The 102,744-nt window shown below is 42.1% G+C and overlaps 1 protein-coding gene across 1 annotated transcript; it reads left to right on the top strand.

Annotated features, from left to right (window-relative positions):
• The first annotated feature begins 3,552 nt into the window (after window positions 1–3,552).
• Window positions 3,553–102,527, top strand: GLT1D1 (glycosyltransferase 1 domain containing 1). The gene is made up of 12 exons (XM_054006659.1): window positions 3,553–3,746; window positions 14,413–14,561; window positions 17,982–18,087; window positions 22,782–22,833; window positions 31,459–31,495; window positions 32,810–32,866; window positions 57,934–58,029; window positions 63,226–63,275; window positions 79,150–79,193; window positions 80,700–80,820; window positions 90,012–90,110; window positions 100,127–102,527. The coding sequence occupies exons 1-12, from the start codon at window positions 3,679–3,681 to the stop codon at window positions 100,271–100,273; spliced, it is 1,026 nt and encodes a 341-aa protein (XP_053862634.1). The 5' UTR covers window positions 3,553–3,678; the 3' UTR covers window positions 100,274–102,527.
• The last annotated feature ends 217 nt before the right edge of the window (window positions 102,528–102,744 follow it).

The raw sequence follows: 102,744 nt of genomic DNA, 5'->3' as shown, positions 1-102,744 counted from the left end.
CAAAATGGAAGAGATATTGCACTCTTCCTGTTTTCAATAAAAAAGGCAGACTGACAATATACCACCACACCCAGGTATCTGGTTGCAAATCAAGATTTTATAATTGTCAGTAAAGGAGTATAGCTAAGTGTTACTAATTAAACAGCTGGTCCCAGTAAAAAATGCACTTATCTTTAAAGAAGGGCCTTTGTAAATAACATACTGACCCCGTGGAAGTGACTCATTAAATATATTTGCTCACTTTAATGTTTAAACTTAATGACAAAGTGCAGCAAAGTTCATATAACCAAATGTGGATGAAGGATCTCATGTTTGTAAATTATTGTTGTAAAGTTACCAATAATTTAACAGGAACTGATCAATACTTTAGGTTTATATGACTTACCTAATTTTGTATACTATGCAACTAGTGTGATTACATCGTCTAAGGTTTCTAATAGCATTGCCCAGAGACTATCAAGTAGATAACATTACTTTGCATTAGGGCACACTTTAATATACACAGACATCACATTCTAGTCCCTGCACAAATTATCTTAGCAGCAGCGAGCTGACGTTTTATATTGGCCCATCCACCAACTGTTAAAAACATCTTGCAACACTGAAATAGTCATATTTAATATTAGAGAGGCACATTATAACAATGTTATTGTCTCTTCAGTACTGAGAAATAAGTAGTTATGACAGTCCCACTGAAATTCAAAAGCAGCTGAATCTACTGAATTTACAGTCTATGAAATATAGTGGCTTCACCAGAGAAATTTTTCATTTTTCTCCAAACAAGAACATTTTTAGCTACAGTACATTTAAAACTCCTGCATGAGGATATACCCAGGATGGATGTACCACCCAGTCAGCTCTTATGCCAATGGGTGTTGCATAAGAATAATGCTTTTTCCATGGAAAGTCAACATTTTATGAAGGATGTAGGTGTGAGTTTTTCAAAGCAGGGGAGACCTGTCTGAAAAGGCTATGAGGTCTTTCCAGGAAAGTTTAATCAACACAGGATAAATGGATGGAGAATTGTTTTTCCTTCCTTGCTCCCTTACTGTTGAATTAGGAGTAGTATTTCCAACTGTCTAATCACACATACCCAACCACCCAGGCCCTGCCCCGCTCACTCCATCCCCCCTCCCTCCGTCACTTGATCTCCCCCACTCTCACTCACTTTCACCAGGCTGGGGCACAGGGGGCGGACTATGGGAGGGAATTTGAGTGCGGGAGGGGGCTCAGAGCTGGGGCAGGAGGTTGGAGTGTGGGAAAGGGGACCGGGCTGTGGGCTGGGGCTGGAGGTTGGGATGTGGGAGGGGGTGCAAGCTCTGGGAGCGGGTTTGTGTGCAGGAGGGGGGTCAGGGCTGGGGTAGGAGTTGGGGTGCGGGAGGGGATGAGGGGTGCGAGCTCCGGCCGGGCGGTGTTTACCTCGGGCAGCTCCTGGTCGGTGGCACAGTGGGGCTAAGGCAAGCTTCAAAATTCCATCTCTCTAACTGGGACTCTCTTTCCCCCGTGTGAAGATTTCTACATTCTAGGAAACAAGGAATTGACTTTTCCTCCACGTATGACAAATTTGTTGAAGATGAATATTCAGATTTAAATCAGATAAAACTTCTACAAAACAGGGCTTACTAAGCCTTAGTTCTTGAGAGGTATAATAATTTTGGCCAGGATTTCTAAGGGGTTGTTTACACTTCTGCTTATGTCAATGTAACTGATGTCGTTCAGGGATGTGAAAAAACCACCCATCTGAGCAATGTAAATTACATCAACTCAAAGCAGTGTCTATTCCTCACTATATCGGTGGGAGACACTCTCCAGCTGACATAGCTTTCACCTCTCATTGAGGTGAAGTAATTATGTCGATTGGAGAGTGCGATGTAGTGTGTCTTCACCAGATATCGGCGCCACTGCAGTGCAGAAGTGAAGACAAATCCTAAGTCCTCCCCTAAGGTTCAAAAATTTATTCTGTGGAAAATATTTCTGAAAGAAAGGTGCAGTTTTTACACTTGTGATGGGCTCAAACCAAAATCCCAGATCTGAATGCTCCTAATGTTGGGAAAGTTTGGATCTACTAATTTTTTTATTTGGTTTTCATCTTGATGGATAACACATTCACATCCAATTACTATATGAAAAAATGCAAATACATACAACAGAAATATTATTCCAGAGCACAGTAAGGTATGTATTTATGTGGGCTGTTGTTTGACAAATTATTGGTTTCTTTGCACATACAAAACAGAACAATGGGGGAAAAAGGAAAACATGTAGCCGTTAAAATCACCCCTCAGTTTGATGAAGTATTCTTAAGCGGCCATTTCTTTGTTAATAGGTGCCAATTTGCCACATTTCACTTGTTTGGAGGGAGCCTCAATTTTAATCTCCCTAATTCACATTGGGCAGCCCTGTAACTGTGTATGCATACACAGTTAGCGTGGGTATGCTGATTTGTGCTAGGCTTAAATAAAACTCCCAGATCTGAATGCTTCTAATATTGGGAAAGTTTTGGCTCCAGTAATGTGTATGCAGTGAGGATGGGTGTGTGTCTGTCAGTTGTGTGCATGTGTGAGGAAGAAAGTATATGTTTCTCTCTCAGGTTCTAATTCTAATCTCACTAAGGTCATAAAAACTTTACTGGTAGATCAGGTAAGGGGTGTGACTTTTTTTAAAACCGACATAATTATACCAGTAAAGGCCCTAGCAGTTATATCAGTATAAAGGTAACTTAGGTCAGGTCTATATTGCAAACTTTTGTTGGCATATGTATGTCGGTCAGAGGTGTGATGAGGTTTGAGTTGTGACCAACATAGGTGTGCTAGCAAAATTCCTTAGTGTAAACACAGTTTCACGCAAGGGGGACTGGAATAAACTATGCCACTTTTGCCATTATAAACTGGATCCATAAGGAGTACTTTGCCAATATGGTGTGCCCATATATCTATACCTGCAAAGCCTTCCAAGTGTGGTGTACTTATACTGGTATAGAATTCGGATGTGTATAACAGCCCCCAACCCTTTATACTAATATAGCCGGGTCCAAACTAGGGTAGGTTGTACCACTTTGACTATGCTGGCATAGTTAAAGAGGTACAACTTTCTAGTGTGGACAGGGCCTTTGAGTGGTGTCAATCAGGAGTAACTCAATTCAAGTCACCAGTGTAAAAGTGGTGCAAGTGAAGAAACAGTCTGGCTTTGTGAGACCTGGATCTGCAGGGGCGGGGAGTCTCTCTCTCTCTGATTTTACTGGCCTGACAGGCTAGATCAGTGTTGGGAAGCTTAAAGAAGAGTCAGCCCCCCACCCCCCAGGTCTGTCTCTCTCTCTCTCTCTCCTGGGTGGGCCCGATCCATTCAGAACAGGGCTTGGCCCCACATTTAGGGCTGGAGCCCCTATGTTCATCTGTCACTGGTGTCCGTGGCTACTAGCTAGGGAGTGTCTGTCCCTTCCCCGCCCTCCGCCGTAAGGAGCAGGAGGGAGGGTCTCTGTCCCGCCCCGGGGGAGGCGGAACTCTAATTCCGGGCTCCTGCGGCCGGGGTGCTGTTGTGGGACGGACCGCAGGCCGGTAACGCTGCCTCGGGTGCCGGCTACGGAGCGATGGCAGCGGCCCCAAGGAGGCTCCCTGCCCTGGCCCTGCTTGGGAGCTGCCCGTAGCTACCGCCGGGCCCGGTGGGACGGGCCGCGCCGCGATGAGGCTGCTCCTGCTGGCCTGTCTCCGAGCCCAGACGGGGAACGCTACCACCGCGGGCAGGATACAGTAAGTGCCGGCTCTGTTCCCGGGGGACTCCCCTGGACCCGCCTCTCCCCGCTGCTCCCTCCCCCGTTCACAGGGGCTGGGGGGACGCCTTGGGATTTGCCTTCCCCATTCTTAAGGAGAATTTCCCCACGTCTGCCTTTCCTCCTTACATAGGAAAAACGGGGGGGGGGGGGGCTCCCTATGCCTGTTTCTTCATCCACAGGGACTAGGGAGAGCTGTCATCTCCCTTGTGCCTGGACTGGCCTCCCTTTTATCCACATGGGCAAGAGGGCACGCTGCCTGTCTCTTTCTCTCTCCCATGCCAAAAGAAGTGGGTGAATTCCTTTGTGTGTAACACTTTCCCCCCAGTCCACTTCCATGGAGACAGCCAGGTGAAGAGTGGGTGCAACATAATGTATTTTCCTATCAGGGCTTCTTTCAGGCCCTGAGAAATTCCCAGTAACGACCCAACCATTCCCAGTCTCTGTTCAAACCTAAGTTAATTGTATCTAATTTGCATATTAATTCAAGTTCAGCACTCTCTCTTTGGAGTCTGTTTTTGAAGTTTTTTTGTTGCAAAATTGCCACCTTCAGGTCTATCACTGAGTGGTTAGAGAGATTGAAGTGTTCTCCCACTGGTTTTTTAATGTTACGATTCCTGATGTCAGATTTGTGTCCATTTATTTACAGAGACTGGGAATATTTGGGTCATTACGCTAATTGAATCTATTTTCTCATGTTAAAATACTGTTACACCTTCTATGAGTCATCTTGATTATCACTTCAAAGGTTTTATTTCTTTCTTCTGCTGATGATAGCTCATCTCAATTGATTGGCCTCTTACAGTTGGTATGGCTACTCCCACCTTTTCACGTTCTCTGTATAAATATCTTCTTTCTGTGTGTTCCATTCTATGCATCCAATGAAGTGGGCTGTAGCCCATGAAAGCTTATGCTCAAATAAATTCGTTAGTCTCTAAGTACTCCACAAGTACTCCTGTTCTTTTTGCGATTACAGACTAACACGGCTGCTACTCTGAAACCTATCCCTTTCAGTGTTTGCTTTTTTACTGATGGAAAGCATTCAGCTATATCAAAATGATAGATAATTGGGAGCAGATAAAACAACAAAAATAATTCCTAGAATAGTCTACCCTCATCTTTCCTATGTAGGATTATTTTTCGGCCTTATAAATTACTCTGATTTTAGCTAGCCTTCCAAATATTAGCTCCAGTCTCGGAAAAATCTTGTAAATCTTCAGCCCCTGTAACAGCTCAGGGCTTGTTTATCTGCAATAGCTGCACTGGTATAACTTGAATCATCTTTTAAACTGATTCAAAAGGCTGTGTGACACTTTTTTCTGTTAAAGAATGGCTTAAACCTGTTCCTAATCAAGGTTGGCTAAACTGAAATAAAAGTGTCCAAACAGGGATTTGCACCAGTTTAAAAATACACCTCTACCCCGATGTAACGTGACCCAATATAACATGAATTCGGATATAACATGGTAAAGCAGCGCTCTGGCGGATCAAAGCAAGTTCAATATAACGCGGTTTCACTTATAACGCAGTAAGATTTTTTTGGCTCCCGAGAACAGCGTTATATCGGGGTAGAGGTGTATTGATTTAAATTAACACATTAAGTTAGACTGGTGCAACTTTCTTAGCTAGACAAGACCTCAGAAAGGAGAGATTGAAGGGGATCTCATATCAGGTACAGCTTGTAAATCTGATAGAGGTGTTTAACCTACACTGAAGGTTCCAGTGCTCAGGAAGTTGGAGAATCAATGCCCAACAGAATCAGTATGTCTCATCTCGGTTATTATAAACACTATTCATAGCAGTGGTGTAAAGGACCCCACAAAAACAAATCCGATCTGGCTAATGCGTAAACAATATTAGCTAGAAATCTATTTTTCTGTTTAGTAGCGTTAGCTGTCAGTTGTTCAGCTTAAACAATCTTACATTGGCACTGCAGGTAAGAACAGTTACTTTAATTATTGTAGCTATTATTTAAATAGCCTTTTTATATAAAAGGCCCAGAGCCTCATACGCTTTAACTTTAGACACTGAGAATCCCAGTTCATAAAGTTAAGCACATAAGTCTTTGCAGCACTGTGCTTAAATATGTAGAAGATTTTATATGCTCAAGGAAATGTACAGCTTGCTTTGATCACATCCGTGTGTGCGCATACTGGTTTATTTACTCAAACCTTTTTATATGTTGACCTGCAGCAAGCATTGGATTGGTTAAAAAATTAAAACGCTTAAGTTGTTCCTAAATGGGACAGCTGCTAATGTAGGTTAATTTTATGGCTTGAGATCACTGAGTATGCTAAGTTTGTGATACTAGTTTGTTTATAATAACTGCTTTATCTCTTCACACAATATTTTCATCTTCTGAATTTAAACTCTTAAATTTCCTAGTGACAAAGATACCAGAGTCTAATTTGTCTGTAAACCTTTGGGACAGATTCTTAGCTGGTGTAAATTGGCATAGCTGATTTCAAGCAACTGACGATCTGGCTCTTTTTTCAATAAAAACAGCTCCATAATAAAGGTGATAAAGACATCAATTATGTTTGGCCTCCTTAACATTTCATCCTTAATCTGCATGAAAACCTACTCATGCCTGTCTCTGCTCAGACTGTCATTCTTTAAACCCTCGAAGAGGGATCAAAAAGGGGGGTGTTAGGAAGGGAAAAAAAATTAGTTATTCTACCCCCCCCTTGGAATTTTCTACTCACCTTTTATTACCTGTTGTGCAAGGGGGAACAGACATTGAAACTTTTGAGGGGTTGATTTATGAAGACTTAAATGAAGTTTTTGTGACTATGTAGATATTTTTGAGAGGGAGACATTGTTACAGTTTCCTATTTGAAAATGTGTAAATCTCCAGGAAAACAATCACATTCACAAGAGCATAAAACCCACAAAAATAATGTAAAGGCTAATAATTGCTTGTTGAAATTTAGCATATCAATTTACAAATATCCTGAGTAATCAAATGATCCCCATTTCAAGGGCACCATATGTTAATACATATAAAGCCTGTAGAAATGTTAGCTGCCCTGGAGATAGATTAGAATATTGGGTGTCTGTGCATGCATGCTACAATGCAGATTAGATGTTAATCAATTTAGCATTGAGCATTGGGGTTTTTTTCCCCTCTATTTTTTACTTGCACTTCCTACCTGGTGGTACTACTACTACAGAAGAGGGTGTGCATGTCAAAAAATCCCCTTCTCTTCATATTAGACAGCAGCGTAGGGATCTCTTACCTCCCTGCAGTTGCATTGGCAAACTGTGTTCATATCTGTGTTTGCTTCCCATAGGTGTAGTGGGTTATAGCCCACAAAAGCTTATGCCCAAATAAATTTGTTAGTCTCTAAGGTGCCACAAGGACTCCTCATTGTTTTTGCTGATACAGACTAACATGGCTCCCCTTTTGAAACCTGCAGAAGGCAGGTATTCCTCATTCATCCGCCACTCCTGAGGCCTCGGATTCCAACATTTACAGTCCCAGCAGGTGATGAGTGCTGCATTCCAACAGGATTTACACAGCTGAACCTGTTGACAAGCAAAGTGAAACTTCATTGGGTTCAGTTCTACTTCTAGAGAGAAAACTGCTGACTTCGGGCCCGAGAAGCAGAGTAATTGCCCCTCACAATTGCTGTTTTGATAGTTCAACTCCACAATGGATGTGATCCAAAGCTAGTCCTGTATCCGTTGGGGTGCACTCCTTTCAAGCCGACACAAATCATCTATGTTAATTCCTTCCACCCATGCTGTTTGGAAAGAGATGTCCGAGGCAGGGAGAAATTTAAAGAAAAATTGATGTTGATTAAATAAGTAGGAGTAAATTAAGTGAATGGTTGAGGGTGTACAGGAGTAATTGTAGACGGCTGGCCATCTTTAAAGTTTGTTACAGTCACAAGAATAGTGTATAGTGTGCAAATAAAGGTGTCTCATTCTTTTTGTAAGGGAGAGGAACAAAGTTCACTGATAAAGGCAATTTCAAACCGAAAAAGGTTATAGGAGGACGGATTTGGTTTCACAGTGAAAACATCTCAAAGTTGTAATTTAAATACCTACAGCTTCCGTAGACTTTAGTGGGAATTGTGGTTGGTCACTACCTCTGAGGCTCAGGAACTACAGACCTGATCCAAACACCAGCTGACGTAGAAATTATTTCATTTACTTCAGTAGGTTTAAGCTTAGGCCCTCTACCCTCAGCAACAGCTAATATAGCTTTGGAAATCAGCTGCTGACAGAGGGTTTGTGGAAGAGAATCAATGTAGCAGTATGAAATGTATTCAAAAGGGGCATGATTATTGAATTGTATGACTGTAACACCTAGGTAGTCCTAATCCTAGACCAGGAGCCGGTTGTGTTAGGCACTGTACAAACACCGAAAAAGAAGTTCCTGGACAGCAGTCACTCTATCCCCATAACTTATTGAACAATACAACCCCATTCAAAATGAGAATATAAAAGAAAGTTTTTTTTGGAGGTGGGGAGCGAAGAAGAGGAGTGGATATAGTGCAAAACAACACAGGTGTTGCAAGCTACAGCATGTAAGAACCACGGATTATTTTAACTCACAGGAAACCTTGGAATCCCAATCAGTTTGGAACCACAAAACAGACTTACAGTGCATGAAGAACCATGAACTCTGGAATCAGGTGGGGGTGTCGGTGTTGCATTTTTTCAGATTGCTAGGCGGGACAAACCAGAAGCCCCAATCAATATGCTCCTGAGGGTATTCTGTGCTAAAAAAAAAAATAAAAATTCTGAAAATGTTATTTATCAAATAAATTTGGAGACTCCAGCACAACATTGGGGAGCACAGGCCACTGGCTGCACAGAGGTGGGAGATCACTGTGCATCTCTCCCCTTCCCCCAGACAGCAGTGAGGGACTCAGCAGTGAGGCTGCACCCAACCCTGACACAACGCAAGGACTGGCCTGCCCCAGAAACACCCCAGGGCCCTGACCCTCTGTACCAGGTACACCAGGTGTGGGCAGGCAGGCTCCAAGTGTGAAGGGTCTTAGTGTGGGGGGATCCAGGTGTGTGTGGGGGAGGGTGTGGATGCACAGGTGATTGTTGGAGGGTTCTGGGTGCAACAGTAATGGGACTTTGCAGGTGAAGGTGGTTGAGGTTCGGCTGGGGTCTGGGTGTGAGGGAACAGAACTCGGTGGGGGGGGGTGGTTTCTGGGTGTGGGTGGTCCAGATGCTGGGGGAGTGGGGCTCAGTGGGGTGGGGATCCAGGTGCAGCTGGTTGGGGCTCAGTGGGGTGGCGATCTGGATGTGGGTGGCTCGTCGGGGTGACCCAGGTGCAGGGGAAGAGGAGCTCAGTGGGAGGGTCTAGATATGAGGGGGTCTGGATTCATGAAGGTTGGGCGGATGGGGGAGCAGCTCCCTGTACAGGGATCCCTCCTCCTGCAGCTTAGGAGCAATGGGTGCAGGAAGCGGATGGGGGGGGGGAGGGATTTGCAGGGATTCCTGCAGCTGGGGGAGAAATCTGGGGGTTGGTCTGACCCGGCCCCAGATGCCATGCAGAGGAAGAGGAAGTCCCATCCTCCCCAGCTGGGACAAGAAGCTGAGTCCAGTGTAGGGTAGGAGCCACAAGCTGGGTCTTTCCCAGTTCTGCCCCCTGCCCCACAGTGATTTACCTCTCTGCCGGCTGCCCTGGGCACCTGAAACATATGGGGGAGGGGAGGGGACATGCACGTAACCGCTCTTGTGGCTTCCCCTGGCTTCCCCATCAGAAAGTCATTTTTTTGCGGGGAAGCAAAAAACAATCTGCAGGGGGCATAAATTCTGTGCATGGGTAGTGGCACAAAATTCCCCCTGGAGTAATCAATCAGAGTAGGAAAGAATGTATGAAACAGATCATAAAACATCACCTGGGTTTTTGTAGCCATGTTAGACAAAAATTGCATTCCTATGGAAGTCCTTCATTAAAGTGTGACTAGGGCATACAAAATCAGAAAGGAACTGCACCTTTTAATTTTATATTAGCAGCAGTATTACTAACAAACAGTATAGATCTATACTACAGTGTGCCACAGCATTAAAGACTTCCCTTGCTTTGCCTTTTCACAACACTTATGTGAGTGTGGTGGGTGCATATTTTCCCTCTCCCAGAGATTAAGAAGCTGAGACGTACAGCTTGATTTTGAGATGTGCTGAGTACCTGAAGTTCACCTTAGAATTATAAGGAGAAGAATTGGGTCCATACAAGAGTGAAGGGATTTACTTAGAGCCAAACAGTAAATCAGTGGCTGAGCCAAAGCTGGAATACTGGAGTCCCGGACGCCCAGCGCTATGTTCAATAACCAGCATCCAAATTTTATTCCCAAAAATCCTAGATGAGAAAAAATGAATAACTGAAGCCCACAGACAGAGAACAAAATCCAGTAAAGTGAATCCAGAGTTCACAGTGTTTCTCTAAATCCTGGGTTATTTAATTCTGGAGTCTGTAAGTGGTGCAGCGGAAGCTGTGCCTCCAAGTTATTATCCAACTGGACCATAACAAATGATCTGTTTCAGCCTGAGTAGTGGACAATTCACAATTCCTCTGATTTGACTCTCCAATAAAACTGCCAGATTCTGAGACCCAAACTCCAGTTTAGAAGCACGTCACTCCACAAGTTGTAGCACTGAATTCAGTTGGGCCGTTCGTGGAGTAATGTGCTACTCAGCATAAGTAAGGATGGCAAAATCTGGCCTGAAGTAAAGAATGTCAGTAACGAAGATGTTCCTTTGGAAATTTACCCACAATCTACAAGGAAACAATAGAGAAAACACTACCTCAAAATTCAGTATTTCTTCCAAGGCTGTCACACACTGTCACGTGTATTCGCTTTACAGAGAGCAGAGAACACATTTATTTTTATTCCAAAAGTGTTTGTTTATGAATTGGCAAAATAATTTAAATATACAAATTTTATCAGAAGAGAAAACAAAATATATCAGTAGTGTATATATGCCTTGGCCTGATTCAGGGCCATCTGTGACTTCACAGACAGCTGAGCTTTCAAAACAGAACAAAATAAAAACCTTGTAAAATAGTCTCCAAAGCATCCTCTCCCCATCCTCCTTGAAGTGGTGATGTGTGTTCAAGTGTACAGGAAGTTGTACTCTTCATTCCCTGAGCGAAAACGAGCCACTCCTGGAGGAAGAAAATTGCACTCTGTAAATTCCAATACTTTAGATAAATCCAATGTAACATCCTGATCCCATAGATATTTATGCATATGCTTAACCTGAAGCATGAGTGAGTAGTCACATTGAACTCAATGACATGTGTATAAATGTTTTCAGGATTAGGGATTGTAAAGAATTTTCAAAGTATTCATTTTAACTTCCTAAATTGTATAATATCTTTTACGTGCCCCTGAACAACCAGTCATAGAGTGAGTCCAGCTTTTTATCCTGCCTCTAGACATATCCAGGACCTTAATAGTGGCAACTCAAGGCTCTGCTTCCGTAAGAGAGTCCTTCATAAATATCCATATTTTAGAACACTGCAAGGAAGTCTCCCCATCCATTTACCATTGAGACCACCATTGTTCCGCTTTGATTTGTGTCTGGCAGGGTCAGCGCTGTTGGCAGGTTTTGCCATTGATCCCACTGTCTCCATATGTAACAGCTAGAGCTGGAGTAGGGAAATTTGTCATCTGGGTAGCCATCAGCTTGGTTCAGGGCCAAGATCTCTCCTTTCGACACCTTCCTCATTTGGTTTGAGTGTTGCTCTTTACGACACACACACTGCTTGGCACTCATGGGAAAGGCAAGTCAAATAAATCCTACTTCTACACTACAAAAAGTAAAGTATTAGGGAACCGTCACGGTTTCTTGATGTGATTAAATCATGGTTCAATCTTGCCTGGGAGGTGGGGTTGCCACCTCTGAGGTACAAAAAAACCCCCAGGACATCCAGGATGATCCTGAGCCCATAACATTGGACAGATGGTAGTGTGTACTGAGCACCCGTACAGATTTCAAGGGACAGCTACCTTGAAAAAGGGATGAACCTGGCCACATAGCAACCCTATAGGGTAGATTAGACCGAGCTTTTTTAATTGCACTAAACACCAGTGATAACACCATAAAGTCCCACATATACACAGAAAATAGAAAAGTGTTAGGATAGCCTAATTTTGGCAATTAATTGATCTTTGATTATTAGCGGTAAATATGCCCAATGACCTGTGATGGGATGTCAGATGGGGTGGGATCTGAGTTACTACAGAGAATTCTTTCCTGGGTGTCTGGCTGGTGAGTCTTGCCCACATGCTCAGGGTTTAGCTGATTGCCATATTTGGGGTCAGGAAGGAATTTTCCTCCAGGGCAGATTGGCAGAGGCCCTGGAGGTTTTTTGCCTTCCTCTGCAGTGTGGGGCACGGGTCACTTGCTGGAGGATTCTCTGCACCTTGAGGTCTTTAAACCACGATTTGAGGACTTCAGTAACTCAGACATAGATTAGGGGTTTGTTACAGGAGTGAGTGGGTGAGATTCTGTGGCCTGCGATATGCAGGAGTTCAGACTAGATGATCATAATGGTCTCTTCTGACCTTAAAGTCTATGAGTGTCAGGGCTTTAGTATATTGCATCTGGGTCCCTCAGCATGAACAACACCCAGGAACAGTTTCATGAGTGAACCAAATTACTTTGGAGTATTAGTTTGCACCATGATTTCTGAAATGATAAAAAATAGCGACGTGATTTGGATCTGTGGTAACTGAAGACAAAAGGAAATATGATCACCTCTTGTAGTTAGACAAGATTGCGTCAGCTCAGAATTTCTAGCTGAGTTTCTTGGGTTCTGAAGTCTTTGGAGTGTGGTGTTAGGGAGTTATTTTCAAATTAACCGTAACATGCAAACATATTGCTTGTACACGATAGTGATGTATGCTAATTGGAATTCTGAAAGGAAAAAAATTATTTTAGACAAGTTAATGAGCACGAGAACTTGTGAAATGTTTGCATGAGCATCCCGATTGCTTGCCTGAGAGAATGCATTTCTACAGCTGTGAGGTTTGCGGTTCATTATTATTTAATTTGGGCCAAATTTTGAACCCCATACATTGGTAAACAGATACTTGCATAAATAGCCCAATTGAAGTACATGGGACTGCTCATGTGAATAATTGCTCAACACTGTGAATAAAGGCCTTGCAATCTGGCTGTATTTTATTATTTATTAATGCTCACTCTAATTTATTAGTTTTATTTCAAATGGTGAAATCCAAAGTAAAATGAATTCCTATTCAGTATAATGGAGAAATATAGTACCATATGTTGTGCCAATAAGGCTCTGTCTGTTATAGTGCTAATAGTCTTTCCAGGGCCTCAAGACGTTTTATAGCATTTTTAGCAGCAATTTTTGCACTGATGACTAACTTCCCCAGGACAGATAATTACATTCTTTGGGAGGCTGTGAAGCGACAGAGAAAGGAAAAAGAATAATATTCAAGAAGCTATTGAATTCACGGATTTTAACGCCAGAATAATTAATATGTGGATGAGAAATGAACCAACTGGAGCAATATCTAATGACCACAAAAATGTAGTGTTCTTTTTATGATGCTGGAAATGTAAACACTTCATATTTGACGTTATTTTATATACATTTTGCTGACACAATATGCAAGTTTCTATCAAAATATAGGCATGTTCCTGCACTGGCTAATGACAATGGCACAATTGTCAATTGATCTCAGTTTCAGTAGGGGGATGTAAAATCTCACTGGTAGTAAGTAGATTGCTAATCCAAAATCCATTGTAATCGGTGGAAGTTTTTCCATTGACTTTAACTGTCTTTGTATCAGGGCTTTAATGTGAAAAATATTGTTAGATTATGTTGTGCAAAATGTATATCATTATCTTGAAAGCCAACAATAAAAAATATTGTTTTGATATTTTAAAATCTCAGTTGTGTTAACACTGGGTATGTTCATGAAAACATGTTAAATAACAATTTCTTAAATAAATGGCTCAATTATAGAGAACTAACCCCATTTTACAGACGAGTAAACTGAAGCAAAGAGAAATGAAGTCCAAGGTCAAATAGTGTGTTAGCAGGAGGCTGGGGAATACAATTTTTAGTCCTCTGCTTGAACCTAAAATCCTTTTGGACTGAACAAAGTTTTACGTTGCACTTTTTTTTTCCGGTTCTGATGGTTTGGTAGTTATTTTAATGGGATTAATTAACTGGATGCTTTTATATTTTCTTTCACAAGGCCCCCTTGATTCAGTCCACTGAGGGCCTGATCCAACACATACTGCAATCAAAGGGAGTCTTTCCGGTGATTTGAAGGACATTGGATCAGGTTCATAGAGCCAGATCCTGCAATGTGCTGAATGTTTTCAACTTTCATTGATTTCAAAGGGACCTGACGGTTCTCAGGACCTTGGAAGACTGCGCCATGTGAGGGGATGCAGATCCTATTGCTGGCAGCACACACCCTATTGAATAAAAATCAGAAGAACATAGAGATCTCAGAAAGGGGCTTTCATGAGAGAGTATTTTCCAACCCAGGTTGCATAAGGAAGGTGAATCTAGGGGATAAAAGTTTTTAAGCAAAATATGTTTTTATTAAGCTATTTAACATAATGGCAAGTCTGCAGCATATTAATATTCATCATCTTTCATTTGTTCTATTGTTTTTGTGATGAAGGGATCATCTAGAAGCTGTGGGTCACATATGCAGTCTTAAGGATGCTTTTGGCTACGAGAACCCATCTGAAATAGCAAATCTAATCTCTGCAGAGAAGTTTGAAGCAGCTCTGGCTATTCATCTTTATAAAGGAGGCAGACTTCTGCAAGGTAATCCTCTTTCAATTTAGCAGTAAAAATAACCCTTAAAAGAAAGAGACGGAAAGAAAGCAGGAATGAATACAAATAGCTACAAATGGAAAATGTGCATAAACCCATATATAATGTAGTTATTCTGTTTATCCATTTCAACAAATGTTAATAAACATTGAAAATGTTTCTCTGTGGGAGACTTGATCCAGAGCAGAGAGAACTAAGTAACTGCACTTTTAAAGGGCACAATGTGTTTTATAATTTAAATACTTTTACTACAGTAAGATAAAAGCATTACAGTAACATTAAGATACTTTCAACAAATGTGCTCTTTCAGAGGATGATAATAGCTTGGCTAAGTATAGCAAAGGTCAAACAGAAGAAAGGAGAGAGGCTAATTTGATTTTCTGTTGAAAAATGAATCATGTTTTCTAGACATGAAATAACTTTGAGTTGTCAGTCATGCCAGCTAAACTGCAGGAGACAGCATGTTAGCTGACAAATAATAAAATCTTCTATTATAACTGGCCAAGTAGAACAGAATTTTAGTCTGCCATTAATGACATGCTAGCAACACTGGCTTCCAGAATTACAGACAGTGTCAGCAGCTGAAATTGCAAATGTAGTCCCATTCTTGAGCTCACTTTCAGATCATCCAAGTCTACACCTTGGGTCAAATACTCTGAAACATGTAGATAATTGATTACTTTCAACAGACTAGGAAATAACATTAGTTTTCAGGGCCCCAAAGTCTCCATCTTTCTGGTACTAAGAGTTTCAAAGCTTAATTTATTACTGTTAGTATGCATTTGTACAGTGTATCACAATGGAACCCTATTTAGACTGGGAACTCTGGAATACAAATAAATAAATAATAATCTCTGTTAATCTGTGTATTGTGATTTTTATTCTGTGACAAGACAAAATGGTTACAGCAAAGGCTGATGAAAGGGGTTAAGACTGATCTTACATGCTATTTTAGGTAGAGGAGTGAACATAAGGTTGGATTTTCAAAAGTGCTCAGTGTTTGGCCTCTCTCTACTCCAATACTGATTTTGATGGAAGCCAAGTTCAGTTCATGCTAAGTACTTTGAGAAAATCGTACTAATCTAAATACATCACAATCCCACTGTTCCTAGAAACAGCTGCAATAGCAAACAGAATTATATTGAAAAATAAAATGGAAATCCACAAAAAAAAAAAAAAGAAAGCACAGTAATGTGATTACCAGGATGATTGAACTGACAAATCTAGAAGAGATTACTGAGTGTTTGAAGGGGGGAAAAAACAGAATGTGGAGGAGATGCAGTAATTGATTTCAGAAATTTAGTAATTGGCATGTTAACAGTAACATCTAGTCCCTGTATATTTCATAATAATAAAAACTTGTAATAATTGAAAAACATTTACCAGCATAGTGCCATATGTGACTATTTTGATCCTGATCCTGTAACCATAACTTACATGAGAAAGGGCTGCAGGATGGGGTTCTATAGTAAAATATTAACAACGATGAGTAGTCAGGGCCTTAGTTATCTCTCCTCCAAAAGATGGTGTCTTCAGAAGCATGTTGCTCCCAAGCCATGTTTGTACGTCGGTCTAATGTTCAGAGGAAAGAGTGCCATCTGCTGAAACATTGACATCACTATCATCCAAAGGTAAAAAAAAGGAGAAAATAAGAGCCCTTTTGCCGGGGCGGGAGGGGAGGGGAACCACATCATCGTCCCTTTGTGGTTCTCTTTAAAGCATCTTTAAATGTACAATATTATGGGTTATCAATTATGAAGCACAGTGGTGCTTTAGAGACAAAATTACAGACCTCTACCCCAAAGGGCTAATAATCGATAGCTACAAACACCAGGCAATAGACAGTTGGTAAAGGTTCCTCTACCCTGACCTATAGAACTTCACAATTCCGTGTGAAACCCACAAAATCAGTAGCCTAGATGACAGATCTGATAACTGCATCCTTCTCTTCCAGTGTTGCTAGAGACTTGTTTGTTCTGCCAAAGTGTAATCTCATTTATCTGGAATTTAAAAGCATGTGTGTTGTAATTAGCAGCAATCAGGTTGTTATTTGTAGCTTAATGAAGTTTAAAAGTGACCACTTAATTGTTTTCAGTGCTCTTGTAATTCTTAAAGAATCGAGGATAATATCCTCTTTCTGCTATGTTGATTAGTTTTTTGGTAACTTGCTATGTACTAAAAATCATCTGGTTCCAAATAAACAAATGCTATTAGAATGGAATCTCATTTTTATCACAATTTTTCCCCTCTAAGTAATCTTAGGCCATGTTCACATTAAGGCTTTAGCATCAATGTAGAGACGCAGATGTAGTTGTCCTGTGTAAACTTTGACACCCTACCCTTATACTGGTGCAAGTCCCAGTTTACACCAGTGCAGTATGTCTACGAAAGGTTTTTGCACCAGTGCAGTATATTGATGTAACTATACCTCTGACTACAAACTTGAGTGTTGACAAGGCCTCATTCACAGCAGCCCCAATAAAATAAGCTGTTGGCACGCCCAGCACGCTTACAACTGGTGTTGTACCAGCACATTTTGGGACTCCTGAAGTGCATTTCGTATAGTGACCAAACATATGCAGAAGCTGCTTCTGGATAATCTGTAAACCCGAGCAGGTGCTGTATCATGGGGCAGAGTTAGGCAGATTGGTTGATCCAGAGCAGCTTCAGTTCTCTAGGGAGAAACTATAGCAGACTTCACCTATTCTGCCTTATCTCAGCTAAAGACGTTTTCTCAAATGTAACAACTAACTGGGTCAACCAATGCTTGTAAAAAATGCTTGGAAGGCAGCTGAGTAAGGAAACTCAGGCTGTTCTAACCAACTATTTATTGCAATAGCCTTTTGGCTGAGTATAGGCAAGGCCTAAGAAAACATTACAGGTAGATAATAGACTAGCATGCATGTAATAGAGTATACGTATTGCATGATCCCATTAAAATTCAAGCTTAACCAGGTGTCATCAAAGGGCTGGTCTACACTGGGGGGCCGGGGGTCGATCTAAGATACGCAACTTCAGCTACGTGAATAGCGTAGCTGAAGTCAAAGTATTTTAGATCGATTTACCTTGGGTCCTGACAGCGCGGGATCGACGGCCGCGGCTCCCCCATTGACTCCACTACCCGCCGCTTGTTCCGGGGAGCGCGTTCGGGGATTGATATATCGCGTCTTAACAAGACGCGGTATATCGATCCCCGATAAATCGATCGCTACCTGCTGATACAGCGGGTAGTCTGGACGTACCCAAAGGACTGTGCTGATGAGTGTAGAAACATAGCTTGGAGATATACACTGTTGTAGGAATAACATCTCATGTTCACCAACGCTATTCACTAGTACTTTCTTCAAGTCTTAAACTTATTAGATTACATGTAGCTCTCCTGCCTGTCTCATAGTTATTTTCATTTTGCAGGTAGTAGAATTCCTTTTGGAATCATCTTCGGTGGCACGGATATAAATGAAGACGTCAAACATGAAGAAAAACACCGGGTGATGGGGGCAGTGTTAGAAGAAGCCAGGTAACAATGAATGTAGGGTTTATGCAGAAGATTATTGTTCATCATTATAAAAATAAATAAATATTGTGGTTGGTGTTTATTAAAGACCTGAACCTGTTACCACGAGAGTTACTGGGAGTTTGGCATAGACTTCAATAAGAACTACAAACATTCTTATACTGCAGTCACCACTGTGGTATTTGACCATATTAATGACTTACCCAAATCATACAAAGAACTGGTGGAAGAGCCCTGGGGATTTTCCAAAGCACCAATGTTAGTTAGAAGCTCAAGTCCAATTAAAAGTTAATGGAACTTGTGGTCCTAATTATCTAACCCTGTGCTTTGTCTGCTAAACCACAACTGTTCCCGAGAATAGTGGATGTGTGCGTGTGAGGAGGAAATCATATTATAGGGCAGGTAAAAGGTGTAATAATCTTATAATCAGAAATGCAGTAAGAATAATACCTAGCATATTTAATTTATATGTGATCAGATATATGTGTGTAGGAGGAGGGGAATTTTTTGGAAAATAATAGGTTTGCTTTTTTTAAGGCACAGCATCTGGCAGTTTATTGCTCTTTAATGCTAGACTGGTAGTGAGTTTGCACTGGGATGGTATGTCTTTTCTCTTGCAAAAATGTGATCTATTTATCTTAGTTTTTTGTGATTAAGCTCATCACCCTAGTATGTGAGTGCAAATCAATGTTACCTGCCCCCACTTATTTCAATGTATATTTTCAGTGGTTTGCCAGGACTAAAACACAGCTGTGAGTGTCCCATGATATCCACAGAATTGTCATTCATAACTAACATGACAGTTGGGTATTTGACCCCCAAACTGGTATGATGATTATTTGTTATTGCAGTAGTGCCTACAGGCCTAAACCGGGTTGGACCCCATTGTGCTAGGCCCTGTACAAACATATAGTAAACAATAATCATTGCCCCAAAATGATACTTTTAAACCTCCATGTCCATTTTCTATTAACCTCCCTTCTACATTACAAATAATGTCTATCTTGGGAACCCTGTTCCATCAGCATTTGCAATCCAAGTTCAAAGCTGCCCAACTGTTTAATTTCAGCAAAACCACAACTAACAAATATATGCATTAGGATCAGTACATTACAGACTCAAACCTGATTCCCCCCTATGCCTCACAAAAGCTTTTTCTGTGGCTCATGTGGTGCTTGCATCTGGCACGTTGACAGTGCACTTGATTGGAGTGTCGGAGACTCAAGTTGAAAGTGGTTTTGTTCTTTCTTTTTTTATTTTTTTGTTAATATGCTTCTTTTTACAGCTGCATAAACAAAGCAGCATAGACCATGCAAGAAAAATCATTTAGTATTGCGTGTTAACCTGTTGTTTTACAATTAAAGAAAAAAACCCAGTGACTAGTTATAAAGCTATCCAAGATACTGCAAGAACTAATTCTTGAATCGGAATATACGTGTAACAATGAACAGACTTTTTGATGACACTTTTCACTCTTTCAACATCTACATTCACTGAAAAGGGGAGGGTCTGTCTTAGGGCCTGATCCAAAGTCCATCGAAGTCAATGAGAATCTTTCCATTGACTTCAGTGGGTTTTGGAGGCAGGCGTGGGACCTTCCATCTCATGCATTGGAACTCAAGAGTATTTCAAAACCATGGTACATTTTTATTGGTATATTTAAAATTAATGTAAAGGTTGATTTAACTTTTATTGACAGTTTATTTGGAGGCTGATTCAGTGACCTTTACTTGTGTTGAGTACTACTTTACTCTGTGAGTCATCCCACTGACATGCAAGTAAAACATGATTTCAGTGGGAATAGTCATAGAATATAGTACTAATCAACATAAGTAATGGTAACATTAAGAAGTGGTGGCAGAATAGGCTTTGTAGCCCTTGATTCTACAATGAGCTTTGCATGAATGCAGGGGTGGAGCTCACTGAAGACTGGGACTATAAACCCTGAAGCTGCAAGGTACTTAAGCACATGCTGAAATTTAAGCACCTGAGTAGCCGCATTGAAGCTAAGTGGCTACTTACATGCTTAAAGTTAGACACATGCTTAAATACCTGAACTAGAGTGTAAGGCCTCACACTCCAGTTCAGGAAAGTATCTCTATTCACATCAGCTCTTCTGCATGTGCACAAGTCAAAGTCCCAGTGAACCAATCACTAAAGCACTCTGATTCAGGACAGCATTTAAGCACGTGCTTCAGTCAGACGTGGGCAAACTACGGCCCGTGGGCCACATCCGGCCCATGGGACTGTCCTGCCCGGCCCCTGAGCTCCCGCTGGGGAGCCTAGTCCCTGGTCCCTCCCCCGCTGTCCCTCCTTCCCCGCAGCCATGCTGCTGGGCAGCGTGGGAAGCGCAGGTGGCTCTGGCCGGGTGTCGTGGCTGCGAGCTCCCCCTGCTGGTAAGGGGGCGAGGAGTGGGGGGGGGTTGGGTAAGGAAGCGGGGAGTCCTGGGGGGCAGTCAGGGAGCAGGGGGTGGTTGGATGGGGTGGAGGTTCTGGGGGGGGGCGGTCAGGGGCTGGGAAACAGGGAGGGTTGGGAGTGGGAGTCCCAGGGGCCCTGTCAGGGGGCGGAGATGTGGATAGGGGTCGGGACAGGGAGCAGGGGAGGTTAGATAAGGGGACGAGGAGCAGGGGGGGTTGGATGGGTTGGGAGTTCTGAGGGGGGCAGTTAGGGGGTGGGAAGTGGGACGGGGCGGATAGGGGGCGGGGGCCAGGCTGTTTGAGGAGGCACAGCCTTCCCTTCCCGGCCTTCCATACAGTTGCGCAACCCCGATGTGGCCCTCGGGCCAAAAAGTTTGCCCACCCAGGCTTAAGTCCTAGTGGGATGCTTAAGTCCTAGTAGAAGATGCTTAAATGCTGACCTGAATCGAGGCCTTAGAAGTTTATTCTTGCTTGTAATCAGATGGTTAGAATATCATTTATATTACATTGTAGTTTTCATTTCAGAAACACCTGTGGTAAATAACTCTGGAAGAGGAGGAGAAAAGAGATAGTGTGGCAATTGATACAAAAATATTAAATGTGAACATTAGACAGAAGCAAACTGAACATTTTTATAAAAACTGGACCCCTATTCTTTTTAATTTGAAGTCTCTCCAGTGTGACCTGTGTTTCTGTATTTAGAGTATATGAAATCTTGCAAAAACATAGCTTTTGCATATGTCAAATACCTTCTTTGGGTAGTCAATGCAGTTTTGTGATAATTAGCTTAGGAACTTTAAAGGTATTTTATTAGGCTAGATTTGTTCTGATGCTTCAAAATGTATTACCATGTGCTTTGTAGAGTTCGTGATGTTTTCTCTGGTATAGGAAAGGTAATTCAGTTTTCTAGAACCTACGGTGAACAGATCATCCTGGCAGTATTATTCATGGCATAGTTATTAAAATAAAAATTGATTTTTTTATTATTGATTTCAGGGTTCTAAGCAGAAAAGTTCCATGAATCGTAGATTACTTGTCCAGCACAATATACCACCAAATTCCATAAAACAAAGTATTGAACTGTGTCTAGCTTTATAATGAGTGTTTCATTTTTAATCAAATTCCTCTAAATGGTGGTTGTACTCCTCCAGGGTATATTTTCAATTTGACAGTACTTTGTGGACTTGGGAGCAAGAGTTTTTCTGCTAGTTAATGTGATGTATTGAAAGTATAATTGTAAAAACTTGAAAGGGAGCATATGCAACTTGAGAAAACAAGCATTTGCAAAGGCTTTAATAACCTTTAAACTGTCAAATTGTATATGTGGAATGCATTGTAATGGTGTAGAGCAGATACTACCGAGCAACTGCATGGAAACAGGCTTGTGACTGTTCCTCTTTCATCGACGCGGATTTAAGTAAACAGCATCGATACAGGAACTTAGGAGACAGTGGGGAGAAGGGAAGGTGAGGCGTTATACAGGTACGCACTGGTAAAGAGGTGCAAATTGCTGGCCTGGGCTGATCTGCCAGCAATATGCAGGGCTATGTCTATACTACTACCTATGTCGACATAACTTATGTTGCTCAGGGGTGTGAATTGGTACAGCTGCAGTACTGTATGTGTAGACATGCCCTAACTCAGTGGTCCCCAACCTTTTTCATCTGGCGGGCGCCAGACGACAAGCCACCATGCACCGTGGCCGGCAGACGAGCATCCGCCGAAATGCCACTGAGAAGCGGCAACGTCGAGAGGCGTCGCCGCCAAAATGCCACCGACAAGCATCATCATCCAGAGTCGTCATCGGCATTTCGGCGGGGACGCCTCTGGATGACGCTGCTTGTCGGCGGCGTTTGGCAGATGCTCGTCCGCCGGCCAGTACGCGGGCGTACATAGATGCCATGGCGCCCGCGGGCACCGCATTGGGGACCACTGCCCTAACTGTATTGGACTTCAGATTCCTTCTCTCATTAGAAAGAAGTGTACCATAACTTGGGAGTAGAAGTGGGAAGAACAGCCTGGAGGCAACTGTGTCAATCTGGATAAATGGCAGTGGGCATCCCCAGTGTCTGGGCTTTCATTGAATGCAATAAATCCTCACTTTAGCTCTACTTGGCAAAACAAATAGAATTGCTGCTTCCTGCATTTCCATCTTACTGTAATCATTTTTATCAGCTTCCAGTCTTTGTTCTTATATACTTTTGTTCTGAAGTGCCCCTTTATTATTATATTTAAAGACTTTAAGCAGATGATCCTCCCCATTTTTGTCCATTTAACTAGGTTTGCAGTGGCTTTCACAGAGAAAATGAAGGAACTGGCAGCAGCAGAGTGGGTATGTTTATATGATTATTTTATAGCATTATCAACTAGGCATTACCATAAAATTTAATTCTAAATAATGCGGGAGAATTTTAATAATCTTCATATTGTGTATTTCTGATTTGTTTCTGGAGGAGAAAACACTTTATATTTATGCACTTTGCCGGGTCAAATAGGTCTGGCATTTGAAAGTCTTTAGTATTTGAGAAGAGTTTCTAGTTGTTTTTAAAGTACTGCTCTGTAGCAATTAAAACTAGCCTTTGCCTTTTGAGTATCTCCTGATAGTATGTTGATGTTCTTTCCTTTTACATCGTTTACTAAGCCCCTGGATGTTGCCACAATTTTACTAAACAGCTCTATTTACAGTGAGCAATTTTAAAAATCCATTTGTAAATACTTGCTTTTTCAACACAGAAAACAAAGCTAAAATGAATGTTGGGCCAAGCCCAGCAACACGAGATCCCCTATTTCCCAGACTGTGAAAGGTATACAGCACCAAAATACGTAATGCCTTTTAAAAAATTGTGTTAGTTTCTGAAAAGAAAATGAAAAACTTTTCTATGCTAAATGCTGCAGCTGGCCAAATACTGGATGCATTTATTTGTAATATAACATATTAGATAAAAATACATTATTTGACAAATTCTTTGACTGATAGTATCTGATCAGCAGTAGATCTGGATGAATCATGCAAAATAAAATTCATTGAATAATATATTATCTGCTGAATATATTATTTAACTGATAGTTGCCTAGTTCTTCCAAACACTCTCAGTCCTGTTAGTGGGAGCATTATTTTTATTTGCATGAAGTATGTATTTCCACATTGAATTCAATTTTACAGTAAGCTTTACATTTAATCTTTACTGTAATGGGAGAAGATTGTTAAAAAGGAATGTTTTCTAATAAAATTGTGTGACACTCAAAGATAAATTTTGAACTGATATAGATGTCAGCAAAAGATTTTGGGGGGACAAAACTTTTGTGCTTTTTTCTTTGGTACGTGTACTGTGTGTTTCTGGAAGAATGTATATTGTATTTATGAAAGTCCATACACCTAATACATAAGGTCCTGATCTTGTAGGCAAACCTCTTTCCCCATATGTAGCCCTGTTGACTGTAGTGAAGTTCTACATGGACATAGGAATCCACCTGTGTGGAACTCTTTGAAGGACTGGGACCTAAATGTGGTAACATTCATCTAAGCCCTAATGCTTCACCACTCAAGTCAATGATAGCTCTGCCATCGACTTCATTGGCTAGAGGATCAGGCCCTTAATTGCTAGGGTTAGTTTTCTAGTTTTATTAGGATTCCCAAGATCTGGTGTTAAGTAATTTACTTCTAGCGATTGATGTTCAAATATTATTTAAGTAACATATGAAATGAGTTCAGTAGCCTCATCCAATTTTTTTTTAGTGAGGTGGATGTGTCCACTTAATTACTTGAGCTTTGCATAGAGTCCAGAATTTAGCCCCGAATTAATTAATTAAAGCCACTACAGTTTCTAAAACAAAAAGGAATTAAAGTGAGAGAGTGAGGCTTTGATCTTAAATGTCTTGTTCCAAATTCATTTTGGGGGTAATTGAGCTGAAATCAGTGTAGTCCTACCATGGGTGAATATGACCACTTTCCTAAAATTATACTATTAAAAATATATTGAATAGACCAAAGGAATAGGGAAAGTAAAAGACAAGAGAAAAATGTAAACTTACACTGAAATTTTACAGAGAGTCACTCACAAATTTCAGAGAGAGACTAAAATTAAAGGAGTTTAAGAAACAGGCCTTGCAAATAAATCAGACAATGAGGTTGGACAAAATCAGTTGTGCAAGAAATGTGATTCTCTTCGCCGATTTCTGTCTGAGCATTCTTTCTAAAGGCATGGTTTTAGTGTAATTACATTATTGTCAGATTTTGCTTTGTGTAAATAATCCTTCTTAGTGAACAAATTTGGCCCAGTATATAATTTAGCTAATCCCACTAATTATCATCAAATAGAAAAGCAGTAGAGCAGTTACCTAAATACCAATAATCCAGAATTGGAAGCATTTAGTTGGGTCATATTTTTTCCTCTCTTGTCATTCGTGTGTTTTGTTTTATAATTGCACTGCATGTGCTGGAAGATATTAAAAGGAAATAACCTTTTCATTTGTTTTGAGTGGAAGTAGTTTAAATCATGCAACAGTATCCATTGTAATAATAAAATAATACTTTGCACTTCGATAACACCTTCCTTTTAAAGACCTTGAAGTGCTTTACAAACTTCAGGCCAGATCCTCATCTGCTGTAAATCAATAAACCTCCATTGATTTGAATGAGTTAGGTCAGATTACACCATCTGAGGATCTGGCCCATAATATACCAGTTTAAGGGCCTGTATTTGTTCCCCCAATTACAGCCAGCATTGTACCTGCAGTACTGTAACTCCCTTACAGGCAATACTGTTATTTGTAATGGTGGGGCTAACCTCTGCTTGAAGCTGGGTGAGCTGCAGCAGTTTAGCGTTCTTTACCCTGTCTATAATAGGTGTTTGCACTAGGGCAGCTACACTTGTGGCTGGCCACCAAATGGCTGTATTTGGGGCCAAGGCCAAATGTAGACAAGGCCTGAATCTGGACCCTTCACAGATGCTTAAGAATGGGGAAGGCACAAGGAACTGGGCACAGCTGCAGTCTTTGCCCTCACTTGAGTACAAAGACTGCTCCTGGCTAGTGTCATTAGCAGCTCTAACAAACCCAAAGAGAGCTGTGGAGGCCCTGGCCCAACCCATCCTCCACACCAGGCGGCAGAGCTCGCCAAGTTCAAAGGAGAGTACATACTGTATAGCTTAAGAGGTTGGTGTAGCAGATCTGCTCTCCAGTTGCTCCAGACAATACAATGCTTCTGCTTGGGGACTGATTTTGATCCAAATACAGGTGCTTGAAACCACTGCTTTACGTTATTGCAAGCTTGTTTGGGAGTCACTCCTACAATATACCAGAACTTGGTCCATTCATTAATTGAAACAGCAGTTCCTTTGGAAACTGATCTACAGATAGCAACAGGAATCCTTTGGCTGCCACCTGGACTGTTCACATGGCAAAATGAACTCAGAAAATTTGCACGGTTTGCATGTACTAACCTGACTGAATGAGCTGCAACATGACTGACTCCAGGCATTTCTTAAGAGGGTATTCGTCTCTTAACAATTCATTCCTTCTCCTCCTCTCCACGTGTTCCCTTATTTCTGATCTAATAATCACCAACAGCAATAGGAACTAACTGCATGTACCATCTCTTCAATTTTAATTTCCATAATCATGCAATCATTTCCCTTAGGCATTTGCTTCACCACCCTTCCTTCCACCAACAGAAAACTGTTTGGCGGTACAGCCCGCATGTCCAAACAGTTTAATATTGCACACTAATACTGTCTACAGTTTCTTCACCATTAATTGATTTTAATCTGATTTTGTCGTGTTCATTAAAAGGACACCCAAAGAGATGTGTGGTCTAGTAATTTTGTAGTATTTGTTGTCAGTAGTGACCACAATGTGCTAGGCACTATACTAGCATATAAAGACTTGGTCCCTTCCCCAAAGAGCTTACACTTGAAAAAGACAAAACAAACAGCTGGACAAAAGATTGGGGAAAGGAGTAAACTTGGACTCTGAAATTCCTAACCCTGGTTCTGACATTGACTCCCTCAGTAACTTTAGGCAAGTCATTTTTATCTGGGCACAGATAATGTTGGCTATTAGTAATTAATATATTAGCAGTTAGCCATCTAATTGCTTCTGTAAATCTCTCTTAGGTACGTTATGGCTCTGATCACCATAGTAATGGATCGCCTTGCAATCTTTCAGTGTATTTATCCTTCCCTCACTCTTGTGAGGCAGGGCTGTGCTATAATTCCCCTTTTACAGATGGGGAACTGAGGCACAGAGAAGCTAAGTGACTTGCCCAAGAGCATACAGGACGTCTGTGGCAGAGAAGGCTCTCCCGAGTCCTAGGCTAGTGACCTGGCTCTTAAGTACTGTTATTTCAAATAAAACACCCGATCCTCTAAGAAAAAGTATAGGACACGGACATTTCAACTACAAACATTGAGAAACAAATGCACTTTTCTGTGCTATTCTCCTCAGAATATTAGGATTCCTTACCCATTATTTCATACTAACGTGAGCTGCATCACTCCTCCAATGTGCGCTTTCTTAGTTAGTCAGTAAATTACGAATTTAAATTCCTAGCAAGTACTAGAAATTGTATGGTACTCAGAGGGTCATATCCTCCAACAAACTCCTTTCATTGTATTGGATAAAGTATCTTTCATTAGGAATTACACAATACTAAGTTTTAATAATGCATAATCTAAGTATGTGAAATATTGTAAAAAGCCCTGTGGTTATGATCAGTCTGTTATTCCAACAATGTAATCTCCGTGGAAAAAAACACTTTCCAATGGCAGTTTTATCACCACTCAACTGTTCCCCTCCCCATTTTTTTTAAAGGAGAATACAACAAAAGAAATGTTATCTGTAGCCAGTTTCACACCCACCCCATTTTCCCCTCTGTTCACTCCTCATAGGCAAAGTTCTCTCAAGAGTAAAATATACACATCTACTAGAAAAACTATGTCAAGGGCCCTGACACAGCGAAGCACTTAACTAGTTCCTTAACTTTAAATATGTTAGTCCCATTGACTTCAGTGGATTTAATCATGTGCTTCAATGCTTTGCTGAATTGGGAGCAAGGACAGAAGCTGTGGTGTTGAAACTGTCTGCCCCATTCTAGCTCCTTCCAAAGCAGTGGGAGTGCCATTCTGCAAGTCCTCATGGGTTGAGGCCCATTCTGAAGCAAAACTTAAGAGCCAGGCCATATAGTGTATGACTTTGAGTGAATAGGATCCCTGATCAGGCCCTGTCTACCATTTTCTTGTGCACATTGCTGCATAATTTGCACCAAGGAGGTATAAATTAGACTGAAGGCGGCCAGAGGACAGGCTCATGTTAGTGGTGGTTTTTGAAAGGTGTACCTATTGAGGATGCAATTAAGCCAATGTAAAATGTGGAATTAGAATTTAGCCTAATTCTGTAACACGCGTCCTCCTGTGCAAAGCTGCCAGCTCTCAGTAGCATGATGCTATTTTTGTGTGTGTGTGAGGATTAAATATCATTTTTGTGTATTGTATGGGACAGAGCCATGTGACTTGCCTTCTAAAATATACATGGAAATATGAAATTCACATCCTATAAGTAACAGCAAGATAAGACTCTGAGTTTATATCTGATAGTTCTGAGACACAGTCTTTCAATAGTATCCGAATCAAGAAATAGTTAAAAAAACCTGTATCAATACAATCATCTTTGTACAATAAATATCATACAGTACAGTGAAATTGAATCCTATGTTCGTGCTAAATAAAAGAGGGGTCAATTCTGCACTTTTCAAGTATATTCTACAAAGTTCTGAGCACCAAAAGTTCCCATTGGAGACAATGGACTTGAAAGCTAACATCTTTAAATCAACATGGGATGCCTTTCTAAAACACAAGATACAAGCTAGATGCAGATATTACTTGATGAATTTCACAGCCTATGTCATATTAATAGTCCTCTCTGACCTTAAAAATCTTTGAGAGTAGCCAGATCCTCAAAGGAACAGACCAATGGTGAATTTTCACCTCCCCAAAGAGTCACTAAGATATAAATAAATACATACATATATCATCCCTTCCAGATTTGTAATAAAAATCTAATTAATTTTAAATGAGGGTGTCATTTTGTACATTTTTAATAAGAATTTAAGTTAGATGATACAATTTAAACACGTATTATCATTGGACACTCTTTAATGTTCCCATTGGAACGGACTAGAGCGTCCCTGTTTTATGTTTCTTCAGTGTCATTGACAAATGAGGCTGCAGATAAAGGAATTGTGGTCCTAAGAAACAACCAACCTTCCATAATCTCAGCTCAGTGTACAGTTCACCTATGCATCATTCATTAATCTTTGTTTCAGCAAGAATGCCTAGTCTGGTGACAGCATAGAACTCTAGTTTGAGGTAGTGTGCTCTCCACAGGTGCTCTTATAAAGAATATTCTAGGTTACAATATGTTCTTTATTACTTTTTTCCACTTTAGTGCATAAGAAAGTTTTCAGACTCATGCTTAGCTTTGTATTTTTGTACACTCACTGGGTGTGTAACTTAGCTGTTAAGCAAGTGACATGCTAGATCCTAAGCAGTTATGGTATTTCCAGGCAAGTGAAAGAACAAATACTGAGCCAAGAAAGTCCAATCTGTACGCAGAGCATTATAAAATATATAACTACGTGTGGGGCTCTTGGCAACGCTTGCGGTTTTTATTTTAGTAAGAACAGTTAGCTCCGATTTTGAACTTGGAATTGCTTTGTATTTTCTTGGTTTCTGTGAGGTCCTTGAATTATTTGGATTAGATCATCAATTAGTGTAAATCAGATTCAATGCAGCTACTCCAGTTTATGCTGAGGATCTGATCCTTTGCATGTGTGTAACAAAGTCATTTGCTCTGTGTGGACATTAAGGGTGAGATATTCAGAAGCTCTCAGTATTGGCCTCACTGCTCCCATTGCAGTTATAGTGAGTTTTGCCATTGATTTCAAGGGGAGCGGAATTAGATGTTGCGGAACACTTCTAAAAATCCCACCCTAATGATCTCCTGGCCTTCTTTGTAGGGGTTTGCTTCAGTCTTCTAGCCCAGATTTCCAACTTCCCTAGTTTGTCCACGCATCAAATTGCAGAACAATTGTTTGCTATCCTCCTCCCCGCCGTTGCTCTCCGTGTATAGTTAATGACATGTTTGAGCTCTTTTGGACGGACAGGTGCTATATAAATATGAGAGGTTATTTGTTACGCTATATTTGAGACGTGTTTATGTTGTTGCATACCTCTTTAAGCTGTTTTGGTTGTTTTTTTTTTATAGCTCATGGAATAAGAGTATTCATACAGGATCTGTAGGGCAGCCCATGGAATAAGAGTATTCATACAGGATCTGTAGGGCAACCCATGGAATAAGAATATTCATACAGGATCTGTAGGGCAACCCATGGAATAAGAATATTCATACAGGATCTGTAGGGTGCAGCCCATGACTATGGAAAGACCTAATCTAAACAGCATAATTCTTGTCAGCCCCGGTCCCCCTTTAATTACAGCACTGGTGTTCGTCTGAGGAGTGTTTGTGAAGTAGCAGTTCAGTGACTTCCAGTGAACTTCCTATCCCCTTGACTGGGCTATTTCAGGCTGATGACATACCACTTCCTCCTGAATTACTTTCTCTCTCGTTTCCGTTGCTGTTAATTTTCAGTACTTGAAACTGAATCTGGTGACTTGAGCTATAGAGAGGGCCAGTCACATAAGACAAAGCTGAAAAACAATATGTGCAGTTGTTTCACATTTGTTTTTGAATTGGGGCTTTCTTCTCAAAACAGCGCGTCTCTTCCTGCCATAAAGTCACTATCTGGCACTTAAAAAGAACAGGAGTACTTGTGGCACCTTAGAGACTAACAAATTTATTTGAGCATAAGCTTTCATAGGCTACAGCCCACTTCATCGGATGCATAGAATGGAACATATAGTAAGGAGATATTTATACACATACAGAGAACATGAAAAGGTAGGAGTTGTCCTACCAACTCTAAAAGGCTAATTAATTAAGAGAAAAAACTGGCCCTTGTGATTTCACAGCCTTAAGGGTGGGTGATGTGCAGGTTCACAATCTGCTGATACAGGTGAATATCCTTAATTGCTTAGATCTGGATGCCAAACTCTGGATAATATAGGGACGCTCTGCCCCAGTGGGCAACTCCTTACCACAATACTCAGTCTGAGCTATTTAGGCAAGGTAGGTTATTTAGGTAGGCTGTGAAGGAGCAAGCCCTTGTTTAAACACATAGGCTTTGTCTACATGGCGGAAACAGCTATATCTGCACTGTATAGCTATTCCAGAATACCTTTGGAAGAGTAGTGTCCACAGAGGGGAGTTATTCCAGAAGCTATAGCGGAACAGTTTTTCCAGAATAGCTATGCCGGTCAATTTTCACACGTAGATAAGCCCATATATATTCGGCAGCAGTCTTTGACAAAAGATGCTGTGAGAGATAAGTGGGGTTTTGTTTCTTGCTTGGTATGTTTGAAAGGCCCTTTTTAGATAAATGCACTTCGATGAAACTGATTCTGTGGCTTTTAAACCAATTATGGTTTTTCTGCTAGTCCCAGTGTTTTTTAGAAACTACAGCCTTCCTTCTGCAGAGAAATAGTGCTCTCTCTCTCCATGCAATGAGCAGGCTAATGGATGCTAGAAGTGTCATTGGCATAAGCGAAAAAGTAGGTTTTATATTAATCTGGTAATTGTATCAAATTGCAAAATTGGTTGGTTGATACTATAAAGATTGATTAAACCTAATTTTAATCACTAATCTTCTTGTGCATTTGACCTTGCAAAAGTGTTTCTTTCTAATGGTCATTAGAAATACAGCTAGTCTCTTTTGCTTCTCAATACTCAAAGGGCAACTATGTAGTTGAGCATATTACTGCACTAGATTATTTTGAGTCTGAACAGTTTTTGGGGGGCGGGGGTGAGCAATGAAATTTACTCTTTTGCTCTCCTCTCTTTAAAGCCAGATGCTAGAAGCAAAATATACATCCAGACTCAAGGTAAGTTTTGAAATATTCAAGGTATGTGCTTGTTTTGAAGGTTGCTACCCTTGTGATGCCTACTTATGTGGATTTTTCAAGTGATACAGAAGTCTTGCTGAAATAGACAGAGGATGATGGCCTGGCTCCACTGGAGTCAGAGTTTTGCTGTTGACTTCATTGGGCCAAGATTTCACCTGGATTTTCAGGTGAACTCTTGATTTTGGGTGACTCAACTTTCAGCTGCCCAACATGACACATTTATGGGCCTGACCCAAAGCATGGTGAAGTCAGTGAGAGTTCTCCATAGACTTCAGTGAGCTTTGCATAAACTCTTCACTCCTAATATTCAGAAAGTGCTGAGCCCCCATTCTCTAAAAATCAGGCCCCTTTAACATGCCTCACGTTGGAGGCACCCAAAATCAGGATTTGCTTTTGAAAATCTTGGTTGGACAATTAGTGCAGGGAATGTGATGCATTCTGTTTGTAAAGTGCCATATACATCTATGGTGCCATCTAGGTAATATTTAATAAAAATTAAGACCTAGCTTAGCATTTTAAATGTGGCTGCTTCAGCTGCTGGTTATGTTACTAAACTAACCAACTGTAGAATGTGATAATAAAATTTTAGATGTTTAACTTTGGCCTTCTAAAGAGATTTTTTTTTTAAATGTGTATTGTGGGGTTAAGAGTTTAAGATTTATTAAGAGATTTAATATTCATATAATTTGGTAGTGACATCAAAGGATTTGGGCATGTTTTTTTATTCCATGATCATAGAATATCAGGGTTGGAAGGGACCTCAGGAGGTCATCTAGTCCAACCCCCTGCTCAAAGCAGGACCAATCCCTAACTAAATCCCCAAATCGCCCCCTCAAGGATTGAACTCACAACGCTGGGTTTAGCAGGCCAATGCTCAAACCACTGAGCTATCCCTCCCCACTTTGGTATAGGTTTCAGAACCAATCCAGATGATTTTCCCATCAAGTAAAATCTACCTATGAGACATCCAGACAACAACATAGTATTAAGAGGCCAAACCAACATTGGTGCAAGTAGGCATGACTCTGTGGACTTCCATGGAGTTGCACCCTCTGAGTGCATTTGGCCCAAGGTATAAATATTGGAACCTAAATTGGAAAAATCAAACTGAATGCTACAGAAATTCTAGGCAAGGAAGTGTACGTGGGAAAGGAAAAGCTTGAAATGGGAGCAGTTTCAAGTGGGATTTAGAGTATTTGACAAAGACATTATTCACTCAGTACAAACTTTAAGAGCTATAGTTCTGCCACCCTAGGTCTAGTAAAACATGTCCTTTTCTTCCCTTGAATCTAGGAATTATGACCACACCCAGTGCAACTTTTAACTGGAAGAGATTTCTACAAAATGCAGGTAAAATGTAAAATTGCTTTATGCTTCTGAACAAAGTGCATGAAGATCATAGCTTACATATGCTGCCTCTTCCTCTAATTAAGTTTTCAGTACATATTCCTGATATGTTTGAATAATTTTCTGTTTTTGTCTCTATTCTGGAAGGGATCTTAGAATATGTAAGTTGATCTGTTGTATGGTTGTTTTTTTAGTGCTCTTGAAAATGAGGGATAACAGTGCTAGCTAGAATCATGCAGTCAGAATTCTGCCCTTACTTGTTAATCACAGCAGCGAACTACCCCTGCTATTCCTAGTCACAGCCTTTAGTCGTGCTTAAACTGACAAAAATGAAATTGCACCAAACAATAAAGTGGCTATGAGATATGGACAAATGTCCCCTGGAAACATAGTTGGCAGTAACACTCATTTCACTCATGACCAAAGCACAGATATCTGAGCATGCTTGTGATACACAGAAATGTGATGGAGGCCAGTATGACATAAGAGATGGGTAGGAATCTGACACAGCAGTTCAAACTTTCACAATCTAACCCCCACAGTGAGCCTAATTCTTGACCTGGAGAGGTCAGATATCATTCAATATTTGTGCCTATACGCTATATGGCCTCACTATGAAGACTATCAACAAGAATAGTAAGTATGCTTGGACTTCTGGACAGGCATTGTGTTGCCATTAAACTATCTGGCAACCTCTTTATGGTGCCAACTTGTATATTTCAGTCTGGGCTGAAACTTGGTTTCAAAGCAGGAGAAAATTTAGGAAAATAACAGATTGGTTTATTAATAAATTAAGTCTTTTAAATAGGTAATTAGGGTATGAACCAGATTCTACTGAAACCAATGGGAGTTTTGTCATTTATTTCAACGAGAGCGGGGTGAGACCCCCTAGCACCTGACCTAGAGTTCATAGAAATCAAGCATAATCTGCATGTTGTTAGAATTGGTTGAAAAAATTCAGACACAACTTTTTGTTGTTGGAATTAGCTGAGTTGTCAAAATCTTTTGTGGGACTGATTAGATTTCTATGAACTTTGCATGGATCCCAGGCTGACAGTTCAGTTTCACTGCGGATATTGAGTGATATGCAGCTCTGAAACTGACATTTATGTCAATTTCAGTCAGCTTCTACAGCTGGATGTGTATATTTCCAGAGAGCATATTTGTTTCTAAAACAAAATATTGCAGGATTTCAGCTCTGCAAAATGTTGAGAGTTATCAGCTTTTTGTCCTGATTTGGGATGGAAAGTTTTTCAGACTCTCAAAATTTTTCCTGGGATGGGAAAACTGACTTCCTGCCTATCTTTAATTATTGTTATTAAATATTTAATCAGGTCCCCATTGTGCTGGTCACCATACAAACATAGTCCCTGGCCTGAAGGACTTACAGTCAAACAGTGAAATACCAGGGGACGGGAAAACAACATACAAGCAGATGTGTGTGCCAGACACAGCATGATAAATTTTAAAAGGATTTTTGAATTGCCTATTGGTTAAAATGCCTATTTAATTAATTAATTTAGAATTAATATGCCTACTATACATTTAACCCCTGGAGCACGACTCTTCTGAGTACATCATTTGAATAGTAAGTATAAATACTTTAAAAGTTAATAGTTCATATAGCTGAAAATTGGAAAGTTAATTTTTTCCCTCTCAAATTGAAACACAAATTGTTTTCTGGGCTGAGAGCACCTTTGCCATTTGTCAGAACAAAAAAAAATCTCACTGACTTACTTATCTGAATACAAATACATACATACATAGAAGCAGACTAGACTCAGCAAAGGGTTTGCCTAATTTTTGGGGGGTGGGGAAATCAGGACTGCAGAGTGAGTTGTGGCAACTGAGGGTTTATAGCTTTGTTATTTCTTCTCTCTCTCTTCCCCCCCCTCCCTAATAACCTGGCAGTCAAGAAGCCATCCCATGTTGTGGAGACCCTTCTACATTTTTTAAACTCAGATCAAATACATATACTAGCATTGTTTCTACCTTATAGCTATAGTTGTTCATAATCCACTACCAAATGAGTAGTAATAAATAAAGCATGCAGAAAGAGATTGGTTTCACAGTATGTCCAAAAGACAAGTTAGGGCCAGATCTTCTACTGATGTAAACTAGAATAGCTCCTTGACTTCAGTGGCTCTATGCCACTTTATAACAGACTAGTTCTGGCTTCTTAAACTTTCAATTTAAAGGGTCTCTATTTCTGAACTGCCATAGGTGAGGGGAGCTAAATCTATGGTGCTTGACCAGAAGAGACAAAAAAAGAAGCAGGCATTGAGGTATCCAGTGGACAGGGAAATTCAAGAGTTACAATAGCCTGGCTGGCTGCACTGAGATTCATAGATTTCAGTGATCATTGTGATCATCTGGTCTGACATCCTGCATAACACAGGCCATACAATCTTGCATTTTGAGCCCAGTAACTTCTGAAACATAGATGCAGCACATGCTATTTCTTCATGTAATGACCCTGCGGGAAATGCAGGTGTCTGGATCATTCCTTACTATGTGCCATATGTCTGCCAGGTGGGCCAGTGAATTGTACCTGTGCAGCAAGCTTAATAGCCCCAGCACTGCTACATTGAGTTCCTACCTCAACCCTTAAGTAAAAGCGAGCTCTTCTAAACTTTCCCCTGTAATGGCACATCTGGGGGAAAGGCGAATTCCAAAAGCCATCTCACCTTAAACACTTTGATTATTAAGGCTCCTTTTCCCAACTAGAAAAATGTTCAGGCATTTTGCCCTGGAAAATTTTTTTTTGCATCGTGTTCATCAATCTGATCTTCAGTAGTACAGCTCTTTCTTCCTTTGTTACAAATGAATCCACATTATTCAGTTGCTTTATCACGTCAGTAAATGTGTGTCATTATTCAGAACCCATGTCCAATTTTAAATTGAGCATTGTGAGGTTATTTCGTTCTCAGTAAATCACAGCACACCAGCACAGCGCCACTAAGATTAATAATTTTCAGAAGTATAATGATTTGTCACTTGCCTAGTATGGCCCCAGCATTGATTGGATCCCGTGTCTCACTACTTTGTGATTAAAGGAACAGCCGGGTCGGAGGGTGTGGGGGAGGAGAAGATTCCCCATAAATGCATTTTGTCTCATATATTAAGGGCAGTTTTATCCGAATGTACTCTAATGCAAACGTGCAAAATAATTCATAATTCACAGACAAAAGCAAACAGTGACTGTGACTTCCCTGCCTGCTAAGTAATAACTTGAAAACTGACAAAATTATTCAGTGTGTATTGGTTTTATGACCAAGTATCTCATCTCATTTGTCTTATCATCAGTGCTGCTCCTATTTCTGTCTCCTGAGATGGGCTGCAGTTCTCATCAACACTTTTCCCCCATACCCTAGCATCACTGTAGCATTTAGAGCAGATCAGGTCTGGTTGTTTGTCCCTAATTCCGTGCTTGCTGGAGAATAACAAAAACAGGGACGGCTCTATGTTTTTTGCCGCCCCAAACACGGCAGTCAGGTGGCCTTCGGCGGCATGCCTGTGGGTGGTCCACGGTCACGCGGATTCAGCGGTGTTTCTGCGGGTGATCTGCCGGTCCCACAGCTTCGGCGTACCTGCCCCCGAATTGCCGCCGAAACCACGGGACCGGTGGACCTCCCGCAGGCATGCCGCCGAAGGCTGCCTGACTGCTGCCCTCACAACGACTGACAGGCCGCCCCCCCGCGGCTTCCCCTCCCAGGCACGTGCTTGCTGCACTGGTGCCTGGAGCTGCCCCTGAACAAAGGGAGCAGAAGAGGTGCTTTTCATGGAGTTTGCAATTTCTAGATCCAGTCTCTCATATTCAGAATAATGTAAACTAGTAGCAGTTAGTGGCAAGTCTTAGAAAATATAGTAGTGACAATATTTTCCTGGAAAGTAGTGCCATTTTGATTCAGTTAAACGCATATACTTGCTCAATGCAGTGCACTTTAACCAGATCATCTACTATTTATGAGGTTCTGTGACTGCCCAATCTAGTTCATTTTATTAAATTTATTCTCTTTTTGACTTCTGTCATGTATTCACTGTTACTTCTATCCAGCCTCTAAAGAGGGTTAATCGTTTTTTCTCCAAAACCCCCTCCCAATAACTGGCATGTATTTTTAGAAGTGTTCTCCATCTTATGTGCCCAACTCAAGTCAGACAGTACCTAGCCCTACAATTCCAACTGAACTCATTGGGAGCCATAAATGCTAAGCAGCCCTGAAAATTAGGCCATATAGTGCCAAGTAAGTGTCATAAAACCAGCGGACCCTTTTGAAAACTTTGTTTTTTTCCTAATTGTATATGCCCCACTTACATAGTCCAACTTGGTATTGAGTTCTACAACCACAGTGATGCCTGATACTCATGCTGAATAGAACTTTATTCCACAAATAGTCCTATTGAAAGCAGTGGGACTGTACATGGAGTGAGGTAAAAGTAGACACGGGGGCAGAATCTGGCATGGATCAATTACAGTTGGTGCTAAAACCAGCCTTCCCTCACCTGCAAAATGCCTAGCAGATTTCAATGAATGGTAGATATAAATTATAATTGCCTAATATAAGGAAGGGATTTTTAATTTTTGTAATAATCTTTGAGGGTACAATGAAAGAATGGCATAAAATCATGAAATCTGTATTTTAACTCATTAGGCTTCCGTGCAATCATCAAGGGACTGACAGTAATACTTGTTTAGAGTTAGTGTACCTAAGCTCCCAGTGGCGATATTTTCACCAACTGGAGATTATGAAGCATTTTATTGGATAAATCTGCAAAGAGGGAACTTTTGGAATTGATTGGTATTTAATTTGTTGTCAACTTTGCAGTCTTTTCTGCATGATGAAAAGAAAGACTGCAGACATCAAAAGACAAACCAAAAATGATGGCCACCCCCAGACTTAAACTTAAACTGCAACAAGTCAGTTATCCTGGAAGCAAATTTCTAGGTGAGAAACTTTTCTGTTGATGCTTAGTAACTATCCAAAGCATATCAGTCAGGGCGCCAGTTTGAGATGCCCATCTGTGGACCTAAAACAATTAGATAGCGTAGACTGAAAATTTGTCAATAGAAAATAACAACACAACCTACATGAATGTGAAAACCCAGATTTGTGTCCTCTGCTCAACGATGGTATATAGCTGCTTAAGGTAGGGACTGATCCAATCCCACTTAAGTTGATGGAAAGACTTCCATTGAGCATTGGATTAAGTTCCTAAGATCCAAATAAGGGCACTGTGGTTCAGAAGGGTAGATTATTGTACTGTACTTTGTTAGTTATGAGTTGAGAAAGATTGATTAGATTTCAACCCTATTCTGGCAGGAAAGTGAACCAATATTAGACACTCCAGGAAGGTCCCATGATCTCTTAGGATCAGGTGTCATTGTAGAATCAAACAACCGGCGTCAGACATAGTCTTGGTGTTTAATTTCTGAAGATGCCTTGCTATGGAATAAGATTGAAAATGTTACGTGACCTATGGTGGCATATATGGGATTGTGGAGAAAGAGACAAGGTGAGTGCAATGTTAAGGAAGACCAGATGGTGAAAGTCTCTGTAGGAATCCAAGGGACTTCAGCAAGCAATGGTCATAACACAGGCCAGTCTGGTATTTTCCTCACAATCACTATCTAACCAATGATCAAAACACAGTTCTTAGGTATGTTTCTAGGAACGGGACATTTTTTGAGGGTTATTATGAACTCCTTAATTACACCAGTCAGCAGTTGCTCACCCTAGTGGTCGCATTGGCATGAATAGGATTATTGGAGTGAGTTACTACTTAATGTGAGATGCTCATAAACTGGCCTTAAATTTGCTAGTAGGGTAGGAAGCCAGGCCTATGCTCAAAAAAAATGCAGTCCTATTCACACTAATGTTGTGAAGTCTGATTGTTGAATTTTTGGGGGAAAATATCTCAACTTTTTTTTTTTTTTTTTTGTTCACATACAATGAAAACCACATTGCCATATCTACTACTGATAACATCTAGAAATTATAGAAGCCATATGATGCTACATTTCCTGCAGTCTTAATTTTTCCAGATAAGGTCCTTATCCTGTGAGGTGTTGAGTACTTCAGTGGAATCAATGGAAGTTGAGAGTGCGCAGCACCTAGGAAGATTAGGGCCCTGAGAGTGCAAATGCCCTCTAGTGATTAATTTATGATAAACTACCATATATACTCGTTCATTAGCCCATTCGTTTATAAGCCGACCCCCCAAGATGGTTAGGTAAAAAATAGCAAAAACTGTACGACCCTTTCATAAGCCGACCCTATATTTCAGGGGTTGGCAAACTTTGGCTCCCAGCCTGTCAGGGTAAGCCGCTGGCAGGTTGGGACGATTTGTTTACTTGGAGCCCCTGCAGGCATGGAGCCCCTCAGCTCCCTGTGGCCGCAGCCACTTCCCACAGCTCCCATCGGCTGGGAACGGCGAACCGCGGCCACAGGGAGCTGAGGGGCTCCACGCCTGCAGACGCTCCAGGTAAACAAAACAACAATGTATTAGATATTCAATTCAATGATTCCATAGAGTTTAAAATCATCGAATTTTGGTGTAGATCCGTTTATAAGCTGACCCCCGCTCTTTGATGCGTCACTTTTTTTACCAAAAATATTTGGCTTATGAATGAGTATATACGGTACTTTTAGTTTCTTCAGTTACAATGAAGTCTGTCCCCTATATCCTCCCCCTTCTTTCATTTCAAGGGAAAGGATTACTTTGTAGATTAAGGTCCCAATTCAGCCAAGCATTTAAGCATTTCTTTAAAGTTATTCATATACTTGTTCTTAAGTGTGTTGCTGAATGGGGACCTAGTTGTACTAATGATGGACCTAATTCGGTTCTCAATGAAGCCAGTGGCTTCAGGATCAGCAAATGATAAGGTAGAACTGAAAAGCTGGATTGCATTATGGGAACTGCCATGTAATGCTACTATACTGCACAAAATGGGAAATTTGGCTGGGCTGAGCAGCTAAAGATATTTAAAATCATGAAGAGTTGAATTTTGAGAGTCAGACACAAGATTTAAAAAAGCCAGTGTTGAAGACCTAATGCTGCAAAACTCTTAGTTATGAGAACACAAAAGAAATTAGATGATTTATTGTGACATTTCCAACATGTGGATGAAGAGATGATTATAAAGGACAAAGCAGAGTTAGAAGACTTACTGAGCATATCAAAGATATATTCCAGTGGTGGACAAAGTCATCCAAGATTCAAACTCTGGAAGATAAAATAACCATCTCAGACAGAATCTGAAATCTGAGCAAGAAACCTATAGATTTTCTTTTGTAGGAGATCAGTTAATACTTTGAAATGTGTAGGAGACAGAAAAATGAACAATTTTTCAAGAGAGATAAAAGACTTGGTATGGTTCAAAGTGAACCGAAAGGAGGATTTGGGAGGGGATTTAACCTCACCCTCCAGTCATAACTTAGACATAGTTTTTCTGAACAAAAGAGAAGTCCGGTGGATAAGCCTAAATAATGTGGACCTGGTATGGTGATCTAAAGGTCTTTGGAATACAAGTGAAAATCAAGTTCAAGTGAGGGATTAAAAAAAATTAACCCTGAAGACTTCGATTGCCCTTGACCCAGCATTCATAAGGGCAATCTTGTTTGTAGACAGTGTGCGCTTATGTATAACCTCGTGTCTTAAGTTATTTAAATGCACAAATACAATCAATATACCTGATATAAAATATATATTTGACCTCTAATATGTATCATTTTCAAATCTTAAACTATAAAAGGTAAAACATATGCTAAAGGTTTGTTTATTTAGGATTTAAAAAAAATTGTGTCCAAAACAAGCACTTTGAATATAAATCATCTAGAGTTTGGTTTTCCCCCTTTGGAAACTTGTGAATACATTTCATGAAAACAGCCATTAAAATCTCAAATAAGAAAAATGTCTTTATTTGAACAAACAGTGAGAAACTAGGTCACTTGAGATAAGATGTTCTCAAACTGCACCCTTACCTCCAGCAAGTCGGAGTTTGATATCACCCAGGCACATAGAAGCCTGCGGCTCTTCAGTAAGATTTGTAAGAACAATTTTATACTATTTATCTGAGATTGCTCTATCAATTTTTTTCTTGATTGTTCATACTGGGATGGTGTTAAATAAATTTGCTATTTTAAAGTCCTGTTAAGTGATGGGGGCTGTATTTTACTCTTGCCCTTATCATAAAAATAAAGTATTCAGGAATGCTTCAGAAATGATTCCTGAGATGCTACTTAGTTTGTTTCTCTGTTATACTGTCTTGACACCCAAGACATGGATATTCTCAAGGCCCCATATATATAGTGCCATGCTATATCTCAATTCTGAAGTAGAGTCCCCTGCTTTTTGCTGCCTAATATATATTCTTTATTTAATCTTTTTATATATAAGCTTTGGCAATATCTTCCCCAGTTTCTATGACCCTCACATTTCTGCTGCAGGGAGGAAAGGACTGGAGGATTTATGTAGCAGTGGAGCCTCCAACACCTAGGATTTAGTGCCACTTAAGTAGTTGGTACTAACCAAATGTCTCCCTCAAACAGAATATACATAGTCTTTCCCAATTAAGTATCAGTCATTGTCATTTACTACCATCAAGCTAAATATATTCCCTAGGAGATTGCTTTTATTAGGCTGTCATCCTGACGGACGCTTTGGCTACATAAAAACTTCCACCAGTTTTGTTAAACTGGTTCAAACCCCTGTGTGGACACTTCGAGGGGTTTATTTCAGTTTAGCTTAAACCTGTTCCTAATTTACTTAAGCTAAACTGAAATAAGCATAATTGAAAGTGAAATAAAAGCATTCACATCCATTTAAATCAGTTTACAGTCACCCCTTAAATTAACGACTCTATTCAAGCCTAGACTATAAGCATTCATAGATTCATAGATTCATTCATAGATTATAGCACTGGAAGGGACCTCGAGAGGTCATCGAGTCCAGTCCCCTGCTCGCATGGCAGGACCAAATACTGTCTAGACCATCCCTGATAGACATTTATCTAACCTACTCTTAAATATCTCCAGAGACGGAGATTCCACAACCTCCCTAGGCAATTTGTTCCAGTGTTTAACCACCCTGACAGTTAGGAACTTTTTCCTAATGTCCAACCTAGACCTCCCTTGCTGCAGTTTAAACCCATTGTTTCTGGTTCTATCCTTAGAGGCTAAGGTGAACAAGTTCTCTCCCTCCTCCTTATGACACCCTTTTAGATACCTGAAAACTGCTATCATGTCCCCTCTCAGTCTTCTCTTTTCTAAACTAAACAAACCCAGTTCTTTCAGCCTTCCTTCATAGGTCATGTTCTCAAGACCTTTAATCATTCTTGTTGCTCTTCTTTGGACCCTTTCCAATTTCTCCACATCTTTTTTAAAATGCGGCGCCCAGAACTGGACACAATACTCCAGCTGAGGCCTAACCAGAGCAGAGTAGAGCGGAAGAATGACTTCTCGTGTCTTGCTCACAACACACCTGTTAATGCATCCCAGAATCATGTTTGCTTTTTTTGCAACAGCATCACACTGTTGACTCATATTTAGCTTGTGGTCCACTATAACCCCTAGATCCCTTTCTGCCGTACTCCTTCCTAGACAGTCTTTTCCCATTCTGTATGTGTGAAATTGATTTTTCCTTCCTAAGTGGAGCACTTTGCATTTGTCTTTGTTAAACTTCATCCTGTTTAACTCAGACCATTTTTCCAATTTGTCCAGATCATTTTGAATTATGACCCTGTCCTCCAAAGTAGTTGCAATCCCTCCCAGTTTGGTATCATCCGCAAACTTAATAAGCGTACTTTCTATGCCAATATCTAAGTCGTTGATGAAGATATTGAACAGAGCCGGTCCCAAAACAGACCCCTGCAGAACCCCACTCGTTACGCCTTTCCAGCAGGATTGGGAACCATTAATAACAACTCTCTGAGTACGGTTATCCAGCCAGTTATGCACCCACCTTATAGTAGCCCCATCTAATTTGTATTTGCCTAGTTTATCGATAAGAATATCACGGGAGACCGTATCAAATGCCTTACTAAAGTCTAGGTATACCACATCCACCGCTTCACCCTTATTCACAAGGCTCGTTATCCTATCAAAGAAAGCTATCAGATTGGTTTGACATGATTTGTTCTTCACAAATCCATGCTGGCTGTTCTCTATCACCTTACCACCTTCCAAGTGTTTGCAGATGATTTCCTTAATTACTTGCTCCATTATCTTCCCTGGCACAGAAGTTAAACTAACCGGTCTGTAGTTACCTGGGTTGTTTTTATTTCCCTTTTTATAGATGGGCACTATATTTGCCCTTTTCCAGTCTTCTGGAATCTCTCCCGTCTCCCATGACTTTCCAAAGATAATAGCTAGAGGCTCAGATACCTCCTCTATTAGCTCCTTGAGTATTCTAGGATGCATTTCATCAGGCCCGGGTGACTTGCAGGCATCTAACTTTTCTAAGTGATTTTTAACTTGTTCTTTTTTTTTATTTTATCCGCTAAACCTACCCCCTTCCCATTAGCATTCACTATGTTAGGCATTCCTTCAGACTTCTCGGTGAAGACCGAAACAAAGAAGTCATTAAGCATCTCTGCCATTTCCAAGTTTCCTGTTACTGTTTCTCCCTCTTCACTAAGCAGTGGGCCTACCCGGTCTTTGGTCTTCCTCTTGCTTCTAATGTATTGATAAAAAGTCTTCTTGTTTCCTTTTATTCCCGTAGCTAGTTTGAGCTCATTTTGTGCCTTTGCCTTTCTAATCTTGCCCCTGCATTCCTGTGTTGTTTGCCTATATTCATCCTTTGTAATCTGTCCTAGTTTCCATTTTTTATATGACTCCTTTTTATTTTTTAGATCGTGCAACATCTCGTGATTAAGCCAAGGTGGTCTTTTGCCACATTTTCTATCTTTCCTAACCAGCGGAATAGCTTGCTTTTGGGCCCTTAATAGTGTCCCTTTGAAAAACTGCCAACTCTCCTCAGTTGTTTTTCCCCTCAGTCTTGATTCCCATGGGACCTTACCTATCAGCTCTCTGAGCTTCCCAAAATCTGCCTTCCTGAAATCCATTGTCTCTCACACACGAGACTTTGCAAAGCAAAGAGAATAATATATTTTTTGTTAGCCCTCAGCACATAGCAAGAGTGAGAAGAGTCGTGGAGCCAGATGATAACGGATAGTTCTGTCTTCGGGGCAGCCAAATGTAGTCTTTATAATTACCTTTAAAATACTAACATTTCATTTAAAAAAAAAAAAGATGATCACTAGCATTCAAAACTTGAAGTTTCTGGAAACGAACAGGATTTCATCCAAAATATTAATTTAAAACCTGTCCCTTTAATAGCCTGAAGTTATTTCCGCACAAGCATATTTCAAACCTACAGGCACCACCACCAAGTTTGAGAAGGTAATTGTGTCACCAAGTCTATGGCAGTTCTGCAAAACCTGTTAGTAATGGTGCCAGCTGCAGTGATGGTATTTGCAATGTTGACACGTATCCACTAAGGACTGGAGTGAGAACACAATACTTACAGAGCACTGAACAGCCATCACATGGTAATACCATTTGACCACTGTCTGCCTTGGCTGGATTTGAATAAGGCAGGGGGTTCTCAAACTTCATTGCATCGCGACCCCCTTCTGACAACAAAGATCACTACACGACCCCAGGAGGGGGGACCGAAGCCTGAGCCTGCCCAAACCCTAAATGGGGGGAGACGGGACAAAGCTAAGGGCCAAGCCCTGCCACCCCAGGCAGGGAGGTCAAAGCTGAAGGCCAAGAGCTTCAGCCCCGGGAGGGGAGGGGGGCAGGGGCAAAGGCAAAGCCGAAGCCCAAGGGCTTCCGCCCTGCCACCCAGGACTGAAGCCGAATCTGAAGCCCAAGGGCTTCCGCCCTGCCACCCAGGACTGAAGCCGAATCTGAAGCCCAAGGGCTTCAGCCCCAGTCAGGGGCCTCTAACCTGAGCCCTGCCATCAAGGGCTGCAGCCAAAGCCTGAGCCCCTCCGCTCTTGGGCTTTGGCGCCAGGCGGTGAGGCTCAGGCTTCAGCCCCGAGCCCCAGAAAGTCTAATGCCAGTCCTGGTGACTCCATTAAAATGGAGTCGCGACCCACGTTGGGGTCCCAACCCCCAGTCTGAGAACCACTGGAATAAGGGACTTAAAGGAAAATTCAAAATCCCAGGATTTAGGAAGCCATTTCTCCATAATTGGTTCTTAAAATCTATTATTTACTCGGTTTTATTTTAAAAAGCTGCTCTGACCTTATGGAAAACTTTGTAAAACATTTTATTTTAGGGACATAGGAACAAGTCTTGTACAGCATAAATAAAGATCAAAGGAAGCAAAATATTAAGGACATCTACCCAAATATAGGCGCAGAGCTTCTAAGAAAGAATTTACCTGTTTCTGCCTTCTTGTTCCCCACCGAAAGTCATAATTCTTTGCTAGTGACATTCCAGTTGCTTGCTGTGAAAGTGACTGATATGACAAAGATAGGATTATGATTTCAGATGAGGAACCAACAAAGATCTTGTTTTCATGCAGAAGTGTTATATAAGCAGGGCGATATCTAAGCAAAATGTTTTGCACAAGCTGCACCTGATCTTGAGAAGCTTTTTGTACTTTCATTGTGCCTTTCAGCTGAGGGATTCAAAGCACTTTCCCAACATTATTTGGTTAAGCCTCATAACATCCCTTGAAGTATTATATCCATTTTACAGACAGGTAAACATAGGCAATTTGCAATTAAGTGACTTGCCCTAGATCAGGTGAGTCAAGAACACAGCCAGGCATAGAATACAGGAGTCCCAATTCCTAGTCCCCTGTTATAGCTACTAAACAACATTTCTTGGGCCAGATTCTCTGCTTGTGTGACTCCAGTGACATCAATGGAGTTACACCATAGAAAATTTGGCCTCCTCTTTATAGTGCAATTATACTCCGAAATATCATTGTAAAAGTGGCCGTAGGGCAGCTATTTTAATAGCCTGTTAATGGCTATCAAGTTTCAAGTTTGCTTTGCAAAATCAAGATGGTATGTGCAATACAGATTTTGTGGGTCAAATCTGGGCTCAGTTACACATTTGAAGTGAAGAGTGGAATTTTGCCCAGCAGTAGCTGGGACTTTTTTTTTTTTTTTTTTTCCTATTTGTGATGCATGAGCCAGAACACAATCCAGCTCATTGTCCCAAAGCATTGACTCAGTAGCACTAGCAGAAGTAAAACATTATTTTCATCACTAACGCAAGAAGAATACACCAAAGGGGCAGATCTGTTAAAAGTGTTGTTTTTGCATATTCGCTTTTCACACTTGGCATTAAAATTGTGTTACAGATAGGTAAAGTTTCTTGGAAGCGCAGCACTACAGCAGACAGTGAAGCTTCCACTTAAGCTAAAAACAAAACCCAGGTGCCTCCTTTCAGACATCAATTTCCACATAGCTGTTATGGCTGTAGCACCTAAAAAGCCAGCGTTGCACTTACTCTATTACTGTGCTCCCCACATTAGGGCTCTGGAGTATTTTGTGAGGCTAAATCAAGAGTGAGAATGTTGAAATGATTGCTTTCTTGTACAGATAGCTATAGTTTGCTTTTCACAGCAGGGCCTCCAAGAAGTCTTGAAAAAGCACCGAGGAGGTGAAAATCTGATGGTAGCATTATCTTGATGTGGAAATTTAATCATCTTCGGTGAATAAATAGAAAGCCAAGTAGACACACAGGTGTTGCTTAAGTCTGACTGTAAGCAGACCAAGAGTGGAATAGACTACTGGCAGTGGGGATTGGCTGTGATGAAGCAATCTTCTCAGGACTGGTTTTTGATATGTCCCTAAGAGGATTAGGCTGGGGAAAGTCTGGTCATAAAAATGAATTGGGCAATGACTAAGATTTACTGCATATAATAAAATAAAATTGTACAACTGATTCCTGCCTCAATAAATTGAATTGTAGTGGCAGGTAATTCCTTCCCCAGATAGCTCCTTTCTGACCGTTTTTAGGCACATAGGAATTGCCATACGGGATCAAACCCATGGTCCATTAAATTCAGTGTTGTGTCTCAGAGTGGATATTAGGAGAGCTTTCAGAGGAAGGTGCAAGAAATCCCATAATGGACTATTAGCATGGGATTTTCCTGTCTAAGGGAGTTAGGCACCCAGTTCCCATTAAAATCCTAACTCCGTTAAGCCCCATTGAAAAAAAATCACAGCCTTATGAAATACCCTGCCCATAAGAAAAGCTGATTGGGAACATTTGTCCAAATACAATCAGTGGAGATTATACATGTTTTCAGCAATTTGTCCTACGGAACTCCAGTGTGATGTGTAGAAAGTGCACAGATACGTATGTGATATCGTGGTGTCACACTGGTGTAGATGTGGCTCTTCGAAGGGTAGCTTTAAATACTAGAAGGATGGAGAAAATCTGTTACAAAATAAAGCTATTACCGATTAGCATTTACAGATGACCCAAACCATAGAGCTGCAGAGTAGTGTGGCCTGGGGGCTAAAGCATTACGGTGGGGTTTAGGAGACCCAGGTTCTATTCCTGGCCCTGCCACTAGCCTGCTAGATGGCCTCAGGCAAGTCACTTCATCTCTCTATGTCAGTGTTTCTTGCATGTGGCCACCAAGGGGCTTTTCTTGTGGCCACAGCCTCCTGGGCTGTGATGCGGGGCAGGGCAGGGGCTTATAGAGCAGTCCCAGATGCACTGCCTTGGTGTTGATTGCTGGGGCTGCCAGCAGGGGTTGGGCGCTGCCCCCCTCTGGAGACACCTGGAGGAGAAGGCAGCCAGTGAAATCCCACCTTCCCAGGGGCAGTGGGGCTCAGGCTTTAGCCTTCAGCACTGGGGTGGCAGAGCAGCAGACGCTGGCCAGGGGCTTCAGGCTCCAGCCTGTGCATTGGCAGGGCCCAGGCTCCAGCTGTGGGGTTTCCAGCTCCAGCCCCGCAACTGCCTCCCCTGATCTCCCCATCCAGGGCTGAGTAAGTCTGCTGGGAAAAGTGATACTTGTATGTTTGTTAATACCGCTTTTCACAACAGACTTACTCGCGAGCAACAAATACATTACAATCATTTGGACATGTATATGCACATATTTATTTTGTTTTTCCTAAAGCTAATTAAGTATTTTAGGAAACTGTGCAAGAGCGGCCACTAGCAAGAGTTGGTGGCCGCACTCTGAGGCTACCAAAAAATTTGTCCTGAGAACCCCTGCATTTTACATGGATACTGGATCAAAGCGCTCCGAGATCTACTGATGAAAAGCACTCTCAGTATTATTATTTATCCTGTGAGTTGAGGTTGTCCAGAACCTACCACAGGGGGGCTCAGCACCTTCCAGATTTGGTCCTGCAGTGCTTTTCATCTTCAAACTGCTTTACAAACATTACTTACACAAATAAATAAAAAAAAGATAATGCAGAAAGAAAGATGGTAAGAGCTAGGAAGAAACGAGTACAAGGATATTAGATTTTATTAAGGCCAAATTTTATGTTAAACCCAAGGATCTTCATAACTTTTGTGATGGACTCTCTATTCACGGTAACTGAGATCTGGATACTCATTGCAGTATGACTGAAGTTTTAGTGCCAACCTGATGTTCCAATCCACAGCAGCCAAGGAAGTTAAAAAGTATCAGAAGGTCGAAAGAGCTTAATTTAAATCAAATATCTGTGCCGTACACGTAATTAAAATTCAGGCAGAGTTTTGCTATGGTACTCACAGTCTGAGCCTTTTTTATAGCTTTGTGGAAGTTCAGATTATGACTCAAAGCCAGCCTTGGTTCTCCTAAAAGCATAATGCCTTAATGGGGCATCAAGCAGACAAAAGACCTTTTTAGCCCAAACATAGTGTATTCTGAATTATTCTCGGCCCAATAAACAGCATCATTATCTACCTTGTCTGCTGCAGCCGCTCTGTGACAGCTAAAACTATTCAAATTAAATCAGAATGACTCAACAGCAAATGCTGTGAAAATGAGCATTTAAATCCCCAAGTTAGATTTTAATTTTAAATGCAATATCACTTGAATATGTCATGAACCACCGATTGTTTATGACATTTTCAAAATGCAAGTTCAGTTCAGATCCCATACTAGTTTTACACCATTATAACTCCTTTGACTGCGGGGGAGTTATTCATGATTTACTCCTTTTTAAGTGAGATTAGAATAAACCCCTACGTAAAGACAGCATTCAGGGAAAATGGAAAATCATGAATATGGGTGTAGTGAGTCGGTGTGGCTCCCCTCCTGTCCAGAAGAGGGAGCCCACGTGCCGGCACCAGAGTGGGTGGGACCACCACCGCCTGTCCCCGCCCCCCGGAAGTCAAGGGGCGGGACAGGAAGTATAAAGGCCGGCCGCCAGAGCTCAGTTGGAGCCCAGCCACCGCAGGGAGCAGACGTGCGGCCGGGAGCTCCTGCCCAGGAGACCGTTGAAGACCGGGGCTTGGACCCTGGCTGGCCTGAGCTACCCCGGGCCCGCTACGAAGAGGAGCCGCCGGAGCCCGCTCACGCCCGCCACTGGGAGAACCCCTGGGAACCGGACCCCACTAACCCTGAGGGTGAGACTGGACCCGAACCCCTCCGCCCCTGCTGCTACCCAGAGGAGCCGCCTGGGGACTGTTGGCCTGACTTCCCGGCAGAGCTACCGGACCTGCCACCGAGCCCCGGCCCAGAGGAGCCCATGCAGGTGGATTGGCCTGAGCCCGGCGCGACGAGCGAGGTAGGATCTGAGGGGGATCACGGAAGTGGCCCGGGGATAGCCGACCCCGGTCCGGCTGCAACTGAATGTGAGCCTATGTCAGTGTGTTGCGGTCTGGATACCCCACTGACCAGCAGCGGCAGCAACCGCTGTTAGGGCCCCGGGCTGGAACGCAGTGGAGTGGGTGGGCCTGCGTTCCCCCCTGCCACCCCCACTCACGGGTGGCAGGCATCCCCCTCACCCGACACTCGGCTACAGCAAGCCTAGGCGTGCCTTGCGTGGGCTTTGAACTATTTGCTCGCTCAGCCCCTGCAAACGAGGGCCTGAGCTTACCTGTGTTGGCCCGCCCTGATCCAGGGCCTGGCCTCTGAACTATTTGCTCGCTCAGCCCCTGCAAACAAGGGCCTGAGCTTACCTGTGTTGGCCCCGCCCTGATCCAGGGCCTGGCCTCTGAACTATTTGCTCGCTCAGCCCCTGCAAACAAGGGCCTGAGCTTAACTGTGTTGGCCCCGCCCTGATCCAGGGCCTGGCCTCTGAACTATTTGCTCGCTCAGCCCCTGCAAACAAGGGCCTGAGCTTACCTGTGTTGGCCCCGCCCTGATCCAGGGCCTGGCCTCTGAACTATTTGCTCGCTCAGCCCCTGCAAACAAGGGCCTGAGCTTACCTGTGTTGGCCCCGCCCTGATCCAGGGCCTGGCCTCTGAACTATTTGCTCGCTCAGCCCCTGCAAACAAGGGCCTGAGCTTACCTGTGTTGGCCCCGCCCTGATCCAGGGCCTGGCCTCTGAACTATTTGCTCACTCAGCCCCTGCAAACAAGGGCCTGAGCTTAACTGTGTTGGCCCCGCCCTGATCCAGGGCCTGGCCTCTGAACTATTTGCTCGCTCAGCCCCTGCAAACAAGGGCCTGAGCTTACCTGTGTTGGCCCGCCCTGATCCAGGGCCTGGCCTCTGAACTGTTTACTCGCTCAGCCCCTGCCAACAAGGGCCTGAGCTTAACTGTGTTGGCCCCGCCCTGATCCAGGGCCGGGGCTTTGAACTGTTTCCTCGCTCAGCCCCTGCAAACCCGGGCCTGAGCCAACCGTGTTCGCCCCGCCCTGATCCAGGGCCTGGGCTTTGAACTCTTTGCTCGCTCAGCCCCTGCAGTCAAGGGCCTGAGCTTTAACTGTGGCTGCTCCGACTCTGCACTAAAGAGCCGGAGTTCCGGGACTAACTGACTACTTGTTCCCACAGCAGTGAGTCGGTGTGGCTCCCCTCCTGTCCAGAAGGGTCGAGCCCCGGCTAGGACCTACTACATTTAGCCGGCACCAGAGTGGGTGGGACCACCACCGCCTGTCCCCGCCCCCCGGAAGTCAAGGGGCGGGACAGGAAGTATAAAGGCCGGCCGCCAGAGCTCAGTTGGAGCCCAGCCACCGCAGGGAGCAGACGTGCGGCCGGGAGCTCCAACCAGGAGACCGTGTCCTACTCCTCCTCCCGTCTAGTGAGTCAAAATTGTTAGCCCGGTGGCAGGGACCTTACGAAGTTGTGCGTAAGGTCGGTCCCGTCACCTACGAGGTGCGGCAACCGGACAAGCGGAAGGAAACCCAGCGGTACCACGTCAACTTGCTGAAACGGTGGCAGGACCGGGAGGGCCTCTTAATCAACCCATGCCCGCCCGAGCCGGAATTGGGACCCCAGGTACCCTCGACGGATGACCCCCCGGCACCCCAATTGGGACAATCGCTCACGGAAGAGCAATGTAAACAGACTAACTGCCTGCTGAAAACCTTCAAGCGAACCTTCACGGCCGTACCGGGCCATACGTCCCTGGTCAAACACTCCATCCAGACCGAGCCGGGAAAGGTGGTTCGAGAAACGACCCGGCCCCTGCCCTATCGGATGCGGGGTGCGGTCGAGGAGGAAGTAAGAGCCATGCTGGCTCTGGGCGTCATCGAACCGTCGCAGAGCGAGTGGCGTAGTCCGGTGGTCCTGGTGCCCAAACCGGACGGTACCCGCCGCTTCTGCATTGACTTTCGGAGGGTAAACGCCATCTCGCGCTTCGACGCCTACCCGATGCCCCGTGTAGACGAGTTACTGGGCCGCCTGGGGGAGGCCCAGTATATCACCACTTTGGATCTTAGCAAAGGCTACTGGCAGATCCCCCTCGAGGAGACCTCAAAAGAGAAGACCGCCTTTGCCACTCCAACGGGGCTGTACCAATTCACACGGATGCCATTCGGTCTCCATGGAGCCCCAGCCACCTTCCAGCGGCTGATGGACCAACTTCTGCAGCCCCATCAGGACTATGCGGCGGCGTACATAGACGACGTGGTCATCTATAGCCGCAGCTGGGAGGATCATCTGCCCCGGGTTGCGGCGGTCCTAAGGTCCCTACGACAGGCGGGCCTGACCGCCAACCCCAAAAAGTGCCGGATTGCCTGGCAAGAGACCAACTATCTCGGCTATACCGTCGGGGGCGGACGGGTCAAGCCCCTTGTCGGGAAAGTCCAGGCCCTCCTGGACTGTCCCACCCCATCGACCAAACGGCACGTTCGGCAGTTCCTGGGCCTCGTCGGGTATTACAGACGGTTCATCCCCCAGTTCGCGACCATCGCAGCACCCTTAACTGGGCTTCTGACGAAGGACAGCCCCCGGCAGGTACGATGGTCCCCCGAGTGTGAAGCAGCCTTCCGGACACTGCAGAAGTGCCTCTGCCAGGAACCGGTTCTCTATAGCCCAGACTTTAAACGCCCATTCATCCTGCAGACGGACGCCTCTGGCGTAGGATTAGGGGCAGTCCTGTCCCAAGAAGTGGAGGGAAAGGACCACCCCGTAGTATATCTCAGCCGGAAGCTGTTCCCCCGTGAGAGGAATTACGCCGTGGTGGAAAAAGAGGCCCTCGCGGTGAAGTGGGCCTGCGATGCCCTGCGCTTCTACCTCCTCGGGGCCCCGTTCACCCTCGTCACAGACCACGCCCCCCTCCGGTGGCTAATGCGGATGAAAGATAATAATGCCCGCATTATGCGGTGGTACCTCGCTTTACAACCCTACGCATTTACGGTCCAGCATCGAGCTGGTAAGGACCATACGAATGCGGACTTCCTATCCCGCATAGGGGAGATGGGAGGACCTGGCCCCGACAGGCGGGAGCCAGTCTTAAGGGGGGGGGTGTGTAGTGAGTCGGTGTGGCTCCCCTCCTGTCCAGAAGAGGGAGCCCACGTGCCGGCACCAGAGTGGGTGGGACCACCACCGCCTGTCCCCGCCCCCCGGAAGTCAAGGGGCGGGACAGGAAGTATAAAGGCCGGCCGCCAGAGCTCAGTTGGAGCCCAGCCACCGCAGGGAGCAGACGTGCGGCCGGGAGCTCCTGCCCAGGAGACCGTTGAAGACCGGGGCTTGGACCCTGGCTGGCCTGAGCTACCCCGGGCCCGCTACGAAGAGGAGCCGCCGGAGCCCGCTCACGCCCGCCACTGGGAGAACCCCTGGGAACCGGACCCCACTAACCCTGAGGGTGAGACTGGACCCGAACCCCTCCGCCCCTGCTGCTACCCAGAGGAGCCGCCTGGGGACCGTTGGCCTGACTTCCCGGCAGAGCTACCGGACCTGCCACCGAGCCCCGGCCCAGAGGAGCCCATGCAGGTGGATTGGCCTGAGCCCGGCGCGACGAGCGAGGTAGGATCTGAGGGGGATCACGGAAGTGGCCCGGGGATAGCCGACCCCGGTCCGGCTGCAACTGAATGTGAGCCTATGTCAGTGTGTTGCGGTCTGGATACCCCACTGACCAGCAGCGGCAGCAACCGCTGTTAGGGCCCCGGGCTGGAACGCAGTGGAGTGGGTGGGCCTGCGTTCCCCCCTGCCACCCCCACTCACGGGTGGCAGGCATCCCCCTCACCCGACACTCGGCTACAGCAAGCCTAGGCGTGCCTTGCGTGGGCTTTGAACTATTTGCTCGCTCAGCCCCTGCAAACGAGGGCCTGAGCTTACCTGTGTTGGCCCGCCCTGATCCAGGGCCTGGCCTCTGAACTATTTGCTCGCTCAGCCCCTGCAAACAAGGGCCTGAGCTTACCTGTGTTGGCCCCGCCCTGATCCAGGGCCTGGCCTCTGAACTATTTGCTCGCTCAGCCCCTGCAAACAAGGGCCTGAGCTTACCTGTGTTGGCCCCGCCCTGATCCAGGGCCTGGCCTCTGAACTATTTGCTCGCTCAGCCCCTGCAAACAAGGGCCTGAGCTTAACTGTGTTGGCCCCGCCCTGATCCAGGGCCTGGCCTCTGAACTATTTGCTCGCTCAGCCCCTGCAAACAAGGGCCTGAGCTTACCTGTGTTGGCCCCGCCCTGATCCAGGGCCTGGCCTCTGAACTATTTGCTCGCTCAGCCCCTGCAAACAAGGGCCTGAGCTTAACTGTGTTGGCCCCGCCCTGATCCAGGGCCTGGCCTCTGAACTATTTGCTCGCTCAGCCCCTGCAAACAAGGGCCTGAGCTTACCTGTGTTGGCCCGCCCTGATCCAGGGCCTGGCCTCTGAACTATTTGCTCGCTCAGCCCCTGCAAACAAGGGCCTGAGCTTAACTGTGTTGGCCCCGCCCTGATCCAGGGCCTGGCCTCTGAACTATTTGCTCGCTCAGCCCCTGCAAACAAGGGCCTGAGCTTACCTGTGTTGGCCCCGCCCTGATCCAGGGCCGGGGCTTTGAACTGTTTCCTCGCTCAGCCCCTGCAAACCCGGGCCTGAGCCAACCGTGTTCGCCCCGCCCTGATCCAGGGCCTGGGCTTTGAACTCTTTGCTCGCTCAGCCCCTGCAGTCAAGGGCCTGAGCTTTAACTGTGGCTGCTCCGACTCTGCACTAAAGAGCCGGAGTTCCGGGACTAACTGACTACTTGTTCCCACAGCAGTGAGTCGGTGTGGCTCCCCTCCTGTCCAGAAGGGTCGAGCCCCGGCTAGGACCTACTACAATGGGATAAATCTAAATAAAGCTGCTTCATTCCCTTTCCTATCGCCTTCTAGAGTTACAGTATCTTTGGGAAAGTGTGAGGAGGGAGCCAACGTGACAAAGAATAAAACAAGATTGTCCTTGTTTAAATAAACTATGATTCTTAACTACTGTTGATCCTTTTTGTTCCAAGGGAACCAGTTGATATATACAAGCTATTCCAGAAAGAAAAGATGGCCTCGTGGTTCAGCACACGGGACATTTGCGTTCAATTCCTGACTTTCTCACAGACATGTATATGGCCTGAGGCAAGTCACTTAAATATTTCCCCATCTGTAAGACGGGATAATAATACTTCCCTGCCTCACAGGAATAGTGAGAGGATAAATTCCTTGATGTTTGTATAGTGATGAGCCAATATGCGAGCCAAATCAATCAACAGTCAGAAATAAGCAAATTTATACCAAGCCAATCTTGTTCGGTCTTTTAGGCTCAGTTTAGCAATTCAGTAAAATTAGCTGGATATAAGGCTGAAGTTTTGTTTTACCAAGGGAGTTTTAGAGGCTTGTTTCCCTTCAATAAAGGTACTTGATGCTTCATAGAAGCGGTTATAAATGATTTAAACTCTTTTTGATTAATCATGTCTTGTCTCAGTTTTTGTTATTTTCTTCTTTCTACTCTAGAGCTCACTTGACTTAAAACAGGATCTTTTTGTCTCTGAAGAGTCTATTTGCTGCAACTGTTTATCTCCACCACCTGAAGTGTGTGTGGATTTTTTCAGTCATCCATGAAAGACCAGCAACTCTTTAATAAAATTAAAACACTCAGATGTGGGCAGAGATGACCTCATAAATAAAGCACTCGATGAAATGGTTTACCGACTATTAGGTATATTGGCTATCCTTGCCACCGGCTCAATAAACGTGTGCATGGAAGGACAATGAATTGATCTGCTTTTTTGCAGTGTTCAGCCAGGAAATGGAAACTACCACCCCCTAAGAATTGATTAAGGGATGTTTCTGTTATGAACATGCATTCAGCAGTTTGTGGATTATATTAAATTACGGTGAACACATTTGATCCAAGTACATCACATGGTGACCCGTCCCCAGAATTACATTCTGAGTGTAATTGTGCTATTGCAGAACCAGGCAACTGCAATCTCATACATTAGATTGTCAGTTTTTAAACTATATTCTAACAAGAGTCGATGGAATTTTATGGTTCCTATCTGTGTGTTTCCAGCAGCATTTAAGTGTGGGTGCTTTTTTTTTCTCCATTGAGATTTTTCGATTATTTTTAATTTGCATTTCTTATCCACACAACGTACCGACTGTTAGTTTAAGTGCGACTTGAGAGGACTTGTCTTGACAGATTCATTTTAACAGAAAGATATACAATAAATAGTGAAGGGTATAGTTCATTATCTTCAAAAGGTTTTCTTGTCAGTGTGTTACAAAGAAAATTTAAGATTAAAGTAAGTGCTTTGCAGTCATTTAAATTCTGGTTAAATATTCTGTGACAGTTTGGGTGTTTAAAGGATAGATACTGCTTTGGAAACTGAAGCAATAGTAATTTTTTGCTCTTATTATGAAATTCCTTTCGTATGAAGAACTCACATCTCTTTACAAACATGAAAAGCTTCACATCTCACAACCCTCTTGAAATGGGGCCATGTTCTTGCCTAAATACATATGATCTCTGTGTTACTTGTTGGGGAAACTGAGGCACAGAGAATTTGTATAATTTGTCTCCACTCTTATAGGGTTGGCATAGAACCTTTGGTTACCAGTTACTTTTGCTATGCACTAGGCATTACTGCCTGTCTACCAGAATGGGTTTTGAATATAGTTCATATGATTATACACTATCAAGTTCTCCATTCTATCCCCCTGGTAATATCAACCCTAACTGACTAGATCTTCCTTTCTAGGGACAGATGAATTATTCATTTCCATAAGTGTCATTTTAAATGAGACTAACATGCTAAATTTTTCATCAGTGAACTAAAGTTGTCTTGATGGCATAGGTTGGTATTTAACTGCTACATCACTTAGGGTATGCGTACACTATGGAGATTATACCAGCACACTACATTGCCTGGATAAACCCATAGTGTAGATGGAGGAACACCAGCTCCCCAAATGAGAGTGGCTACAGAAACAGAAGTATTCTTCTGTTAACATAAATGTATCGACAGTGGGGTTTAAGTTAGGTCAGGGGTATGGATTTTTCACACCCTTAACTGAGGTAGTGATGTCGACCTAACATAAAGGTAGAGCAGACCTTAATATTCTAGACTGTAAAATATTTCCTGTTGCTCCACTGAAACTAATTCTAGATATAAACAGTATAAATATTTATTCCTTGTAATCTATAGACTCTTAATGTAAGACTGCCAGGCTGAATGGGTATGACTGTAAAAGTAACTAATTGGAGTTCTCTGTTATACTCACTACCACATGGAAAGAATTGGAGTCTGCTTTGGCTAAGAGATTTTGGGCAACTATAGATAAATGTAGACTTGCAGTATCGGAGGTTTAGAGCATTACATCACATAACAGCAAAGTTATATTTTTTTCATTCCCTGCAGGCTAAGAACAACAAATACAACAACGCAACCTTGCACCCAATGAGTTATACATAATTTGCATTATTGTGGGCATTTGCTTGGCTTTATCATTTAGAATTTATCATTGCATTAATAAAATATGCAGTCCAGTTGACTGAGTACTGGACTAGGAGCCAGAAACTCTGGATACTAATCCCAGGTCTGGCACAGATTCCCTTTAAGCAAGAAATTTAACCTCTGCGTCAGTTTTTCCATTCCTAAAAAGAGTAATATTTCATCAACATGCTGGAAAGTGACTGCAATGGGCTTTGGATTAGGCGCTCGATGCTGAAGAAATGCATAGAGAGAGACAGTTCTTAGCATTAGGAGTAGGGTTTTCAAAAGCTCTCAGTGTTGACCTACCTGCTCCCACTGAAATTAACTCCCATTTACTTCAATGGGAGTAGTTAGTTCAATGCTGGGTGCTTTTGAAAAATGTCACCCTATTTTCAGAGTAACAGCCGTGTTAGTCTGTATCCGCAAAAAGAAGATCAGGAGTACTTGTGGCACCTTAGAGACTAACAAATTTATTAGAGCATAAGCTTTCGTGGACTACACGAAATTTCTCTTAATTAATTGGCCTCTCAGAGTTGGTAAGACAACTCCCACCTGTTTATGCTCTCTGTATGTGTGTATATATATCTCCTCATTATATGTTCCATTCTATATGCATCCTAAGAAGTGGGCTGTAGTCCACGAAAGCTTATGCTCTAATAAATTTGTTAGTCTCTAAGGTGCCACAAGTACTCCTGTTCTTCTTGTCACCCTATTTGTATTCCTAGGATTAGTGCACAAGTTGCATGCTCACTCATGAAGCAATTGTTGTGAAGATATTTTACTGTTCTAACCGCATTCGGTATTTTTGAAAATATTGTGTTACAGGGATCCCTCAAGACACAGAAAATTTACGCCTGTTTCTTTTGATATGTGGACTTAGAAGAGTCAAGGACCCTCTTTATTTAGTGGATGTATTTTCAGGTACGTGCCCTGCTGTTTAAATATCTCTGCATTTTCACTGGGTTTGTTTTTTTCCTCCAAACACCATTCAGATAAATTTCTTGGGTTTGATGACTTTACTGTAAGTTGTGTTTTTCTCTGCAGAATACTTCATAATATATTTATGTTTTTAAAAAGTGTTCCTATAAACATTGATCTGTTGAACACATTTATTTCTGTACTGTGTCTTTTCCTGCCTCCTGGGAATAACACAGCATTGCAATCAAAGAGAAATATTTGATGCTTTTGCTTGTTGAGGGAGTAATTATTTTGCTGCTAGCATGCAATATTCATAGTAGACAAAAGAAAGAAGAGTTCACCTATTTCAAAATAAGTTTTTTGGCTTATTGTGTCATGGTTATTACATGTTTGCAGGTGTACTAAGGAATACTATTAAAGTTACAAGAAAAATTCTTTCCACATGTTTTTAGAGCAAAGCAGCAATCTAAATTGAGGTTTCTTCACATAGCATGTGAGACGCTCTCACAACGCTAGAAAGGGTTGCAAACAAACATATTTCATTTACTTGGACTCCTGTATCAAGTTCAACTGACAAAAAGTTTCCATTCAATTCCAAAGTTAGGGCCTGTTGACCTCAATTACCGTGAGCAGGACTCACATTGCTCATCTCCCACAGCCCTGCCTTTGCCTTTCATAAAACATGAGTTGAACACAGTGAGAAGTAAAGCAAGGCCGCCTTTCTAGGAACTATGTTTTAAACTAGGTGCTCATCAGTATCTCCTTTATTTTCTACTTGCTTTTACAGGGTTTTTATCCTGTAAAAGCAGGATATGGTTTAGTAGTAGTAGTAGTAGTAATAGTATTAAACCACCTAGAAGTCCCAGTCATGGAGCAGTACCCCCTGGTGCAAGCACAGAACACAAAGACAGTTCCTGCCCCAAGGAGCTTACAATCTAAGTATATGACAAGAGACAACAGTTGGAGACTGACAGGCAGAAAGGGCAGTACAAGAAAACAATGAGACAGCATCGATCAGCATGATAAGCAGCGGTATCATTACACCAGCAGCCTGTTACCAAGTTTTTTGTAGGAATCGGAGAAAAGGAGGATAATGAGTTAGCTTTGCAGATGTTTATCAAGCGCATGAGAAGCATGGGAGAAAGCATGATGGTGCTTGTTTGAAAATGTAACAAGTGGAAATATTAACATTTCAGTGGTGAACGAGATGATAGGTAGGATGGGGATGCTGTGAAGGGCCTTGAAAGTGAAGATAAGTAGCTTATGTTTGATGCAGAAGAGAAGGGGGAGCCACTGGAGGGATTCAAAGAAAGAGGACATGGTCAAAGTGATGGACTAGGAAAACCAACTTTGCAGCAGCATTTTGAATGGAGATGAGTCAAGAAAGCAGTTGTCAAGGACAGACGAGTTCCAGTAATCAAGCTGCAAGATGACAAGTGTCTTAGCTGTGTGTTTGGAAAGGAAAGGACATATTTTACAGATGTTATGCAGAAATAATCTGAAAAATTTAAACATAACCTGGATGTAAGGATTTAGAGGGAGGTCCAAGTCAAAGATGACACCGAGGTTACAGCTTTAGGTAAGAAGGACGGTGTTGTTGTCCACAGTGAACAAGAAAGGAGGTAGTCGGGAGGGCAGATTAGGAGCTCTGTTTTAGCCACGTTAAGACTGAGCTGAGGGTAGAGATCCACAAAGAGATATTAGAGAGACAGGCCAAGGTTTTAGTTTGGACAGGAGGAGACAGGTTTGGAATAGAAAGCTAGATCTGTGAGTCTTCAGAATAGAGGTGGAAGTTGAATTTGTGTGTGAAGATGAGATTACCCAGAGATAAGGTGTAGAGGGAGAAGAAGACCAAGGACAGAGCCTTGTGGAATGCCCACTGAAAGTTGGAAGGGGGCGTGGGAAATGAGGAGGATCCTCTGAAGGAGTGCTTAGAGAGGTAGGAGGAGAACCAGGAGAGGACAGAGTCATGGAAGGCAAGGAAGGACAAGGATTCAAGAAGAGCATGATTGATGGTGTCCATGGCAGCTGACAAGTTAAGGATGATGGGGATGGAGTACTAGTTCTAAGCTTTGGCTAGGAAGATGTTATTCTTTGCAAAAGCAGTTTGTGTGGAATGCAGGAAATGGAAGATTGCGGAGGTTAGGATGGAACTGGAGAGAGGAACTCCAGTGATTGTAAAGTGTGTGTTTGATGAGCTTAGAGAAGAAAGGGAGAAAAAGAAATGGAGAGGTAGCTGGAGAGGCAAGTGGCATTGGGTAGGTTTAAGATGGGAGAGACTAAAGCATACTTGTGTTGTGAGGGGAAAGAGCCAGAGGAGAGTGAAAGGTTAAAGAGAAGGGAGGGGATGTGAGTGGGCATGAAGGAATTCAGGAGATGGGATGGGGTCACTGCACCAAGTGAAGGGGTTAGAGTAGGACAGCTGCATCTGTGGCAGGGGAGAAGGAGGAGAGAGTTGTAAGAGGCGAAGGTGGGGACTGATGGGGGAAGCTCACAATGTATTTTGTCAGTTTTCTTGTGACAAGAAATTGGTAAGATCCAGTGCAGAGAGAGAAGTGGTGGCAGGAGGAAAGGAGGGTTTGAGGAATAAGTCAAAGGTGATAAAAAGGCAGCTGGGATTGTCGGTTTGGATTCAATTAAAATCAGAGGAGTAAAATTATTTAGCTAGGAATATGGCAGAACTGAAGGAGAGAACAAATTTGTCATGGAGGAAGTCAGTCTGATCACAGGATTTCCACCAGAGATGCTCCGCAATGCAAGAGCAGGAGCAAAAAGAAGTGGATGTTGAGGTTGAGCCAGAGCTGTGGCTTCTGCAGATATCTGCTACTTTAAGTTCAGACATCTCCATCGTTTTTTCACATTGGTGTTATTAGTATCTCGAACTTGTCTCTGTTCTACATTAGAGAATCAGGTAATTATCTAAACCAAAAGTTTACTTTTATGCTTTGTTACACTCTACTCTATTGTTTCACTTTTTTGTTGAACTGAAGCACTGATGCCTTTCATAGGTTATATTCCTCCTTTGGAGTATTCCATGTCTGAGATTACTGGGAGCTTCGTAAATCAGTTCACTGACCCAAGATAATGAGATGCACTAGCTGAAATATCAGTTTGTTGAATGGTTGCTCCATATAAGTAATCATAGAACAGAAACAACTCCTCAAACTCTGTGTCAGAATACACTCGACTCCGTATACAATTTGTCCAGTATCCCCTGCGAGTAGACTTTTCTTGTATTCATCATCAGATTTCTGTAAAACCAATTTCTCATTATTTTTCCCCTAACAAAGAATGGGCAAGGACCCTGTATATATATATATTTTTTTTTTTTTTTGAGAGAGAGAGAGAGAGAGAGAGATTCATCAGGTTTGTACATGAGACAAGTGAGAAGCAGTAAGGGTTTCTTTCGGTCAGCTCATCGTAGCTATACTTAATACAGCCTCAGTGCAGAGAGATGGACTACAGGGCCTCTTAGGTTCTTCCAAGCCCTACATTTCTGTGATTCTATCATTTCTTAACTTCAGAACAAGATTAAACTTTAAAATATAACTAAAAATTATGAACTAAAAAGATGAATGACCAACTTGAATTTTAACTTATGTTGTAGATTGGAAAAGTGTTTTGTTTTTTTAAATGAAGAGCAAAAGTTTTTTTTAAAGTCCTTTCTAATTGGAAAATTGATTTAAAATTATTCCACATTCAGTTATGATTATTACAATATCATAATTCACATAGGGCTTACCATACATATAAGACAGAATCCCTGCACCGAGAACAGGATTGGGCTCTAAAATAGATATAATGTGGAAAGTAATGACAACAGATCAGCTTAGGAGGGAGGTGGTCAGAGGTGAGAAAAGTAGTAAAAATTCGTATTTGTAACGTTTATATCCTTTGTGTCTTTTTTTGTTCTCAGTATTTCTTTTTGGTACATTTCACATCAAGATGTATAAAGTCCAACACTGATACGAAGGTTCATGTGAGGCACAACCAAAATAAGGCAGGTCTGAAATTTGATACACCAATTAAAAAGCAATATATTTGATAATTATACAGAAAACAGATCACACCAAGCAATGAGATTCACTAAGTTACTCTCAAAGTTCTAAGATCTGTCTGAAGTAGGAAAATAGACCACATTTGAAAAGGTCGGCTAAAACATTTTCAAACAGGTTTTAAAGGATAGACAAAGTCTGACATCTTAAAAGAAAATTGTTAGACTGTGGGTGGTGAATCTACAGAGGAGCCTAACGTATTTTAAAACACAACCTATTTTCCTAGTTTAGACATACTGCATACCCTTTGGAATTGATTAGATCATCCATATCAAAGCTAGTCATACCTTTTACTAGGTGTTCACTTTTGAAAGACCCACATACACAGCAAACGGCATGTTTCTCAATTTAGCTGTGTCAAAAGTGTGAATGGATGAGTCTCTTCTGCCAGGATTTGAACTGTGGCTGCAGGGAGTCCAGGCATTCTAAATCTTAGCTCCCTACAGCTCTTAGACCACTATTCTGTTGATCCTATTATGCAAACCCTTACTATACTGTGGAGGGCTTATTACCATGTGTAGTCTGTTAAAGTCAAGTAAGTGTTCACATGAGTGGGCCCTGTTTTGGCAATGGAATTGTTGAAGAGAGGCATTTTTGCAGATTCTAGAGTTACAAACACTATACAACTGTGATGACTTTGCAGTTATTCTTTCCCTCCACCGGTAACAACAAAACATTGCATTTCCGCAGCAGTTCCTGTGGGCCACATGCAGGTGCTCGTGGTAAGAATAAGTCCTGGTCATTTAGGCAGAACAAGAATCCAAACCACTTTGATTAAGTAATCCCATTCACCAGCATTCTGTAAAACGCTTCACTGTTAAAATTATTCTAAAATAATACCTCAGCTTAATCACAAAAACTAACACTTGAATCATAACAGAGTGAGTGAAAGAAAAATAAACATTTAACTTCAATAATGTTAATGAATCTAATATTATGTGTGAATGTTGGAAGTGAAAATCTGATCTACTTTCCATATTTAAACACTATCACTAATGCTATTGTCCAAATTCTACCTGTCTTAGTCATGCAAGTGCTCCCATTGTTTTCAAGGGAGGAGGACTTGGCCCAGTCTCTGTATGTGATTGTAAGAATATTAAGCATAATTTGTTAATATTAAAAAAAATGTACTGTTGTGTTTTAGAGTGGCACAGAAGAGAGCCCCATATCCACCTTGTTATAATTGGACCTGCAGTAAGTTGGTTTTTTTTGTTTGCTTGTTTTAATTTATGTTTACTCACACAGATTTATTTTAGTGGACAAGTGAGATATTTTTGACACTTGTTTGCAAATGGAAACTGAGTTAATGGTGTTTGAACTTTTACAAAGACTCCATGGCTGTTCAGAAGACGTTCTGAGCTGTGGAAATCAATCAGATTCTAATTTTCCAATTTCCAAAGCTCCCAATGGTTCAATGGGGTCTGATGATTTCCTGATAGCCTGAGGTATAGAGCTACATTTAGAAGGGAGTCTAAGGATCTGCTCCCCATGAAGTCAATGACAAAAGTCTGGCTTCATTCAGTGGGAGCTGGGCAGACCTAAGTTATTTGTATTATGGTAGCACTTAGCAGTCCCAGTCAGGATTGGGGCCCCACCGTGCTAAACATTACATAGATATATATGGAGAGGATGGTCCTTGCCTCAGAGAGCTTACAGTCTAACTAAGAGAGAGTCAGAGTTGGTGTAACGATCTCCAATATATATGTTCACCAACTTAGATGCCTAGAGTGAGACTCGGACCCACTTACTACCTTGTAACTTCCACCTTTTACTTCCTGGCCCATGACATCTGAATTTGGCTCACTGAGTGTAAGGATTCTAAGCTGGTCTATCGCACGCGCCTAAAGACAAGAATGAGTAGTGTAGCAAGTAGTGTAGCTGAAGTAGCCCCCACCCGTTTTTACCTTTCACCTTCATCCAGCTCCTTGGCATACAAGTTCCACCAATTTACAGTCTGATCCATTGACTTTTTCCATTGACTTCAATGGGCTTTGAATCAGGGCCCTTCGACTAGCAAGCAATTCTAAATGAGACTTTATATGTCACCTCTGAATTTGACTCTTGGGTGCAAACTCGCATATGTCCCTTGACATCAGTGGAGCTAGCCCAGTTGACTGCATCCAATGGCCTTGTGTCAGTTTTGTAGATGTAGAGGACACTGTTGCGATTGGAGCAAATATACTCTCTCCAATTTAGAATTTTAAATTCTATACATTCACAAGTCTTGTTAATGATATTCACTGATTTCAGTCTCAGAGAAGAGGATTTAATGTCACATTGGACTACAGGACCAACTTTTGGAGGGGAAAACTGCTGGTTTAACATTTGAATTTTAATATTTATTAGGGTATTTATACCATTGGTTTAACACACTGAATCTCTACTGTAGACTCAAAAAGGAGTTAAAAGGTCAAATCTTGTAAATGAAATATTCGAAATTCATATTTCGGTGTGAATATTTTATGAGCAGAGATTATCCAACATTTTAAAAGACAGCAGTTATCATTTCTGAGTTTTTTCAGACAGCCTTGTGTTATGAAAATTTTTAATAATATGGAGGTGATATCAAACACCTCCTATTCCCTGGCATACTTCTAGTAGCTACTCGGCAGTGTTTAGGGCATACAGGATACTGCAGGCAAAGTGTACAAAGAGAGACTAGTGGAATTTGGTGTGAAAGTTGCTAACGTGATAAAAAAGCCTTGTGTGACTGATTTTCTGTTAATAACGTCACTGCTAGATTTTTTTTAAGAGCTATAGGCCTCAATTTAGCAAGGTACTTAAGCATGTTCCTAACTTTAAGCATGTGACTAGCCCAACTGATAGGGGGACAAAGTTAAGCAGATGCTCAAGTGCTTTGTTGGGTCAGGGATCTACTGCTTAGTACCGTGCAGAACTGAGCCCTTATTTGCTTCTAAAGTCTCCCTGATAGATTTGTTTTCGAGTTATTTGTAACAAGATTAGGTTAAAAAAAATCCAGAAAAAAATTATTTCTTTTTAAGTCAGTGTCCCTTTAATCACACATTTCTTCTTACCCGCCAAGAGTTGTTTGTTGGTATGTGCATCTGTTTGTTCTCAATGTGTCTCCTACCTATTCAACTGCAAGCAACATCCTGATGGCTTTAATTCCCCCTCTAAGTCATATGTCTTGCCACCTGCACATGCATAGTACTGCTCATGATAGCCTGGTAGGTGAAGATTTAGGTTCCAGTTCTGCCAACACTCGTGCTTAACTTCACATCTGAGTAGTCCCATTAACTTCAATGGAACTATTAACCTATACAAAATTCAGCATTGTCTAAGTGTTTGCAGGATGGATCTCAAAATTTTGCTCCACACGACATTTCATATCTCAGCTGCTTGAGACGGTTTACCTTTAGTAACCAGAACAGGGCTCTTAACTAACAAAACTAAAAAGCTCAGTCACCCACTTAATTTCCTTCTCCTGCAATTACTAACATAAGAGTCCTGCTGAACTGCAGCCTGTCTTAAGACTTGTATTTGTCTGCTGATATGAAGTCTTCCCTTCCCCAGTTTTGGTGTAGTGCAGTTTCTGTTCCCATTGAGTTTGCTGATTTTGCAGAGGCTCATGCCTTTGTTTCCTTCAGGCCTTGTCTACACTACGAGAGTAGTTCGATTTTACTTAAATCGAATTTTTGGAATCGATATTGCAAAGTCGAACGTGTGTGTCCACACTAAGGACAGTAATTCGACTTTGTGAGTCCACACTAACGGGGAAAGCGTCGACATTGGAAGTGGTGCACTGTGGTCAGCTATCCCACAGTTCCCGGAGTCCCCGCTGCCCATTGGAATTCTGGGTGGAGCCGCAAATGCCTTCTGGGTAAAAAAAATGTGTCCAGGGTGCTTTTGGGTAACTGTCGTCATCCGTCCATCACTCCCGCCCTCCCTCCCTGAAAGCGCCGGCGGGAAATCAGTTCGCGCACTTTTCTAGTCAGTGACAGCGCGGACGCCACAGCACTGCGAGCATGGAGCCTGCTGCAACCATCACTGCAGTTGTGGCCGCTCTCAACGCCTTGCAACTTATCATACACCTTTCCCTGAGGCAGATGCAGAAAAGTCAGGCGAGGAGGCTACGTCAACGCGGTGATGGCCTGAAGTCTGAGAGTAGCACAGACCCCTCAGAAAGCAGGGGACCCAGCGCCGAGAACATCACGGTGGCAATGGGTCATGTTGATGCCGTGGAAAGGAGATTCTGGGCACGGGAAACAAGCACTGAGTGGTGGGACCGCATAGTGCTGCAGGTCTGGGATGAATCCCAGTGGCTGTGAAACTTTCGCATGCGGAAGGGAACTTTCCTGGAACTTTGTGAGTTGCTGTCCCCTGCCCTGAAGCGCAATGACACCCGGATGCGAGCAGCCCTGACTGTCCAGAAGCGAGTGGCCATAGCCCTGTGGAAGCTTGCAACGCCAGACAGCTACCGGTCAGTCGCGAACCAGTTTGGGGTGGGCAAATCTACCGTGGGGGTTGTTGTGATGCAAGTAGCCAAGGCAATCGTTGATGTACTGCTGCCAAAGGTAGTGACCCTGGGAAACGTGGAGGCCATCATAGATGGCTTCGCAGCGATGGGATTCCCAAACTGCGGTGGGGCCATAGATGGAACTCACATCCCTATCCTGGCACCGGAACACCAGGCCAGCCAGTACATTAACAGAAAGGGATACTTTTCCATGGTGCTGCAAGCACTGGTGGACCACAGGGGACGTTTTACCAACATCTACGTGGGATGGCCGGGCAAGGTTCATGACGCTCGTGTTTTCAGGAACTCTGGTCTGTTTAGACGGCTGCAGCAAGGTATTTACTTCCCGGACCACAAAATAACTCTTGGGGATGTGGAGATGCCTATAGTCATCCTCGGGGACCCAGCCTACCCGCTAATGCCCTGGCTCATGAAGCCCTATACTGACGCCCTGGACACTGAAAAAGAACTCTTCAACTACCGGCTGAGCAAGTGCAGAATGGTGGTGGAGTGTGCTTTTGGACGTCTCAAGGGGAGATGGAGAAGCTTACTGACTCGCTGTGATCTCAGCGAAACCAATATCCCCATTGTTATTGCAGCTTGCTGTGTGCTCCACAATCTCTGTGAGAGCAAGGGGGAGACCTTTATGGCGGGGTGGGAGGTTGAGGAAAATAGCCTGGCTGCTGATTACTCACAGCCAGACAGCCGGGCGATTAGAAGAGACCAGCGGGAAGCGCTGTGCATCCGGAAGGCTTTGAAAGCAAAGTTCCTGAGTGAGCAGGGTAACCTGTGACTTTAAAGTTTGTGTATTGAGAAGCTAAACCTGCCCCCGTTTCTTTACCCAGTTAATGTTGACTATCCTATCCAGTTACATACCCCCTTCACCCCACTTCCAACACACGTTTCAAAATAAAAATAGTTCTACTTTGTTAAAGCACACCGTTTTCTTTAATACTGTATATTCGCGGGAATTTTTTAAAACTGGGACGCAGACTGTGGTGCGGAGCGGGTGTACTGTAGTGGCGCGAATGCAGCTTCTAAACTCAAGGATTGACAGGCTCCGCTGCGGTGGGATGGTTGTTTCAACGGAGCCTGTCACCCCACCTGATAGGGACTGTGTGTATGGGGGGGGTCTATGTGACTTTGTGGCAGGGGGAGGACGGTTACAGATCCCCTGCTGTGTGGCTCTGTGATCCTGCCTAAGGACCGCCGCTTAAGATCTGTAACTGCCCTCCCCTGCCACAAAGTCACAGAGCAACCCACCCCCCACCACATAACATGAAAACAACCTCCCAGACTAACCAGGGTAACTAGTCACTGCATCACTGCACTATGTATGTGCCCTGCTGCTGTGCCTGCCCCCGACTATATACCCTGCCAAAGGTGACTGTCCTGTCGAATTACCAACCCCCTATCCCCCCCTCCTCCAAAAGAACATGATGGAAACAGTAGTTAACAGAAACGTATTTTTTATTATCAACCAAACATGGAACTGGGAAAGTGAAACTTGGACGGGGGCTTGTGTCAGGCGGGAAGGAAAGAACTTGTCAAATTTTGGGGAATGAGAGCCTTCTGCTGCTCGAGCTCTCTGCAGGGGTGGAGTGAGAGTTAGCAGGGACTCTGCCGCCTCTCCTTCTGTGCACTTTGGGTGAGGGGAGTATGGGACTTGGTGGCGGGGGAGGGCGGTTAGAGATGGACTGCAGCGGGGCTCTGTCCTCCTGCCTCCGTTCCTGCAGAACATCCACAAGGCGCCGGAGCGTGTCCGTTTGCTCCCTCATTAGTCCAAGCAGGGTTTGAGTCGCCTGCTGGTCTTCCTGACGCCACCTCTCCTCCCGATCCATGTTGGCTTGGTGCATTCGGGTCAAGTTCTCCCGCCACTGGGTCTGCTGTGCTGCCTGGGCTCTGGAGCAGGCTATAAGCTCCGAGAACATGTCCTCCCGTGTCCTCTTCTTCTTATGCCTAATCCGCGCTAGCCTCTGGGAGTGTGATGACAGGCTAGGTTGTGAGACAGTCGCAGATGGGGCTGTGGGAATGGGAAAAAGGGAGTGAATTCCTCAGAAAGATAAATGTAGTTGTGAACAAAGAACATAGTCTTTCTCTGTGAACAAGACCATGCACAGCACCTATCACATGCGCACTCAGCACAAGGTCGAATTCTCGGCCTTCGCATTCAGTGCCTGGGGTCTTCTACAGCACATTTGAGAAGCCTCTCAGGAGAACGGAATTTCTGTTGCAGGCAGACATGGTAAGCCGTAGACTTGTGGCAGCTTAAAACTTTAATATTAGCAATGGCCTCATTTCACATTGAAATCAATGTCGGTCCCTGCTGCCAGCAATTCGGCAAGCAGGAAGTCTGCTCCTGTCCCACACCCTCGCGGCTGTCCCCGGGAACGATCCCTTTCGGCTGCCCCTCTCCCGCCTCCACCGCGTGGCTGCAAACCAGCGGTTACAGTTCTGTAAAGGAACGGCAAAGCAGTCCCAACACTAACATTCCCCTACCTCATTCAAAGCAGGTCATCATGAGCGACATCACCCTCATGAGGATCTCTGACAGCAAGAAAGAGCGAATGCTCCGGGAAAGCCTCCAAAGACCAGGGCCGTATGCCGCCATGCTGTGCAGAGCAATGATTCCAGAGTACTTGCTTGTCTCGTGGCGTGGCAACGTGTCCTACTACGGAGGACCCAATAAGGCCGCTCTCCCCAAGAACCTAATGCAGCGGATTTCCAATTACCTCCAGGAGAGCTTCCTCGAGATGTCACAGGAGGATTTCTGCTCCATCCCCGGACATATAGACCGCATTTTACTGTAGCTGCTGTAGCAGTGACTAACCAGTAGAGCGGCTTGGGCAGGACAATCATGCAAAACCGGACATTGCTAGATTTTTTTTCAATAGTTGCACTGCCCATGACTGAACCGTTAAGCTAATCAAACTAATCATGAGAAACCCATTTTTTAAATTGTTAATATTCCTGTTCTGTTACAAATAAATGTTTAGATTTTTACAACACTTACTGGCTGATCCTTCCCCAGATTCTGTGTCCGGGGTAACGGCTGGGGAGGGTTGGTAGGGGATCTCTGTAAGGGTGATGAAGAGATCCTGGCTGTCGGGGAAATCAGCGTTGTGAGCGCTGTCGACTGCCTCGTCCTCCTCATCTCCTTCCTCATCTTCCCCGTCCGCTAACATGTCCGAGGATCCAGCCGTGGACACTATCCCATCCTCCGAGTCCACGGTCACTGGTGGGGTAGTGGTGGCGGCCGCACCGAGGATGGAATGCAGTGCCTCGTAGAAACGGGATGTCTGGGGATGGGATCCGGAGCGTCCGTTTGCCTCTTTGGTCTTCTGGTAGCCTTGTCTCAGCTCCTTGATTTTCACGCGGCACTGCGTTACATCCCGGCTGTATCCTCTCTCTGCCATGTCTTTAGAGATCTTCTCGTAGATCTTTGCATTCCGTCTTTTGGATCGCAGCTCGGAAAGCACGGACTCATCGCCCCACACAGCGATGAGATCCAAGACTTCCCGATCAGTCCATGCTGGGGCCCTCTTTCTATTCTGAGATTGCACGGCCATCACTGCTGGAGAGCTCTGCATCGTTGCCAGTGCTGCTGAGCTCGCCACGATGTCCAGACAGGAAATGAGATTCAAACTGGCCAGACAGGAAAAGGAATTCAAATTCAAATTTTCCCGGGGCTTTTCCTGTGTGGCAGTTCAGAGCATCCGAGCTCGTACTGCTGTCCAGAGCGTCAACAGAGTGGTGCACTGTGGGATAGCTCCCGGAGCTATTAGCGTCGATTTCCATCCACACCTAGCCTAATAGCGCTACTCCCCTCGTCAGGGAGGAGTACAGAAGTCGAATTAAAGAGACCTCTATGTCGAACTAAATACCTTCGCGGTGTGGACGGGTGCAGGGTTAATTCGATGTAACAGCGCTAACTTCGACATAAACACCTAGTGTAGACCAGGCCTCAGTTTAGATTATTTTAATGCCATTTGTATTAGTCTGAATTTGCAAACAATTAGCAGGTGTCAGCTGGTACAAAACAATGTTAGACTTATTTCTGACACCAGACAGTGAGCACAGCACTCGAGCTGACAATGAAAATCAGTGACGTCTGTTTCACTTTTAGATTCTGAGTGCTGTAAAGTCTTATTTGGAGACACTAAAGGGGAAGGTTTAGAATATTAACAACCCCCCCAGGCATTTATATTGGTGTTATGTTTTAGACGCATGGCTCTTACACAATCCATATTTCAAGCTAAATATGAATTCGCAGCATTCCTGGAAATGACTTGCATATCTTTTAATGAAAGTGTTGGTTAATTTTAGATTGCAAGTTTTACAATAGGAATTTTTGTTCCTTTTTTGGATTAGACTGGCTTTATACAGAGAAGGTGAAAAACGATATGGATACCATTAATAACTGTGATTTTTAAGTTTAGGGTATAGTCTGTATAAATGGCCACTATACTTTTGATTGCCCTCTGTCTGAGTCAAATCCACCTTTTTTACAGTGTTGCCGACTCTCAGGATTTCATGATGTCTCACAATATTTGTAGTTTGTCCTAAAGCCCCAGCTCTTGGAAACATATGGTCATGATTTAAAATGATAATTAAAAAAAGTAAGTTTCTAGCTGTGATGGGCAGTGTTCATTGGCAGCAGCACGTAGTGGTTAGGGCACTAGGTTTCTATGTGTCCTGCCCTCAGTGTCTCTCCCTAGCCACTGTCACTGCCCTTGGCGGTCTCCCTTTTGATATGTGTGGACTTGACCCTTGGGTCAGGTCGCCAAGTAATCTTATCCCCCTCTGGGGTAACAGAGTCCCAGGGAAGATATTGGGTCCTGTGCCGCCACAGCTGGGGGGGGACTTTCAGTCGGTCTGTTGACCCCTGCAGATGCCAGTCTCGACCACAGATTTTTCAAAGCCTTTGTCCTCCCCTGGCTTCCCTAAGGGGGAGTCTGTAAGTGAGGGGTTTTGTGCTCTTCGTAACAAGGGTGGTTGGTAGGGGAGCCCAGGCCAGGGTCTAAGGGTCATCATCTAAGATGCAATGATGTTGAGCACCCAGGAGTGATTTATGGCTGCCTCCTTGGGCCACTTCCTACCACCCACCACCCTGCCACATTCTTACAGGGCATGACACAAAGTAGTAAAGAAGAAGAAGAAGAGAGTAACCAAACCTTCTACCCCTCTGGGCTTAACAGGCAGGCAGAATCTCCCCAGGAAAGGTTTCTGAAGCTCTCAGGATTGGTTGCTCTCCCCGCCCCGTCAGAATGTTTCTGAGCTGTCTGGCTCCCTATTAAGCACCTCTTCCAGCTGGAGCATGCTCCGTACGTGGGGATGGGTGGGGTCACCTAGGCCCAGAGATGCTCCTTAACCCCTTCAGTGCCAGTGTGGGGTTTAGACATCCCATCGCGCTAGCCCTCCTGGTTGTGGAGAAAAATCTTGAAAATGTTAACACAAAGTCTTAAAACCAAGACAAAAGAAAAACCCAGCATTTATTATTATTATTATTATTTTTAAATCTGATTATTTTTAAGCAAACCTCATGACTAATTAGGGCTTGACTCATGGTTTTTGAATGCTTGAGGTTGGCAGTACTGCATCCCTGCGCATAGGGGCCCAGCACAAAGCCTACACAGAATTTAAGCCTGATTTTGAAGATCTAAATAGGAATAAAGTGCTGCATAGACTTTATGCTGGGTCTCTTCAAAGGGATGAGTTTTACCCTTTATAATCACCTTAAGGCTTCAGGTGCAGTGCCGAGAGAGAGATGGCTTTTAGCTGTTTGAGTACAAGATGATAAACTGAACTATTTAAAAAAAAAAATATAACAGAGAGGTTTAAGAAATGCTCATCTAATCCAAAGACTTCCCCAATGCTTTTGATTCCTGTGGGCCAGATGCTCTGTTGCACTCATTCTCAGTATTCTTTTTTGCAGAAGAATTCAGTAACTTGTGACAATTTATCCACAGTAGCGAAAGTTTCACAACAGGGTAGCACAGTAACTCCACAGTTAAATTTGCTGTAGTTATTTTCTTGTGACCCCCAAAAGCTTCCAGGTAACATGAGAAAATGAATAAAATCTGAATGGGCAAATATATATATTTTTTCTCCTCCTTACTCATTTTTATTCTCTTTAAATTTCACTACATACATTTCTATTAAAAATACCACTATCTTCCCTCTTTTATGTTTTCTTTTTTATCTTCATTTCTTTCCACTCTAGTACACCAAAAGATTTGAAAGTGAACTGGTGTGGAAGATAAATCTGGAGCAAGTATAATGCAGTTTGTGCTTGCGACTTGGAAGATGCATTTGCTGCCTCAAATGAAGACTTTAGGCACTTCAGTTGTCTTTTTAAATTTGCTTCACTTTTTCACGAATTGAACGTCATTACAATGAGCCCAACATTAATATGTGCAGCATATCCAGAGAGGTTGAATGACTGACCAAACTTTTAAAACTCTTAAAACATTTTTAAAAATATATTTCCTCACACACAGAAGGCAATTTTCTCCAAATACTATTAAAATACACCTCTACCCCGATATAACGCTGTCCTCGGGAGCCAAAAAATCTTACTGTGTTATAGGTGAAACTGCGTTATATCCAACTTGCTTTGATCCGCCAGAGTGCGCAGCCCCGCTCCCCCGGAGCACTGCTTTATCACGTTCTATCTGAATTCGTGTTATATTGGGTCGCGTTATATCGGAGTAGAGGTGTATATTTGCACATAGGAGGGGCAACTAGAAATCTATATCTCAAAATCAATCTTAGCTGCATTTTAACTTCTATTGTAATACCCTTATTTACATTAACTCTTACACCACAAGATCCCATTGAAGTCAATAGAGTTACTTGTAGTGTAAGATAGTATTCATTGTGGGTATCACAATCTAGCCCTTATCATCACATAATAGGCTAATGTATTTTATTTTCTGTTTGTGTTTGATTATGGCTTGGATCCTGCATCCTTCACTCACGAGTAGCCCTCGTGAATGGGATTGATCATATGCGTAACGGTTGCAGGAACAGTTCCTATAATAGCATTCACACTCCTTTGCTTCTAGCCCCACCACAACTTTTTTCTTTTCCCCCATTTCTATTTTTAATTATAAAGATACTTGTAACAGAAGGTGATTTTCAGCAACTCTGCCTTGCAAGGATAGGGGCTTACAGAATCTCTTTCTGAAAAGATAAAGTCCTGTTGCAGAACTTTTGTTCATTTGAGCATTCCCTACTGCAGTTTCACCTCTTGTACTGCAATAAACCCCTCTTGAAACCCTCTTTGACTATACCATGTAATTTTTAACCATACATGTGGAAAGTACAGAATATTGTTATGTTTATAATGACATTATTTTTCATTGACAACTATTTTTTTCATGTCTGACTTCTTCCCGTGCCCATCAAGACAGTTGTTGAGTTGAATATCATAGAATCTAGAGATGGAAAGGACCTATCAGGTCATCTAGCCCATCTCCTAAATAATCAGGACTCTTCCTGACTGTATGTTTTCTAGTGGTTTTCATAATCTAGTTTTAAAGGAACCTACGAATGATGCTTCTACCAATTCAAGTACAAAATTATTCCACAGGCTCCCAGACCTCATTATTGGGAAGATTTCCCTGTATGCAGTCTACATTTTTCTTTTCATCACATTTCTCCTGTATCTACCCCCACAATCTTCTGCTATAATAAATATTTCCCCTCCATCTTTGGTGTTTACAACCTCAAATAACTGTAGATTTTTATATCCCCTCTCTCTTAGCAGCTGAGTCAGTCTTCTATAGATTCAACTCTTTCAATATTTACTCTTTGTTTAAAACATCCTGCAACTGACATGGCAAATAATCTCTCAGATGCACACCAAAAGTAGTCCCAGAAATCAAGATGGCATTTGCATAGAATGCATTTGTAGGACATATAGTCCTATACTCTTGTGGACATTGAGTATGAACTTTATGTGGTTATGTTTTTAATAGGTTTATGTTAATGGATTTAAACTTTATGTGGTTATGTTTTTAATAAGTTTATGTTAATGGATTTAAATAAGTAGCTTTGAAGCAGCTTGACTTTGAGCCTGGATAGAGTGAAATAACCTCTCACCCAGTATCCCAGATGTTGTGACACTTCTGAAAATTCTTATTTATGGGACCGTGTCCATCTGGGGAAGTGTAAGCATGAGGTGTGTGAATGGGTAAGGAACTACTTTTGTAAGTTAAAGGACAATGGGCCATAAGTGATGACCAGGAAGATAACAGACCCCAGTGGACAAGAGGCCATTGAAGAGTTTCAGCTGTTTACCTAAACTCAAGGGGTTGAGATCATCTTGACAGAGTAATCTTCTCCTGTTATTCACTCAATGTAACTTATTTGGGGAAAACAGATTCATGGAGGCGTCTAAGAAAATGTATCCTGAAAAGAGAACCTCAAAAGCGGTCCAAGAATCAGAATGACATTGCCTAATTGAAACTGGACAGTGCAGTTGAGGTGGGAGACCTGTGGTTCCCTGATCTGATTAGAAGAGCACAGAGGCGGTCCTGGGATCACACCAGCCATACAAGATGAGGTAACTGAGGAGGAAGTGTGCTCCTCTCCAAGGCCCTACAACAACTCCTCAAGGGCTGATACTGCAGCTTCCCCTACTAAAGAAAGCAGAAACAAAGACATCTCAAACCAGCCAGCTGACCCGAGAGCAACACCTGCTAGCATGACAGTACCTGAGCCAGAAGACATTGTCTGGTTGCCCAAACTGCAGTTCCTGACTGACTCTGAAGCTCAGCAAGACAAGCAAGCTAAAGAATAGATACTTTTTCTTTTTCTAAGTAACTTTATTCTTTTTGTCTCTTTAACAGGACATTTCAACACCTGTGCAGGGATGTCTACTAAAAAAGAGCTAACCTACCCTCTTTTAAGCATGGATGTGTATATATGTGTTTGTGACCACTAATAGTAATAGCACATGCATATAAGCCCATAGTGTAAGCTGCCATTGGGTATCAACTAACCTAGGTTTGTAGTAAATCTTACCATAGATTGCTAAGTCACCTGGGATACATAAAAATGTATACCTTAACCCATTCTTCCCACAAGCGAAAGGAAAACTCGTAGGAGCAGGCAAATTAAATAAGGCATTTAATCATTGGTGTTATGTTAACTTTGTGGTTTGATTACTGGTTGTGCTCATGTAATAACTTGACCAATTGTTGGTCTTAAATTATACTTTTTGTTGTTATCCGATTTTAAGTTGTAGTATTATCAATTCCTTGCTTGACTAATTCAATGTTTATTGTAATATCAATATTATCATATTGTTAATACTTGAGGGAAGTATGTTGGGGTTCCTCTGAGACTTCTTCCACTCAGTTCCCTAAGAACTCAGTTTGACTTTAGTTTCATCACTTAGGTTCCTTTATTCTGCATACTGCAAAGCTACACTGAGTTGATTAGACTTAAGCATATGGGATGGGTATAGGGCGTACCATTCATCCAAAGTTACACAGCAAAACTTTTTCTTAATTGCATTTTTACCAACACTAACAACATGTGCATTTTTAACTGTACATTGAATTGCATGCTTTTGGAGTTGGTTACTTTGCAGGAACCATTTTTGTAGAGCATGGTTTGTTCACACATTGTTTATCCACAACGTTCTTTTTACCTTGTTATAGGTTTTAGGCTTATATTGTTATTTTGTTTATTGTAAATGATTCAATGGGTGTTCCCCCTTATTGTAGGTAATACAGACAGCGTGGGACTGTCTTTTTGTTGTGTTTGTACAGCACCTAGCACAGGACTATGGTTCCCAGGTTATTAGGGCTCCAAAGTGCTCAGTAATACAAATAATTAATAGTTAATAATAGTCTCTTCATCTAACTCACCTGACACAGCTTCCAGCTGTTTTTTTCTCCAGCTGCCGGCAAAGCTGTCTTAAGGAAGGAAGGAAGAAGATGTAGTGGTGTAGATCCATCAGAAGACATTAAGAAATATGCCTCTACCCCGATATAACGCTGTCCTCGGGAGCCAAAAAATCTTACCGCGTTATAGGTGAATCATATCGTGTTATATCGAACTTGCTTTGATCTGCCAGAGCGTGCAGCCCCCCGGAGCGCTGCTTTACCACGTTATATTCGAATTTGTGTTATATCAGGTCGCATTATATCGGGGTAGAGGTGTATCCATTGTTAGCTATGTCATGGAAGAAGAATCTAGAATCACAGGATTCAGTTTGTGGTTGATGATGTTGTAAATTTCTTGTAGATACTCATTACAGACAGACAGAGCTCCTTTAAAGCCAACATTTGTATTTTGAGTTCTTTCCAGAGCTTGGCCTTAAAGCTACTGACCATTAAAACCTAGTTGTACAAGCCTGCTCAGTAATTGATCATATTTGAATATGAGGTCACCCACAGCGGTGAAGCTAAGGAAGTCTTCTTTCACTGTCACTCACATTCCCTATACTCTGAGCAAAACACTGTTCTTCTTGAACTTGCAGGCATAGCACTCAGGGCAACATGTTGACAGACTGCAAATGTACTATGAGCTCTGCTTTCTACAAAGTTTAGACCAGGGATAGTGAATTTTTTTTGTCAAGGTATAGTCAGGTTCAGACTCCAGAGAAAATAATATAAAAATAACAATAATGATGATAATAATGGGGTCCATTCAAAAGCATGTGGCGGTCGGGATTTGGCCCACGGTCCGCCTACTGACTACCCCTGTTTAGACAATAGCAGTAGTCTTATCATCATCAAAACGTTCTGGACCATTTCTTTAGTTTAAGTTCATTTTTAAAGGCAAGTGTTTAATACAGTGTGTTTGCAGACAGTCCCTCTGGATTTTGATCATGCTAGTCCCTGCGCTGAAGCAAAGACATCTTCATCGTTGTGAAATGTTTGATCTATGGCTATTTCCACAGTGTCTAACATGTCGTAGAGATGATTCTTGCCTGTCAGCAAACTAGTATCTCCCTAATAGCTTAACTCAGCCTGTTAGATGTGGTTTCTTACGCTCTCTGCATCCACAGAATTTTCATTTTGCCTCATCTGCACTTATAGAAACTGTTCATACAACACAAGCTCAGTGATATCTCATGAGATGTGAAATCCTCAACAGCTTTGGGGTGGGTTTTTTTTGCAAGGGAGAGTTGTTTAATAAAATGCACTGGGTGACTGATGACAACTCTTACCTGGTGCATCGTTAGGGAACACAAGATAAAATGTTACAAGAAGAACTCTTTTGGGTGTACGAGGAATCGGACCATGGAGATCTTTTGCACTGGAAGTAACTTTCTGAGACCAATAACTTGAATGCTGCGTTGGATGTTTGTGCACACACAAGTATTAGTGCTGCTTATATTGTAATCACTGCCAATAGAATTACTTTTCCAGAACAAAAAGTGTTTTCTAAAATACTTTGGGTATGTGTTTCATACTCTGTTCTACGCAGCAAAGTACAGTATTTATCTGACAAGCTCATTTGTAGAGTGTCCATAATAACATTAACATGGGGGCAAAAATTAAACCCTACTGTCCTCATGCCGCTTTAAAATGCTGTGTTTTGCACAGTCTCATAAATTAACTTAATCAACTTAATGTTTAACCAAAAAACAAAAACAAAACAACAACTACCCAACTTCTGTTCTTCTTGTTCATCTGGTTATGATTTCCAAATGTCTATTTATAGGGTTTTTTTCAACCTACTAAATGAAAACAACAGATTTTGTTAGTCTTTGTAAATAAGCCTGCTTAATTTCCCACCTTTACAGAAGTGTTTTAATAAATCTAGAACATTCTTCCCATTATAGTTACACATTTTAGATTTTTACATTAGTTTTCAAACCGATTCTCCTACTAATGCTTTAAATGTGTTTGATAGTGCAGGGCTCAGTTGTGAGCAAGGGGTGGTGGGGGTCCAAGAAGTCACTTTACTTTCCCTCATAGGTAATTCAAATGGTCAGATCCTGAACAAAGGGCTACTGCTGGGCCACTACCCGCCTCCAAATTTCAGTTCCCGTTCAGCGGGGCAGCTTATAGATGCCCTGTTCCCTACTAAGACTAGATTACAAGGTGGCAAACCATCCCATAGTTATTAATATTTTGTATTGCAGTAGCTCTAGAGGACCATCCTGAAATCAAGGCCCCATAGTCTCAGGCGATGTACAAACACATAACAAGAGTAAGTCCCTGTACCAAAGAGCTTCCAGTCTATATAGGCAAGAGGAACAAAGGGTGGGAGAAAGGAAATATCATCATCCCCATTTTACAGTTGAGGAATTGAGGACCAGAGCAATTAAGTGGCTTGCTCAAGGTTACAAAGAGATCTATGACCACGCTGAAAATAGAACCTCGATCTACTGAGTCCCAGCCCCGTGCCTGAATCATAAGACCGTCCTTCTTCTCAAGAACTAAACATGAATCTACCAAATATGGTTTTCTATAGCATGATTTTAAAATCTGACTTCCATCTTAAACTTATAGCACATTTTTGTCAATACTGAACTGTGGAAATTTGTATTTTCCTTTTAGATGTTTAGTTTGTATGTTGTATTGCTAAATACAGACATGTAATGGTGTATGTGTTTCTTTATAGGTTGATACACAGTTTACAAGTGAAGTCAATGAAAAAGTTAATAGGTAAGCAGGTATGCTCCTTATCAGTTTAAAAAGAAGCAGGGAGTAATTCTAGCCTTTTATTGTCTATATCTGTGTGTGCGGGCAAATCCTTGTACCTTATGTGCACAGTTGTCTGCATGTCTAACAAACTAGTTCTGGTAGTTTGTGTATAAGGCTCACATATAAAATATTGCACGTTTGACTTTTCCAACAGTTAAGTAGAACTCTGTATGTTGTTTTGTGTTAACTCGTATCTGATTTAGAAGTAGATTTCTTCCCTTTATAATTCATGTGGATAGTCTCATTCCACTCTTCCCCCTTGTTTCTGCAAGATCTTACATGCTGTCGGTGGGTGGACAAGATAACCGGTGTTAGCTCTTTTCTGTCTCTAGTTTAAGTGTTTTCTGATTGAAGCGTATACATTTTAGAAAACAGAGATTTCTTCTGCAGTACATAAGAATCGCCTGGCTGGAACAGAACAAGAGAGCAGTTTCCTCACTCTGGTAGCCAATGCCAGATGGACAGTTAAGAATCAGCACAGTGTATGTTCTCTGTAATATTCTGTTGCAAGAGAAAATTTCTTCCTGGTCCTTATTGAGTGGATAACTCAAAGGGTCTCTTCTGGGCTTTTCACTGATGTTATTTTAAGTTACAGCGCTACTTCTCCACGGTCATGCAGTTTATATAGTCATTTACAGCTGCGCAAACTGAGTGTAAAATGCTACAACATTAGAACGGTGGCATTTGGCAGTATGGTCTGGCAGAGAGGGGGCTGGACTGGGATCCAAAAAAAATGAGGGTTCGAGTCGTAGCTCTGTTGTTGACCTGCTGCAGGAGCTTCTGCACGTCACTTCCTCTGCCGCCCCCCCACCCCGCATCCCCCTTCTGTCCTGTAAGCTCTTAAGGCCCCAGTCTCAGCTGAGGTCTCTAGGCACTACTGTGATACAAATAACAGCTAAACAGAATATTCAGTACAGGTGGAGAGCACTGCACAAATGCTAGTAATAATAATACATTGTGCATCCAGAATCTTTTATCGAAGGATCTAGTAATATTAATTACGACTATTATACCTCTCTTGTTCCCAGGGGCAAGTCATTGGGGATGTCGGCAGTGCAATCAAACGTGTGATTGCAGTTTGGATAGGTCTACCCCTGCTAGCTTTAATCTAGTTAGCACAGCTAAAATTAGCAATGAAGATGCAGCAGCATGGGCTTCAGTGCGGTCGGTACAAGCCCACCCAGTCCCCCTGCATATGTACTCGTGACGCTAACCTATGTGGTGCCAGTTTGCTGTAAGTGGTACTCAGGCTAATTAGATTAAAGCTAGTGTGGGTATGCCTACATGAGCTGCAATCATCTCCAATTGCACTGCAGACGTACTGATACTTAGTGCAATCAGAACCATGATTCCTGACAGCCAGGGTTGTTTTAACCTCTAGGCTATACCCAGCTACCCTAAATTCAGGGGAAAAGTCCATAGTGCATGCAGTAGGAATTATCCTAATTTTGCACACTTTACTTCTAGGACACCCGGGGTACATTTGTTACAGGAGATACCTCAAGATGATCTTCACGCTGCTGTGAAAAGATGCTTTGCAGTGGTGAACAGCTCTATTTCAGAGGGGATGTCTGCTGCAATCCTGGAGGTAATTACATCCAAGTGTTGAATGTGTGCAGCGTGTGAATCTGAAATTGCTTTGTATCTCTTGAAATTTATGTCAACATTCCTATCCAGATTTCAAAGCCAAAGCCAGTGAAGGCAAAACCAAAATGTTTTCTTCACAAGAATAGATTTTTTTAAAAATTAAAAATGGATTTAAATATTACACTTTATTGTTTAAAGACAGGCTGTAATTTCATCAGGCTTGTTAAATTAATATTACAGAAACTTAGGTAGGATGATCTGGATTTCTTGTGGCTGTCACATATTCCTGGTTTAATATCCATCTCCTTATAAAATTACTAGAAAATGCTTTATTATTACATCATGTTACAGAAGTGAGTCTGAGGCTGGATTACTGAAGTGATTAATAAATTAATGACAAGCTTATTTGATTAATTTACCATATTGGTGGCAAAAAAAAAAAATAAATCTCAGGTTTATTTCATACCAGTCAAAGTGGGATCCTGCTGGCTCTCACGTCTCCTACGAAAAATCATAATTTACTCAGGCTGTGTCTATACTTGTGGCAGCATGTAGAAGACCGGCACGACGTGCGTAGCTACGTGCCACAGCAAAAGGCAAGCTGCATCCATACTTGTCACTGCTTTGCTGCCGGAGCCTTTCACTGCAGCGGAAAAGGCTCTGGCAGTGGGAAAGCAGCAAGACAGTACACCGTTAAAAATAGCAGGGTAGACATGGGAGATGCTGCTTGGGCATGTGGAGAGCTGTGTATGGTATATACCCTGGGGCTTCAGGTATGTAGGGCACTCTGCTCTACTCACCTATACCACGCCTCACCATCTGCAATGCTATGTATACCCATGCTAGCTGGGAGTGCAGAGTCTATACTCTGCATGCTGCCATTTTGGGGAGAAGCCATCTTTTTGTTCTGTGTTTGTATAGTGCTTAGCACAATGGGGTCCTGGTCCATGACTGGAATTCTTAGGTGCTACCACATTATTTTTACTACTAGTGATAATAATCATAGTGACACTCCTATTGCTGTTCCTAACGAATGATGGCACAGTTTTCACTTCTAATATATTTTTCATCTGTACGTATCAAAGTTCTTCATCAATATTAACTAATTATGCTTCATAAGACCTCTGCAAGGTAGATGAATGTTAGATAGGGAGTATGTCACTCATCACTGAACTGTAGCCACCTCTAGGGTGGAAGGCAGACACAGTTTGACTGCACACAGCAACCTTATGTTCTTATTGCGCGACCTATTAAGACCAGAAGCAGTACTGCATTTGGGCGAGGGCTAAAGAAGGCTATGACACTTCCAAAGTTTTCATTGCCGCATTTTTTTTTTTAATGTTCACCAATTGTTGAGAATTGCTGAAGCGTACCAACAGCATCTTATCTCTAATTCGAGATCTAAGAAGAATCAAGGAATACCAACCACATCCAACTGAAATTATATAGGGAAGTTAAGTAGGTAGAATATTATCATCTGAATCTGAATTTGCCAGGGTGTCAGAGTTAACATGTAAAGTGCTTTGAGATCTTTAATTTCTGAAGTGGTTCGGAACTCGGTTTTAGATCTCCTCCAGAAAACAGCAGCACAGTAACCCCGAGCATCATGCCAGGGCAGTGCTTCAGTACTGACTCAAAGGAATGAGTGCGACCTATCAAGTCACCACCACCACCACCACCTCCTGCAGCACTTGCATGTTCCCTTAAAGGTCTCTCATCCAAGAAATGACCAACACTCAACCTGATTTACCTGGTGAGGGAGGTGGAGAACAGAACCAACGCGGGGATATAAGATCTCCATGGGTCTCCCACAGAACAAGATGATTCTGCTGGGGGTAGGAATAGCTTTTCCATGGGGGTGGGGACCGACAGGATCATTTGTAATAATCTCCACAAGGATTTTCTGACTAAGATTCCCAGTCCCCTCCCTCAGGTTTTAATGTGGGAGGGAACAATCTGGCCTAGCAGGTTAGTATTTTGACAGATGTTTGTTGAGTGAAAAATGTAAGTCAGTGTGAATTTACTCAAAAGAAACTATTGACCTCAATTCAGGGATTATTGATTTCAGCTTTGCTTTGTTGAAGCCACGGTTCTGACAAGGTTTAGTTCTGATGCCTGAAAGACTAAATCAGTTATCAGCAGGATTCTGATGAAGGTTTGGGTGTGAGAAATAGAATATCACTACTCTGTATGCAGCTTTTCATAATTACACTACGAAAGAGTCAAGCAACACTTCAAGGGGTAAGCTGCCTTAGTCTAAATTTCTATTACATAGCTTCAGTGAGTAAGTTTCAAGGTGTAGGGCTGCCACAAAACCCCTGTTCTCCTTGAAAACCACCATATAAATAGAACAGTAAATGGCTTCCCATTTATTACCCTGTCAGTACACTAAACCACACAAAGCTACAGCCAAAGGAACACTCCTTGCACCAGTGCATGTTGCCTTTACCACACATCTCACTCAGTCACTCACAATGTTCATTTCTTTCTTTCTGGGTGTCTGCCTCCCATTGAAAAATTGTATTTGGGATACATAATCCCCCAGATGCTTTCATCTACATTTCTCCGTGTTGAATTTAATTTTATTTCCTACTCATACAGTAGATCCTTTGGTATTATTTTTCTACCCTCATTTGGTGTGGGTAGCTACTAGACAAGGCCCAGTTTAGTGATGTTTGTAGTTTAATCCACTTAAAGCTATTTTCAGAGACTTGCTACACTGAAAATGGAGGGCTAGTCGTCTATTTTTGTAGTTGCTAAATACATTCAAATAACCTGTGAAGTAATTGAAGTGAAAAATGAAACTCCCCTTCTCTAGGTGCAAGAATTGACCCGTAGTAGTTTGCGTGTCATTTTGCTTGTACATGATGCTATTTAAAGAGGTATCATTCCACCCGTTTTCCATCATTGTATTGATGGGGTAATTACAAAACTTGTAGTCAATTTTGGCTTGTGTTCATGCATAATCATGCATTAAAAAATGCATCTACTTCCAAATCTTCCAAACTGAGCTTGTTCTGACTCTGGGTTGTTTTATGTTGGCCTCTTCTTCTTAGGTGGTTTCACAGTTTCTTTGAGAGTGTGTATGTTGATGCAGAATATGTTTATTTTGCTTCCTATTCTGGAGATAAAATAAGGCAGCATCTGTTACTATTTCTGCCTCCACCGAATTTCTTTATATATATTTTACCAAAGTTTTCTTTGTGTTGTTAAGAAAATGCTACCTGATAATTTACAGTTGGGATAAATAGGATCTAATAGTGGAGGCTTGAAAGTGGCCCTGGCTATTGAGTCCAATTCACTTGACTGTGAATACTGTATAACATGTTCTCATAACAAGACGTGTTGTCTAATGGCCTGAGAATGTCACTGGTGTCAGGAACTCCTGAGTAATAATCCCTGCTCTGACAATGGCTCCCTCTTGGGCTTTGGACAAGTGAGTTACCGCCTGAGAAGTGCTGAGAACTCACAATTCACATTTGTTTTTGATCTCCAGCTCTCCCCAGAGAAGGCGCTCAGCATTTCTGAAAGTCAGGCCATTAACCTCTCTTTACTGTCTCCACAGTGCTGCTATTAAAGTCAGCCCCAGTTACCATTCGGGAGTAATGGAAAGAACACAAATTATTTACCTTTACCTATCTCTGTGAGTGATATCTGTTGGTAAATGTTGACTTATTATGGTAGCACTCTACTTATTCAAACCTTATGAGGAGCTATGTTAGAATGAACAACTGTAAAGAGTTATGAAGATGTCTCAGCTAAGTATTATTCAAAAATCAATAGTTCCTTCAGGGCTTGTACTTTCTCAGAGAGCAGGGGACATGAAGCCACAAGGACACTCCATTTCCTTCCACCACTCACAAACTGATTTAGTTGGGGTTGGTCCTGCTTTGAGCAGGGGGTTGGACTAGATGACCTCCTGAGGTCTCTTCCAACCTAATCTTCTATGATTCTATGAAACCAGCACTGGGTCAACTGCTGAATGAAGACAGATGGCTTTTATCCTGCCTTATTGCAGGGGACAGGACTAGAAGACCTCTCGAGGTCCTTCCAGTCCAGTCCTGTGATTGTATGATTCTATGGGCACATCCATTTTTGAAGTGTGCTAACATAACCTGAGCTGACCATGGAGGCCATGTGACAGTGATACAAAGAGCTAGTCCCCTTCAAAAGTCTGAGCATGCTGGCACATGTTCACATCAAATAAGTTACCAAGCTAGAGTCCCAAACTGTACAGGAAAGATGATCAAAGGACCATGCACTGGATTGGGATTCAAGAGATCTGGGTCCAATTTCTGGCTCAGTCACAGATTTCAAGTGTGACCTTATGAAAGTCACTTAATCTCATTCTTCATCTATAAAATGGGAATAATAGCTCACATAGGAGTTGGGAGAATAAAATCTACTAATGATTATGATGTGCCCAGATATTACAGTAATGAAGGCCATATAAATACCTGTATGGGCGGTAACTTTTATTTGTTAGCTCACTTTAAAGACAGTAGGAAGCTCAGTCCAGTTTAGAATTGATGACCTCAATGAGAGCAGAATCAGGCCCTTAGTTTTCCATGAAGAAACTGCCGGAGGCTAGCACTTTTTAGTGATATTGACCCTTGAATCACTTAGTGTCTGTTATAAATTTAGAATGATTTTGGTTGTGTATTAATTCCCTTTGGACAATTACACAATAGGATTTGATGGTTCAATGGAACCACTTCCCTTAAAAACATCTCTCTTGAAAGAAGTCTCAGGTTAATTAGGCAAACCGGCTACCTAACATGGCTAATAGGAAGAGCCATCTGTCAAGGTCTTGTTTTATTAACAAGACAAATCAAACTAAAAATGTTTCGATCAGAGATGGAAAACGTGCTGGGGTTTAGAAACCAAATTCCTGTCTACTGGGAAATTTAAAATTAAGCGAGGTCATGTATCCTGCGAATGCTTATGCACATGCTTAACTTTATTCATGAGTCATCAGTTGTCCCTACAAACTATAAAATGATGTCTGGTTCAAATCTAGCTCTGGTTTGAAGTGACCAGAAATCATACAAATCTTATTGTTTGATCTAGTCATCTAAGAACTGTTTTTAGCATCCAGATTACACACAAAAAAGTCACAATTGCCACCTTTTCTTCTGAACAGTCACTGAAGAAGGGACAAGCAATGTGTGGGCTTAGAAAATAGTCTTTGACATCTTACAGATCAGAAATAAAACACTGTTGGGAGGGTGCAGGGAATTGATTACTATCACTGTCCATATAGTGACTCACTGTGTAATGGTTGAACAAAAGATTTTGACTCTAACAATCTTTCACCACAGCACCTTTCTCCCACTCTAAAATTTACGTAAACTGTTGTAAAAATCATGAGATCTTGCTGGAATTAAAAAACCCCAAAGCAACAAACCAACTAAAGAAAACAACATGGAAATGGAGGAATCAATGGGTGTCCACCCTCTAATACACAATACACTGTATTGTGGTGCAAAATCCAATCTTAGTCATCATGTGAAGCCCAGACCTGGTGTTTTGAAACAACTCACAGAAAGCCAAGGAAGAAAAAATTAAGCTGCAGGACAGGAGATAAAAAGTGAGGGGATACCAAAATGACACAAACAGAAAGGGCTATAAGGCAGAAAATGAAGGACACTCCGAAAAAGACCATACAATGAATAAAAACTGCAATTCCCTCCTCCAAACTTAGCACTGCTAGTTAGAAATGCTTACTATGTACCATGCCTAAAAAAGTAACTTTACACCCTGTATCCTTCTCAAATTACTCTTAAACATATTTGCAGTCAGGATAAGGTAACAAAACAGAGGGCCACCAGAATAAACTCTTACGTTAACTTGTTATTGGCAGGTCCCAGGTCAGTAAATTATATATATATTTTCAGCAATACAAATGATTCTTTTTACTGCTTAAAAATAGAGTAAGCATCTAAATTAAATTCAAGGCTACTTGATGCAGTAATTATTTGCAGCACCATCCATTTGTGTAAGACTGGCTGGTGCGAAGCCAACTCCTGTCTTATCCAGTTGGCCATCTGTTCTGTCTTTCAGTGGTTGTAATTCATCAATACCTATGTGATTCCCAGGCCTCAGAGTTTTTCAGATGTTACGTTTATCGTCCTCAATCTCCAGCTAGCAAGAACATCAAGCTGTTTCTCCACTGGGTTCAGAAATGAAATAAAAACTAAAGTCCAAATGCTCAAAAATGTGTAGTTGCCTATATCCCTTTGATTTCAATAGGAGTTAGATGCCTAAATACCTTTGAGGATCTGGGCCTTTGTGCTGCAGTCTGTGTGGCGTTCAGAGAAAAAAAATGAATAAATGTGCTATGACAAAGTGCATAATAATGTGGGAACACACTCGCGCAGACCGAGGTGCAGCAATATTGTAATAAATGTACCAGGCTGCAACACTAAACTCAACCTAAGGCAGAATTACTATGGAGCACTAGTAAATTGAGTTGTTCATCATTATTCGTGTATCAAGTGGCGTGTGATGTCCTTTTGTTCAGTATGTCTAATTTACTTGAGTGGCTAGCAGACAGTTACAACAGCCCATTCTGGAGCACCGAGAGGAATTCTGAAAAAAAAAAAAGGATAATTTCTTTGAATAAGGCTCTTTTTCACTTGGATGGGGCATCCAGGATAGCCTTGTTAATATGAAAAATTCTACACGAAGTAGCCAGTTTTGAAGTACCACAGCATTTTTTTTAAAGTGAAGGAGAAATATAAAATTCAGAGAGCCAAGTACTGTGTTGTGCATATCTCCCCCCTGAAATCCATGGGGCGTAAGTCAGTGTAGAACTGGACCCTAAGAGTTATATATATTTTTAAAATATGTCCATTGTCAGCTAGTCATATTGCTCTTGTGGTGGTGCTTTCATAGATTTGAGAGATGACTTTTCCAGTTCAGACAGGGAACCCATCCATTCATTCTAGAGCCCACCATATTTCACTGTGAGCCTGTCTGTTTAAGTTGATAGTGCTTTTGATACTTGTTTTGTTCTAACCAGGTGGGAAAGCAATGTTCCCTAAGGCCTTGTAATCCTCCGGGGGATAGGAAGCTTTTCCGGAATTGCCATCATGCTAGCTTTCCCTCCCCCGTCTTCCAAAATGTTAATTGCTGAGGTGGTTGTCTGAAAGAAGCAGCAACCTGTAGTCCCTTACTTCTGAATCCTGGCCTTGAGGGCCACAGCATAAAAAAACAGAGGCATTAGACAATCTAGGTCTGTATCAGTGTCTTGAGCCCATCTCTAGTGGTTACCTTGTTCACATATCTGGAGACAGTTGTCATATCCCCCACCATAAATATATATGTGCTTAGGACAAGATTTACAAAGGTATTTAGGCACCTAATGCTGTAGACTTTCAAAAGCACTTAAGTGGGCTAGGTGCCTGACTCCCATTGACTTTCACTTTTGAAAATCACCCTAGACACTTGTTTACATCTCTAGGTGCCTAAATCCCTACATAAATCTGGTCCTTACTCATTTATCCAAGCTAGTTAGACCATTTAATTTCTTCTCATCAATCTGTTGCTCTGAATTACCTCCAGTTGGCTCACTATTTTCTGGTATAAAGGCTAGAACGGGTCTGTCATTACGGATTATTATTATTATTTTTTGAGCTATCTGCTGAAAAGCATGTTAGCATCGAGAGGAGGACGGGATTTGTATGTCTAGGGCAAATTTCTCTACAGTGGTACAGTGTAAACTATGTTTACCTTGGATATTTTAAACTGTGAATGCATGTTGCTAGGCTACTGAATTCCTTTACCCTTAACTCGCACTTGGCTTTGTACGCTAGTGGTTGGGGTATCAAGTCTTGTCCAGATTCAAAAACAAAAGAAGTGTTCTTCTTCCTCATTTCTTCCCCCCCCTTAGCTTTTTTTCCCCCATGCTACTCATGCTGAAGGAAAATTGCTCCCCATCAGAGACTGTAATGACAGTAATTAGAAATGTGTTCTCTCCAAAGTGACAGTGAATCAGTATGAAATGGATTGAACATTTTGGAGAGTGAATTTCTTTCTGTTTGACACTGTGATAATTGTACAAGACGAACCGTTATACATTCAGGGTTTGCGAATTTCAAGATTTCCAAATCCAGGAATGGTAATTAAAATTTCACATTGGGGCTTGACAAATGCAGGAGTAGGCGGTGGGCAGGGACTTTCCTGGGGTGACTGGGGCTTACACACTGGTTTCTGTGCTTTTGTTCCAAAGTTTCTAGCCCTTCTCTTTATAATGGAGACGATTTACGGGAAGTGAACTGGTGCAGTGCTGTATCTATGCTCCTGAATCTACAGCCAGCCTGAAATATGAGAACCATCTTGAGGCTTCATGCGCCCCCATGTATGCGTATATAGAAGGGAGTCTGCAGCCACATAAGGGGAGGGCATTTTTGCTTCTGCAACATGCTACCTGACTTCTCAAAAGCCTGCCCTTGGGGACTCTGTGGGTGTTGAGGGAATGGGCCAGATTCTTCCCCACAAAAACTCCTGGATTGCAGTAACTATTTTAGCGGCCAAAAGAGTTATTTTGAGAAAATCTGCAATTCCTCCCTCAGACACAGGCCTGCTTAGTGAGATCTCCACTACTGCATGAATGGAAAAAATGACTCTGTCTAATAGAAACGCTTAGAACAAATCTGAGGATGTCTTGTCACACGTGAAACTATTGCATACTTTTGCAGTTTAGTACATATTAGCCCCCCGATAGTCATAGGTTACGGTCTCACTTATTTATCCATGCAGTCACTTTAATAATTGATGCCCTGCATGATCTCTCCAGGTTCAGGATTTGGTTTGTGTTTTGTTTCTTTCCAGGTTTTGCAAACAATGAACAGTGAATTTATTTTATTTATAGGCTACTTATATCGTGTGCATGGAAGTTTATTTTTTTCATTATGAGTTTATATTTTATATACAAACAATAAAAATGAAGTTAGAAAGAACTGGAGGAATCTGATAAAATTGCTGTTAGAGGCTGTATTAGCTTGTGCCAGCTGCCCTCCTCCAGGCTTGGAACCCTCTTTTGGGTTTTACTTTTTTTTTTACTTGGGGGTGGGAAGGAGCAGTTTTTGCGGCAGGTTTCTTACTATGACTATTATTATTTCTCACCATAATCTCCTCTTAAAATGAACCCTAACCAACAAAATCTTGTTTTTTCTCCACATTCTTTAGGCAATGGATTTAGATGTTCCAGTGTTGGCGAGGAATATTCCTGGGAACGCAGCAATAATACAACACAAAGATACAGGACTATTATTTACAGATCCCCAGGTAACAAGAACAACAAAAATCAAATCAAAACCAGAGCATAATAAAGCAACCCTTTCCAAAAATTATTTTTCTTTTCCATGAACTGCTTGTATCTCGGTGCTCTGCTCATGACGACTTTCAGCGGTTATACTCGCATTCTCTTAAAAAACCTACAAGCCTACCCTGCTTTTAATGAAGTGCTCTTGCTATCTCATGCTCTCTTTGAGGTTCACCGAATGCTGGGGGGCAGGCGGAGGGGGTCAGCCTTACTGAATGCTTCTTTCTAGCTTTAAGAATCTGCCAGTTGCTTGAATGCAGTTCAGTTGAGCTCTTAGCTGCTTTAATTTAGTTTTGGAGGTTTCTTAGGCAAACCCTAGAGTAGATGTTGTGCAGATGTCATATTTCCCTTCAAGCACTCGCTGAAACGTGAACATATATTGTAGAAACAGTAGATCACAAAATCAAAACGGGCTGTGAGCCCAAAGTGTAGGATAATATGGTCATTGCTGGGATTACAGATAACGTTAATATAAAGAATTAGTAAGTCATGAATAACAGTAGGGCAGAAAATAGTTAACAGTTACATAGGAAATAAAGACTATGTTTTGCACTTGGTGGGTGAGAGAGAGAACTCTGTATATATTTAAGTCCTAGAGACTCTTTGATTTGGGTGGGGTTTTAACCAGTGTGGTTTGCCATTCTGCCATTGTCTTTGTGCATAAGGGACTCTGCCACAAATTCTTTCCAGTCTTGAGTAAATCACTTAATTTTTCTGCCTCACTTTCCCCATCATTAAAACAGAGAAGGTAATACCATAGGAAGATGGCAAAAGTTAATTAGTGCTTTGATAATTAAAACGGCTAGACTCAAACTTAATTATATCTAAAGACGTTTTCAAATTTTATTATGAAGGCTCTGTGAATTCAAAAACCAAATAGGCTGCTTATTCACCATGCAGTCATTAGTTTTGATAATGAAGAGGGAAAACTCAATGATTAGAAATAGACTCCAATATTTTTAATTCATAATCTAAGACAGACCCAGCTAATGTTTTGATTAGAAGGACAGACTTATTCTGCAGGACATTTGTTTAATGTGGTATCCCTAAATAGTCACCCAGGGTCCACTACAAGTCCCACTGGAGTTGGACTGGGCCGATATTCTTTAAACTGCAAAATCTCTTTTCATCATGAGTGCGACAGAGAGGTTGTACTGTAGTTTCCATTTGTTTGGCATGTCAGTGTATTGGATTATTGCTCTATTACTATGTATTCCTAAGGCACCCAATGCCCTAGTACCCAAGGAATGAAATTCTATTAATGGCTGTGATGAAAATCTATTAGCGTTTTAATATACAGTTTTCAAAGTGTCTATGTTCCTACTCTATGTGAAGAGCATTGTTTTTTCAGGTCAGACAATATCCCAGTTAAGGTAATTAGATGGTTTGGGGTTTTTGGAGGGGGGTATAAATCAATCTGTTTATTACATAAACCATAGTTTACTAATACCAATCAACAGCTAAACATGGTAGTTTTTTATCCAACCCCAAATAAAATAAAACTTCCTCAAACAGACTATTTGCAAAGTGGAAATACATTACATTTACCAGCTTTGCTGTATGTGTGTGATTAATGCGTGCTATTAAGTATAGTCTCAGGAAGGTGGATTCTTTTTATTTTCATTAGTTTTTTAACTGAAAAAATTATTTCAAGTAACATTTGTCTCTCTGGAGAATTGACTCAATGTTCCCTATGGTTTTCACAACCAAATCTTTGTTAATTGCGGCAGTTTGTTTTCCTTTGGGTTTTTTTAATTACTCTCTGGGTGGCAGAGGCAGAACTGTCATAAACTGTTCTAAGCTAGACCTATTTATGTAATTAAACCCTGATTCTGCTACTATGTCCACATGGAGACCCATTGACTTCAGTGGGGTTGTACACAGGCCCGGGAGTCCATCTGCCTGGATGTAGTTGTAGGATTGGGGCCTAATATTGAAACTCATTCTGGTGGCCTTCCTGATATTAATAAATAGCAGGAACACACACAATGCCTCCCACCAGCCTTCAGTTAGGCCCTGATCATGAAACAGGTTATGCACACGCATGCGTCTTTGCAGGAGCAGGGCCTGTGACCCAAAGTGTCCGAGGTCAAATTAACAAAGACGAATGGTACAACAACATAGATTCATAGGACTGGAAGGGACTTCGAGAGGTCATCTAGTTCAGTCCCTGCACTCATGGCAGGACTAAGTATTATCTAGACCACCCCTGACAGGTGTTTGTCTCACCTGCTCTTTAAAAATCCCCAATGATGGAGATTCCACAACCTCCCTACGCAATTTATTCCAGTGCTTAACCACCCTGACAGGAAGTTTTTCCTAATGTCCAACCTAAACCTCCTTTGCTGCCATTTAAGCCCATTGCTTCTTGTCCTATCCTCAGAGGTCAAGAACAATTTTTCTCCCTTTTCCTGTAACAACCTTTTATGTACTTGAAAACTGTTATCATGTCCCCTCTCAGTCTTCTCTTTTCCAGACTAAACAAACCCAATTTTTAAAATCCTCCCTCACAGGTCACGTTTTCTAGACCTCTAATCATTTTTGTTGCTCTTCTCTGGACTTTCTCTAATGTGTCCACATCTTTCCTGAAATGTGGCGCCCAGAACTGGACACAATACTCCAGTTGAGGCCTAATCAGTGTGGAGTAGAGTGGAAGAATTACTTCTTGTATCTTGCTTACACAACTCCTGCTAATACAGCCCAGAATTATGTTTGCTTTTTTTGCAACAGTGTTACAATGTTGACTCATAATTGGCTTGTGGTCCACTATGACCCCCAGATCGCTTTCTGCAGTACTCCTTCCTAAGGCAGTCATTTTCCATTTTATATGTGTGCAAAAGATTGTATCTTCCTAAGTGGAGTACTTTGCATTTGTCCTTATTGAATTTCATCCTGTTTACTTCAAACCATTTCTCCATACTTAAGCACTGACCCCTTCACCTAAAACTGTAAAGTTGTAACAAAGCACTTCACCTTAAACATGTGTTTAAACTGAATTCAGTGAGGCTGTTCTTAAGCTTAAATGTTTTACTCCATCAGAAGTACAGAAAGACTGTAAATATGACGTCGTTATTTCTAGAGTTCTGTACTTCTCAATTTCTCTATCCCATTTCAGTCTGGTCTTCTGCTGCTCTCCCCCAAAATACTGTCTCTAAGATCAGTAACCCCTTTTTTCTGATATTCTTGTTTTACATCTCTGAGTGTCTTCTAAGTAAAGATGTTAACTTGCATTACCATATGAACTAGCATTTTCCTAGGTAGTATTTGCATTGGGATAATTAATGTTTGTGCAGGTGCCCTATCCTGGAAAGTGAAGTAATCTCTGTCCTTTCTCTGTACACTAGCAATTGTATCATATTTAATAATGCTCCTTTAAAATGTCTCTTGTGTTAAATATTGTATAAAGTACCAAGGTCTACAAATGTGTCAGAATAAGGTTTGTTTGCATGGTAATAGTCTGATTTCACCAGGGAATTGCTGGATAACTTTCACCTGAAGTGTCTGACAGAATGCCAATCAGTTTCACTAAATCTTAAAGATAAAGTGACAATTACAGGATAATCCCATATTTCTTGACACCACCAATCTGTATCAAATACAGTTTTTCAAATCTCCATATGTAATATATCATGAAATCAAGAGAGGGATAATAGATCAAAGAGTTCAGATAAATTAGAAGATTTCTAATTTCAACCTGTTTGTATTGTTGGAAATGGCAGTAATACATTTTGTAGCACTTTGCATAGTCTCCTCTTAGAGGACCTGGTATGCCAGTAGAGGCAGGACAACTTACATGCTGGAAAGCAATATGTTTTTTCACCCTCTTCTGATTACTTCATGTGCTCTTAAGTATTTGATAAAATATTTCCCACAGTAACCTCAGTTAGTTTGCTTCTAAATTAGCTGTCAGAACCAACTGTTTAGAGCTATTCCTTTGGAATTCTTTTAAGAACAAAGGTTTACATGTAGTTGCATCCCTGTTGGATTCTGATTCAGATCGTTCAGGAAGCAGAAGATGCCACTTGGTATTTGTTAAATACATTATCTGAATTGTCCAGATTTTAGTCAGACAAGAAAGATTTATTCCCAGTGCAGGTTAACTCCGACCCTTAGTCATGTTCCTACTAGTGTTTGCATTGTGAAGCAGTATCCTAGATCATTCTTTCCCTGTCCACAGTTTAGCTGATGGGTAGCCAGTATAATTGGGTCTAGTTTTGATTCTTATTTCTTTACAATTAATATTTTTTTCCTTTCCACAGTAAACATTATGGTGCAATCTGGGTGGCCTTATTGAAGTGCTTGGAGGTTCAGGATGCTTGTGAGGGTGTTTTCATTGTCGTTTCTCATGAGTGTCCTTCCCCCATACACAACTACTACACAGCCCTACGCCTTCATCAATCAACTTTCAGATAAGCCTCTTGTTCATGCTTCTTTTCCTCTTCCTCAGGAGGTGCCCTCCTTTGCAATCCCCAGAATTGACTTTCCAGCCTGTTTGACGGATATACTGGATTTATTCTTTTATTACTCCATTGCCTTGGAGATGAGGCAGACGTAGCAGATTTGTGTATTTAAACCTAGATCTACTCTGTTAAAAACATTTCAGTTTTATTTCCTTCCCCCCAAAATAGTAACTCTAAAAAGGAGCAAGCTAGATAACGTAGGGCCTGGGTTATTGTACCTGGTATGTGAAACAGTCTTGTGGTTATTTTACGTCTTCTTTTGTCGGGAAGCTAAATGAAATGGGTTTGAGTTGATTTATGAAACAATAATAATTTTAAGCACAAACTTCCCTTTTTAGTGGAAAAAAGTGACTTCTTATGGCTTACAAAGAAATTAGACAACTTTTCTTGCCTAATTATACTCATTATACTTAATCCTTGGTAGGTATTCTGAGGCCTCATGACCATGTACATCGACAACAAAGGAAATATAACAAAGGAAATATCCCGCTGGCCGCAGCAGTTAACATAAAAGTGAAAAGTCACAAAACATGTTGACCTTGATGCTTGAGTTATTATCCACCCTTCTTTCAAAGCCATGTTTTATTCCTGCCATTACTCAAATTTGCAAGTTTATGGAATCTGTGACACTGAGTTAATGGGACCCGAAAGGAAAACGGATAACTAAGAAATAAAGGAGTAGCGGGCTATGTTTAGGCCATAAATAATCGTGCAAATGGAGGACATGCATCATTATTCAGCAGCCTAAGCTTTAGGGTTATGGAATACCCAGCATCTGTGAAGGCTCACAAAAGAGGGGAGGGGGTATATAAACCTCTCCAACCCCAGGCAAAATAGCGGTTCTAGCTGTAAGGGAGCAGCAGGAATCGGCAACACTAAGCTGTGTAAGGGAGGCAGGGAAGAAGTGGAGGCGCCTCTGAACCAATTAGTGGAGCTACAGATGGGCACACCCCTGGCATGTTGCCCTCCTGTGGCAGTGTGGGTGCATGCCATTCCTGTTGTAAGGCGCTATGGTTACATGGCCAGCATTTAGCCCTGAGGCTGTTTCTAGTCTTGAGGACTTTAGTTTTGCTGTCAGGACAGTATTGAACAGAGCAGCTTGCTGTTTTAGGCAATGCCAGCAATGATTGTTCAGGTGGTTGGGAAATACCAATCTGTTGCCATGCAGCTGGTGTGCTCGGCCGTTACTAGCAGGTGCGTTGCTATTCTTAATTGTTCATTTAGTTTTATATCTGGAATTTGTCTTCCCTGGGTTTACACTGAGCTAAGTTCCATGTTCCTTTCCTCTCCTGCAGCTGAAATTGAAATGGTTTAATTGCAGATTGTGTGTGTGTGTGCGCGCACGCACTTCTTAATTTCCTAGTGTCAGTGCTGTGAAATGGCACCAGCCTAGTTCTTACAGTAATTCAGAGGACATGCATTTTATTAGCTTGGTGCCTGCTGTATTTTCAGGGTTCATCTGCCAAAGACATCTGGGTCTGTAGGGCTGTTTGCAAAATACTGTACTGAATTTTTTTATATGTGCTGTTTGCATTTTCTTTACAGCTAATTGGCAGTCTGCCTGAGGGAGAAACGTATTAGTGACATTACTTTTGAAGATAACTGGGCCTACAGGGATATCTACTGTCCAGAAATAGGGCATGCGTCACATTACTTATAAATCTAAGCATCCTAGTGCTTGCCCCCAACTTTTCTGCCCTGTAACTAACAACTCAGCCTTCACCCTTTACACCACATATCAATTGTGAGGTAGGTAAATGTTGTTATACCCACATTTATATGGGTGAACGGAGGCAGAAAGAAATTAAGGCCTCCATTTTCAGAAGCGGCATCTAATTCTGGGTTGCCTCCATTTTTGGATGCTCAGATTCAGCAACCTGGGGCCTGATTTTCAGAGGTGCCAAACAACCGCAGTTCCAGCTGACATCAGTTGGAGTTGTGGGGACCACCTGAATATCAGGCCCTTGCAGTCTTAAGCTCAGCATCCAAAAATGGAGGGACCCTAAATTTGATGCCCCACTGACATGAATGCAGATCTTTACTGTGGCTTCAGATCACATCTTGAGTGACTTGCCTGAGGTTACACTCTGAGTCAATAGAACAGCTACAACTAAAGTCCCCTGGCTTCATCCATTTGCCATCTCCCCCTTTCCTCTTTGGGCTCATGTTTAATATGATGCTGAAATTATCCCCAGTGAAAGGGATTTTAACTGTGTGGCAGTATCTCATTGCTTCTATCACTTACATGTTTCCAAGTTTTCAGCCTCTGTATCGACATATTTTTAAAGAATATTAATAGAACTACTCGTCAAGCAATGGTACATTGCGGCTTCTGATATGTATAATTTACATAAATTATTTTTAAACAAAATAAAATCCTCCACAGGAGCATAAAATTAAAGTTGGAATGCGATGGAGTGAAAATGATTATTTATTGTTATGATAGCGTAAGAGATTGGATTTAAATAGGTGATGGCATTTAAAGGCTTTCCCCGTTTATCCTTCTCCTGTGTGTTCTTGGCAGTAGGGAAAAGAGCACAGAGATGGGACGTGGAAGAAGGAAATGAAAGGAGTATCAAGATTGGACTCATTGGGGGAACAGAAGAAATAATTGGGAATGCAGTAGGAGACAAGTCTTGAACGGTGTCCAGGTTGTGCTGTGCCTTGAAGGGGAGAATGTGAAGTTAGAACTCTGTGGTATTTTAAGAGTTGCCAGTAGATGAATGCAAGGCGGCGGGAGAGGGGGTGATCTAACATGATCAGATCACCGAGCAAGGAAAATAACCTTTGCAGTCATGTTTTGGATGAATTGGTACAGGCAACGTACATATCTAGAGGGCTAGAATGTAGTAAGTTGCAGTAGTCAAGATGGGAGAGGCTACGGCATGGACAAGCATTTTGGCCACATGGGCAAGAAAGATCAGATTTTGTGTGTGTGTTGTGAAGGGGGAAAAAAGGCAGCAGGGTTTGGATATGGTGGGAGATGAAAAAGAAAGAGTCAGAGATGGTTGCAATCCTGGACAACGGTGGAGGATGCTGGTGCTGTCAATTGCCAGAGAATGGGGAAAGCGGAGAGGGTTTAGAAGAGAATATATTAAATGTCTCTGATGTTATCGTTATAGCACCAAACTTGTTAATCTGCACCGCTGGCTGGAAGATCCTTTGGGAAGCACGCCTCTGAATTTTGAAAGCATTTTGCAGGAATACTTTTATTCCTTTCAGAGACTTCACAACTACAGATATTACTAAAGATGAACACACCAGTAGGAATCTTTGAGTTCGTGAAGGGGCCCCATTGTGAATTAATCAGATACTTTTCCCACAAGTGGTCATTCTGTTTAATAATGCTGACTGGAAGACAAATGGACCAGAAGAAATAATACGTACAGAGAATTCCTCAGATGAATCTTGGCATTTATGCAGTAGGGGAGCTCATCTTCTGTGCACTTCAAGTAGTGCAGTGCCCTCCTGTGTATCATTACAGGATGGGAGCCTTACTACTGCAGTCCACTCTGCTAGCCCAAATAAGGAAGCTCTTTTGCTCGTTCTTGTGAACCTTAGAGGGGAGCCTGGTGCTGTAGAAAACTTTTAAAACCTCTTGCATAATGTTTCCTGTATGAACACGAACTAGCCTGACCTGGTAGGTAATATTATACATCCCACAGATGAAGCCTCATCCCCCAACCCAGGTTAAATTTTCAGAGGTCTTTTTTTTTTTAATTAAAGCTGTTTGTGGGAATTTCTTCAGTTAATTTAGAATTACAGCTGCTGATGTGCTTCATATAAACTTTATATTAACCACATAACTAAGGCACGGCCATTGAAAAAACTCTGGAAGGTTGGAAAAGACTGGTAATGATCAACTAAGGTAACATATGTACATTTTCTGCTACCTTTGCAGGCCCCAATTCTGCACTATAGAAACATAGCAATCTTCCCATGTGGATCGCCATGCAAGATTGAAGCTATACTTTAACTGGATGTATAATGTCAATATTGACATGTTAGAATTCACCTTACTTAGTCTAGTATCCACCATAACTCTGACTCCAAAACTTACTTGCAAACTCTTCCAACATATGCACCACTAATATATGTGCTTCTTTGACTGTGTAAACTACATGTCATAGCGATACATATATTGAAAGCGTTCCATGTCTTGTCAATGAATATCAAAGGCTATTCTTGGAATATGTACTGTATGATTTCACCAATCAGCATTGGTTCCCAGTGGTCATGCTGTAGTTACGTATTTTGCACATGGACCATATGAATTACCTCAGCAATCTTAACTCTTTGATAACCAAGTTTTTTGTAGGTAAACTGTGTAATTTAGTTTAAGTACAGTTGGTTAATGAATGAGTTGTTGACCAAATTTCAGTCTTATTTGTATTTTCAGCTCTCTGTCGGAGGGCCTCAGTGATCTTCTCCTTAATAGTTGACAGCTTATTGTCAGGAAAATGCCAACTGTGTCCAAATGCCCTTATGTTCCACTTGGAATCTATCACTGATTTTCATCATGATTTGTGTAGTAACTAATGATCTTCACTTTTTATTGATCTAACAGCTGTTGACATTTCTAAGCTAGCGCACATTGCTGTAGTGGGTTTGAGCTACTTCTGTAATCCAGCTTCAATATTGAAAGTCGTCCCTTAATGGCAGAAATTCAGATGGGCAGTGCAGAAGTGGATTCGTTTACTTAGAGGCCTCCAACTGTGACATCAGCTCTCACGTTCACTAGTTTGGTATCTTCACTTCTTAAAAACAAAATTGGAATGGCAAAGCAACTGGCCAGGGAATAGTCTTGTTCTATCAAGTGCCATAGGGCTAAAGGGATTTCATATACTGCATTTTGCAGACCTTTTGCTACCGTGTACCAGCTGCTGCCTAGCTTCCAGGTCACGAGCCTCCAGCACCACATAGTGCAACAGTTCTTTATTAGCTTGGATCAATCTTGCATCCAGGTCCTGGCACAATACAGATAATTTGCTGCTGAGTGTGTGTTCTTTACTTCGTACAATAGACATCTTTGTGAAGTGTTTTTCTCAACCTCATTAAAAGCATGCAATTAGCTAAAGATGCCTCATTTGCAACCAGGCATATGCCTAGTTGAGCCTAGATCAAAACTGTCTGCTACCAGCTCTCCTTCATCCAGGAAACCAGTTGAATTTGTAACTTCTTACCCCGCTACGGCACGCTTCATTGCCGTAAATGCCTGGTGTTCAAACACTTTTCTGTCTCATTAAATTGTCTATATTTTCATCAGATTTAGTGCTCTAGGGATTTGACCGTGATTTTAAGTTCTCTAGTTGGTGGGCTGTTTAAAAGATTAAAAATTGTATTTGTTATTTATTGATCTGCACGTATATATAAAATGTGGTGCTTAGCTCTGAAGAATGGTTCTTGAACTGCTTGGTGAGTGTATTCACTCTAAGTTCAACTGCTTTACTGCAGTTCCAGGATTGTTTTGGGATCAGTAGAACCTCAAGTAACATTTATTGTGTTCTTTAACTTTTTAGGAGTTTGTCCAGCTCTCCAAAAGTCTGATGAATGACCCCACTTTGGAAAGAGAAATTGTGACAAAGGCAAAAGCGTATGTGAAGAAACACCATTCATGGGACGGTGAAAGAGAGGCCTATCAAAGTCTTGTCCTGAGACTCCAGTGAATCATTGGGTATCAAATGTGGAAACTGATCTTATTCTGTATCACTTTAATGGTGACACTGTAATCAGATTATTTTAAAGAAAAAAAAATTCACATATTACGGACATATTGTTCCACTCGACTTTGCCCAATTTACAAACATACTGCATCAGACCGGTGGTCCATCCAATTCACCATCCTGTTTCCAGTGGTGGGCGGCACCAGTGAAATCAAGAAAATGTCGATTTCTTAATATTGTTGGATCATATGGGCCTCAAAAGATGGCTATTTCTTGTGCACGGGGTGGATTTCATCCACAGTGAACTCATGCAAACTCAGTTACTGTGTTGTAGCCTGACAAAGCTAATGGGGATTAAGGCATTTACACTCAAATTTAATTAATCTGAATTTATTCAGATATGTCAATGATAAACATAATGTTGTAAGAGTGGGTTCATCTCTATTTTGAATGATCAAACATATAAATACATTAAGCAGGTTAGCCAGGCCTACATGATCTAAATTTTAAAGGGAGAAGATCATAAATTAATCACATGACTAGCACTTTTATCAAGACTGTAACTGGCTGGAGCTAATGAGAAATACAGACATTGATGGTTTCTAGCATGAAAAATTGTACTCACTGTTTGCTGTTTACGTATTCTACTTTATTTATGAATTATTGGAAGACAGCAACTACCTCTTAAAAATTACCAAACTTCAGGGACCTCACAAATGGTGAATGTTCTTACAAAAGATGGATGGAGGCTATAATAAGGAGCAACGATGTAATTTGGTACTTTTGTCATGAGTGACTCTCAGGAGTTATTATTGTGAACTTAATGTAACAGGATATTGTATTTTAAGAAGAGCTACTAATGCCCACATGAAGCCTAAACCAATCATTATTGACTGCTCAGTGGTTAAAGTAATATCTTGGTTTTCCACAATCTGGTGTCAAAGAAGGCTGCTATTTCTAAAACACGCAAAGTGTTTACAATTTTTAAACATCTGTTGTTGGGAAACTATAGTTGCTATATATGGGCCTGATCCAACCTCCACTGAAGCCAGTGGGAATCTTTCCATTGATTTTAATAGGCTTTGCATCACCCCCTATTTGTGTTAATGAATTTACTGTGCATGTTGGTTTTCCAATTGACCTCTTGGTTGTGTTGCAAATGTTTAGTCAGCAACCCTGAAGAAAAAGAGTAATTTTAGTATCCTTCATTCACTTCTGAGACCTTTTCTAATTTTCTATGGTAATATATTTGGAGTGGTTTGACTCAGTTGGTACTGTCCTCAATAGCATGGGACATTGCAAACCATGGGAGACAAAACTGGAGTGACTTCAAGGGTTATAACTGCGATGCTGTTTCTATAGATGTTCTCTTGCTCTTATGGTTTTTGGTAAAAAAACAGCCTGGCTCAAAGGGGAAGGAAAATCATCTGTTATGATAGAAATGGAAAAAAAGGAGAAGTTGATAGCAATGCATATAAATTAGAAGCTAGAAAGTATAGAAAATTAATAAGGGAAGCAAAAGGACACAAGGAGAAATCTGTGGGCAGTACAGTCAAATAAAATAAGTTTTTTAAATTTTATAACAAACAAAAGGAATCTTAACAGTCTTAGATATTGGTTCATTACTATATGGATATGGTAGACCAGTAAATAATACAGAAAAAGCCAAAGTGTTCAATCCATATTTCTGTTCTGTATTTGAGGAACAAGAGATGATGTATTTATATCATATGATGATAGATTTTTCCAATCACAGTAACTAAGGATGATGTTAAACAGTCGCTATCTAAAGTTAGACATGTTTTAATCAGCAGGTCCAGATAACTTGCGCCTATGAGTTTTAAAAGAGCTGGCTAAGGAGCTCTGTGGACCAGTAGTATAGATTTTCAATAAGCCTTTGAACACTGGGGAATCTCCAGAGGACTGAAAGAAAGCTAATGTTGTGCCAATATTTTTAAAAGGCAAGTGGGATGACCCAGCTAACTGTAGGCCTGTCAGCCTGACATTGATCTAAGGCAAAATAATGGAACAGCTTCTATGGGGCTCAATTAATAAAGAATTAAAGGAGGGTAATATAATGAATGGCAATCAATATGGGTTTATGGAAAATAAGTCTTGTCAAACTAACTTCATATCACTTTTTGATGAGTTTGGTTAATAAAAGTAATAGTGTTGATGTAATATTCCTCTGTAAGGTATCACACATCATCTGGATTAATAAAGTAGAATGATGCAAAATCAACATGGCATACATTCAGGGCCGGCTCTAACTTTTTTGCCGCACCAAGCAAAAAAAAAAAGAGTGCCGCCCTCCATAGCGCCGCCATAACACACACCCTCAGCACCACCCCCCGCCCCACGGAGCGCTGCGCCACCGAACCCCCCGCCAGCCCCCTGCGGAGCACCGAACACCTCCCCCCCCCACGGAGCGCTGCAGCACCGAACCCCCCCAGCCCCCCGTGGAGCGCCGAACA

The sequence above is a fragment of the Malaclemys terrapin genome, chromosome 16 (assembly GCF_027887155.1).
Source record: "Malaclemys terrapin pileata isolate rMalTer1 chromosome 16, rMalTer1.hap1, whole genome shotgun sequence".
NCBI classification, from domain to species: Eukaryota; Metazoa; Chordata; order Testudines; family Emydidae; genus Malaclemys; species Malaclemys terrapin.
This window is presented reverse-complemented; position numbering and strand designations above follow the sequence as displayed.

Coding starts and splice junctions, on each gene's coding strand:
- GLT1D1 (XM_054006659.1), top strand. CDS start 3,679: ATGAGGCTGCTCCTGCTGGCCTGTCTCCGAGCCCAGACGGGGAACGCT. Junction 31,496..32,809: donor AATATACATCCAGACTCAAG/GTAAGTTTTGAA, acceptor CCTTGAATCTAG/GAATTATGACCACACCCAGT. Junction 80,821..90,011: donor TGTCTGCTGCAATCCTGGAG/GTAATTACATCC, acceptor CACATTCTTTAG/GCAATGGATTTAGATGTTCC.